Source organism: Lontra canadensis, unplaced genomic scaffold (assembly GCF_010015895.1).
Source record: "Lontra canadensis isolate GAN:19392208 unplaced genomic scaffold, GSC_riverotter_1.0 scaffold12, whole genome shotgun sequence".
Classification (NCBI taxonomy): Eukaryota; Metazoa; Chordata; class Mammalia; order Carnivora; family Mustelidae; genus Lontra; species Lontra canadensis.
Genome location: NW_022631006.1, coordinates 11,100,360 through 11,244,538, shown reverse-complemented (window position 1 = coordinate 11,244,538; position 144,179 = coordinate 11,100,360). Strand labels below are relative to the sequence as shown.

The window sequence follows — 144,179 nt, the reverse complement described above, 5'->3', positions numbered from 1 at the left end:
TTATGATTTACCTTCAGTGGAGAAATCATTTCAAGCTTTAGCCTCTACACTTACCTCATGGACATACTTAACCTAAATGAAAATATACTAACTAGCCCACCAACAACTGACCTGAAAGGTAACCGCACAACACATCTTCTATATGTAAAGCACTGTTGTCCACACACCGGGGAAACAGTCCTTAATATTAGCAGACATACCTTCTAAAGAGCATAATGGAACAAACAACTTCAAAAAAGTTTAATACCAAGATAGACATATTAATACTATAGAAACCTACGATTACTAGTTGGAAAGCTCTGGTGCCAAAGAAACGATACTCATTAGAAAACTAAGTTACCCTGATCTTAACATTTTGTTTCTGTTTGCTTCTTAATGTTTATGAGATAGAAAGGAGATGGACCCATTAGTGAGTTCACCCACACTCAGACTACTTGCAAAGGGAACTGCACCCTCAAAAATATACTCTCAAAATAAATACATGATTCAAAATTTCATGTAATGTCTTCTGAATTTCCTGACCTGTTTGCTTTACCTGTCACTATTCCTAACTTAGGAGGGACTCAAGAGGGGGGGAGCAAAGCAGGGGGAGGGGTGCATTCTACAGATGAGGTCCATCATGAATACATCTTAGAGATGCTGAGAAAAGGGAGACAAGTAAAATTAACCAAGATCAAATTTGATATTTATTTTCATTTGCATAGCGAACATCAAAAATACACCTGGCATTTTCAAACAATTATGTCAAGAATGACCAGATGCTTCCTGTTGATGGAACAGTAGAGAACTACAGTCTGACAGAATCAAAGTAGAGTCCACAGAAACAACTGGAAATGAATTTAGCTTCATTTCAAAACCATTAATTCAAAGTATGGCCTTAACATTTTCACACATTTACAGTGTTACTGGCCTCCAACCTAAAATACCCAGATTGACTGAAAGAGAGAACTCAAACTCTAAGTTAGGAGAGTTAACTCTAAAGGTATGTATACGCATTACAAAAGTATTGTTTGACCAAATGTTTCACTGCAGGATTCCTTTTAAATCTGCAGCTCCTGCAGTGCTTTGACGTATCCTATCTTCAAATATTACTTTTACACACTAGTTTTCACAAGCACATCTAAAATGAAATTCAAATTTTACTTGCATACATAACTAAGTTGTGGAATTAAAAATTAAGTTCAGTCACTTAAAGTATTTGCAAATGTTCTTAAATCTCCAGGATCATATGCAGATTACACAATCTTTACTTTTAATACTGTTTATCCATCTAAACCCCAAACTCAAAAAAAAGCACAAGAAGAAAGTACAGAAATCAACCCTATCCATATTTTCTAAATGGGTCTTGTATAATATCCTATTTGACTTGTATGGTAAGAGGATAGAAATGACAAATCTCTCAGTTTAAAAAAAAAAAAAAGGCATAATCATACAACGGAGTTTTGGGAGTTTGCCAGAGGTTACCTGGTATGATACCACAACAGACTTAATGCAGCAGACTTAAGAATCTACATGTCTTCTATTAAACCAGACATCTAAGACTTACAGAAATGCAAAATAATGTCACTCTTACCTAATATGTCACTGTATTAACATGCAATGAATTTTTCTTTCTGCTGTTATTTGAGGGGAAATATTTAAAAAGAGGAAAATTAAGAAAAAACGCATAAAGCCATCTTTAATTTCCTTAAATTCAGACTCTGAACCTGAAAGTGGAAGTGTCAACGCGGATGGTTATAGGTCAGTGCAAAGAAATTTAAATTATGCTGGGTGGGTCTCAATGTGAAATAACTATCTGCAAAAAGAATTTTTGACCACTAACATGTGCATTATAAATTACAGTGCATCTTTAATCCTGGAATGGAAAATTACTTTACAAGGATCATTTTCCTTACTACATCAAAACATTTTCCAGATAAAAATTATACTTCATAAAGTAACTTGCCTGAATCGAGACAGCAAATCAGTGTTCGGAGAAAGCACTTAAAATATTTCCACATTTCCAAGCCCCCTTCCAAAGTACTGTTGTGGTCGCTACCCCTCCTTTGAACAGATGTCTGCTCGCCACAGTCCAATCAGGTTTAAGGCAAGAGTATGTGTACTGAAAACAAGCTTAAAGTGGGAAAACACACACAAAGCAGGCCTATATAATTCCTTTGGTTTCAGTTTTCACGATGCACCCCCGAGGCTATGCACGCTGATTCAACACGGCAGGACAGCTTCAACGTAGCACACTAAATACACACTGATTAACTGTGTCCGGACAGAAATGACCTGGCAAAATTCTCAACTTTTTCCTGAAGCCGAGCACCCGCAGATCCCGCCGGCCAAGTCCCAAGTGCGTAAGTCCCGAGCATCCAGAGCGGCGGGCTTTGTCCCCTCAGAGACTTGAGTCCCCGAGGTCGTGGCAGTAGCCGCGAGCGGCCCCGCGCGGGCCGGGCCGGCCCTCCGCTTAACCCTGTCCGGGCCAGGCGCTCCCGCCGCGGCCCGAGCGCCTCCCGGCCGCGCAGGCCCCACAACACAGCGCGCCCTGGGCCGGCCGCCCCCGCCGCCCCTTCCCGGTTCCGGAGAGGCCGGTGGGGCCGCCAGGCCGCCCAGACAAAGAGGCCGGCAGTTCCCGGGGTGGCGGGCAGCGAGGCCGGGCCGAGCCGCCTCAGCCTGTCTCCCTCCCGCGCCCGCCCACCTCCCGCCTCCCGGCGCCCGCAGAGCCCCCGCCGCCCCCGGCTCGACCCCATCCCCGCCCCGGGGCCGCCGCTCCGGCCAGGGCCGGCTGGGAGGCCTCGGCGCGCCGGGGCCGAGGAGGGGGCGGCGGCCGCCACCATGTCTGCCCGCCCCTCCCAGAAGCGGGGTGCCCAGCGGACAAAGCGCGGCGGCGGCGCGGGCGGAGCGGGCGCCCAGGCCGACCCCGCCGACCCCCGCGGAATAAGCGGGGCCAGGAGCCCCGGAAACCCGGCGCCTTAATGCAATAAACAGGAAATCGCGGGGATGATCTGGGTTCCGGGGGAAGTGGAATTATTTTTTACCAGCGAAGAGATCAACTTCCACATCCGGTGGTAACAGGGCCCTACACAGACCCGCACTGACCTGGAAAAGCTTCGGGAGCGGCGACGGGGGAGCAGCAGGAGGTGTTGCGGGGACCCGAGGCGCCTCGTACCCGGCCGGGCTGACGCGGCCCCGCTACACACAAAGCGCTTCAGCTGCACAGGGCGCTATTTTCCGAAAATGCCGCGTCTGGTCGGCGCCCAAAATCCCCACCGAAAAGTCCCCCGTGCTGCGCGCGGAGGGACACATGGTGTGCGAGTGAGTCAAAGCTCCCAGCATCCCTCCCGGACCCGGCCCCTGTCAAGCCCGCGCCTGAGCCTTTCCGCCCTTGCCCTCCGCAGCAGATCGCTCTCCCACTCCCTCCCCGACCCCATTCTGGCGGGGGGGAAGGGGCGACAGAATCTGATTTTTGTTTTTAACGGATGGAGAGGAATATGCCATTTGTAGAGCCAGAGCCACACAAAGAAAGCGGCGGAATGATCCGCTCTCGGCGACCGCAAGTCCCGGCTCGCCCGGCGCCTGCGCGGCACGGGGGTGGGCGCTGTGGCCGGCCATGTGCGCGGCGGAGCTCCCCGGCTGGCGGCCGAGCCTTCCCGCCTCTTTCTGCGGGGGCTGGCAGTTGGGAAACTAAAGTCCGTGTTCCTCCCTTCGTAGCTCTGCGGCGTGACGGCTGAGAGAGGGGGAATCCGAGCTCCGAGGCTAAGCTGAGCCGCCTAGCAGAGTGCTGGGAGACGGAAAGGTGGCCAGGAAGCTAGGATTTAACTTAAAGTGCCTCTAGATTCATCTAGGCCGAGTGGCACAGGAGTAGCGGTTGAGGTACGAGGGGAGGAACGAAGGATGGTCCTTCTCATCGCTTACACTGAGCATTCAGGTTCACGACGAAGATGTAGTTATTTCTGTAGCTTTTTTTTTTTTTTTTTTTAACATGCCGGTGGTGTCGCAGGTGTCTCATACTTAATAGACCCGAGTAACTGCTCACCGAATTGCCTTGGATTTCTGTCACCTCAGAGGTAGAGGTCTGTTTTTTCATGGCTGCAATGTCAAGATTTTTGTGGTGGTGTATTTTATTAAGGCAGGTGCAAAAGTTTGGAGATAGTCTTTGGAAATTCATTTACTTGAGATGATTTGCTAAGAAACCCAACACATTGGTGTGTTTTTAACAGGTGAGCCTGGAAATAACTTTCTCACGTGGCTTTCCCAAGCTGCTAACTTGCAGCTTCTGGCTTCCTATAGTTAGGAGTTGGGAATATCTGAGACAGCGCCAAGAGTTTAATCCAGCAATGTTTGCAAGCTTAAGTGAAATCCATATTACCCATTGATTTTGTGTGGCCTCAGAAAAGTAATTTTCTCTCTCCAGTTATCCTTTTGTGATACCGAGATGGTAAAGGTTGTAAAGTCTTTGTGTAACTTATTAAAGCAATTGGCCTGAAAGAGAAGCAAAGTAAATGTTATAGGAGCCCTATTGTTTTCTTTTGATACAGTATTTTCAGTGCTTCGGTTGGTTAAAATTTGTCAAATTTTTGATAGCCTGTGCTGTTTTGTTTTGTTTTTTTTTTAAACACTGAGTTTATTTGAGTAAACATTGAGCTAATGATTGCTATGGAATCCTTGCCCTCATTGATCTTATACTGTAGACTGCAGACAAGTAAATAGGTATCATCAGTAGTGTAATGAGGGTAAACTGCTGAATACTGTGAAGTCTCCTAGAGAAGAAATCCCTTACTCACCTGGGATGGAGGAATGAAATGGGACTGGAGAAGCAATTAGCTTTAATAAGGGAATTGGAGAAGAGCCTTCTAGACAGAAGAAGCAATACATACAAAGGTTAGGAGGCAAAGTTTGGAGAGATTGCCGAGTAAAGAAGATAATGCTGTTTCAGGAGTGCCTAGAGTTGTTCCTGAAGAGGTTTAATCATGGAAAACCTTGAATGCCATGTGCACAAATAAGATTTTTGAGAGCTAAGAGGAAACTTGAAGGGCCTTAAGAAGTGTTACAGGGTTGAATTTGCATTTTAGACTGACTGTTATGCCAAACTCAGGGGCATGGAAAACAGTTTGGAAAAGACAATAATCTGTGAGAGAGTAATGCCTTGGACTGAGGTAGTGGCAAATAGTATGAAGAGTATGACCAAAGTAGTTACTGAGAGTTTGGTGGCTTGGTTGAGCCGGTAAGGGAATGACTAAGAGGGAGTCATCTTTGACATCTTTGACCTTGTTGAACTCGAAGTACTTGTGAACCAACTAAGCAGATATGTCTGGGAGGCAATTAGATACTCATTTAAGTTGTTTGATGAGCACCCATCTGTAACTGGCACTGTTCTGAATACTGGAATAGATTAAGCAGCAACAAAACCAACAGGAACCAACCAATGTTTCTATTCCTGTTGCCAGTGGAGGGAACAGACCATAAAAAAGTTTTATGAAAGAGGAAAGATAAGGGGCACCTGGGTGGCTCAGTTGATTAAGCATCTGCCTTCGGATCAGGTCATGTTCCCCGGGGTCCTGGGATCCAGCCCCAAGATGAGTAGACTAGGCAGGGAGCCCGCTACTCACTCTCCCTTTTCCCCCACCCCACCTGGCTCCTGTGCGTGCGCTCACTCTCTCTCTCTCTCTCTCAAATAAATAAAATCTTTAAGAAAAAAAAAAAGAAGAAAGATAATATAATATGCTCCCTTGAGGAATAAGAATTTATCTGGGGGAGAGAACAGGCAAAATTTTGGAGGTTGATCAGAGATGGCCTCACAGAGAAGGTATTCTCTGAACCAAGACCTCAATGGGAATAAGTTAAGGGCAGTATTTGAGACCAAAAGAAATAGCAGAACAGAATCCTAAGGTGAGAAAGAGTTTGTTTAGAGACTAAAGAAAGAAACAGTAGAAGTATGCTGCCTTGCTAAGTTTGAGGTGCTGTAGAAGCCATTGAAGGATTTTAAGGAAAGTAACGTGGATAGTAGCAGCAGAGAAAAGGTGGATGAACTGAAGATATATTTGGTGATTAGACCTGACTTGTATTGCTAATGAGTCAGCATGAGTGAGAGAAGAGGAAGAATCAAGAGTGATTCCTAGGCATGATTGATTATCTAGGCTAGCACTGTCCAATATAAATATAACACCAACCACATATGTAAGTTTATAGTAGCCACATTAAAGTAAAATGTTAATTCTAATGTCATTTATTTAGTACAATATAGCCAAAATAGTATCGTTTCATATGTGATCAATATTGACAAGTATTAAATCTTTTTAAATGTTTCACAGTTTTTTTCCCATTACTAAATATGAGTTCAAAATCTGGTGTGTATTTTATACTTTGGGCATATCTCTATACTTGATTCCATAAAATTTACAGTTGAAAAGCTAGATTAACATACCCCAGTCATTCCAACCATACTTAAAAGTTTTGCAGTAATTTAGTTATGTATCGGGTTTGTTATTTAATTTTAAAGATTAAAATTTTAATTCCTGAATTAGTCACATTTTAAATGCTCAATAGCCACATGTGGCTAGTTACTACTATATTGGACAGTGCAGTGTAGAGGAAAATCAGACTAAAGTTGTGTGGAACCAGCCTGGAATGCTTTGGATGCCATGTTAAAGGTTTGGGATTTTATTCTAGATACAAGGGAACAATAGATGATTTTTGAGCTAGGGAGTGACTCAGTGTTGTGCTTAAGGTGAGAAAAAGACCAGTAGGTGGCCACTGGTGGCTCAGGACCAAGAGCAATCCTTTAGTTGAGTCCCCACATTCCAGGCTCTAACTCAGCCCTTCAGATTCAAAAGTCTGATTTTTGTCAATGCTCCAGAGCAGTGCCACCAAAGTGAGGGCCATAGGCCAATGCCAGTCTGCAAATCCTTTGTTACTCGTCCTAGAAAAGGTATTTACAGATACTGAGTAAGAATTTAGAAGCTTGCAATAACTTAAGAGTAATTTCATGTCTGTGTATCTGTATTGCTGTGTATGTCTTCATTTCCCTTTACTAGTAATTCATATTTTATAGATGTGCCTGTGATCGGTCACCAGAGATAATATATATTTTTTTATGATGAGAAGCTTTGGTTCGCCCCCCGCAAAGGTAGAACTATATATCCTTTATACCTTTAAGATCATCTTCTTTTTCTCTAATGTTACTATTAAATGCTGCCTTTTTTTCAAGCTGTCAGTGAAATCTCAGCGAACTCCTTTATTTTCCTTTCACATCTGCACACTTCTGAATCACAGGTTTAAGTGCACTAACCTGATCACATGTCACTTGGCCCTTGTCCACACAGTTATGCTCCTCACTGTACTATGTTTGTTGTCTCCAGACCTGTTTGATTTATTGTATTTTCAGAATGACTGCACATGTTAGGCATTTTCCTATATGAGCAAGGTGATGAGGAGATTGTCCTTCTGCATCACATGCTCCTGAGCGTGCTCTAGGCCATCACCACTCAGCCCCAGCACCTCCTGGATGACCAGGTTTAAATCTAAATTCACAAATTACATTACCCATATTTTTTTCATCTCATGGTCCCTCAGTTTGTCATGCAACAGTTACCAGATCTTCTACACTGCGCCACAGGTAATTTTTGAAGTACTGCTCTAGAAGCACTGGTAAAGGGAGTCAGAAGGACCAAGTTCCCAGATGACCTAAAACAAGTGCTTTTTTTTTTAATATATACTTTATATTGAGAACTATAGCAGCTAAGAAAGAAATAGACATCTGTCTACTCAGTTTCTCCCTCCATAGAGAATTGGGAGGCTGCAAGGAAATAACCAAATTTATAATGGCTACTACTTAGTAAATGTGGCCTGTTTGTCAGCCACTGTGCAAAGTGTGTTATGTGTATTGTCTCAGTTAACCCTCACAACAACGCTAAAAAATAGGTATTATTAGCCCTATTTTTTCCAGCAAGTAAACAGAGGCCAAAATAGGCTAACTTGCCTAATGTCATGAAGCTGATAAACATTAGACAGAATTCCAATACAGATCTCATTCAAGGGTATTGTTTTTAGTCCCTTTTTTTTTTACCATTATATTCCCAGGACCTAGCAAATTCCGTGGCACAATGGCTCTTCTCTGTTTTAGAGAGAATACATGAAGTCGACTACATTACCTCCCAGAGGATTCATTAGGGAATTTGGGGCCAGAGTAAAGGGAGATGGTGGTATTCTAATGGCACCAGGCAAATGTGTTCTGTAGTAAAAATATATGTTTTGCTCCTATCTAGAATTTATAATCTCCCACAAGTCAATATAAAATAAAAACCCAATAGAAAAATGGGTAAAGGGCCTTAAAAGTCACTTTACCAAAAAGGGTATCTAAATGGCCAATAAGCATGTAAAGTCACCCAACTTTTCTAATCATTAGGGAAATGTAAATTAAAACCACAAGGAGATATGACTGCACATCCACAATATGGCTAAAATGGACATTACAGTAAATGGCAAATGTGGCCAAGAATCAGAACAACTGAAACTATATATTGCTGGTGGGAATGTATATTAGTCTTAGCCACTTTGGAAAGTTCAAAAGCAAAACAAAACTAGATTTAGGGGTATATTTTAGATAGTAAAAACTATAAAGAAAAGACGTAGTTTGGGTTGGGGAGTAATGTGTGAGAGGAGGGCACGAGGGGGCCTCTGGGGTGCTGGCAATGTTCGGTTTCTTAACATAAGTGCAGGTTACATGGGTGTTCACTTTGTGATTCATTAGTTGTAGGTTTTGGGGTGGGTGACTTTTCAGTATGTGTATTATGTATTTCCTGGTTTTAAAAAATTTATTGGAATTAACAAGTAGGGAGAAATTTTCATGGGCAATGCTGGATGCATATTACTAACTATTATTATCTCACTGACGGAGCCAATCTTTCTATCTGTACATTGTAAATGCGAAACATAAGGTAGTCCAGAATTCTGGGAGTAGCAATAAGAGGAGAGACAGATGCAAAAATACTGCAGAACTTGAGGCAGTAGGGGAAGGTAAAAGACCCTAGTAGTTAAGAGTGAGGATCCCCAAATTCAAGTCTTAACTAGTTTTTAGTCTAGGCTCTAACCACTCTAGGCATGTGTTCTGGGCATATCTCCTAACTTGCCTTAATTTCCTTTCTCTCACCTGGCAGGGAGACTTTTTCATAACCCCCTAAGCTATTAAAATGCCTTACAAGATTTTTGTTGGTGCCTGATTCAGTGTAAAGGGAAAGGGGGAAGGAGTGAGAATGATTCAGATTTTAAGCCTGAGCAAAAGAGATAATAGTGATAACGTGAACAAAATGAGAAAACCATGGGGCGCCTGGGTGGCTCAGTGGGTTGAAGCCTCTGCCTTCGGCTCAGGTCATGATCCCAGAGTCCTGGGATCGAGCCCCGCATTGGGCTCTCTGCTCAGCAGGGAGCCTGCTTCCCCTCCTCTCTCTCTGCCTGCCTCTGTCTACTTGTGAGCTCTCTCTCTGTCAAATAAATAAATAAAATCTTTAAAAAAAAAAAAAATGAGAAAACCAAGAGAAGGAGTAGATTGGAAGAAAGATACTCTGTTTTACATGAGTTGAGATTAACATCGGGCCAGAACATCAGGGTGGCACTATTAAACAGATACAGAACTTAAGGTTTGGTTCCCTGAAAATGAATTCAGAATTGCTGATAGAAAATTAAGAGTTACCCACATCAGGGTAATAATTGAAGCTATGGGAGTGAATGAGATCATTGGGAGAAAATATAGAAGAGGAGAAAAGTAAAGAAGTGAAGAGAGGAAATCAGCATTTAAACTGCATTGCCAACTGCTCCACATGTGTTACCCTTTATTCCCCTCCAATTCCAAGGTAGCCTTGGATTTGTCCTCATTTGGTAGACTGACTGTAGACTCACAGCAAGATAAAGCAGCCGCATCTGAAACCAGCTTGAGGAACACCTGGGTGGCTCAGTTGGTTAAGCATCCAACTCTTGATTTCAGTGCAAGCTTTGACCTCAGGATTGTGAGCTCAAACCTTGCATTGTGCTCCTTGCTGGGCATGGAGCCTACATTTAAAAAAAAAAAAAAACCAGCATGACTCCAGTATATATGGTGCACTACACCATTAATGGAGATCCAAGTGTCTTATGAAGCCCATGGAGAGAATTTGAGTCATGGAAGGATAAGCCCTGAGAAAAGACCTTTGGGTTATCGTAATCTGTGACCAAGGAGTTCCTGAAACATACATAGCAGCACCTGCATTCCTGTTTGTTGTGCTTCTGTGAACACGGGTAATCCAGACAAACATTTGTGCCCTAGACCTCTGGCAATAAGAAGAAAGATCTAATTAGTAAAATGAAAACAAAGTCAATTATTAAAGCTAAACACTCTTGCCAGCCAAGTGCTTGGACTCTGAAGGCTTGAAAGAAACAGATATAACTCACTATATGCTGTGACATGATTTGCTTTTTCATGTACTGCCTAGGCCCAGGAGTATCACCAGTGGTACAAGTAATTCACATTGGGAAACACTGGAATGTTACATAATAGTGTTCACTGTTTATTGTACATTTTTTAGTCACCTGAAATTCTAAGAGAAAAGATCAAGATGGCTTTGGCAGCTAAAGTCATTAAAATTTGGAATGAGGGGTGCCTGGGTGGCACCTGGGTGGCACCCCTCATTCCAGGTGGAAGCCTCCATCTTCAGTTCAGGTCATGATCTCAGGGTCCTGGGATCCAGGCCCGCATTGGCCTCTCTGCTCAGCAGGGAGCCTGCTTCCCCCCTCTCTCTGCCTGCCTGTCTGCCTACTTGTGATCTCTCTTTCTCTCTCTCTCTCTGTCAAATTAATTAATTTTAAAAACTTGGGATGAGAGATAATTAAGGCTAGTGGTGAACACATGTCTTTTGAAAAGGAGTATCTCCTCAAAATTGAGTAATCTGTAATCGACAAGGCTTTCACCTACTAGGTTTACTAAAACTTTGTTTACTCTTAAGATTATACTTTAACATTAAGAAAAGAGAAAAATGTTCTATCACAATACAATTACTGACTTCTTCCTGCATGTTTTTAGACTTACAGATGAATAATGTACATTTTTTGGCAGACTGCTGAAGAATTTTAAATTGAATGCAAAAGCATGATGTCTTCTGTCGTTCCCTACCCCCTCTTTCTGAGTGGTAGAGAAGATCTCCAGTAAACAAGTAAAGTCCTTTGGTAAAGTCACTGATCTCAGAATTCCCCAGAAGCACCAAAAACTTTGATTTCCAGGAATTGCTTAGGTACAGCAACTTCACTCAACCTTGGGCAACTGTGTCTTAACCATTCTTATAAGAGGGTGGGCATTTAATAGTTGTTGGTTGCTTATGGTTTCCAGCCAGATTTTTAAAAATTATTTGAGGGGTGCCTGGATGGCTCAGATGGTTGGGCATCTGCCTTTGGCTCAGGTCATGATCCGGTGGTCCTGGGATCGAGCCCCGCATCTGGCTACCTGCTCGGCCAGGGAGTCTGCTTCTCCCTCTCTCTCCCCATTGTCCCCCCTGCTGGTACTCTCTCGGTCTCTCTGTCAGATAAATAAATAAAATCTTTTTAAAAAAAAATTTTAAAAAAATTATTTGAACAGATAATCCATCCACTAATACAGAAAACTTTTTAAATGTCACCACTGTCGCGGGACGCCTGGGTGGCTCAGTTGGTTAAGCAGCTGCCTTCGGCTCAGGTCATGATCCCAGCGTCCTGGGATCGAGTCCCACATCGGGCTCCTTGCTCGGCGGGGAGCCTGCTTCTCTCTCTGCCTCTGCCTGCCTCTCTGTCTGCCTGTGCTCGCTCTCTTTCCCTCTCTCTCTGACAAATAAATAAATAAAATCTTAAAAAAAAAAAATATTAAATGTCACCACTGTCGGGCGCCTGGGTGGCTCAGTTGGTTGAGCGGCTGCCTTCAGCTCAGGTCGTGATCCCGGAGTCCTGGGATCGAGTCCCGCATCGGGCTCCCAACTCCACGGGGAGTCTGCTTCTCCCTCTCACCTTCTCCTCACTCATGCTCTCTCTCACTGTCTCTCTCTCAAATAAATAAATAAAATCTTTAAAAAAAATAAAAAAATAAAAAAATTTAAAAAAATAAATGTCACCACTGTCTTCCATTCATCTATTTCCAACCCCCGAGGTAAACTCTACTCTTACTTTCTTGTGTATTCTTCCAGAATTTTTTTCATCCCTATACATGTAAGAAAGAATATTCTTATTTTTCCCAATTTTTATAGAAAAGGGAGAATGCCACGTTTATTTTCCTGCACTCTACAGTTAAGACATCTTAGATTTTTTCATATCGATGCATAGGATACATCATTTTCTTCTTACCCTGCGGACTGTTTAACCAGTCATCATCCAATTGAGAGACATTGAATTTCTAAATTTTATTCTAATTAGTGCTTGGGTAAATATCTTTGTACACACACCTTTTCTTGAATATTCAAGTATGTCTCATTTCCATTCTCAGAGTGGAATTGTTCTGCTAAAGGGCATATATGTACATTTAATTTTGATCGGATCTGCCCCGTTGCCTTCCCTGTACCGGATGTTTCTCCACAGCATTGTCAGTATCTTAGAGTGTTAGCAAATTTGGGGGATTTTTCCCTGCCAACTTTTGAAGGGCAGATTATTTCAAATCCTACCTGGTATTTTCAGGACCAACAACAAAATCATTCGGTTCAATTGGGGGAACTGGGTTTTGGTTTACAGGATTTCTTCAGGATACCGAAATTCTTTGCTGCAGCTCCTGCAGAGACACACATAACTAGTAAAAACATGATTGCTTATGCAGTCACAGCAGCCAGCAAACCTGGAGAAGGGCCAAGGATGACTACAAACAGCTCCGTCCACATTTTTTTTTTTTTTTGGCAAATTTGCAAGCTTTGCAGGATTTAAAAAGATCCTTTCCTTCAGCTTTTGTTTGATATACAGAGAACCTAGGAAGAGAGGAAAAAATCATTCATTTCATGACAAACTTACCCTGATAAGAGCTAAAAGTGTTTTTTACTTACTTTTGCTTTGGTGCTAAGGTGGCACATGGAGGGTGAATGTAAGAATATTGGGCTATTGGTTCCACCTACCCTGAGGGGTTATATTAGGGTGTGAAGAAAGATTTCCAGGAATGATGATCTCAGATCCTTAGAGCCAAAGTAACTTAAGGAAAGGAAAAGAGTTAAGATGTAGCATGCTAGCTGACTAACTTTTCGAACTTCGTAATCATTTTATAAATGTGTCGGTTTGTTATGGACTGAATATGTCCCCCAAAATCCATGTCCCCTAACCCCTAACGTGTTGGTATTTGGAGATTGTGCCTTTGGGAGGTAATTAGGGTTAAATTAGGTCCTGAGAGTTGAGTTCTCATGATAGAATTAGTAACCTTACAAGAAGAGGAAGAGAGAAAGATCGCAGCTTGGGCACAAGGAAAGGCCATGTGCGGCCACAGTGAGGAGGCCAGGAAGAGAACCCTCACCAAATTAGCTAGCACCTTGATCTTGGATTTGCCAGCCTCTATAACTATGAGGAACAAATTTATGCTGTTTAAACCGCCCAGTCTGTTGTAGTTTGTTATGGCAGCCCAACTTGGGAAAGAACGTTATCTCTGGTTTTCCGCAGATTTATAAAGTTTCGTTGAAAAAAATTGTCCTATTAATAGTGTTTTGTCTTTCTTCGAATTATTGACAACCAGCATATTGTTTGTGTACTTCCTGCACAATTTACAAACAGTGACACCTTCAGGCAAGGCAAGTAACTGTAGGGAAATCCTTCAATTTAGTATCCCTAAATTTTAATTTGCATCTCAGGAGTGGCTTGGCATTTGAAATATTTTTGTCTCTTGGGTTGAAATAAGAGGTATATAGTGCAGATGTAAATTCATTCACTTAATGGGCTTTACGTGTTGCACACTGGTGATTGGATATTTGATGGTACCCAAGAATCAGATTACTTTTGTTTTGTTATGATTAGTGTTATGATTAAGTTTTTTGAAGAATCTCGTAGAGGAACATTGAAATTTAAGAGGAAATGTGTTATCTGGGCTTTCAAAATAATCTGGAGTTGCAACAGGGTACGAATTGTTGGCAGTTTCAAGGAAACAAGTAGTCAAAGGATGATAATTAAGCTGGATACATGGAGGTTCTTTATATTCTACTTTTGTATATGTTTTGTACTAAAAAGATTATTAAAAAATTTTGATTGCATATAACTAGTGACTGCAATTATGCTTTCATTTTCTTACCTTCTCTTATTCTGGGTGCTTCTGATGATATCTGCTAAAATTAACATTAAAGAAACTTCAGCTTACCAAGCATACAAATTAAAATGCTAGACATTAGTACACACTGGACTTCATTTACCATGCATTTATTTAGTAACTATTAAGTGCATTCCAGTAGATTTTTCTCATTTAATCTCTGCAAAGATAGGTGCTATCCCATGTCCATAATTGCTAAAATATAGAAAGAGCCCTGATGTCCATTGACAGATGAATGGATAAAGAAGATGTAGTGTGTGTGTGTGTATTATTATTATTATTTACTATTCTTACTTGCTAGATTAGCCATCAAAAAATGAAATCTTGCTATTTGCAACAACATGGATGGAACTAGAGGGTATTACGCTAAGCAAAATAGGTCAGAGAAAGACAAATACCATATGATTTTACTCATGCGAAATTTAAGAAATGAACATAGGGGAAGGGGAAATGAGAGGAAAACAGGGGGCAAACCATAAAAGACTGTTAACTATAGGGAACAAACAGGGTTGCTGGAGGGGAGGGTGGGGGGATAGAGTAACTGGGTGATGGGCATTAAGGAGGGCACTTGAAGTAATGAGAACTGGGTGTTGTAGGCAATGGATCAGTCACCAAATTCTACCTCTGAAACTAATAACACAGTACATTTAAGTTGAATTTAAATTAAATTTTTAAAGAAAGATAGGTGCTATCTCCACTTTACAAATGAGAAAATACAGGCTTTAGTGATGTACGGGTAGAAAATAGAAGAATTCGGATATTTTTCCCCAGTTGGTCTACCTCCCAAAATTCATATTTTATTTCCTCTCTGCCATACTGCTTTTCAGACGTGACTGACTACCTTTCTTCCATGCTATTTTCCTTTTAAGAGTGAAAGTGTGGGACAGCAGGTAGACAAACTTATGTGAAAATGTGAAAGATTTCTGGGATCTCTGTCCTCTCCTTTCCTGTTAAGGCAACTAGAGTCCCAATGTAGGAGTTAAGGGTATGCTACACCTTGAGGAAACCATAGGACACTAAGCTGATAAAATTCTAGACCTAACTCACCAATCATTGGTTCTTCAAGAATTCATTTGACCATTACTACATATATTTGCATTGGTCACTGTTCAAAATACTGAACTGATAGTCTCATCTCACTTTCAGAACATAAATTAAGAGCTCAACCTTGAGAGCTTTATGCTAACCTTGAGGACATTACACTGAGTAAAATAAGTCAGACAAGAAAGGCAAGTACTATATGATCTCACATATATCAAATCTAAAAAACCAAACTCATGAGAAGAGATTGGTGGTTGCCGGGGTTGGAGTGGAGAGGAGGCAGGGGAATGGGTGAATATTGTCAAAGGACACAAACTTCTAGTTACAAGAATGAATAATTTCGGTGGTCTAATGTATAGCCTGATGGCTATAAATAATCTATGGTTGAAACTTACTAGAAGAGTAGATCTTAAAAGTTCTCACCACAAATAAAAAAAAAATGTACGGTGATGGAGGTGTTTGTTAACTATCCTTATTGTAGTAATCATTTCGCAGTGCAAATGTGTATCAAATCATTGTGTTGTAGATCTTATGCAGTATTATATATCAGTTATATCAAAAAAAGCTGAGGGGATAGGGGTGGGGCTCAATCCTGACATATTTAACCCTGTCTTCCTTCCCTTCTGCATCCCACTCTCAGCTACATCCCTTTAATTACAAGACATGCCTAAGCACCTCAGAAATGGAGTAAGTGCAAGGTAGAAATATCACCCAGCTAACACTGAGCAGCCCACCCAGTCCTTTCTCTTCCTAAGGACATGCCAAGTTTGCAATCTCAGGGTGCTTGGGACAATCCCTAACTCCCAAGCTGGTTGTAACAATGGAGATTTTTAAATACTTAGGTACAGGGGTGCCTGGGTGGCTCAGTTGGTTAAGCGGCCAACTCTTGACTTTGGCTCAGGTCCTGATCTAAGGGTCCTGGGATTGAGCCCTGCTCAGCGGGAGTCTGCTTGAGGATTTTCTCTCTCCCTCTCCCTCTGCTCCTCCTCCTGCTTGCACTCTTTCTGTCTGTCTCTAAAATGGGTAAATAAATCTTTTTTTTTTTTTTAAGATGCTTTAGGGGGCACCTGGGTGTCTCAGTGGGTTAAGCCTCTGCCTTCGGCTCAGGTCACGATCTCAGGGTCCTGGGATTGAGCCCTGCATCGGGCTCTCTGCTTGGTGGGGAGCCTGCTCGCCCCCCTCTTTCTGTCCAATAAATAAATAAAATCTTTTTTTAAAAAAATCTTAAAAAAAAAAATGCTTTAGTATGGCAGACCTTAACAAAAGTCCCACCTTGAAGTGTGTGGAGGAAGGAGACCAGGTTTTATAGGCACTGATGGTTAAAGCAAGACTGGAATCCAAGAAAAGGGTCTGTCTATTCATTGAGGCCTTATGTGGGAATTGGATATTTATATTCCCCCTCACCCATCTATCCCCTCAAATAAAAAGTACCATACTTAGGTAAGTCTAGATTCAACTATGCTTAGAAAAATTCCTTGCTGACTAACCCACAAAGTAGTTCATAGGAGATAGACTTGCAGCTCCATGGTATACTTTCCCAGGCCCTGGATTGCTGCATCTCCAGGCCAGGGAAAGATAAAATGACTGAACTGATAACAGCACAAACTCCACACTTGACGAGGCAAAAACACTAGATCGCTGGAGAATTTATATCATGTTTGATTATTTAAAAAAAAAAAAAGATTTAATACTTGATCCCAAAGAGAAAACTAGGAAATGAGAAACTGAGTTTCGGGTTTGAGCAAGAGAATACCTGTGGAGTACTTAAGGTCATGAATTTTATTTATTTATTTATTTATTTATTATTTTTTTATTCTTTTTTAAAGATTTTATTTATTTATTTGACAGAGATCACAAGTAGGTAGAGAGGCAGGAAGAGAGAGAGGGGAAAGCAGGCTCCCCGCAGAGCAGAGAACCCATGTGGGGCTCCATCCCAGGACCCTGGGATCATGACCTGAGCCGAAGGCAGAGGCTTAACCCGCTGAGCCACCCAGGTGCCCCAAGGTCATGAATTTTAAAATGCTACTGTCCAACCCTCTGAGGAGGCTTTCAGTAGGATGGAAAGCTGAGAGCTCCCTTCTTCCCTTTGGCTAACCCAAACCCTTCCCCCACCCAGCAGCAACAATAGGTGGGGTGATATGTTATTTAGTAAAATGGTGAAGCCCGAAGTTTTGGTTTCAATTTAGATTTTTGTACTAAAAACTGATTTGTTCTCTGCCAACTGCACACATTTCAACTGCATACAGGACCTAGAAGAAGGAACTTGAGGATCCCACTTCCCTTTAAACTCTTCAGATGAAACTCATTTTGCTTTCCCCCTCCCCAACTTCTTTAACAAGGTACCACCCTTCTCCAGAAGTCCAGGCTCAAAACGTTCTTTATTTTTCTTTAGTTTTTCTTTCATAATCATAAATCTAATGCTAGAATTCAGCTAGACTTGAAGGGGAATAAGAAAAATATGGGACACCCAAAGAAATGCAGTGAGAGCACAAAGGTTATAGGATGTAATGTACAGGTGGGGGTGGGGAGGTGTTCTCCTGAGTTCAGAAGGAATGGATTGGAGGTCAACGTAAAACACAAGTCAAATTCATTGGAGTTGTCCAAAGTCAATAATAGTGAGCCGCTCGGTGGTCCTGCCATTCCTGGACCCAAGCACTCCGCAGCTTCCACAATATTCATCCCTTCTTCCACTTTGCCAAAGATCCTATTTGCCATCCAACCACTCAGTCTTGGCAGCGTACCTGAGGATCTGGAAACCATTTGTGTTGGGTCCAGCATTTGCCATGGACAAGGTGCCAGGACCCGTACGCTTCAGGATGAAATTTATCATCAAATCTCTCCCCTCAGGTGAACTTCTCCCCAGTGCCGTTGTGGTGTATGAAGTCACCACCCTGGCACATGAGCACCAGAATAGTTCTGTGAAAGCAGAAACATTTATAACCAGATCCTTTCTTTTCAGTGCTCAGAGCATGAAAGTTTTCTGCTGTCTTTGAAACTTGGTCTACAAACAAGCTCAATGGAGACGTAGCCCAGGGGCTTGCCATAAACAGTAATGTCGAGTAGAACATGGTGGGGTCGACTCTGGGCAGCATGGGCATCTACAAAGCCAAACTTTATTAATTCCTCAGTCTAGATTGCTTGTTGTCCCTGGAAAGAAATCACTTTTGTATTTATACATTTATCCCCACAGATAAGGACTTCATCCTAATAAGACTTTATCTCTTTTCTTTCAGATTACTGAATCTTGTTGCCCTCTGAATTTAACCTTTCCTACCCAGTCCTAGCCTATTCTGTCTCACTACCAGTATGATCATCCTCAAATATTGCTTTCGTCTTGATACTCCTCTGAGCATTACCCTACAGAGTATCTAGGAGGACATCTAGGCTCATCTGGCCCCATCTGGCCCTAGGCTTGGGCAGGTCTGCCATTAAGTATGAAGTATGATAGAATGTGAAAAACACCTGACATAATTCCTGGCACATAGAAGACACGAATTAGCTTCTTTCCCCCTCCTCTTACCAGGTTATTACCCCAAAACTAGCAATGGTCATATCTGCCTCATGGATTATTCTCCCTCTAAAAAATGTATTCACTCTATAATTTTCTGACTCTCCAAATCTAGCAAATGAACAAATTCAAATTCTGCCTTCAAATTTTAACACAGTCTTCAAGGGCAGAAGATTAGGAACAAATAGAAACCATACTTTGTTCTTGGCTAAGAAATTGAACATCATAAAAATATTTTTTCTATATTTAACCTGTCAAAATACTAACAAGGCTTTTGGGAAGCAAAGGAAATGGGTGGAAGGGAGCTAGCCAAGCTGATTCTCAAGCTCATACACGAGAAATACACATGTAGAAATGGCAGAGAGGGGTGCCTGGGTGGCTCAGTTGGTTAAGCTGCTGACTTTGGTTTGGGTCATGATCTCAGGGTCCTGGGATCGAGCCCACATCAGGTTCTGCATTTAGCAGGGAGTCTGCCTGTCCCTTGCCCTCTACCCCTGTCCCTCCCCCAACTTGTGGGTGCACTCTCTTTCTCTCTCTTTCTCTCTCAAATAAATGAATAAAATATTTTTTAATGGCCAGAAAGCCCTGGCAAAGAATAGTGGTAAGGAGACTGGCATCTGCTAGATATTAGATATTAAAGCCTCAATAAGGGCACTAATCTGCCCTCATAATTTAAACACCTCTCAGAGGACCCTCCAGATACCTACACTTTGGGGATTAGGTTTCAACATGAATTTGGGGGAAATATTTACAGTGTATAGCCCTATTGATTGGGGGGAAAACCTATAAGCACTGATAGGGAAACATCTCCAACTCCATATAAACTTAATATATCATTAAGTTTAAGGCACCTGGGTGGCTCGGTTGGGCATCTGCCTTCAGCACAGTTCATGACCCTGGGACCCTGGGATCCAGCCCCACGTCAGGCTCCCTGCTCGGTGGGGAGCCTACTTCTCCCTCTACGCCTCCCCCTGTTTGTGCTCTCCTACTCTCTCTCTGTCAAATAAATAAAATATTTAAAAATATATATCACTGGGCGCCTGGGTGGCTCAGTGGGTTAAGCTGCTGCCTTCGGCTCAGGTCATGATCTCAGGGTCCTGGGATTGAGTACCGCATGGGGCTCTCTGCTCAGCAGGGAGCCTGCTTCCCACTCTCTCTCTCTCTGCCTGCCTCTCTGCCTACTTGTGATCTCTGTTAAATAAATAAATTATATAAATATATATATATATATATATATATATATATATATATCTCATTAAGTTGTTGTTGTTGTTTTTTTAAAGAGAGCATAAAGCTCTCATAAAGAGTGGTAGGCAGGGGCACCCGGGTGGCTCAGTGGGTTAAAGCCTCTGCCTTCAGCTCGGGTCATGATCTCAGGGTCCTGGGATCGAGTCCCGCATTGGGCTCTCTGCTCAGTAGGGAGCCTGCTTCCTCCTCTCTCTCTGCCTGCCTCTCTGCCTACTTGTGTTCTCTGTCTGTCAAATAAATAAATAAAATCTTTAAAAAAAAAAAAGAGTGGTAGGCAAAGGGAGAAGCAGCCTCTGCGCTGAGCAGGAAGCCTGATGCGGGACTAAAAACCCAGGACCCTGGGATCAGGACTGGAGCCAAAGACAGATGGTTAAGCAACTGAGCCACCCAGGCATCCCTATATCATTAAGTTCAGGAAAGTGCATAACTGTATATAGTACACTACTTTAAGAAGGGAGGAGATAGAAATATGTATTTGTTTTTATTTATATTTTGAAAACCCTCAAAGGATCCCTGAGATGATGATAAAACTGGTTAGCCATAAAGGTTAGCGCCTTGGACAGTGATGGGAGCAGAACTTTTCAATGTATTTATTGACAATTGTTTTTCTTTAACCATATAAATGCATTTCCTTTAAAAAGGGAATGGGGAGTCCCCAACTATAAGTAGAAACATAAAAATTAGGAGTCGGGAAGGCCTTCAGCAATCACCTAAAAGTCTCCTCATTGTAAAAGTGAGAAAAGGAAGGAATATAAGGGGGAAGTGTTCCGCATGAGATGACATCGCTAGTTTATGAGGGAACTAGAATATAGTTCCCTTGAGCACTTTTCCTTCTCTGTCTCTTTCTTTCTCTTCAATCTCTTGATAGATGCCATCTATTCTAACCCTTGCTGATCTCCCTTTTTACCAACTCATTGATGTCTTGCCTTGTTTTCTGATTATTTCATGTATAATGTTTACATCTTCAAAGTATTTCTTTATATCTCCTACAGCGCTTCGCACAGTGGCCCATAATTGCTTTGTTCATTTGTTCAACAATATATCAAATGCTCACTAAATGCCAGGCACGGTGCTGGGTTTCATGAATGCCTGTCTGTGGATGAGAATACTGGAAGTGGAAGCAGAAGTTTTAATCATTCTTCTAAACATTGACTATGTGGGGCACCTGGGTGGCTCAGTCAGTTAAGCACAGGGTCCGGGGGTTGAGCCCTGTGTGGGGCTCGCTTGCTTCTCCTTCTCCTCCCTGTTTGTGCTCTCTTGTGCTCTCTGTTGCTATCTTGTCTCTCTCTCTCTTTCTCAAATAAATAAGATCTTAAAAATAAATAAGAATAAACATGGAGCATAAAGCAATAAAGCCTCTAATTCATTCACCTAAAGCCATATTTAAATTTACTTTCTTAACTTTTTCTTGGGGTAAGGCCTAAGCAGGGGTAACATACACCCTGCAGCTCATTTATAGATGTTAGGTGGACAAGACTACTGATCATCAAGCCCAGTTCTAGGTAAACTGGGTGCTGTTGGCCTGCCTGCTCCTAATAACTCCTAGATAACCCTTCTATGGTAATTCTGGAGATGGGATCACTCTGGGTCTTCAGGAACCTTCTAGAAAATACTCTTCCCTGGCACCCTGTCTCCTACTTCTATCAACAGACTGCCCCATGCCAGAGTGTTAGTGTGTGGAAGGCAGGAACCATTTGTTTCTTTGTATTCCTAGTACCTGCTACAGTCCCCAGCACATTTAATGTTAACTGAACTGAACCAAACATGTCTAGGACCATGCACACACTACATTTAAGTTCCAAATGTGTCCCCTCTGATGTGTTTCCCACCAGAGTGAGTTTCACCTGATTTCCCAACTGTTCTAATGTTTCTGATTCCCAATTATAAATCCGATAACCTCCATTTCCTTTTCCCACAACCATAACTACCATCTTGCCTCTATCCCTTCTGGGAATGTTCCCATACTCGAACACTAAGCCTACCGGGAAGCAGGTATTTCCCTGGTTCTCAAGATAAAATTTGGCAAGTTTATTTGTGTTTCGCAGGATTTCCTCAACAAAAGGTTTGATACAAGCCTGACCCTTGTTCCTGACAGGTTATGCTCCCCGTTGGTTAAAGGGTTCCTCCAGAAACCTGAGTGTATTGCATGCTGAGTTGGAAAAGAACTTACACCCAAGTGTTTCACGTGCCTTAGTGTCTCACATGCCTACTTTCAAATCCTAGTTCTGTCACTTATCAGCTCCATGATATTGAATTAAGTCCCTAAAGCAGTTTTGAGTCTTGTTTTCCTTATTTATAAATTCAGAAGAATCGTGCTGATCTCATAATGTCGCTGTAGTGATTGAGATAAATACGTGAAAATCTCTGGCATATAATTACTGTTCCAGACATATCCCCCTTCTTTTCCACAAAGTGGTTTACAAATTAATGAAAAAACAAATGAGTGGCTTTCCCAAGCAGCAACACTCATTTATAGAAACCTGCACTACCTGTTTCTGAAGACAGGGGCAAATCGGGTCTCTTAGTAGCTTGCCTTGTCCTGTCTTTAACATTCTGCTCTTCGGGTGTGTCATAGTATGTCCTGATCGAAAGCCAAGTCTTGTTGTGCCAATGATGGAGGTGTGTAAGGAATATGACAAGACAGAGTCTCTGGCCCTTTGATGATAACAATCTATCAGAGAATATAAGCTACATACATAGATAACAATTACACAGGGTAGAAATTGATGATATGACATAAAAAAGATGTATATTTTAAAATGCTATATCAGATTAATAAGGAAAAATTACACCTAAAGAAGATAAAAAATGGTTTTACTTAATTCAATCAATAGATATTGATCATAGATATCTGTGCGAAGTATTAGGTAAGACACTGGGGATGCAAAGATTAAGATTATACTTGCTTATGATAGGAATGCCTGGGTGGCTCAGTTGGTTAAGCAGCTGCCTTCGGCTCCGGTCATGATCCCAGGGTCCTGGGACTGAGTTCCACGTTGGGCTCCCTGCTCAATGAGGAGCCTGCTTTTCCCTCTTCCTCTGTCTGCTGCTCCACCTGCTTGAGGGGAAAAAAAAAGATGTTATCCCACTATCTTCTCACTTGCTTTGCTTCCAACAAGAAGACTGTTGTTATCCTTGTCTTTGTTCCTTTGTATGGATTGTGTCTTTTTTCCTCTGGCTACCCCTAAGATTTTCCTTTTAATACATGCTTAAACAGTTTTATTGTGATATGGCTTACTGTCATTTTCTTCATGGTTCCTGTGCTTGGGTTTTGTTGAACTTGATGGAGATAAAGATTTATAGTTTTCTTGAAATCTTGGAAAGAGAGCTGTTTCCACAGACTGGTAGAAACAATAGATAACATGGTACAAGTGTTAAGGGGAAAAGGGAAGTGAGAAAACAGTGGCAGCAAATGTGACTGCTTTTTGCAGACTTTGGCAAATGAAGGAAAAGCCTGAAGGAGGAGAGGGGTCAAGGGTTTCCAGTGTATGACATACTGGCGAGACTGAGTTTGTAGATGAAAAGGGAAAACAGAGCAGAGTGGAAACTGAAGGGCAAAGAGGAGAGGCTAAGTGATGGAGCAGGGTCATAGGATGAGAGATATTCGTGGAGGAAAAGATATGAAATACCTCCGTGACAAGAATTTCCAGGCATAAGAGATAAAAGATCTCAAATCCTACCTCAGATGATCTCAAGGTTTTTTTTTTTTCCTTACTGTGTGGAAAATCTCACCCTGTTTTATTTTTTTCCCAGTCCCTTGGCAATTAAACTAATTTCTGACTAGCTTGCAACATGGCCTAGTTAGTAAGAGACACTTTGCTGAAGTAGAGTGGGAGTTGCGTAATTGCTTTCCCCAGTATTCCTGCTGCAGAGAGCTGCTTGTTCAACTACTTCAGATTTGATATCACAGTACTCTGTGACTGGGTCTTCAGAAATAGCTCTTCAGTTTGGATAGATGTTGATTTTCATAACTTTCCCAACTCAGACATTTTAAAAGTCAGGAATAAAACAATAAGTCCTCAAGAAGAAAACATACAAGAATAGCTTCTTGACCGAAGATTTTTTAAATAGGACATAAAAAATACTAACTATAAAAGGGGGTGGGGAATGTAATATATTGAACTATTGAACAATTACAAATTTTTTATCAAAAGAAAACCAATAAGACCAAAAAAAAGATGAGATGGGGGAAAAAAGATGTTTTCAGTATGTAAATAAAAAGGAATCATAGCCAGAATATATAAAGAATTTCTACAAGTCAATAAGAAAAAGCTCAATCATAAAATGAGCAAAGAATTTGAATTGGCATTTCATAAAAGAGACTATTCAAAGAACCAATAAACATCCTAAAAGATACTCAATTTCATTAGTCGTCAAAGAAATGTACATTCAAACCACAAGATATTTTAGCCATCAAAATGGCTAAAATGAAAACAGAAGTTATCAAGTGTTGACAAGTATTTGGAGCAAATAAAACTCTCATACGTACCTGGTAAAAGTATAAATGGCTACAATACCTTGGAAAACTGGCTGTATCTCCTAAAGCTGAACAAATAACATATACTCTGTTACCCAGCAATTCCAATCCTAGGTACGTACCCACCAGAAACAATTGGATTCTACCCAAATGTCCTACAGTAGAAGAGATGAGTAAGTGTGGTAATATTCATGCAATGTAATATGATTCTACAAAGTGAATTGATGAGCAACTACACACAACAATATGGATGAATTATATAACATGATGAGCAAAAGAAGTCAGTGACTGAAGAGTTCATACTGTAGAATCCATTCGTATAAAGTTCAAAAATAAGCAAAGATAATCTATTCTGTTAGAAAAGAGGATCGTGAGGGGCTCCTGGGTGGCTCAGTCAGTTGAGCATCTGCCTTCAGCTCTGGTTGTGATCCTGGGGTCCTGGGATCAAGCTCCACATCAGGCTCCCTGCTGATCAGGGAGCCTCCTTCCCCCTCTCTCTCTGCCTGCCACTCCTCTTGCTTGTGCCCTCTATCTCTTTCTGTCAAATAAATAAAGAAAACCTTTAACAACAACAACCAAAAAGAGGATAGTGGAAATCCTTGGTATATGTAGTGTAGTAACTACAAAGGGAGGCAAGAGAGGTATCTGGGGTATAGTAACATTATCTTTCTTGATCTGGCAGTCGTTACACAGGTCCGTTCAACTTCTGAAAATTCATTGAGATGTACAGTAGTGATTTGTGCACTTTTCTGTATGCATGTTGTACCATAAGATTTTTTTTTTAAGTCAGAAGTTTGAAGTCTGTCATAACAGGTTTTCATAATAGGTTTGAATCAAGACAAGCTCACAATTATAATTTACCATTCTCCCTCTGATTTATCTATTTATTAAAAGTGTCGTTGCCTCTCATTAGTTTCTACCTTCCAAATCTCTTACTGCCTGGTTCCTCACATCCTGGAACTCGTTAGTGATTTCCACACAAGAGAATATTACAACAGGTTCTGTACTTTGTGGTCTTTGCTTTTGTGTGATAGAGCACAGGGTATCTCCCTTAAAATCCACACCACTTATGAAATTGCTTGGATAGCTAGTTGCATAATAACACCCATTTAGTTTGGAGTTCACACTCCAGCACTACTCTAATTAGAGACATCCACATTCGGTCAGTACCTTGGTGCTTTGCTGCCACATTCTAGTCCTCCAGGCTCCTTGAGGACATTTGGACATCACCATCAAGCTCAAGAGGATATAAAGATGGTGGAAGGAGGATTGAAGTCGGAATTCCTTGTTGTTGGCAGCATCCTTTTAAATAAATTATTCACCATTCAGGAGAGACAATTATACAAAAATACCTTCAATTGGACATCTGGGTACTAGAGAAAAAAAAGAAACAAAAAGTAAAACAAGGAGGCACCTGGGTGGCTCAGTGGGTTAAGACTCTGTGTTTGGCTCAGGTCATGGTCTCAGGGTCCTGGGATCGAGCCCCATGTTGGGCTCTCTGCTTGGCGGGGAGCCTGCTTCCCCCTCTCTCTCTGCCTGCCTCCCCGCCTACTTGTGATTTCTCTCTCTCTCTCTCTCTCTCTGTCAAATAAATAAATAAAATCTTTTTAAAAAATGAAACAAGAACTAAGATTTTAAGAGTAATGATAAGCTTAACATCATGAGAGTTTGATTTTCTAAACAGTACATTGCTGGTTCAGAAGGTATGCAAATTTTGATTGGTATTGTGTTTCACCCAAAATGTGATTTGGAGAGAATAGGCATTTTCAAGGCATGTAGGTGGTTGAGTCCGGTCGAGTGTCTGCCTTCAGCTCAGGTCAAGATCTAAGGATCCTGAGATCAAGCACTGCATTGGAATCTGCTCAGAGGGCAGTCTGCCTCTCTCTCTCCCTCTGCCCTTCACCCCTGCTTGTACTCTCTCTCTCACGCACTCTTTCTCTCAAATAAATAAATAGAAAATCTTTTTTAAAAATAAACATTTTAAATAACGTTCCATTCTCTAATCCAGCAACATGATATGTCTTTTCATTTATTCTCCTGTTCTTTCATGTAAAGTTTTAAAGATTCCTCATTTAGACCCTGCCTGTTTCTTATTAGGTTAATTCATTTCTAAGTAAACCTAAGTGAAGACTTTGAGGTTCTTGGAACTCTGTTCCCAAAGGAGTTTTTCCTTTTTCCTCTTTAAATTGTGCATCTCCTAGTACAATTCAGGAAGGAACAAACTCTTCTTACTCATATAACCTTAGATAAATCTGTATTTTTATTTTGACTGGGCCAAAGGCAAGAAAGGAACCCATGGTTGTGTTTTACCACTTTTGTGGGTGGGGTGAAAATATTAATATCTCCAATCAACTAATTTTCTCATTATTATTGCTCTTCTATAGCACCACCTTTATGTCCAAGAAACGGAGGTCTTTGCTGTGTGTTCCATGCAGCAGAAGGGTCCATATTCTCCCAACCAAAAAATATATATATATTAAAGAACCTCAAGTGCCTCTGACACTCAGAATCAGATGAAACCCGCAACAGCCAATCCCATAATTAAACTCATTTAGTTCCCAGGGAAGCATTTCACATCTCGTGCTCTGTCTCTGAAACAAAAAGCCAGTTTGTTCAGATGTCACAAAGCAGAGGTTCTCAAAACCCCTTCACACTTAAAAATCGAGGGCCTTAAAGAGCTTCTGTTTATGTAGATTACATCTATCGACATTCACTGAAATCTAAATTAAAACAAAAACAACAAAAAAAATGGGGGTGCCTGTATGGCTGAGTTGGTTAAGCATCTGACTCTTGATTTCCACTCAGGTCATGATTTCCGGGTGGTGGGATCAAGCCCCACGTCGGGCTCTGCACTCAGCATGGAGTCTGCTTATCCCTCTTCCTTTGCCCCTCCCCTTGCTCTCTCTCAAATAAATAAATAAAATCCTAAAAAATAAAATAAATGTTAAAAAGCTGAAAAAATAAATATTACATCATTTAGAAATAATAAACCCATTGCATGTTAATACAAATAATATATTTTAATGAAAAACAATTCTATTTTCCCAAACCAAAAAAAAGAGGGACATTGTTTTACATTTTTTGTGCAAACCTCCTCAATGTCTGTCTTAATACAAGACAAATGGATTCTCCTCTGCTTCTACATTCAGTTTGTTAGAATATCACACATCACACAGCCTCTGGACAATTCCACTGTACATTTGTTCAGAAAATGAAAGTGAAAGCGCTAATGGTGTCTTAACACTATTGTGAAAATACTTTTGACCTTATGGTCCCCCAAAACCAGAATTGAGACCCTCCTGGTATCCGAGACCACAATTTGAGAATCACTACCACATAGGGTTGGCAATTTCACATGGTTCAATCTAATATATGACTCCTCCCTCAAGATAGTCATTGCCAACAAATAAAAAAAATACGTACATCTCTTTAAATATGGCTTGCGTTGCTTCTTTAAAATTTCTTAAAAATTGCCTTTTTATACATTTAGTAGTGTCTGAGTAAGTACAACACATATATTCAACTTTTATTCAAAGAGATTTCTCAAATCAGAAAAATAGACCGGTAGAAAAGCGCTAAAGGTTAAATGATAAATGTGGGAAATTCAGGAAGAATGACGAATATACAAGTATAAAAACTGTTTTCACTTTGCCACTCTAAAAGAAACCCACACAAAGCAACACGGGGTACTATTTTTCAATACTCAAATTGAGGAAGTGTTGGAGTTTTGATTTTAAAAATATAAATCCATACATCTCATCATCACGTTTAATGTTAAGAAGGTTTTGGGAAAATGACCAAAAGCATGTCAGGGTATGAGCTGATTGAACCATACTGAAGGCAGTTTGGTGACAGGTATAAAACAAGCTTGAGATTTGCCAGGCCATGTGTCCCAGGAATTTCACTTCTGAAAATTTATTCTAAGAGGTTTAATCATGGATGTGCACTAATATTTATGTGACAAATCCAAAAGCGTATATATTTTTATATTTGGTGGTTTTTATCATACATAATATGCATAGGGCCGCATAGCCGAGGGAAAAGGAACCTTTTTCTGAATTATTCAAAAGCATCAGTTGGACTACTGAGAGCCCTACCAGAAGGACTGGAATTGTGATCAGTACACATTTTCTTCTGCCTACTCTGTATTTTCTGTATTTCCATCAATGAATAAATATTACTTTTGCAAAAGAAAAAAAAACAATTATTTTTTAAGTGTATCTTTTCACAAGCAGACAATTGATGGTAGTTGGAGCTAGGTGATGGGTACAGGTGTTCATTGTAATACTCTACTTTTTTGTGTTTGACATTTTCTATAATAAAAGTATCTTTTCCGACACACTTATAGACACAATATTTTATACAGCTTGCTCTGTCTTTAAATGAATCCATGTCTTTCACTATGATTGGCGCTTTGTTCTCAAGATCTCTAAAAGACTTAGTCCAATGCCTGAAGAGTCTCTAAAAGACTGATTTCAAAGTTATACAATAAATACAAGCCTCTGCTCATTTAACCTGGAATGTTTAAGCAAGATTAATAGAGACATTTCAGACTTGAGAATTGTACCTCAAGTACCTCAAATACCCACTTAAGATGTAAGACTGTGGGAGTTTTCAGTTTGCATAAGATCTTGCAACAGTTCTTGGTTGGTAAGTTCTGACCAGCAGCAGAAAACTTGTTTCAAAACTAGACACAGAAACTCTGTTTGCCCCCTTTTTTCCTTTCTTCAAGTAAATAAAATATTCCTTAAGTTGATAAGCTGTTTATGTGACAGTTATTAAAGGCTAAATTGTCACTTTTTTTTAAAGATTTTATTTATTTATTTGACAGACAGAGATCACAAGTAGGCAGAGAGGCAGGCAGAGAGAGAGAGAGGGAGAAGCAGGCTCCCTGCTGAGCAGAGAACCCGATGCAGGACTCGATCCCAGGACCCTGGGATCATGACCTGAGCCGAAGGCAGAGGCTTTAACCCACTGAGCCACCCAGGCACCCCTAAACTGTCACTTTTTGAAATGCTTGCTTGAGCTTCAGCTTTTCTACATTCATTGTCCCTCCTGCGCCAATCAATAGCTATGGGAATATTTCCCCTCTTACCAGATGTATTTATTTGCTCATCACTGTTCCATCTCTAACTAACTGAAGTTGTCCGTTTTAACTTGAATGAGAAGTTCCTTTTTGACCTTGACTCTTTCAATTTAAGAAAGACCAAGTCACATTTTTCTCTTAAGTCCTGGACCCATATATCCAACTTCTCTAAATATCTAATTCCATTTTGTAATTGGCTGGTCAGTTCTATCCACACATTCAATATTGAAACCTCTCCTCTCCTCTCCTCTCCCCAACCTGGTCCTCTTCTAGTGCCCCCATTTTTTAAAAAGATTTTATTATTTGTTAGAGAGGGTGAGCACAAGCAGGGGAAATGGGAGGCAGAGGGAGAAGCAGGCTCCCTGCTGATCGAGGATCCCAGTCTGGGGCTTGATCCCAGGACCTGGGATCACAACCTGAGCCTAAGGCAGAGGCTTAACTGACTGAGCCATCCAGGCATCCCCAGTGTCCCCATCTTAATAAATGTCTCCATCATCCACCCCATGGCACGAGTGAGAGTCTTCAGTATTATCACGTTTCCTTCCCTTTAACTCTCCCCACCACATTTCCTCTCACCTGCCTCCCAACTATTCTCTCTTAGAGCAGCAGGGTTTATCCTTATAAAAGCAAATTGCTTCATGTCCTCCCTTTGCCTAAAATCCTCAAGAGGCTTCTTATGGCTTTTAGGATAAAAACTAAATCCTAAATCCGGTATCTACCAGGTCCAGAATGACCTGGCACAGCCCACCTTTCTAGACATTCTTAGCTCCCACTGGTTCCCCTAATACCCAGCACCTCCTTCCTGCCTCAGGGACTGCAAATACAGTGTTTCCTCTACCCAGAAAGCTCTCCCCTCACTCCACTCAACTGCACTCCTAATTAATTCCCATTAGTCATCTAGAATTAAGCAGCAGCTAACAGTAGCTAATATTTGCGGGGAGCACTTATGTGTTAAGTACTTCTTACTTAATGAATAATTTAATCCTCACAGCCACTCTGGGAAGTAGATACTATTATTATCATTTCCATTTGACAAATGACAAAAGTGAGGTGCAGAGAAGTGAAAAATCTTGGCCAAGGTCACATAACTACTAGCTGGCAGAAGCAGGATTCAAAAAACTGGCATCTGGTTCCAGTGCCTCTGCCCTTAAATATTACCCTATACAGCTCTGCCACTTGATCCAGGAAATCTTTGCTGTAGACCTCAAAATATACCTGAAGAATCAATGGCAGGAAGAAAGAGGGGAGGAAAGAGAAAAAAAGAGGCAAAGAAAAGTGAAAGAACTTTTCCGCCTATGTATAGCAAGTTGCACGGTCTAGTTGATTTCTGTCTTCTAAGTTTGAGATTTTCTCTTAGGACTGGCCAAAGGTTTACCCTCCTCAGTTTGAAACCATTTTTTAAAAGATTTTATTTATTTATGAGAGAGAGAGAGGGCACATGCAAAGGGAAAGGGAGAGATAATCTAAAGCAGACTCCCCACTTGGGTCTGTCTCCTGTCTCCCGGATGACCCAGGTACTTGGCTGCTCATTCTTTTTCTGCAGCCTCACAACAACCTGGCTCAGCAGAGAGGCTCTGAGGCCTGCAGACAGAAACCAGAGTTAATAAGAAAAACTCTTCAGGCAACTGGTGTCAAGAGCCTGTTTTTTCAACAAATAAGGTTGCAACCCCAAAAGAGAAGCACAAAGTTTTCCAAATCGACTAGGTGATTCTTGTTCCCTCCCTACTCCTTCATGACTATGTGAGGCGGCAGGGAGTCAGGATTCATCTTCTGGAATATTTCCCAAAGTGCAATCGGTTGTGCCAGCCCAGGTACAGCTCTCCATGAATTTAATAGCTGGGGGATCCTGTGACTTCGATTAGCTCTGAGTGTGTAAATTTTTGTGAGAGGCCTGCACTGTGTGTTGTTGTGTTTATTCAGGCCACATATTGTTTGATGATACCAAAGTTTGAAAACCACTATTTGTGTATTATTTAATATATTTACCCATGATTTGGAAGAAGTAAACAGTCCATCCAAAGTCATACCCTTGGGACGCTTGGGTGGCTCAGTCTGTTAAGCAGCTGCCTTCGTTCAGCTCAGATCATGATCGCAGCATCCTGGGTCCGAGTCCTGCATTGGGCTCCTTGCTCGGCAGGGAGCCTGCTTCTCTCTCTGCCTCTGCCTGCCACTCTGCCTGCCTGTGCACTCTCTCTCTCTGACAAATACATAAATTTTTTAAAAATGGAAAAAAAAAAACACCTTTCTCTTAAAAAAAAAAAAAAGCCATACCCTTACTCCCATAGATGACTTATACTAGATAGTTAGGAGTCATAGAAGTGAAACAAATTGCATATGAATAAATAATTCGCAGAAATATTTTTTGGAAGTTTTACTTAAAGAGGTGTCTACTTTATTTTTTTTAATTTTTATTTATTTATTTGACAGAGAAATCACAAGTAGGCAGAGAGGCAGACAGAGAAGGGGAAGCAGGCTCGCCGCTGAGCAGAGAGCCCGATGCGGGGCTCGATCCCAGGATCCTGGAATCATGACCTGAGCTGAAGGCAGAGGCTTTAACCCACTGAGCCACCCAGGCGCCCCAGAAGTGTCTACTTTAAATTAGATGCTTCGTTAAGCTAAAACTTAATAGTTTCTTTTTGGAAAAACGTAGCAAAGTCTTAAGCATGTGTGTTGATTCTATGGTCTCAGTTCAATACATTTATAGCTCAACAGTTCCTGTGTCTATTAAATAAGAGTCTCCCTTTTCCAGTTAATATTAGTATGACAAAGTTGTAGAGACAATTCTTAAGAAGTTTAAGTAACTCCTTGATGACCTCAGCCAAGTAAGTGAAAATTTCTTGATAGGGTCAACAGACTGAAAACTGTCTCTTGTTGGGATAAAACCATGTGTATCACCATTTGTAATATTGTATTCTGAGTATTACATCTGTAAGGAAAATCTAAGGGAAGGAGGGAAGATCCAAAAAAAGACAAAGTAACAACTTGAATGGGGAACTACCTAATGAGAACATGATAATCAGATTAAAACTCTTCAGAAAGGGCACGTATTGCATTGAGCACTGGGTGTGGTGCATAAACAATGGATCTTGGAACACTGAAAAAATTAAATTAAATTAAAAAAACTCTTCAGAGAAACAAAGACAAAAAAGGAGAGAAGACCTATGTGTGAAACCATAAAGGGATGAAAGAGGTAATCATAGTTGTTCACTAAATCCTGAAATCATAGAATGAGAGTGCATCTCTAAAATTTATTGAGACAAATTTAAGCTAATTAGAAGTATAACTCATGTAAAAAATAAAACTCAGATTACTCTAAGTGGTGACATAATTGATTACTTACAACTGGTAAAAATAATAAACCAATAGCTGATAGAGTCTTAGTGAGGTGCAGAGAGTGGTGAGTTCCTAAACTCAGAAGTTGGTATCCAAGAAGATAGCCAAGACTGGCCACCTCTTGTCTAGTGATACAAACCCTAGAGATAAAAAATGTTTGCTGGCCCATACAACCAGCCAATGTGGTAATCATTCTGATTTTAGCAAATAAAAACCAGACGAACAGAGAAAAATAAATAACTAGTAAAAGAACCACAGGATACTTGTGCAAACAATTGTAATGAATGTTTGTACATAATTTGTAAATTTTATCATTCATATGAAAGCGAATTTTTCTCTCTTCTTAAAGATTTTTATTTATTTATTTGACACAGAGAGAGACACAGTGAGAGAGGGAACATAAAAAGGGGGAGTGGGAAAGGGAGAAGCAGGCTTCCAACTGAGCAGGGAGCCTGATGCAGGGCTTGATCCCAGGCCCCTGGGATCATGACCTGAGGCGAGGCAGATGCTTAATGACTGAGCCACCCAGGCATCCATGAAAACCAATTTTTCATATAATATTAGCATGTGATCCACATTTTGCACTGTTGTGGATAAACATGTTCTATAGATCTATAGGTCCTATGTAATCTGTGTCTCATTCTCTCCCCACCCCTCTGAGATCATCATGTATCCCCATCCTCCTTGCTGTTCCTCTAGAACACTCACCTTTTCCTGCCTCACTGCCTTCACATGTGCCGCCCTCATTGCCTGGATATTCTTTTTCTACACTTACCCATGGCTTGCTCCCTCCCTTCACCAAAGGTTCTATGGAAATCTCACATTGTCAGAAAGTTATTCCCTGATTTTCCCAACAAAAATACCCGTCTTTGCTGGTTTTTTACTCTGTTTTTCTTATTTTCTTAGCACTTAACAATACCGGACATAGCATATGCGTATTTGCTTATTATGTCTCCCCCACTACAACATAAGTCAGCTCTGTGTTGAGGAGGAACTTTATATTCCAAGTCCAAAACAATGCCCGGCATAGAACATGCATTCAGTAAATACTTGTTGAATGGGTGGAGGATGAACCAAGTTTAGTAAATTTTGGGCTGCTTTTTATGCTGGATGGCAAAGGAATTAAAGCTATGGTCAAATACAAGCCATGCCTTCTAAACAGCTAGTGATCCATTACTTAGATTCTGGGTAACATAGATATTGTTGCTTGGTTTGTTACAACACAAATTTGAAGACGACCTGGGGCTTATGATTCAATTCAATTAACAGTCTCATCAAGTGCCCCTTAAGTGTGCCCCTTAAGCACTCTCATCTGCTAATACTGAAAAGTCCAAAGCCCACCCCCAGATTTTTGTGAATTTCCTAGGATGGTTCTGATTTTTTCCTGCTTTCACCACCTTAGTTCAGTTTTGCAGTCATCTCATCATCTTGTCTTCTGCACCTGTTGAACCACATGTGGAACTTCTTACTTTTCAAAAATACTCAAGAGAATTTGACTGACACCCTAAGGACATGGGGGAAATTCCACTTACGGCGTGGAATTGGAGCAGTCAAAGCAACAAAATTAACTTTAGGTGAATGTTAAAGAGTCCTGTTTGTTAATTTCTTTCTGCCACCCCACTATAAAACACTCTTCATTGGTTAATTCATTCTGATTCTTTCTCTTTTTCTCTATCACCTCACATTCCTGGTTTCTTCTCTCTGAGATGTCTCCAGAGAACTTTACATTCTTTTCTCTGTCTTTGGATCCTACTTCCAAACTCAGCTCTGGGTCAGTGTTTTTGTTTTTTAATACTCAAATTCATGTAGGCGCTCAGCAGAAAAAACAAAACACACAAAACAACTCCAACAACTAACTTCCTTTCCTAAAAGCCCATCTTCAAAGGAGATGCAATTGTTTTCTCAGTTATGAAGAAGTTTGCTAAGGTTAGTTAGTAGTTCTAAGCAGTACATTTCACATCGTATCAGTCTTAAATATTTTGGGAAAACAGTGTATAACTTAGGTATAAAAGAGCTACCATATTTTTGCGGGTATTTCATTGTAACAGAAAGGAAATTAACATTTACTGTTACTACTATATGTAAAGCACTCTATTTGTAAATTACAAATTTATTGGACTCCTATCTGGCAGACACTTTTACTTAAGGCATTTACTAGACCTCACCCTCCAGTTTTCCCATTCATGAGACACCTGGCCTGTCCCTGGGGACTTCGTGACCATGGTCAGCAACTCCATCCATGCAACTTTGTTTACAGATAATTGGAACATCCAATCACTTTTCTCTTAAGAGAGTACAAAGATCACCTTGCGAAAAAGTTCAGACCTCTTGTTTTGTTTTTGTAAGACTGGGCCTTTTTTTTTTTTTTTAAGATTTTATTTATTTATCTGACAGAGATCACAAGTAGGCAGAGAGGCAGGCAGAGGGAGAGGAGGAAGCAGGCTCCCCGCTGAGCAGAGAGCCGGGGGCTTGATCCCAAGACCCTGGGATCATGACCTCAGATGAAGGCAGAGGCTTTAACTTACTGAGCCACCCAGGTGCCCCTAAGACTGGGCCTTTAACTGGTGTTAAGATGTGTATGAATAATGTGTTTAGGATCATGTTTCTTCTTTGACCAGAGGCGTGGCTTCGGAGAACGTTAGCTTTTAGTCAGAACTCGAGGGGTTTCAAATCCCTTTTCTAGTCCTAAATGTCCACTCTGAAAAGTAAACTACGTAGGTAAGAGGCACAAGAGTCCCTGCCTCAGCTGCAGCAAAGGCCAGAATAGGAGTAACACCAGGGTGATCGAAAAAGCCCAACAAACACTGGACCAGCGAGACACGTGGGAAAGCTCACAGAAGCTTAGCCTAGCTTGGGCCCTGCCCTCGCCGCCCACCTATGAAGTCCTCTATAACCCTCCCACCTCCCTGTTGTGAGTACGACTGCGGAAGAGGAAGCAGTCACCGGCGGGCGCGCGCGCGTAGCCCCTCCCATCCGTGACGTCGGAGACGCGACGCGTCGCAACGCAGTGCAGACTGGGAAAAGGGGATGAGCTGTGCTGGTTTCCGTCCGGCTGGGGAAGGCTAATTCTTCGAGTTGCGGGAAGATGGGCCTTTGGAGAGGAGGGCGGCGTTAGTCAAGCGCTCCCGGCGCCACGGTGAGTGTGGGTCTGGGTCCTGGCCTTTGTTCCTCGGGTAGCCTGCTTCATTGGACACCCTTTCTTTTCACAAGCTGCTGGTCACCGGGGAGACAAGTCCTGTCCGCCGAGAGGGGTGGGACAACCCCAAACCTAGAATCGGCTTTTAGAGGAAGGGCCCGATCTCGAGTCTTTCTCGCTGCCTACCTAGGGTTGTCCAGTGAGTTTCGTGTAGTTTTTTTAAGGTTTTCCGGCCTTAGAAGGTGGCCTTGACCATTCCTTGTTCTCTTTCAACACTTAGACCCGACTTTGACCTCCTTCCTCTGGCCTCCGTTTTCTAATTTTTTGCTATCGAACTACAGTCCCAGGTCTTTAATACAGACCCTCAGAGGGTTTCCCAATATCTTCTCTGTCCCAATCAAACTTAGTTTTAATGAAGTCCAGGTGTGGGCTTAAAGAACCTATAATAAGCCCATCAGTTAAAATTATGACTTCTCTAAATAAAAGCTTTTCTTTGCTAAAATGTAGTCCCTCTCCTAGAGTTGTGGGACAAGTTAATTTCACCTCCACTCCACCTTGGAGATTTCAGAACCCTGAATCGCAGTGCTGTTCATTTATACATAGAGCTGCAGACTACACTTCTGGGTTTAATTCTTTTCTCCAGTTCATTCTGTGACCTTGAAGCAAGTCACTTAATCACTAACAAAATATTTACCTGAAGGTATTTAATATTCGTTAAGCACCCTGAGGGTTTCAGATGAAAGGGACGTTACTCTTTCTGAATCTGCAAGCAGTCTTAGTTTTGTGTTATCTTTTGCTGCAGCCATTAGAAGTGTCAAGTGGTATTTGTTAAGGAACTGTAGCTTTTCTAGGTTTGGTCTGCGGCTTTGCTATGTAAGCAGATTTTGCATTTCAACAGATTCTGGTTAAGATTAATGATTGAATGTCTTTAGATAGTTTGTCATGACTCCACAGTATTGGAACATTTTATCTGAAAGGTGATGTAGGTTGTGTTATGCCTTTATTCTATTGCTGTGGCTGGCTTGAAATGTGTATTCTTTTTCTTGTGACACATTGGGTGCATCTTTAAAATTAGATAGTAGGAACCCTGTAATAGTAAAACAATAACTTGTTATTAATGACAAATACGCATTAATTGCATATAAATATGTAGGTATGTGTCGTATTCTTTGAGAAAACAATGCATGAGAAAAACTAACATTTTAAAGATGTCTTTCAGTATTTAACTTTATATATTTACTTAACCTTTAATAATCATTGTAACTCTTTGTTTATTAATATGAACATACTGGGAAAGATCCAAAATGGCTTTTGTAAAGTAAGGTAGTTGGAAAATAAATCCAGCACATCAAATTTTTTCCATAAAATGTCTAGCATTGTATTTCCATTATGAATTTTTCATCATGAAGATGCAGTTATTTTTGTAGAGATTAAAGGAAAAATGTGCCCATCAAATATGAGTTGCTAATCAAATTGGATATACTTAAGGAAACATTTTTTTAAAATCTTGATTATTGTCCTTATTACCTATTGCTGTATAACAAATCAAACAAAGTAGCTTCAAACTATTAAGTTTTATCAGTTATAGTTCTCTGGGCTAATTGGAGTCAGCTGGTTGGTTCTCACGTAAGAGTTTCATGCATTTGTGGGGCAGCTAGGGTTGAAGTTACCTGAAAGCTTAACAGAGTTGGACATCGAAGGCTCATTTGCATGAATGGCAGTTGATGTTGGCTGGTAGTTCAGCTAGGGATGTCACCTGGAGTGCTGGCACATGGCCTTTTCATGGGGCTTGGACTTCTCATAGCATGAGTTTGAGTTTCAAAAGCAAGTATTTAAAGAGGCAGAAGTGGAAGCTGTCTCTTAGCTTGAACCCAGAAATTGGCATATCATTACTTCCAACATTCTCTATTAGAGCAATCAGAGCCCTCTGTCCCACCAGATGATAAACACCTAGATACTTTGGAGAGAAGAATATCAAAGAATTTGTGGCCATCTTTAACCTACCATAATTTTATTGATAAAGTTGTATTAAAGTAATTTTGGATTTAATAGTAGATGCAGGATAAGGTATAAGGTATGCTTCTCATTTCTTTAACCATAATATTTTGTATTTTCATGGCACATAATTTTCAGAGCATTTTTTCTGTATGTACTTTTTCATTTGATATCTATGAGAACTCTGTAGAAGCAGATAATTGTTTCCCATTTTGCACATGGAGGTAAACTGAGGAGTAGCAATTAGTGTTGGAGGGAGGATTTTAAGGAATTTGCTCAAAGTCATGTAATAATGGAAAATGAGACTAAGACCTACAATGCTTCTATAATATAAAGCTTATAGTAAATTAATAAATGTTATACTTAAGCTTATTTGGAATTCCATATTTATCACCATACTAATTCAAATAAAACCATACTCAAGTGTAGTGAATAAAGTCAGTGTCTCCTCTGAAAATTAGTTTAGTTTTTGATGGTCCTAAATTCTCTGAAACATACAAATAATGTATGTCTTTCTAATATAGTGAAATGAAATTGTTACACATTGTAATACCAGTTTCGAAACAAAGAGTCCTTTAGAAGTTATTCATCTAGGAATCTTGAAAGTTTTATTTTAATTTCTTAGTTACAGAATTTTAAAAATGAAAATGATTTCTCATAATTTTTATATCCTGGAAATTAAATGACTTAAAATGTTAATTTCAGCTAGAACCTATTTGTCCTCTTCATACTGTTTTACTACTTCTAGTAACATGTTTATATCCATTTTTTATGTCCATAGATCTCTGTCTTGACTGAGTGTTAGAATTTACCTGAGGAGCTTTTAAAAAATATCTGTGTGCAAGTCCCATGCTCTGAGATTCTGATTTAACCATTTAGGAGTAGGTTCTGGGCATTGTTATTTTGTAGTTCTGTAGGTGATTCTAATACATGGCTAAGAATGAGAACCACGTCTTTTTTTTTTTTTTTCCCCCTACATACTAAGTATGGTCTGGTTCCCTACTCATCTATTTTGCATGTGCTAAAAAATTTAAGGAGATAAGGAGTAAGAGAATTATGAAATGGATTAGGGTTATAATGTAAGTAGACACCTGTTATGGAAAACAGTTTTCTGGGTTTTTTCTTCTGGGTTTTTTCTAGGAATAGTCTTATAAAAGCTACAGATTTTGGCATGGTTTGTTAGTACCTATCTGATGATACTTTGCTTTGTATTAACATTGTTAGCTTACCTTTCACCTTAAGAGGTAGAAACTTTGTTAGGATATATATTCTTTTTTTTTTTTTTTTTTTTTTTTAAAGTAGACTCCACACCTAGCTTTTTTTTTTAAGTAGACTTCACACTTAACGTGGAGCCCCACATGGGGCTTGAACTCACGACCCTGAGATCAAGACCTGAGCTGAGATCAAGTCAGACACTTAACTACTGAGCCACCCAGACACCCCAGGAGGTATATTTTTTATATTCCCCATAGCTTCTGACACTGCAGTTTGAATAGATGTAGGTTCTCCAAGTGTTTGCCAAGAAGATAGTTTATATAGTTAATCTTCAGAACGAGGACTAGTTACTTTACTTTTTCTGCTTTGTAAGAACTTTATAAAAGTTGATTGAAGTTCTTTTTCTATGGTTTCCATCATATTGCACTTCCCTGGTTTTCTGTTTCTTCCTTTTTGGGGAACATTCTCCTTCATCTTCCTCCCCACCAAGCCTTTCAAATATCTTGTCAGCTGTAGAGAAACAAGATCTCATTTCCTTGTTGATTCATTCTCCTGATTTTAGTTACTAGTATAAATAATGTCTGTGTTTTAAAAACTACTCTAGAAGTTTAAAAATACACATAAACGTAAGAAAGATATCCTATCCTAGATAATACATCATTTAAGTGTCAGTACTTTGTTATTTCCCGAAACAATAGGGATTATCAAAATTAACATTAATGCCTTAATAGTTGGTTTAATATTTGTCTGATATCTCTGTGGACCCAATCTCTAGTTACATTTACATCTCTGTCAAGGCATCTTTAGATGTTCCTTCTGCGTACATGTTCAAAATTTCCTGTAAATCAGGGATTCTTATTTGGGAGTAATTTTGCCCACTAGGGGACATTCAGTAATGTCTGGAGACATTTTTGATTGTCACTACTGGAGGGGAATGAATTACTACTGGCATCTAGTGGGTAGGACCAGGGATGCTGCTAAATATCCTACAATGCACAGGGCAGCCTCCTGTAGCAAAGTTTTATCTCCTTCAAAATAGCAGTAGTGCCCGGTTGAGAAATGCTGCTATAAACTAATCAGTTTTTTAAACTAACGTTGTTTTTGTTGTTGTTGTTGTTGTTTTTGTTAACAGCACTACCGTTCTGTGTGTGTGTATGCACAAGAGAAGATTTTCTGCTTCAGTCAGTCAGAAACAAAAGCATGTTTCTACCTTTTTGTGTTCTTTTTTGCAGTGGCCTGGATATTCTTATCCAAAGTATTATTCCTTGTTCTATTTCCTTCAAATCCATCTGGCATATCCCCACTTTGACCTGCCCTGAGGTATCATTTTCCCCTTCAAGAACTGGCTTATTTCCTGCTGAATAAATTATAAACAATTCTTGATGGCTTCAAAAGCCCTCCATAATATGACTCTATCTCCTTACCTAATATAATTTATTATTAGCCAACAGTTAATAAGTGTTGACTGTAAGGACTGAGGTTGGCACTAGGGATCTAGCATGTCAAAGTAGTGACCTGTAAAGAAGATATGTATTCGTAATCCCTTGATCAAATTGATTATTTCCCTGTACTGATGGTCCTCAACTTACAATAGTTTGACCTAGGATTTTTCAACTTTATGATTGAAAAAGTTTACATGATTGAACATTTACATGTTCAATAGGAACTGTACTTCATATTTTGAATTTTTATTTTTCCCAGGCAGCAGTATGTGGTGGTACTGGGCAGTGGTAGTGAATCACAGTGCCCAGTCAGCCGTGTGATGGTGGGGGTAAACAACTGATAAACTTCCAACTATTCTGTTTTTCACTTTCAGTATATTATTCAGTAAATTACATGAGATATTTAACACTTTATAATAAAATGGGCTTTGTGATAGATGGTTTTGCCCAACTATTGGCTAATGAAGTGTCCTGAGCATGTTTTAGGTAATGTTTATCTAAGCTCTGATGTTTGTTAGATTAGGTGTATTACACATATTTTTTTACTTAACAGTATTTTCAACTTATGATGGATTTATTGGGACATAACCACATCATGAATTGAGAAGGATTTGTAATCCCTGTAGTATTCCTTATTTTTCTCATTGCCTTCCCATACTAATTCCTCATTTTGTGTCTTTGTTCATGTGGGTTTCCTTTTTCTGGAACACCCCTCTTTCTTACTCAGTCCATAGCTAAATATTACCTTTAGGGCTAGTTTCTGTCTCTACCTCATCATGTTATCATAAGCATTTCATAGTTATGAGGGTCTTAAAAACTAGTCATAATTGTCATTTGTTTGAAATACAGTACTGAGTCAATGACATTATACATACCATACATACCATACTTTACGTTATACATACCAGATTATATGTACCATAAAATTTAGACCAAGAAATGAACTCCCCATAATTGGGACTATCAAGGATGGAAGAAGTGGAGCTTAAGTTGGTCCTTGAAGAAAGAGGGAACAGCACAAAGAGAGTGCATTCTAGTCTGGAAGAAGCTATACCAAATTTTCTCTCCTTTTGACTTCCCAGTGACTGGAGTCACATATTAATATATGGTATAGCAATTAATTGTTGGCTTATTATTTAATAGATACTAGCTTGGTCTTGGTAACTAAACTAAGACATTTGGATCAGAAGCCCTATGGTACTCTTTATCCCCTAGAGCAGTGTCACTCAAAGTAGGCAGTCTGTGTTATAGACTTGAATTCAGCCTGTACCACAGTATAAATTAGTAGACTCCTTTCTTCACAGAAAGTTCTTGCTACTATGAAAAGTTCTGCGTGCTTACTTGATTTACATCTGTCATAAATTTCTTATTTTGTCACAGACTTGTAACAGTCCCCCAACTGTCTCTCACCAGTGGGCCACACTTGAAGTAGCATTGCTCTGTAGAACTTTTACACTTTCTCAGTTGTAACCTATGGAAAGAAATACATTTTACCTTTCAACCCAGTGTTATATGCATACACATACACAACCCAACTGAAGTTTCATGAAATAATACTTAACCTTACTATATGTGACATGCTCTGATATTTTCTCTTCAATTTTATTTATTAAATGCCGATTGTGACCTTCTAAATAGATTTGAAAACACTGCCCTCCAGCCACCTGGGTGGCTCAGTTGGTAAAGCATTCAACTCTTGGTTTCAGCTCAGGTCATGATCTTAGGGTGGTGGGATCAAGCCCCTGTGTTGAGCTCTTTGCTCAGTGGGGATTCTGCTTGGGATTCTCTCCCTTTCCATCTGCCACTTCTCCCCCTCCCTCTTTTCTTCTCTGCCTCCCTCTCAAATCAATAAATCTTAAAAGCAACAACAACACTGCTCTCACAGTTATTAGCTCAGTGCTAGACACATAGTAGATGCTCAGAAAATGCCAGAAGTTTTAGCAGTGACGAATTCTTGAAAGGGTTGAGCCTTCTTAATACTTTAGGATTACTTTAAAACATTTCATGAATACTTGACTGTGGCATTTAAACTAGAATGAGTATAGAATGGGTTATTTAAGGCAATCAGAAGAGTGCTGTTGCTGTTTAAGGACAGAGATGGACTGAGATGATAGATAGATGATAGATGTCTCCACTGCCCAGTGGAGACAGACTTTGCTGTCCTTTGCCAAAGACCAAGGTAGTGGCTGGTGTGAAGCACTAGTTAAGATATCAGGACCAGTTTGAATGACCACAAACCTCAGTCTTCACCTTTTTATTTTTTTAATCTTCACTCTTTGGTTCAAGTCATCTATCCAATCTCTACTCTTTCTCTTTTGGAAGAATAAAAAGGCTGTCATCAACAGAGAGGGGGATACATATGCCTTCTTCCCCCGCCCCCCCATTTTGTTAACTAATTTTCAGCACTGTCTGGATTTCACTTTTGAAGCATTGCTGTGTGACTAAAGCTGAAGTATTTCACCTTTATCAGGTTTACATATCTTAAGAAAATAAATTTTTAGAAGAACTTTAATTTTTCTCACATGTACTTTGTTTTTATTTATTTTTTTAACTCTTTGAAGCATAACGTAGTTTTAATAAGTTATATGTTCTAGATATAAACAAGTTCTAGATATAAACAAGTAGGTTCTATAAATTATTTTAGTTCTATACTTACTGAATATTCTTTTGTAAATATCAGTAGGATTGTTACAACAACAAAAAACTGTTGCTGCTCTTTTCCTTGTTTTTACTGTTGCAGCCAAAATTAAGAAATTGTGAATTCATTCAGTCATACTGGCCTTAATTTATTTTATGTCAACCTATTTTGAAATCGTTTTAAAGACAAAGTGCAGCAGAATAACTTATCAAGAATTTAGCACATTAAATTTCACATAGATTTAGGTTGTATGTGTATCCTTCTTTGCTTTCTCATTTGATTAATACCCTTTATATTATACTTTGGCTTCTGCAGAAATCTGTGATTATAGAGGCTCAAACAGTAATTAAGGCAATGCTGTAAGTATTTTTAACACCAGGCATCTTATTTGACAGGGTAACTTATATAATTTTGTGAAAGAAAATGAAAACAGCTGTGGTTCCTTGATGATATTATCAGAGAAAATTGTTACTTATTTCAGCTGTTCTCAAAAATCATATAAGGACAGGGGGCACCTGCCTGCCTCAAGTAAGTAGAGTGTGCTGCTCTTGATCTAGGCATTGTAAGTTTGACCCTAACGCTGGATGTAGAGATTACTGAGGGGCATCTAGCTGACTCAGTCAGTTGAGTGTCCGACTCTTGATTTCAGCTCAGGTCATGATTTCAGGGTTGTGAGATCAAGCCACACTCAGCATGAAGTCTGGTTGTCCTTCCCTCTGCTTGTGCTCTCTCTTTCCCTCCCTCTCTCTAAAATAAGCAAAATCTAAAAAAAATAAAAAAGAACTTCTTAAAAATAAACTAAGGATAGAAAAGTTAACTTTAAACTCTGAGTAAAGGGGCGCTTGGTGGCTCAGTGGGTTAGGCCTCTGCCTTTGGCTCATGTCATGATCTTAGCGTCCTGGGATCAAGCCCCACATCGGGCTTTCTGCTCGGCGGTGAGCCTGCTTCCCCCTCTCTCTGCCTGCCTCTCTGCCTACTTGTGATCTCTCTCTGTGTCAAATAAATAAAATCTTAAGAAAAAATAAATAAACTCTGAGTAAAAACTTTGTCACTATAATCTTATCCCTGTACCTTCCCTCCATTTGTCTAATTGTTAGCCAAGGCCTCTATCTTTGCAGTGTCTCATGTATCTGCCTCCTCCATTCCATCTCTCCTGCCCTAGTTCTAACCTTCATCATCTTTCCTTAGGATCATTATATAGATTACTAGTATCTTCCTTGTCTTGTCTTTTGAAGCCTAATTCTGTAGCATTTCAGTTTGGATCACATAACTCTTCTTCAGAACCCTATGGTTCTCTATTACCTTTAGAAAACAAAGTTAATGCTTTATTGTGACATTCAAGGTCTTCTGTTTTCTGTTCCCTGACTATTTTTCCAGGCTTTCCTATCTGGTAGATCCTTGCTCATTCTCTGTATTGGCTAGTTCCTAAAGATATTCTTTACTTCTTGATTTTTTTTCCCCCCTCATATGGTACATCTTCTCTATCAAAAGCCTTTCTCCTACCAAGATTTACAAAATGCTTGTCTTTTCTAAGATGGCTCTAGTCATACTTAATCTTCCTTCTTAATTTTTCTTATTGTACATTATTTTTAATTCATTATAGTTGGATATCTTACTGTGTTATATTACCACTGCTTACAACTTTTTCTTTCACATTAGTTTTTTTTAAACTTTTTGGGGAAAGGTATCATATCTAATGTTTGAGTTCCCGGAAACACAATGTTTTCTATACAGCAGGATATCTGTGAATGTTTGAATTGAATTTAACCTTGAGATAGCTAATGGTTTACTATTTTAAGTCATCTTGGTAGCACATGTAGATTTTACATTGTTTTTCAAGGATCCAAGCTTTAAAGGTAATCATGAGAAACAGATTCGTCTGAGAATATAATCTAGACCTTTATTTTAAGACCTTTATTTTAAGACCTTATTTAAGACCTTTATTTTAAGACCTTTATTTTGAATCAGTAGCTTTCTTTTCCCAGCCTAGAAAAGCCCGATTTTCCCAATTAGAAACCCAATTGTCATGAATCAACAAAATAGACTCTGACTTTTTGAACATACATTCTGTGGTTAGACCACTAGCCCTTGTGACCCAAATAGAGGATAAAACTGGAAAAACTGATACTCTCAGACTCTGGTACCTGGCTGCCTAATTCTGGCTTCAGTCCCTTTCTTAGTATACTTAGTGGTATCACCAACAAAAAGTGATTGGGCTCTTGGGGAATTACATTTCGAGAGGTAGCCTGTATCAAGGGAGCAAATGTTGGCTTTCTGTTGCTTAAGTAAGCTTCAGATCTTAGCTAAACTGGTTGAGGCCAGAAAAGTCAAGAGTAGTTCGTGTTACTATTATCTTACTGTCCTCTGGCCCTCATAATAGCCCCAACTCCAATGTGCCCTGCCTTTACCACAGGTTTCCTTAAACACCTTCCTGAAGAGATAGTATCTTGACCTTACCTTGCCTTCCCTTAGTCAAATGTATTTCTCCTCAACTGTGGCTTTTTATATTTCAGTAGAAATCATGTTCCTGGAGCACCATCCCACTCTATCCTAACAGTCTCTTTTATTGCCAGTGTGTTTGCTGTTTTGTTGTTTCCATTTCTTTATTGCCTAATGCTCATATTCTTGCTTCCATTCACATCACTATGGAAGCTGTCTGTACTCCAAAAGTTTTATGTATCAGGCTCTTCCAGTATTCAAATATATATATACATATTTTTTTAAGATTTTTTTTTTAATTTATTTGACAGACAGAGATGACAAGTAGGCAGAGAGGCAGGCAGAGAGAGAGGGAAGCAGGCTTCCCGCTGAGCAGAGAGCCCGATGTGGGGCTCGATCCCAGGACCCTGAGATCATGACCCGAGCTGAAGGCAGAGGCTTTAACCCACTGAGCCACCCAGGCGCCCCTCAAATATATTTTTAAAATCAGTATTTATTTATTTATTTTAAAGATTTTACTTATTTATTTGACAGAGATCACAAGTAGAGAGATCAGCAGAGAGAGAGAATGGAGGAAGTAGGCTCCCCGCTGAGCAGAGAGCCCAATGCGGGGCTCGATCCCAGGACCCTGGGATCATGACCTGAGCCAAAGGCAGAGGCTTTAACCCACTGAGTCACCCAGGCACCCCTAAATCATTATTTTAAAACATACATATTTTGTGTTTACTTGATTTACCCTTACTTCCTAACTTTCACATGTGTCTGGGTATTTTCATGTTTATAAGTAATTGCACATTTTTATTTGTATTTGCATTATTATGCAATAATAGTTTAAAAATTTTTATGAAGTATATGTAAAGTATGTTACTTATGTTCTTGTATATTTTATAAAGCATTATAGTAAAATGATTACCCTGTGATCACTTTTGAATGTGCCACCCAACTTGAGGACTAAAACCTTACTGATATTCCTAAAGCTTCTTGTATGTTTGCCTCCTGATTACATCCTCTCCCTCCCCAGAAATAGAATTTTCTGTTTATCATTTCCTGTCTGTCTTTATAGGATACCTTATTTGTATCCTTAAGCAGTACACTGTTCAATTTAGTTTGTTTTTAAACTTTACACAAATAATGTTATATGTATTCCTACTTTTTCACTCATTGGGGGGATAGGCTGGATGTGAGAATGTGGTGGGTGTGGAATGAAAGGGTGTTCTCTGCTTAAACTGTTTATCCTGGGATGTCAAGGACCATGTCTTATATACTTGTTATGTCTTTAATACATAGCATAGTGTTTTTTGCAGGTTAAGACACTCAGATGATGCTGTTGTCTCTGTAATTGTGAGGAAATCCAAGGGATCCCTATGATACTCTTTAGTTACTGGGCACTCTTAGGTGGTTTGGTGATGAGATGTTAATGAATTAGATATCTAACTAGAAAGACATATTTAACGTTTATTGATCCATTTGGGTTTGATGGTGTGGTCCAGAAGTTTTTTTCCTCTCCTACCACTGTAGCTTTAGACACAATGCAGACTGGAGGGAAGAGCGTAGAAAGTACTTACATATGAGATCATAGTCTCTAAATGCCTAGATCTGAAATTACTAAATAAAGTGTTTGGTTAAGCATATGTTTGTAGATACATGGAGTAAGTATAGATGGAAAAAAATAACCATTTTTAAAATGTAACATATGAGCTAGGTTTGGTGACTAAGACAGTGGGTTAATTTCACAGGGTTAGAAGGGATGATTTTCAAGAAATCCAGAGCATTAGTATAAAACGTGACTCGAATCAAAGCAAATCAGGACACCTTTGGAGTTTCACGTAGGTGAACAGATGCCTTTTCCCCCCTTACTCAGCTTTTCAGGATTAGATATTCATGGATGACCATTTATCTAATAAAAGTGAACTGGTAAAATAAAGAACATTAAGATAGTGAGGTGATGGGGGGGAAAGTTATAATCTCTTAAATGCATTTATGTAACTACAGGCATACTTTGGAGGTATTATGAGTTTGATCCAGATCACTGCAATAGAAGAAATATCACAATAAAAAGAATCAAATGAATTTTTTTGTTTCGCAGTACATATAAAAGTTATGTTTACACTGTACTGTAGTCTCGTTAGTGTGTGATAGCATTATGTCTAAAAAAAATGTACAGTCCTTAATTAAAAAAATACTTTATTGCTGACTGGGAAGATGGTGGAATAGGAGGACCCTAAGTGCACCTTGTCCCAGGGGTAATACTAGATAACACTCACATTAGCGTAAATAACCCAGAAAACAGTTTGAAGACTGGCAGAACAAATTCCACAACTAAAGATACAGAAGAGGCCACATCAAAGATGGTAGGAAGGGCAAAGACATGATTCGAGAGCAGCTGTCTGTGGTGGGGAGGGAACTGTTGGTGGGGCAAGGAAGAGACTTTCACACCAATGAGCCCACAGGGAAGATGATTTCCCATTACCATTTGCTTTGAAAGTGAGAGGAGCTGCATTTTATGAGTTCCTACAACCAGTGGGACTTACCACCTGGAATTTTAAAAATCAGCCAGCTTGGTTCTAGAAGAGCCAGGAGGACATTAGGAAGTGGAATCCCCAACCTTAAAGAGACAGCACAACAAACAGTCTGCAGAGCTACAGCCTGGAAGCAGTAGTTTGAAAAATATTGGAGGCAAACAGGAGGGAGAGTGATTTACTCATCTCAGAGTGGGGCCTGGAGAGCCAGGGATCGCAGGGATACCACATCAGGAACAAAGGGGCTGGCACATGCCATTTCCTTCCCCTACCCCCCAGTATAAACACACTGCCAGCTGTAATAATCAGCACAGTACCAACATTCACCGCTTAACTTGCTTACACTAAGTGCTATCCCTGCGCTTCAGCAGATCTTCCCTTTCCAGTCACACTTGGCTTGGTCTGGGCACTGCCGTCCCCCTGCCTTGGAATACTAGTGAAAACCCCACCAAGGGTCTCCTGACCCTTGCATTTTGTGGGACCTCAGTTCTGGCAGTAGCAGTGGTACATCTCATTTTGCAAGCAGACCACAACATACCTTGTTAAAACATACCCCACCCAACCTGGGACTAAGCACTGCCTATAACAGGCAAAGAGAGCCTCTGCCGACCACTGGACTGAAGGAAAAAGAGGCCACGTCTCAATAATAGAGCACATATAAAACGCATAGGAGACAATTCTTGAAGCATGAGGCTCTGGGGAACAGGGGACATTGGACACAGGGCACTATAGGACCTCTTCTTTGTAAGGCTGTTACTGTGAAGAGCAAGAGATGTAGCTGACTTTCCTAACACACAGAAACAGACACAGAGAATTAAACAAAATGAGGAGATAGAGAAATAAGTCCCAAAGGAAAGAACCACACCAAGAGACCTAAGCAATACACGTGATAGAAAATTTAAAGTAATTATCACAGAAATACTTACTGGACTTGAGAAAAGAGTAGAGGACATCAGTGAGACTCTTAGCAAAGAGAAAAGAGAATCAGATATCGAGAACACAATAAATGAGATTAAAAATACATTTGATGAAATAAGTAGGATAGATGAAGCAGAGAAATGAAAAGAAGACTAATGGAAAGTAATCAAGATGAGCAAAGGAGAGGATGGAAAATTTCATAAATTGAGAAGTCTTAGGAACTCGGTGACTCTATCAAAGTCTAGTAACATTCACATTATCGGGATCCCAGAAGAAGAAAAAATAAGGGGGCAGAAAATTTATTTGAAGAAATATTAGCTGAAAACTTCCCTAATCTGGGGAAGGAAACATACCCAGGTATAGAAGCACAGAGATTGTCCCCAAAAATTCAATGCAAGGAGGTCCACATCAAGACACATGGTAATTTAAAAAGTGAAAAGTAGTAGTAAAGAAAAAATTTTAAAGCTTCAGAGAAAAAGGAAATTGCATAAAGCTGTCAGCATATTTTGCAGCAGGAACTTTGCAGGCCAGAAAAGAGTGACATGATGTATTCAAAGTGCTGAAAGGAAAAAATCTGCAGCCAAGAATATCCAAAAGAAGATGTGTTGTAAACACACACACACACACACACACACACACACACACACGAATATTATGCAGCCATCAAAAATTGAAATCTTGCCATTTGCAAAAATGGATGAAACTAGAGGCTATTATGCTAAGCAAAATAAGTTAGAGAAAGGCAATTATCTTATGATCTCACTGATATGAGGAATTTGAGAAACAAGACAGAGGATCATAGGGGAAGGGATGGAAAAATGAAAAGAAGACAAAACCAGAGAGGGAGACAAAGCATAGAGACTCAATCTCAGGAAACAAACTGAAGGTTGCTGGAGTGGAGGAGGGGGTTGGGAAGGATGGGGTAGCTGGGTGATAGACCTTGGGGAGAGTATGTGCTATGGTAAGTGCTGTGAATTGTGTTAAGACTGATGAATCACAGACCTGTACCCTTAAAACAAATAATACATTATATATTAATAATTTTTTTTTTTTAAACAGAAAAGCAGGGCGCCTGGGTGGCTCAGTGGTTTAAGCCTCTGCCTTCGGCTCAGGTCATGATCTCAGGGTCCTGGGATCGAGTCCCACATCTGGCTCTCTGCTCATCAGGGAGCCTGCTTCCCCCTCTCTCTCTCTCTGCCTGCCTCTCTGCCTACTTGTGATCTCTTTCTGTCAAACAAATAAAATCTTTAAAAAAATAAAATAAAATAAAACAGAAAAGCAGTAAAAATAAGTATTTCTTTAAAAATCAGTTAAAAGATTCATAAAATAAATGGATATAAAATGTGACACCATATACCTAAAACATGGGGTGGGAGAGGAGTAAAGAATAGGTTCAGACTTAAGCAGTCATCATCTTAATATGGACGGCTATGCAGATGTTACATGCAAACCTAATGGTGACCACAAGTCAAAAACCAGTAATAGATATGCAAAAAACAAAAAAAAATGGAATACAGGTATATCACTAAAGAAAGCCAACAAACCATGAAAGAGAGCAAGAGAAGAAAGAATAAGAGAAACATCTATAAAAACAAGTACAAAACAAGTAACAAAATGTCAGTAATTACATATATGTCAATAATTACTGTGAATGTAAGTAGACTAAACACTCCAATCAAAAAACATGGGTGGCAGAGTGGTTAATAAAACAAGGCCCATCTAGATGCTGCCTGCAAGAGACTCATTTCAGACCAAAAGACACTTGCATTTTAAAAGTGAGGGGATGGAGGTAGCTGTGCCTATGGGTTTGCCACAGATAACTTCTTCAGATTGCAGTTCTCTGCTATGCCCGAATAAACCCCTTGTTTTCTGGTAAACTAAAAATAGATAGATAGATAGATAGATAGATAGAAAGAAGTGAGGTGATGGAGAAACATTTACCATGCAGATGGATGTCAGAAGAAAGCCAGGGCAGCAATACTTTATGTTGGACAACATAGGCTTTAAGACAAGGGCATAACAGAGACAGAGACTTAAATAATCACAAAGGGGACCATCCAACAAGAAGATATAACAATTGTAAATATGCACCCAGCGTGGGAGCTCCCAAATACATAAAACAGGAAATAATCAATAGTAATACAGTAACAATAGGGGGCTTTAACACCCCATTTGCATCAATGGAGAGATCATCCAGACAAAATCAACAGAGAAATAGTAGCTTTATTTATTTATTTGCTTGTTTGTTTGTTTTTAACTGCTTAAATAATCTCTGTACCCAACATGGGGCTCAAACTCACAACCCCCAAGATAAGGAGTCACCGGCTCTTCCAGCTGAGCCAGCCGGGCACCTGGTAACAGTAGCTTTAAATGACCATTGGACTAGATGGATTTACCAGATATATTCAGAACATTCTATCCTAAAACATTAGAATACACGTTCTCCACAATAGGTTGCATGTAAATCCACAAACCAAGTCTCAACAAATTCAGGAAGATCAGAATCATACTGTGCATCTTTTCTGATGAAACTAGAAGTCAACCACAAGAAAAAATCCGGAAAGACCACAAATATATGGAGGTGAAATAAAATGCTAGTAAATAATGAGTGGGTCATCCAAAAGATAAAAAAATAAATAAAAAATTATATGGAGACAAAATGAAAACACAATGGTCCAAAATCTTTGGGATGCAGCAAAAGCAGCTCAAAGGGGGAAGTTTATAGCAATACAGGGCTACCTCAAGAAGCGTGGAGAAGAACAAACATGCCTAAAAACAGCAGAAGGAAGGAAATAACAAAGACTAGAAGTGATACAGAAACTAAAAAAGCAATAGAACAGATAAATGAAACTAGGAGCTGGTTCTTTGAAAAGATAACAAAATTGATAAACTTCTGGTCAGACGAAAAAGGAGGGAGGACCCAAATAAGCAAAAAAGTACAAATGAAAGAGGAGAAGTAACCAACACCACAGAAATAAAAACAATTGTAGGGGATATTATGAAAAATTATATGCCAACAAATTGGACAACCTAGAAGAGATGGATAAATTCCTGGAACCATTTAGCCTATCAAAATAAAAACAGGAAGAGAGAGAAAATTTGAACAGACCAATTACCAGTAAGGAAATTGAGTCAGTAATGAAAAACTCCCAACATACAAAAGTCCAGGACCAGATGACTTCACAGGAGAAATTTACCAAACATTTAAAGAAAGGTTAATACTATTCTTCTTAAACTATTCCAAAAAACAGGAGAGAGGAAAACTTCAAAATTTATTCTGTGATGCCAGTACCATCCTGATACCAAAACCAGATAAAAACACCACAAAAAAAAGAGCGCTATAGGCCAGTATATCCCAATAAACATAGATGCGGAAATCCTCAACAAAATATTAGCAAACTGAATCCAAGAATACATTTAAAAAATCATATATCACAATCAAGTGGATTTATTCCCAGGATGCAAGGGTGGCTCAATATTTACAAACCAGTCAACATGATACATCACATCAGTAAGAAGAATAGAAACAATATGGTCATTCCAACAGGTGCAGAAAAAGCATTTGACAAAATATAACATCCATTCATGATAAAAACTCTCAGTAAATTAGGTTTATAGGAAACATACCTCAACTTAATAAAGGCTATCTGTGAAAAACCCACAGGTAATGTCCATCCTTACTGGGGAAAAACAGACCACTTTTCCCCTAAGGTCAGGAACAAGACAAGAATGTCCACTCTCACCACTTTTATTCAACATAGTACTGGAAATCCTAGCAGGATTTAGACAACAAAAAGAAATAAAGGCATCCAAATTGATAAGGAAGAAGTAGAACTTTCATTATTTGCAGATGACATGATACTATTTATAGAATACCCTAAAGACTTCACCGAAAAAGAACTACAACTGATAAGTCAGTAAAGTGAAGGATACAAAGTCAATATATGGAAATCTGTTAGCATTACTATATGCTAATAATGAGGCGACAGAAAATGAAAGAAAAGAATTCCATTCACATTTGCACCAAAACCAATAAAATATCTAGGAATAAACTTAACCAAGGATGTGAGAGACCTGTGCTCTGAAAACTATTAAACATTGATGAAAAAAATTCAGGAAAACACAAAGAAATGGAAAGACATTCCATGCCCATAGGTTAGGAGAACAAATACCATTAAAATGTTTTTGCTACCCAAGGCAATCTACAGATTTAATGCAATCTCTATCAAAATACCAACAACATTTTCCATAGAACTAGAACAAACAATCCTAAAATTTGTGTGGAACCCCAAAGGATCTCAAATAACCAAGGCAATCTTGAAAAAGATAAAACTGGAGATAGAATTCCAGACTTCAGGTTATATTACAAAGCTGTAGTAACCAAAACAGTATGACACTGTTTTGACAGTAGATTAATGGACAGTAGATCAGTGGACCAGACTAGAATACCCAGAAATCAATCCATAATTATATGGTCAGTCATTGACAAAGGAGGCAAGAATGTACAGTATGTGTGGGGCAGGGGGAAGACAATCTCTTCAACAAAGTTTTGGGCTCTCTGGATAGCTAAATGCGAAAGAATGAAACTGGGCCACTTTCTCTAGCCATACACACACACACACAACTCAAAATGGGTTAAAGATCTAACTGTGAGACCTGAAACCTTAAAAATCCTAGAAGAGATCACAGGCAGTGATTTCTCTGGTATTGGCCATAGCAACATTTTCTGTGTCTCATGAGGCAAGAGGGGCAAGAGCAAAAATAAACTACATCAATGTAAAAAGCTGCATGGTTAAGAAGGAAACAAAGGCAACCTACTGAATAACAGAAGATATTTGCAAATGACATATCCAATAAAGGGTTAGTATCCAAAATATATAAAGAACTCCTACAACCCCACACCCCAAAAACAATAATCCAATTAAAAACTGGGCAGAAGAGGAGCATCTGGGTGGCTCAGTGGGTTAAGCCTCTGCCTTCAGCTCAGGTCATGGTCTCAGGGTTCTGGGATTGAGCCCTGCATCGGGCTCTCTGCTTAGCGGGGAGCCTGCTTCCCCCTCTCTCTCTGCCTACTTGTGATCTATCTCTGTCAAATAAAATCTTAAAAAAAAATGGGCAGAAGACACGAGCAGACTTTTCTTCAAAGACGTAGATGGCAGCAGACACATATAAAGATGCTCAGTATCACTCATCATCAGGGAAATGCAAGATATCACCTCACATCTGTTAGAATGGCTAAAATTAAAAACATAAGAAACAAGTGTTGCCAAGGATGGGAAGAAAAAGGAATCTTTATGCACTGTTGATGGGAATGCAAACTGGAACAACCACCCTGGAGAACAGTTTGGAAATTCCTCAAAAAATTAAAAATAGAAATACGCTGCAATCCAGCAACTGCATTCCTTGGTATTTACCCTCCAAATATAAAAATACTAATTGAAAGGGGTATATGCACTTCTGTTTATTGCAGCATTATTTACAATAGCCAAATTATGGAATCAGCCCAAGTGTCCATTGATAGGTGAATGGATAAAGAAGATATGTGTGTGTGTGTGTGTGTGTGTGTGTATAAAATGGAGTATTATTCAACCATAAAAAAAATGAAATCTTGGGGTGCTGGGTAGCTCAGTTGGTTAAGCATCTGACTTGATAATCACCTCAGATCATCATTTCAGGGTCATGAGATTGAGCTCTGCATCAGGCTCCAATCTGAGCACAGAGCCTGCTTAGGATTCTCTCCTCCTTCTCCCTTTGCCCCGCCTCACCTCTCCACCCCCCACCATCACACGCACTCTCTCTCTCTCAAGAAAAAAAAAAAAAAAAATCTTTTCATTTACAATATAATATGGATGGAACTAGAGAATATAATCATAAGCAAAATTTTTAGAAAGACAACTATATTATTTCACCGACACAAAACAAACAAGCAAAGGAAAAAAAGACAAACCAAGAAACAGACTCTTAACTAGAGAAAACAAGCTGATGGTTACCAGAGGGGAGGTGGTGGGGAAATGGGTGAAATACGTAATATGTAGTAAAGGGTATACTTAATCATGAAGAGCACTAATGTATAGAATTGTTGAATCACTATATTGTAGACTTGAAACTAAATACAGCACTTATGTTAACTAAACTGGATCAAAATTAAAAACTTAATTAAAAATACTTTATTGCTAAAAAATACTAACCATGATCTGAGCTTTCAGTAAGTCGAAATCACTAATCACAAATCACTATAACAAATACAATAATAAAAAGTTTTGAAATATTGTGAACATTACTGAAATGTAATACATGCATGGACACAAAGTAAGCAAATACTGGGAAAATGAAACCAAAAGACTTGCCTGATGCAGTGTTGCCACAGACCTTCAGTTTGTAAAAAAATCAGTATCTGTGAAGAACAGTAAAGTGGAGCAAAATAAAATGAGGTATCCCTGTATTTATTTGAATTGTAATTAGTTCTTTAAAGCAGAAACATGGTATAAATTTAATTGGATTCTTCTGAAAGTTTTCATTTGGTAACACTTGGGATATTGCCAGGACTCCCTATTTGGTGTCCTCTCCTATGCATCTCCTATATGCATCTGTATGCATTCCTGCACATGTACACACACAGCTTAATTGATATTCAGCTTTTCTTCCTCTTCATTTTGTTTAATACTTTCTCCATCTCCTTTATCAGAATTTACTAGAGCATGGGAGGAACAAAGAACATAATAAAGCATCAAAGACTTAGAGAAACCAAAGTACTTGGGTATATTCTGTTCATATATCCCTAGATCTGTATAAATGGGCCCTGCCTACTCCCCATCCCCCACTAACTTGTTCAGCTTGCTTGTTTTTATTAGCTAGTATTATCAATGAGGAAGGGAAATATTTCTAAATGAAACTTCTTTCTATTTGTGATCTATATATTAGTAACAGAGTTAGCAGTAGAAAAATATAAAATCTCTTATTCTGTTAAGTCCTTTGACAGGAAAATTTTTAATACTTAAGACAAAGTGATACAAACAATAATTCATCCAGTTAATGAACATTTGAAAAAATTAATTTATTGATAACCCGAATATCTTGAATTCCCAAAATGGATACTCAAGATAATTTAAAATTAACTCTTTTTTTTTTTTTTTCAGATTTTATTTTTGTATTATGTATGTTAGCCACCATACAGTACATCATTAGTTTTTGATGTAGTGTTCCATGATTCATTATTTGTATATAACACCCAGTGCTCATTACAGCACGTGCCCACCTTAGTTTAGGACTTTGATGCTTTTTAACTGTTCATTTATTTTGTTGTTAATTGGAAATATTTGTGTTCATTTTGTTTCAGAAAAGAACTGCTTTTAATGAAGTACATCAACCATTGCGAAAGTGGAAAAGTAAAGATTATTCATCATGCCTGCTGTGGCTTCAGTTCCTAAAGAACTCTACCTCAGTTCTTCACTAAAAGACCTCAACAAGAAGACAGAAGTCAAACCAGAGAAAATAAGCACAAGGAAGTATGTATCCTTTCCTAGTTTCACTGAATCATATTAATTTTTAGTTCATTTCCATATTATTAAGTGGGTTAGATAAGTAGTTTGAAGTTTATTTGAAAAATGGCATCATCACATGAATAAAGTAAGACCTCCTTAGAGAAGTTCTTAGCTTTATTTTGGCAGAATATATATATATATTCTGCTGATATGCATATTTTCTGTTCTCTGGACAGTGTAACAATTATAAGTTTAAGAAGTAAAGACTACAAGGTTTCTACAAAATTCATTCAACCACAGTTAATGTCTTTACATAAAACAGTATAGATATACTTTAATTAAAGATCTTTTTATCCATGTATATTTCACATATAAGATATGATCCTAGCATAGTCTTTCTTTGATTAAAAGAGGAGAAACATGTATTTTTGTCTAATATTTAGCAAAGTATTAATTTGTGCCAATTTGACATGAACTTTCAATGTAATGATATATGGGTTTTTATTTTTGAAGACACACAGTCTATCTTCCTGCTGACGTGGAGGCTAGAGATGATACTTCACTGATAATGATTATAAAATCTGTCCTGAGATAAAATATAATAGGGAGAGGTCCAGGTATTTTGGTATTTACTGAAAGTAATATTGCTAAAAATAGGGTATCAGTAAAATTGTTAACTTGATAGTTTTATCTCTGATATGGGACAAGAGGCAATAATGGAAATTTTCTTCTGAATTAATTTTGACAGACAAAGGAGAAGATTTGGAGATAACTAATTACATATTAATAGAGTTGGAAATAGAGATTTCAGAAAGAAAGGTGGATTTAGCCAGCCATATATCCCAGACTTGGGGCAAGCAGATTTTAGAAAGCAGAAAAGAGGTGTTCCATGGCTCCTCCATAAATGGGAGACTCTAAAAAAAATGATATATATGATCCCAAATGAACCTGTGAAGAGGTATCTGAAGAGACCTGTGAATACACAGGGGCATCCTTATGCATCATTTTCTAAAGGAAATAGAAGCTGGAAAGAAAACAAAACATCAGGGATGAAGAGGAGAGAACAGTAGGAACTTTAAAGAAGGTCACAAAAGAAAATCCCAAAATGAACTGATATTTCTAACCATTACAGAGGACAAAAGGGGCTTTTAAAAAACCGATCTTTTCAGGGACAGGAAGAATAAGAGAAGGATTGGCCTACTTCTTGACCTAAGTTGGTAGTATTGGTGGGATAACAGAGAAAACAGTTCTATTTAACTTCTGTTGATGGGGCGCTTGGGTGGCTCAGTCTGTTAATTCTCCAATTTTTGATTTGGGCTCAGGTCGTGATCTCCAGGTCATGAGATTGAACCCCATTTTGGACCCTGTGAAGAGTTGCCCCCTGCCCCATGGAGCCTGCTTAAGATTCTGTCTCCCTCTCCCCATAACCCTGTTCTTGAGTAGGTGCTCTCTAAAATAAATAAAAATTTAAAAATAAATAAAAAAACTTCTGCTGAATGACCTTCAAATAGAAAACAATGGGAAAGATAAAGCTACCTTGAAGCTTTCTCAGAGATCACATAATCCTGAGACAGATCAATTCATTCTAGTCATGTCTGGGTTAGCTCTGGAACCACCTTGATTCCATAGGAAGTGGTATGTCAGTAGGACTTCTTAAAATATACCTCTTCATGTTCTTGCTATGGCATAGCACTAATCAAAGAACGATAGGATCCTTTTAGGATTTTTAGCTGTTTCACTGTACTCACAGTGACTCTATGGCCATCTCAGCTTGGTCTGCTACATATAAGCTTGTGAGATATATATGCATTAGAGTGAAAGAAGTTTAGATAAAAGTTGAGAAAGAAGTTTACGTAAAACCCAAGGACTGTTGCTTCCACTCCTAAACTCTTCCAAAGAGAATCTGCTCACTAGCTTTGGTTTGATTTATCTGTATTTTAGGACCATGATGCCATGCTAGGCAGGTTGTACACATGCTAAGCAGGGTATATCTTTGGTTGTAAATATAACTTTGGCCCTGTTCTTTATGTGGTGTTCTTGGCCTGGCCACCTTCATCATTAATTCATGTTTTAGTTGTGGAGCAGATTGAAAATTACAGAAAACAAGAAACACTGCTCTGTATAGATAAAATTGATAAAGCACATTATACATGAGCATTAGTACTATAACTTGGTTACCAAAACTTTAGTCCTCAGTGATTGAATTCCTCTCAAAGGAATGCCTATTTTATTAATTTGCTTTCTAAAGACTTTACCAGGCAGATGACCTTAGAATGAATGCCACAGAATCCTCAAATTTACCAAAGTGGGATTTTAAGATTACTTATTTTTAGACTTTAAATCTCTTTTCCTTCCAGCACCAGTGAATCAGAGTGCAATTTGGTCATTTTGTAGAAGACTTTAACCGAGTAAAAAGATTGAACCCATGTTTCTTTCCCTGCCCCTTGTTTCTTGGATTTTAGGTGGGGAGATTTTTACAGCATAGTTAGAAAGGGGTGAGGAGAATTGAAAACTATGTTAACATTAAACATTAACTAAAGATTTTAGCTCCCCTACTTCAATGCAAGTGGTATGGAGTTATCTTCCTTAATTGTAGAGTATGACTATTAAATGACTGCCCAAGGACCACTTGTCTCAGGATTATCTATCATAGCAAATCTTTTTAAACTGGGCTCAGTGCATTTTGAACAGTTCAATGGTATATAAACAACTGTTAGGAAGCAGAAGTATTTATTAGTAGGATAGGGGAATTTTCAGGTTGCATCCAAACATATATGAAACTTTGTATCATTTACAAAGTCATACAGTCTGAATTATGAAATTTACTTACCAAGATTCTCTGTAGACCTTATCATGATTTCCCCCCTGCCTTTATGTCAGGTGTTTTAATTATTTTTTTCTCTAATTGAAGTTATGTACAGAGTGCCCTGAAGATCTTCAAGACAGCAGAAGAATGCAGATTAGATCGTGATGAGGAAAAGGCCTATGTACTATATATGAAATATGTGACTGTTTATAATCTTATCAAAAAAAGGCCTGATTTCAAGCAACAGCAGGTACCTTTTATTTTTGCATTTTTATTTGCTAAGTTATTTTTGCACAGTAGAGCTACTGATTTCCTCTAAAAGTTAACTGATACTGAAATTAGGTCACACTATGTAGCACCAGGTTCAAACTCCTATGCAGCTATAAAAAGTAAACTAAATGTTTAGTTTCTTCATTTTTAACTGTATATATGTGGATGTAATCACACTGTATACCCATACCTCATTTGCCTTGGATTAGTACAAGTTTATAGCAATGTAAAGATGCCTAAGTTTTCTGTTACAGTAAATGATCACCAGATCAAATGGAAGTATTCAGTTTACTCATGCATTAAATACGAAAAATGTGTCTGCGGTCATACTTTATCAGGATTCAGGATTTTGTCAAGTAATGTGTGTGTGTATGTGTTTCATTTTTACTTTTGTATTTGAGTGTAGTTGAATAGAATGTTACATTAGTTTCAGGTGTACAACATAGTGATTAGATAAATTTTATACGTTATGCTGTGCTCGCCACAAGTGTAGCTACCATCGGTCACCATACAACACTATTATATCATTGACTACATTCCCTATGTTCTGTCTCCCACTTGCCTTAACCCATTTTCCCCTCCCCTACCCCCTCCCCTCTGGCAACTATCAGTTCTCTAAATTTACATGTATGATTCTCCTTTTTGTTTGTTTATTCATTTGGGGTTTTTTTAGGTGCTGCATGTGAGTGAAATCATATGATATTTGTCTTTCTCAATCTGACTTGTTTCATTTAGCATAATACCCTTTAGGTCCATCCATGTTGTCACAAATTACACAGTCTCATCCTTTTTATGGCTTTGTAATACTCCAGTGTATGTATGTGTGTGTGTGTGTGTGTGTGTGTGTGTGTACACACCACATCTTCCTGTTTCATTTGTCAGTCTCTGGTTGGTCAGTCTCTTGTTTTTATGTGGCAGCTTTTTATATTTGAGTGACATCGTAGCTGTGTTAAAGAATCAGCTAATATGGATTGCTTCCATTTTTATTTGCTGTTATTACTATTACTTTTCCTTTTTATCCTTTGAGCAAGTTCCTTTCTTTTGCTGAAGCCGTGGGAAAGGAGGGAAGGTGGGAGAGATATAAATGGATAAAGAGAACTAATAACTAGGTATGTCTTGCTAGAGAACATGGTTGCATTTCAGCTGTACCAGAAACAGACAAAAGAAGAACACAGCTAGTAGGTTAGAGAAATTGGAGAAATGTTGTGTTGGTGGTTCGACCAGCAGTCTTGCTACCCGACAATAAGCAGCAGCAACTTAAACTGCGTATACGTTTCTCACCTGGTTGAGAAGCCTTCGTGAATTAATACTGAGATTTTGTTGTTCACTGAATTGGTTTGCCTTATTTAAATTGACTTACAGAAGTGAAAAATGTTCTCTTATTCTTTGAAATAACTTTTTTTTTTAAGATTTTTTTTTAAAGGTTTTATTTGTCTGTTTGACAGAGAGATCACAAGCAGGCAGAGAGGCAGACAGAGAGGCATGGGGAAGCAAGCCCCCTGCTCAGCAGAGAGCCAGATTGGGGGCTCAATCCCAGGACCCTGGGATCATGACCTGAGCTGAAGGCAGAGGCTTAACCCCCTGAGCCACCCAGGTGCCCCTGAAATAACTTTTTTATTTTTTCCCCCAGAGTAGTGTGACCTATATAATTTCTTTTGGTTGTTGGTTAAGGGACGACTTTAGTGTTTTATTTAATAGTGATAAGTCATTGCTGGTATTTCTTTTCACCAACAAAGTTATGTTACTAATAGTTACAGGGATTTAGCTGTAGCTTTGGAAAGGTGGCCCCTTGCATGTGAGGTTCATCCTTCGGTCCACAGTTGGCTAGATTGGTCCTAATCTTGGAACATTCTTGAGCATACCTATCTGCAAATACAGAGGCCTGCCCAAATTCAAACAAGTTTCTGTATGCTCTTTGATGGTTTTTATAATATCTATTAAAGTGGAATTACTTTTAAAAGAAGGGTAAAAGTGTTTAGTAAAGTAAATTTTTTTGAAAGATTTACAATTTTGGATAGCTTGGTAGTTTTGGTGTCTCCTGTTTCGTCTGTTGTGGTAGGGCAAATTTTTTATGTATTTACTTTTTGCTATAGTTTGTTTCCTTTCTTTCTTTCTTTTTTTCTTTTCTTAAGATTTTATTCATTTGACAGAAAGAGAGGGGCAGGCAGAGTCAGGGGAGAAACATATGTGGGACTTGATCCCAGGACTCTGGGATCATGACCTGAGCCAAAGGTGGCCACTTAACTAACCGAGCCACCCAGGCACCCTGACTTTTTGCTGTAGTTTTCTAAGTTAGTGGTTGCTTTTTTTCTTTGAGAAGATTGGGAGTGTTCTTGTAGCTACTTTTTTTAACTTGAGAAGATTAGGAGTGAAGTTTAATCGATAAGAATTTTCTTCCATTTCCACAGAGTATCTATTACATTCCCAGAGGGAGTAGTTGAAAGTTACACGAGTTGTTCAGCTTAGGAAGCTCCCTCCCAAGGCTCAGGTAACTCAGGCTGTTACTTCATGCACTGGAGTTGTTCATTTGCTCTGTCCAGGGTATATATCTCCTTCTGCCTTAGAACTGTTTTTGTTTTATTTTATTTAACCCAACATCTCCAGTGCACTTCAAGTATGTGAAGTGTTAAATTTACCAACTAGGCATTTTCTAGGATTTACACTTTAAATCAGGTAGGGGCAGAATATAATGTCACTAGTCTTCTTCAGAAACCTGTATCTTTCACTCTTGTTTTACACGAGGGAGTATTTAAGATTTAGATAAAATGTTAATTTAGCAAGGTCACTAGTAAAGGATACATTACATTTCTTACTCATTGAAAAAATCCCTTTATGAATAATTTTTTCAGGGTTATCTGAAAAGGGAAATAATATTGAAAATATTAGTGTAGCAAAGTCTAGATAAATTAGAATTATATTTTCAAATCTGCATGGTATACCTGATAATTAATCCTAAATATTATTGGTAATCCTTTTTATTTGTGAAATCATGAGACTTGAGTTTTTATGTTCAGGAATAAGAAAGTTCTATTTGGGTAAACCTGAGAAACAAACATTTTAGTTGTGTAAAAATTGGATGTTATTTTTCTATTCTGCCAACTTGAAAATATTAATTGTTCTCCTTTAAGAGCACAGAGAGATATAATTACTGACAAAAAAACCTCACTAATATTAGGGGAGTGTCTTCTGGAAGTTTGTAACAGGCATGCCCAAACACAAACAATTTTTTCAGAATTTAAACAGGGTTAAGCTGGGCTTAAAGGCTGGCTTTTTTAAATGAGTTCATGTAAAAAAATTAAAAAACAAGTCACAGTAATTTTTGTTTTATTTTTATGAGAGAAATCTTATAATAATGATTAAATTTTGTTTTCTGTTGAAAACACATTGCATCGGGATGCCTGGGTGGCTCAGTCAGTTAAACATCTGCCTTTGGGTCAGGCCATGATTCCGGGGTTCTAGAATCAAGCCCCACATCAGGCTCCTTGCTCAGCAGGGAGCCTGCTTCTCCCTCTGCCTGCTGCTCCCTCTCCTTGTGCTCATGCTCTCTCACTCTCTCTGACAAATATGTACAATCTTAAAAAAAAAAAAAAACAAACACTGCATCAAAAGTCTGGACATTGTGGCAGCTGAAGTTTTCAGTTGATACAATATTGAAAAAACTTTACTTTTATTGAAATTACGTAATGAAGGGCCTTTTAACTTATTTAGTCTTTATTTAGAAGAATAAGCCTAACCTAAAACATGATGTACTTTATTTATGTATTTTAAGTATTCTCTACATCCAAGATGGGGCTGAAACTCACAGCCCCAACCCTGAGATATCAAGAGCTACATGTTCTACCTACTGAGCCAGCCAGGAGCCCCAAAACATGATTTTCTTTTAGGCAAAACAGACATATGGTAGTTGTTATCAATAGATTTACCCCAAACCAGCTCTTAGTGACTGCTTTTCAAAGAGCCAGCAGTGCGTATCTTGCCTCTTGGTCTTTCTTTTTATTGATTTTTTATTACTATATAATTTGTGATGAACTGTGCTACTAGGCTCTGTTTCAGAGTCACACTGACAAGTTGTGGCCAGTTAGATAATTAGATCCAAAAATCAGCTGCGTTTCACTGTGCTACTGTCATGTTCAGCCAACCTTAATTTGAAAATATCGCTGATTGCAGGGTCTAATCAGTGACCTCTTAGAGAAGTTATTTTTCTTAACTTTATTCTGCTTAAGTTATGTGCCAAACGTTTTGTGTTTTCTTTTTATTGTATTATTAATGATTTATTTCTATCATCCGATACTTACTCAAGGTTTCCTCAAGTGTTTTATGTCAAAAGTGTTTTGACTCCAGTTGAGATGTAGGTTGCTATTATAAAGGTGGAGGCAAAAACATCGCAGCTTAAAACAAGGAAAACAAAATAAATACAATGCTGTAGGTCAGTATACAATTTGCTTTACTGCTTCTGATTCTAGAGAAAGAAACCTAAGTAACATTTGCAATAGGAAAATATATATTTTTCCTGAAAGCTTTGCTTCTTGGTCTTATTCATAAATAATGGGAATAGTATTTTATATATATATTTTTAAGATTTTTACTTATTCATTTGAGACAGAGAGAGAGTGTGTGCACAAGCAGGGGGAGAGGCAGAGGGAGAGGGAGAAGTGGACTCTGAGCTGAGCAGGGAGCCCAGTGTGGGGCTTGATCCCAGGACCCTGAGATCATGACCTGAGCCAAAGACAGATGCTTAGCCATCTGAGCCATCCGGGCACCAGTATTTATTGAAAGTTGTCTTCCAAATAAATAAAATTACTACCTTTTAGGGTTTGGGGTTTTTTGTTTGTTTGGGGTTTTTTTTGTGTGTGTTTGTGCAAACTAATTGTATGAAGAAATGCTTTTGAAACATTTGGAGAACAAGTTGTGTGTTTATGTAGGTTAAAAGTTTAAAAAAAAAAAAAAAAGAAAGAAAAACTTCACTCGATCATGTTTTCATCCAGTCTTTCCTTCACATAGCACCATGATTTTAACGTTTTTAGCATTAGTGCTGTGTACAATGACCAGTACTAAAAGTATGGGATGGTTTTCTTATAATTTTAGGACTACTTTCACTCAATACTTGGACTTGCAAACATCAAAAAAGCTATTGAAGAAGCTGAAAGACTCTCTGAAAGCCTTAAACTCAGGTACAGACATTTTGTAAAATCTTTAAAAGAACATAAATTTAGAAGATAAAAATAATATTTAGAACTTGTCCATTTATATCTGACCATGCGTATGAATCCCAGTTCCTAGAAATAAATCTTACATTAACAAAAATTAGAATCATCTGCCGTATTACCTTTATGTTTGTGTTACATTCATATTTTTTACTGAAAATCTGAAAATGTTTAGAATGATAGATTGTTGTGATAAGCCTTGGTATAGTACATCAGAGCTCAGGTTCAGGTTTTCCTAACTCTCTGACAGGATTTTTTAGAAAAATATAATTTCTCATATGCCCCAGGTTGTAATGTGCTATTGGACACTGGTCTTATGGGAATTAAGTATTTACTATTAGTTTTGAACTGCCTAGTTTGCAGTAGCTATTAGGTTTAAAAACAGATCTAATTCTAGTATTTACCGTGACTGGCTTGCCAGGCTTATAAAGTAATAAGAAATTAAAAGCGGTATGTTTTAATTTTTAGTTATTAATCATTCTTTAACAGAATAAAAGGGAGCTGTTTTTCTAACTGATTTTTCATGGTTGAATCAATGAACTATTCTAGTTATATATATATATCCTAGTCTTTACTTAGAAATTATCTTCTTGAATTAATATATTCCTTTTATCCTTTTCAGAAATTACTAATCTTGGGGCTGGAATATGTTAGGGTGGTTGGTACAATTTAGAATCACCCTTCTTTTCCTCCTTTCATCAGTTATTCTTTTCCTCCTTTCACCAGTTAATCAACTGAGTAGAACAGAATTTCTCCTTATCTTTAGGTTACCCCTTACTGATGTTTCTCTTGGATTTGTCTAGTTTTTCCCTACTTGTACTGTTACCAGAGATACTCCTTTATCTTTTGGTCGTGTAAGCCATTTTCTCATGTAAGCCATTACCTTTTTATATTTTGGACTACTTTATAAGTGAATTAGTTCATTTTAAGAGTATAAGTCCTTTGAAAAAGGAATTGCAGGAGATTTGAATTTTTTTAAAGGTTGAAATTAGTGGGAAGGAAAGAACAAAAAGAGCATTAAACAACTTTAACTTAAGAGCATAGTGTTTCTTTTCAAGATTTTTGGGCATTTAAAATCTACAGAGGGCAAATTTATGAGTTGTGGTTTGGAACAGAACACTGGCGAATCAAATTTCAGCTGGAGGGAGGAAGTTTGCTGCCATAAAATACCCCACAGTAGGGCACTAATTTTATGGAACTGGAACTCTATTTTTCATGATCATGCCAATAAAAGACGTCTTGACTTCTTTTCCCAACTAGATATGAAGAAGCCGAAGTTCGGAAAAAACTTGAAGAAAAGGACAGACAGGAGGAAGAGCAGCTGCAGAAACAGAAAAGGCACGAAGCAGGAAGAGAGGATGGTGGCACATCATCTAAAAGTTCCTTGGAAAATGTAATGGATTCCAGAGACAAAACCCAAAAGGTATTTCATATTTATTCTGTGAAGTAAAAAGATTGTTTTTTCCCCCCCAGATAATTTGCTCAGTGCAAGTTGAGATAACCACTGCAACATACTTTTAGGCAACAAGGGTAAAACTTAATTTAGTGTTTTTATTAGAAATTGAATTAAATATTCTAGCTTCATTTGATTCCGTGTTTCTTTTGGAGCTTTACAGAACTCTATTCTGTGCATTAACTAGTTTTTTACAGTTATCATCAACTTGATTAGAGCAGTAGAAAGCAGTTGTGTTGTAATTCAGTAAATCTGAGTTCTGGTCCCATGTCAAGTCTTGCTTCACCCTTCTAGGACTTCATTTCCTCATTGCCAAATGAAGATCTTGAAATAGATGGTCTTTAAGGTCTCTTCTTTCTAATGTAATTTAAATTGAAAAAGATTTGGTATACTACTTATTTGATGCCCAACCTGACGTGTTTGTAAGGCCTCATACTCTCTCCCTCGCTTTTTCTTCCTTTCTGACCATTTCCCTTTCCTCTTCCTCTTCCTCATTTGTTCCATTTATTCAGTGACTTGTTATCTAGCCACAGTCTTGTTTGGCAAGAACCATCAGTGACTCAATTTGTACCTGCCAGCTACCACTGTATCTCCTTCCCTTCACCTTCTGAGAAACTACTCTTCCTAAAATATAATTTCTTTCTTTTCTTTTGTGTGTATGTGTGTTTCCTAAAATACAATTTCTTATGTACTGTCAAAATTCATATAAAGATTTCTGCTTTACTTTTTCTTAAGGATTTTGTAGCTTTCAGCTATCATTTGTATGTGAATCATCGTCGGTTTCATTAAGAAATAGTTGTTGAATTACTTGTGACATTGTACTAAGCACTATTTAAAAAAAAGTGAAGAAATATGGTTTGTTGATTTTAGGAACTCATAATTTAAGATAAGTAACACTGCCTTAGTGGAATGTTCTTTTGTAGGTCAAGTGGCAGATACAGATAAAAAGCAAAACTTCAAAGAACTGTGTGAAAGGGACTTTAAAATGTCTTTATTTTGTTGCCTTTCCAGCAGGAGAGCCAACTACTTTTTATTACTTTTATTTTTGTTTAGCCTTTTTATACTGAAAAAAAAAGTATAATTAGACACAATTACCCAGTGTCAATAATCAGCTAACATTTGTCACCTAACACTTGTCACATTTTGTATCTGCACTTCCCCTTTTGCTAGATCATTTCAAAGCATGTTATAGAGGACATATTTTACTACTAAATGTTTCAGTGTATGTCTCAAAGAAAGGGACATTTTCTTTTTAATGACAATACTGTTTTTTCACCTCATAAAATTAACAATAATTCCCTGATATAATCTAATACCCAGTCTATATTCACATTTACCCACTGTCTCATAATGATATTTTAGAGTTGATTTGTTTGAATTAGGATCCGGACAAGGTCCACTCGTAGTCTTCTGATTGTTTTGTCTCTTAAATTAGGTCTCTGTAGTACTCTCTGCTTTAGTTCCCCATTTCACTTTTTTAATTTCTTGCCTTTGACTTTTTAATACAAATCAGGTCTGTGAAATGAACCAACCACATTCTGGATTTATCTAATTGTTTCCATCTTGTATCATTTAATCTATACATCTATCTTCTATATTTGTTGTAGGCTAGAAGTTCAACCTAGAAGCTTAATGAGATTCAGGTTCAGTTTTTGCTTTTGGCAAGTGTACTTCATAGGTGATTCTGTGCACTTCATAACTGCATTGTATTAGGCACATTATATACACTCCTTTTTTAATTTTAGTGATGCTAAAATTGATCACTTCTCAAGTGGTGGTTGATTTTTCATCTATACAATGAGTTAGTACCTTACAGAAATAACCCGCGTTGTCTTGGTTAGAAAATACAATTATATTTTTACAAATTTTTGTTTTCCTTCAATTATGTAATATTAAACTCTGAAAGGAATAGCCAGAATTTTTATTTCGTTGTAAGAAATATTCTGTCATTGAATTAAATATTAAATTTCTTAACAGACTGTGCTTTTTTATATTATATTTAACCTTTAACTGAAGAAAATTTCAAGAAGTGTTACATGATTCTGTTGTATTGCTAGTTATTTTAGCTGTTTTCTGCTGCCAGATAACCTGATGAAGCCATGACTCTTCATCGGTATTTTAATAAAATGCCAGTACTTCGCACACTTCATTTTCTGGACTTTCAGTTTTAGTGAAGTAATAAAGTTGAACTTTCTGTTTCTATAAAAAATTTTTTCTTCTGTTAAAGTTGAAACTTTCTTTTTCTATGAAACAGATAAATGGTGAAAAGAGTGAAAAAAATGAGACCACAGAGAAAGGTAAGTGTGTACAGAAGGGAGGGAGTTCTTTTGAGTCATTATTGGGATGCAGTACTTCATATTTAATGCAAATAAGCTTTAGATTTTACATTCTGTTTGTATGTAAGTGAACAGCTTTATCATTTTTCTTAGTCTGTGCAATTATATCGAAAACGTGTTTATATTCTGCATATGTCATGGGGAATATTTATGTTAAATTGTGATTAAAAACAAAGCCACAGTTTGTACTTTTCAGTTTTGTTTTTTTTTTTTTCCGAAGATACAGTTTAGCAAAGCGGTTAAGAGCACAGATTTTCCAAAGTCAGACTGCCTGGATTTTGAATGCTGTCTCCTTTGAATTTTCATGTGATCTTGAGCATGTTACTTAACCTCTCTACCTTAATGTCCCCATCCTGCAAAGTGAGGGTAATAGTAGTATCTGTTCTATAGACTTATTATAAAGATTGAATAAGTTAGTATGTATGAAACTCTTAGTGACTTTATATAAGTGAACTTTATTAAAGGATTTGTGAATTTGCTATTATGACTCTAGTTTGTAGACCTAATTATTTGAAAGTCTTTTCTATTTCCCTCAAAAAAATCCAAACTAGTAATTTGGATGTTATCCATATGTGATATTGATACTCCAGTCACAAAAATGTGACCTAAACAGCAAAACTTGGACAGTTGTGTAAGTTTTCCTCTCAGGAAAGGTTCAGCTTAAATATCAATTGTATGTAACATTAAAGTAAATTCTCTATTTAAAAATATTACTGTACAGGGACACCTGGGTGGTTCAGTCGGTTAAGTGGCTGCCTTTGGCTCAGGTCATGATCCCAGGGTCCTAGGATGAAGTCCCACATCAGGCTCCTTGCTCCATGGGGAGCCTGCTTCTCTCTCTTCCTCTGCCTGCCATTTTGCCTGTTTGTGCGCACGTGCTCTCTCTCTCTCTCTCTCTGACAAATAAATAAATAAAATCTTTAAAAAAAATTACTGTACAACAGGGGCACCTAGATGGTTCAGTCAGTTGAACATCCAACCCTTGATTTTGGCTTAGGTCATGATCTCAGGGTCATGAGATTAAGCCCTACACCAGGCCTTGTGCTCAGCAGGGGAATTTGCTTGAGAATCTCTCTCTCTCTCCCTCTCCCCCTCCCCTGTTCTAAAATAATAAATAAATATTTTTAAAAATTAAATATTACCATACAACAATTAAAAAAATAGTGTAGTAAGACACCTTCCTAAAAGCTGTTATTAATTCATTCTAAGATTTGGTTTTTTTTGTTTTTTTTTTCCTAAAGATTTTATTTATGTGACAGACAGAGATCGCAAGTAGGCAGAGCAGCAGGCAGAGAGAGAGGGGGAAGCAGGCTCCCCGCTGAGCAGAGAGCCCGATGTGGGGCTTGATCCCAGGACCCTGGGATCACGAACCCACTGAAGGTAGAGGCTTAACCCACTGAGCCACCCAGGCGCCCCCAAGATTTGTTTTTATGTATGTTTTTTGTATCTTACCCTGCTTAGGTGTTACTTTTCTAAGTGGTTTGTTCCCAACTTTTTTAGATAATTCTGTTGTCAAAACGATCTTGATGGTTAGAGAGGGAAGTAGGATGGTTATTAGCAGGTGGGTATTTTAGCTTAGGAGATATGACTACGTTCTTCTCATATCTCACTGCCAAAATAGTTCTTCACATTTTAAGCTCCTTTGTAGTAGCTTTTTATTTTTTTAAATCTTTATTTGGTTCTTGTTTTGTTTTGTTTTTGTCTTTAATTTTTAAAGTTTTTATTATTGAAGTATAGTTGACCTTGTGTATTTTAATCTCCCTTTCAGGTGGTAGAAGGTAGAAGAGAAAGATAGCAACATAACAAATATTTATTTGGGCTAAATATTAAAGGGTTAGAGAGTAAACATTTTAGGCTTGGTGGGTGGGGGATGCTGTCATTCTTGCTTTCTCAGCTAGAAAATAGCCATTGACAATATGTAAACACTTTTCTACAGCTATGTTCCACTAAAAACAGGTAGCCATAGTTTGTCAGCCCCTGATTCAGAGCACAATTCCTCCCCATTGGACCTCAACAGAGACTTTTTAAAAATTTAGAACCTGTCAAGAATTTTTGAACCATAGATGTTTCTTCTGGTTGACATTTGTCAAATGATTTAATTACTGAGAATAAGAATATTTTCATGAGATGCATATATTAATTTCCTTTATTTTATTCCAGCAGCAGAACCAGCACGAGATGTAGTTGTAACCTCAAGAGCAAGTTTTGGTGTTTTAAGCCTTCAGCATTGAACTAGTTTCTTGATAAATGTCAAAAACACAAATTATATATAATGTTAGTTTAAAAAGTAGTAAGTAGTATGATGGGATAGCAGGTATATGATACTTAGTACCCTTCATTCTTCTAGAAGAAGAAATGATTGTTCTGTGTTTACTGAACAGAACTAGGTGTTTCTTGTTGCTTATATTGTCTCTCTTGATTCCAAGGAACAATCACAGCAAAGGAGCTATACACAATGATGATGGATGAAAACATCAGCTTGATTATAATGGATGCTCGAACAATGCAGGATTATCAGGATTCCCATATTTCAAATTCTCTCAGTGTTCCTGAAGAAGCCATCAGGCCAGGGTGAGTCATCGTATGTAGGTAAAATGGTTAACTGTGGACAGTAGTTAATGTTATTACTTAGCATCCAACCTACATATGATAAAGTAGATTTTTCTCCTCCTATTGCTCCTTAATGGCACACTCTATCCTTTCTCCAAAAGGTGGTATAAAGGACATTCTGGTTTGGCTGTTTTCTCCTATTTATGGCATTTGTAGTCTTATTAGAAAAGAAATGAAGCTGCCTTTGTGAGCCTTCTCTCCTGAGCTTTTTGTTGACTAGTTTCTCCTATTCTGTTTCTGAGCTTGTGAAGCATGTGCACCAAATTGACTAAAATTGTGAACTAATTGTTTCTTATTTTGAAATACCCCATGCTATTATCTGTGGTAAAAGAGTACACACTTTTTTGGGGGGGGGCAGTAATAGCCAAATGATTCTGTAAGCAAATAGACTCTAAAGTCAGACTATATTCAGATCATAACTTTTACGTCTAGCCATTGACCCCCACCTGTCTAAGCGTATGTTTCCATCTGTGAAATAGGGATAAAACTATGTATTTCAGAAGTTTTGAGAAGTTTAAGTGAGAAATTTTATACACGCACACTTTAGCACAGTGGCTGGTACCAGTAGGGGCTTACTAAAAAGTTTTTTTTTCTTCTTTGATTAGGCTTTAATCTGTACTTGCATGGATATATTACATATTTAAAAGTATCATAATAGCAACAGAGCTAAAAGTCCATATCCAGAGCTATTTTTACTATTTTGAGTGTTATATAAATTACATTTATGGACTTAGTTTATGGACTTGGATTAGTTAGAATCTGCGGACCATTTTAAGGCTTAACACTGAAAAGATAAACTTTTTAAATTAGATAATAAAATTTGCATAGTTTTTGGCACATTGTTGATGCTTGACATGTTTGACTTGAAGAATAGGGCGCCTTGTAGATATGCTGTTTAAAAGTGAGACTGGAGTGCTTAGTGTAATCAAGTAGGTGTGAATATATTTCCAGGATTTGAAAAGACAAAATTGTAATTAATCTTTAGATGGTCTAATCTGTAGTAGCAGAAAGTTTGAGGTTTTTATTGAGCTTAAATGTTTCCCAAAATACAAGAAATTTGGCTGCTGTGAACTCATGATGAGTTCAGGTTGAAGATTAAAGAACAATGAACTGCATGCCAAGAAAATTATTCCCCTTTAATTTTTGTTTCAGTCTTTCAGAAGCAGTTACAAGAAGTCTGTTTGGTGTTAGCATTCCTTTTTAATATTTGCTAATCTCCTTTCTTAGCAGAACTTTTCGTAGGTAACAGTATTTGCAGCTACCTGATGATGATTGCTATATTCCTTCATTGTCTTTTTTAGCATTTTAATATAGTATAGTACACATACAAAAGTGTTCCTAAGTATTTAACCCAGTGAATTTTCAGAAACCGAACACACCCATATAGCTAACATCTGAACACAGAATAGAATATTACCAAGCCTTTCATATGCCCTGTATTAGTTACTACCCATGTCCCCACCCACCAAAGGGAACCACCAGCTTCCTAACAGATTTATTTTTGTCTGTTTTTGTGTTCTATATAAAAGGAAATCTACAATCTATAGTCTTTTATGTCTGGCTTCTTATACTCAACTTTGTGTTTGTGAGGGCGCCTGGATAGCTCAGTCAAGTTGAGCATCTGCCTTGAGCTCAGGTTGGGATGGAGCCCTGTGTCGGGCTCCCTGCTCAGTGGGAAGCCTGCTTCTCCTTCTCCCTCTCCTTGTGCCTGCTGCTCTCCCTGCTTGTGCTCATTCTCTCTGTCTCCCTATCAAATAAATAAAGTCTTTAAAAAAATAAAAACTTTGGGGTGCCTGGGTGGCTCAGTGGGTTAAAGCCTCTGCCTTCAGCTCAGGTCATGATCTCAGGGTCCTGGGATTAAGCCCGGCATCGGGCTCTCTGCTCAGCGGGGAGCCTGCTTCCTCCTCTCTCTCTGCCTGCCTCTCTGCCTACTTGTGATCTCAGTCAAATAAATAAAATCTTTAAAAAAAAATTTTTTTTTAAATAAAAACTTCGTGTTTGTGAAAGTCATCTATATTATTGTGTATAGTTGTGGTTCATTTATCCTCATTGCTGTATGCTGATTTGTTGTGTGAATATAACATAATTTACTGATCTGTTGTATTTTTATGATTGTCCTTTATTTGATATGCTGTTTTTCCATGCATATGAGAATATACATTTTCCTGTTAAAGTTAAGGATCACTTTCAGTTGAGTGATTAAGTTAATAATTAAGTTGAATATTAAATAATAGGCAAAGTAGAGCAAAACAATTAGCTTATGAAGATGATACATGAAAGACTGAAATTGGGGAAATACTGGTTGATACTTTTATTTTCTAAAGTATTTTTTATAGAATACTTCTCTCAAGTTTTTAGACAAAGAATATTTAGGCAAATATATCCCTAGAGTCAGAAATAGTCCTTAAGAATGACATCTCAATATTTTTCATTCTTTGTTGACCAGACATCCTTCTGATTACTGTGTATCAGGTGAGAATGTTATGAGACAGTATTTTATATTTCTTCTCTTTTTATTTCCTAGAAGATATAGTAGCCAACATTATTATATAGGAACAAGGTTGGTTTTTTTTCTTTCAAATAATCTAAACCATTCTGTCTTATGAATAAATGTACACTAGTCCTGCTTTGTCATTATCATCACTTAAATATTAAAATGCTTAGGTGCTTTGCTAGGAGTAATACGGAGTTCCTCACCTGGAGGAGCAAGTCTGTATTATTCAGTCATTCAGCAGATATTTAATGAGCATTAGTTTACTGTGGGCTGGATTGCTATGATCTAAGTGCTGGGGCTTAACTGTTGGAACAAAAATTTTGCTTCACAGAATTTGTATTTTAGAATTTGTATACAGAATTTGTATTTTAGAGAGATGGGGTAGCAAAACAGACAGTAAAACTTAAAATGTATGCCTGCTACTAATAAGTGCTATGGACATGGGTGTGTCAACTGTATACCCTGGGATAGGTATTAAAATTTTAATACAGAAAGGCTTCACAGAGAAATTATTACTGAGTAGATCTTGAGGGGATAAGCAAAATGAATGATGCAGTTATCTGAGGGAAAAGGATTCCAGACAGAAGGGCAGCAGGAGCAGAGGCCCTTAGGCAGGAGAGTACTTTGATAACCAGGAACTACAAGGAAGCCAGTGGCTGTCATGGCGTGGAGTAAACGGGCAAGTAGTTAGTGATGAGGGGTTGGTAAAATAGGGTGGGGGGGCATGCTACAGGCCCATTCTAAAGACTTGAGGTAAGAACTTTTAACTTCTTTGTGAGCAAAAGAGGATGTGAACAACGTGCTTTTAATAGAGGGTTGATATTATTCACAGTTGATGATAAGAGGCAGCACCGCAAAGCAGCTAAGAGCATGGACAAGAACCAGATTCCCTGAGTTTGAGAATTTGACTTGACTTAGCAGTTACAAGGTTACTTAACATCTTTGTGCCTCAATTTCTCCATTTATAAAATGGAGATAGTGATCTCTACTTCATAGGATTTGTAGTGAGGATTCAGTCAGATTCTATGAGAATAAAGCATTTATAATAGTACATAGTAAATGCTCTGCGTATTAAATAAACATTTTGGTATTTGGTTAACTATTATGTAGGTATAAGAAAACTGAAGTATAAATAGTGATACTCAAGTGTCCCTCCCCACCACCCCCGCAAAAGTTATTTACATGTGGCTGAGAGAGATGCTCAGATGACTTCCTGTATTTTCAGTTTGGGCCCCTTTTTTGTGAAGGATCAGAGTTGAGACTGTTTCTTTTAGTTTCTACTGATTACTAAAATATATTCCAATGTTATGCAAAGGTGAAGTTGTTAAATATTTTGGGATATTTAATACCCTGATACACAGTTTGGCCTTAGAAGGAAATGTTTCTTAAAGTTTGCTATGGTGTGATACAGACTAGAAGAAAACGCAGTGTCTTATATTAGTATATTAGGACTTCTTGTCTACCTTTGCCCCGATACAAATGTTAATACATTTCAGAGTCACTGCTAGTTGGATTGAAGCAAAACTCCCAGATGATTCTAAGGACACATGGAAGAAGAGGGGGAATGTGGAATATGTGGTACTTCTTGACTGGTTTAGTTCTACAAAAGATTTACAACTTGGAACAATTCTACGGAGTCTGAAAGATGCACTTTTCAAGGTTAGCAAGTTTCCTTGTTAGTTTACTATAATTGTAAGCCTTATTTGGTTGTTAGAAAGGTATATCAACTAGCTGTTTATCTTAAGAATTAGAAGATCCGTCAGCTTTGGTTATAGATTTTTTTTAAATTCAGACCTGAAAGACTAGTTTTAAATCACCAACTAACAATAAACTGATCTATGTTATGTAGGAATAGAATTTCCAGGAACATAAATTATCTGAAAAAAGCATTATTTTTTGTTTTAATTAGACTATGAAAACATAAAGAAAGAAGTCCCTAAAGAGAAAAAGATTGACTTGATAAAATAAAGCCAAAGTGTGAAAAAACATCTTAAGATTAGAATGCAGGAGACAAACAGGAAAATACTTGCAACAAATATGGCAGTACAGTTGGCCTTTGAACAACACAGGGGTTAGGGGTGCTGACACCCTGCCACAACTTTTGACTTCTCCCAACTTTTACTGCTAATATCCTACTGTTGGCCAGAAACCCTATTGATAACATAAACAGTTAATTAACACGTATTTTGTATATTATATATATAATACATTGTATTCTTACCGTAAAGTAAGCTAGAGAAAAGATGTTATTAAAATCATAACAGAAACTACATTTATAGTACTGTACATATATTTATTGTGCATATATTTATCTGCTCATATAGATGGAGGGGCAGTGTCAGGACAAGGTTGGTGGCAACGGTGGGTCTGGCCCTGGGATGGCAGTGTTCCACAGCCTGGTAGCCTCTGCTCAGCAGTGGCAGCTGCCGGGTAGGTGTGCAAGTAGCAACTGTGCCCTGGAGCACAGTGTACAGCTGCCCCTTCTACCTAGAGATGGACCACCAGCCTTTGGCTACTGGCAGCTGCAGCCGCACAAGTGTGTTCTGGCCTCCAGGAACCACTGTGGCAAGTGCGGGTCTGCAAGAGAGGGTCCTAAACCCAAAGAGGACCAGAGCTGGGAGTGTCAGGAATACTGGGCTTCCTGAACCAGCACCGTCCTGCGCTCTTGGTGCATTCCTCCACGTCCGACCAGCCTCCAGCCCAGCAGCCTAGGGCTTTCAACCTGACCACTCTGTTGTCACAGGGTGACCTCTAGCCCTGTTCAGTTCGGGGCTCCTGGAGATTACTGAGGGCTGCTGACAGCCTCAGTAGGTTCCCCCAGATACTCAGTGGGCAGCAGGCTTACCTCTGAACCAGTCACTTGATCTGTTTCCATGGAGACTGGGGTGGGCAGTTGTAAATAAATGTTTGTGGCTTTTGCTGTCAACTCAAAAGAAAAAAAAAAGTGTGTAAGTAGACTTGCGCAGTTCAAACCCATGTTGTTCAACAGTCAACTATAGTTTTGCAAATAAGAAAATTATTTAAGATGAAATAGTAAAATAAGTAGTAGACACAGACCTGAACAAGTGACAGAACATAAAAATGATCATCTTTACTAGTAGGAATGCAGATTGAAATAGTGAGTGCCATTTTGCTGATTAAATTAACAAAGGTAAAAATAACGCTCAGTTTAATTTGTTAAATTATTACTGATAGCACTGAATGCTGGTAAGATTAAATTTAGTGCTGGTAGAAGGTCAGCTGATGGAACATTACCCTTCAGGAGGGCAATCTTAAAGGCTTAAGCAATTCATGCTTTAAAATAGGGAATCTGGAAATACAAGTGTATTTCAAATATGAAACTGCTAATAATCATCTAGTTTTGACCTACAAAAGTGGCAGTTTCATAAAGCACAACCTAGGATAAATGGAAGTTGAGTGTGCGATAAAGATGACATAACAAATTATTGTGGAAAAGATGCATTGAAATGAATGGTTTGGGACATCTGGCTAGCCACTAAGTAAAGAAGGGGGACTCCTACCTTACTTCTTAGATCACAGTATACTCCAAATGAGTCAATGGCATAAATACGTTGATTCAAACAGGAAATATTAGGAAAAACCATTTGTTGTAGGTGTTTTTTATTATCTTGATCCTAAGTCAAAACACGGCAAAGGAAGATCTATATATTTGTCTTAAAAATCCCATAAGTAAAGTGAAAGTCAATCAGGAGAAATAATTGTAACATACATGACAAAGAGCTGTTTTTCTTGATATTCAAAGTACCTTCACTATTTACTAAGAAAATAGCAAACTCCACTGAGAAATAGACAAGGGAGATTAGTTAGGTCCTAGAATATTAATGGTTAATAAATATACTAAAAGATGTGCAGCCTCACTAATAAAAGCTGATTAAAACACGATACCATTTTATGTCCACCAGTCTGGTAAAAATTATGAAGATTTATAATAGGCATTCTTACATACTGTTGGCAAATAAATAAACTGGTATTATCTTTTTTAAGGGTAATTTGGCAGCATCTACCAAATTTTTAATTTATAGGGTAAATTACCCTATAAAAATACATAGATATATATTTTTAGAGATGATTTAAAAGTTAAGAGTGTATACCAAAAGCCTTAAAATGTTCATGTGCCCTTGGCTCAGCAACACCACTTCTGGGGATTTTCCCTAATGGAGTTGATCGGGTGTGTGCATATATAAGCCTTGATTATGGGGAAAATAACCATAATGTGTTCCAGTGATTGATTCAGTTTGGGGGTGGTGTGTGTGTGTGTGTGTGTGTGTGTGTGTGTATAAAATAGAATATTATCAGGTCATTATCGGTGGTGATAAAACTTAATAAAAGGTGTTCATAAAAGAGAAAAGCAGCAGCATAGAAGTTTCACTTTTCATAAAAATAAAATTTAAAAGGCATACATCTGCATAGAAAACTCTAAGAATCAACCCTAAAAGGTTAAAGTGGTATCTCTGGGTGGTTAAATTATGGATGACTTTTATTGTATATGAACTTTTTTCATAACTTTCTTCTAAGATCTTGGATTAGTTATGGTTTTAAAAACCTGATCTATCCATTTCTTTCATTCAGTGCTGAATTTTTAATTCAGCTCTTGTTTTTTTCAAAGACGAATCTTTAAGAGAACAGTTTTAAAATTCAGTTTTTTGTGTTGTTAACTGTGAAGAGACTGCTGCCATATTAAAAATACTATTTCCTTATTTTATAGTGGGAAAGTAAAACTGTCCTGCGCAATGAGCCTTTGGTTTTAGAAGGAGGCTATGAAAACTGGCTCCTTTGTTATCCTCAGTATACTACAAATGCTAAAGTCACTCCACCCCCGCGAGGCAAGAATGAAGAGGTGTCTATCTCATGTATGTATGTGAAAATTTTTGTTTAATATTGCTTTGGTAAGGGCGCCTGGGTGGCTCAGTGGGTTAAGCTGCTGCCTTCGGCTCAGGTCATGATCTCAGGGTCCTGGGATCGAGTCCCGCATCAGGCTCTCTGCTCAGCAGGGAGCCTGCTTCCCTCTCTCTCTCTCTCTGCCTGCCTCTCCATCTACTTGTGATCTCTGTCTGTCAAATAAATAAATAAAATCTTTAAAAAAAAAAAAATATTGCTTTGGTAAAATAAGCCTTCAATTATTTGTGTTCTCGGTAATGTTCTTGGTTGTGTGTGTGCTTGTCCTATTGGATAGCAGTTTGTTTTCAGGCTTAAAAAATAGAAGGGGTCCACAGCCTGGAAGTTAAATTAATTCTTAAAGCTTGTTGTGATTGTCACCTCATTTACTTTACGTTTAATTATTACATATAACATGCATGAGAGCATGAGATATGTAAGTATTATTTATGGTGTTTGCTGTTCTTTGAAAAATGTTATTCTTTTGGGGATTTTAGTGGATTTTACTTACCCTTCACTGGAAGAATCAGTTCCTTCTAAACCTGCTGCCCGGATGCCACCTCCTTCTGTAGAAGTAGATGAAAATAGAGAACTGATAAATGATCAAGATGAGAGAATGGCACCACTGAACATACCAACTCCAGCTGAGCCAATTGCTGCTTCTAAATCTGATGTTTTACCCATAATTCAGCCAGTGCCTATTATAAAGAATGTTCCACAGGTATGTTCTTGATTTCTTTTAACTATATTGTTTCTCTTTTTTAAATATTAAATGCATAGTATACAAATGAAGTTTTATATATAATCTTTTATATTTTATAAAGAAAAATACCAGTGAAGAGAATTTATGTTTTGGTGCCTTTGGCTGTAAAGATTTTTCATTATAATTCAGTCCTGTTATAGTAGGAGAATAGATAATTCACAGGATTTCAAAGCCAGCTAGCAGCCCATTTACTATAGGCAGTACCAGTAGAAGATTGTATTACCACAGTAAATGTGAACATTTTCAGTGTTTTCTTGTATTACAGTTTAACAGTTATAAAATGTAAAATTTAACAATTTAAGTATTTTCCCAAATAGTTTAGCTTAAAGATGATAGATATGTGGTATCAATATTTTGCTTTCAAAATAATACTGTAGTTCCATTTCCTTAGAATTTGATATGTAAATATCATGCATGTTTTTTGTTATTGTTACTTCTTTCATTATTATTGAAGTATAGTTACCATACAATATTATATTAGTTTCAGATGTACAATACAGTGATTCAACATTTGTATACATTATGAAATCATTACAAGTCTAGATACCATCTGTCATCAAAGTTATTAAGATATTATTGACTGTATTTTCTGTGCTGTACTTTACATCTCTGTGACTCATTTCTTAACTCTACGTTTGTACTTAATCCCCTTCACCTGTTTCATCCAACCTCCTCAAACCCGTCCCCCTTGGGCAAACACCAGTTTGTTCTCTTTATTTAGGAGTCTATTTCAGTTTTGTTTTGTTTGTCTTGCATTTTAGATGACACATATAAGTGAAATTATATAGTATCTGTCTTTCTCTGACTTATTTCACTTAACATAATACCCTTGAGGTCTGTCCACGCACTGCAAGTGATAAGGTTTTATTCTTTGTTATGGATGCGTACTGTATCACTATATATACACCACATGTTCTTTATTCATCTATTGATAAACAAGTTGTTTCCATATCTTAGCTTTGTAAATACTTTAGTTAACATGGGGTACATATATCTTTTTGAATTAGTATGTTCATTTTCTTCAGATGAATGGAATTATCAGAAGTGGAATTGCTAGATCCTATGGTCTGTTTTTCATTTTTTGAGGAAGTTCCATACTGTTTTCTCTAGTGCTGCACCAATTTACATTCCCACCAATACTGTACCAGGATTTCTTTTTCATTAGATCCTCACCAATACTTGCTATTTCTGCTCTTTTTGATTTTACCAGTTCTGACCGGTGTAAAGTGATACTTCAGAGCACTGGCGTGGCTCAGTTGGTTAAGCCTCTGACTCTTGGTTTTGGCTCAGGTCATGATCCTCAGTGTTTGGGGATCGAGCCCCACACTGGGCTCCATGCACAGCATATACTATACTTAAGTTTGTCTCTGTCTCTCCCCCTACCTACCATGTGCTTGCTCACTGGCTCTCAAATAAAGAAATCTTAAAAAAGAACGTGAAGCTTTGTGCAGTGGCAGTATCGTAGTCAATGAGGTTTATCCAAGTCGTAGTTATTGCTAATTGAAAACAAATGTGATACCTCACTGTAGTTTTAATTTGCATTTCCCTGATGATTAGTAATGTTGAGCATCTTTTTATGTGTCTCTTGGCTACTGTATGACTTCTTTGGAGAAATGTCTATTTGGGTCCTCTGCCCATTATTAAATCAGACTATTTGGGTTTTTTGGTGTTGAGTTGCTTGAGTTCTTTATATATTTTGGATATTAATTTCCAGATATATACAGTAGGATGCCTTTTCATTTTGTTGATGGTTTCCTTCACTGTGCAAAAGCTTTTTATAGTGATGAATGAGTCCCATTTGTTTATTTTTTGCTTTTGTTGACCTTGGCTGAGGAGACACATCCAAAAAATATTGCTAGAATCAGTGTCCAGGAATTTATTACCTTTGTTTTCTTTTAGTTCTATAGCTTCAGGTCTTACATCTTGGTCTTTAGTCCATTTTGAGTTTATTTTCGTATAGATACAAGAAAGTATGGTCCAATTTCATTCTTTTGCATGTTGCTGTTTAGTCTTACCAGCACCATTTATTGAAGAGACTGTCTTGTCCTCATTGTATAATCTTGCCTCCTTTCTCGTAGATAATTGACCATTCAAGTGTGGATTTATTTCTGGGTTCTCTGTACTGTTCCATTGATCATGTGTTTTGGTACCAGTACCATACTGTTTTGATTACTGTAGATTTGTAGTGTACCTTGAAATCTAGAATTGCAACACCTCCAGCCTTGTTCTTTCTCAGAATTGACTTAGCTATTAAGGATCTTTAGTGATACCATATAGATTTTGGATTTTTTTGTTCTAGTTCTGTGAAAAAATGGTGTTGGCATTTAGATAGATATTGCATTAAATCTGTAGATTGCTTTAGGTAGCATTGATGTTTTAACAATATTAATTCTTCCACTCCATGAACATGGTATATGTTTGCACTTACCTCATCTTCAGTTTCTTTCATCAGTGTCTTAAAGTTTTTAGAGTACATGTTTTTTAACTCATGGTTAAATTTATTCATAAGCATTTTAATCTTTCTGATTATGGTTCATTAATATTATGTAGAAACAGAACAAATTTCTGTATATTGTATTTTGTATCCTGCAACCTTACTGAATTCATTTATTAGTTCTAATAGGTTTTCTTACGGAGTGTAGGGTTTTTTATATATAATGTCTTGTGATCTATAGATAGTACCAGTTTCACTTCTTCCTTACCAATTTGGATGCCTTCTATTTATTTTTCCTAATTGATTGCTGTGGCTAAGACTTCCAGTGCTACATTGAACAGAAGTAGAAAAGGGAGGGTGGGCATCCTTCTTGTTCTTATCTTGAGGAAAATATTTCAGCATTTCACTATTGAGTGTGATGTTAGGTGAGGGTTTGTCATATACTTCCTTATTATGTTGAGATATGTTTGCTTATGTACCCAGTTTGTTGAGTTTTTAGCATGAATGGATGATGCATTTTGTCAGATGCTTCTTCTGCATCTGCTGAGATGCTCATACGGTTTTTATCTTTCATTTTGTTAATTGATTTGCAAATATTGAACCATCTTTGTATCCCTGGAATAAATCCCTCTTGATTGTGGTACATGGTCCTTTTAATGTATTGTTGAGTTCAGCTTGCTAATATTTTGTTGAAGATCTTACATCTCAATTCATCAGGGATGTTGGCCAGTAATGTTCTTTTTTGTAGTGTTTTTGTCTGCTGTTGGTATAAGGGTAATGCTCATCTTGTATGATGAATTTGAAAGTGTTCCTTCCTTCTGATTTCTTGGAATAGTTTGAGAAGAATAGGTATTAACTCTTCTTTGGTAGAAGTCACATGCGAAACCATCTGTTCCTGGACTTTGGGTTGATGGGAGTTTTTAATTACTGATTCAGTTTCATTGCTAGTACAGGTATTCAACTGAGATATTGTGGGTTTCATTCCAGACAACCACAGTAAAGTGAATATTATGATAAAGCAAGTCCAATGAATTTTTTGGTTTTCTGGTACATATAAAATTTACCTTTACACTATATTGTAGTCTATTAAGTGTACAATAGCATTATGACTAAAAAAACACTGTACGTATCTTAATTGAAAAATACGGCTAAAAATGCTAACCATCATTTGAGATTTTAGCAAGATGTAATCTTTTTGCTAGTGGGGAGAGTATTACCTCAGTGCTGATGGCTATTGATTAATAAGGGGTGGTTGCTAAAGTTTGGGGTAGCTGTGGCAATTTCTTAAAATAAGACAACAGTGAAGTTTGATGTATGAATTGACTCTTTCATGAATGATTCCTTTGTAGTATGCAATACTATTTGATAGCATTTTCCCCACAATAAAACTTCTTTCAGAATTGGAGTCCATTTATGTTATATTCTAAATCCTTTGTTGTCATTTTTTAGCAGTCTTTACCGCATCTTCCAGTAGATCCATTTCAAGAAACCAGATGTTTTACTCATCCAAAAGAAGCAACTGTTCATCTGTTAAAGTTTTTCATGATATAGCAGATATTTAGTCATATCTTCAGGCTGTACTTGTAATTCTAGTTCTCTTGCTATTTCCAGCACATTTGAGGTTAATTCTACCACTTCAGTTTTGAACTCTGCAAAGTCATCCATGAGGCCTGGAATCAACTTCTTCCAAAGTCCTGTTAATGTTGAAATTTTGACATACATCTTTCTAGGAATCACTAATGTTCTTAACTTCATGTAGAATACTTTATCTTTTTCAGAGGGTTTTCAGTGGACCTTGCCTAGATGCATTGTTAGGAAGCACTATCTAAACAGTTTTAGCCTCACAAAATGAATTTAAGTAAAAAGACTGGAAAGCTATCATGACTTCTTGATCAGTGGGCTGCAGAATGGATGTTAACAGACATCAAAACAAAAAACAAACATGAAAACATTAATGTTTTCAATCAGAACTCTTGAGTTACCAGGTATGTTGTCAGTGAGCACTGGCTTCAGCGGAAAGTCACCAGCTGCACTGACCCCTAACAAGAGAGTCAGCCTGTCTCTGAAGCCTTGAAACCAGGCATTGACTTCTACTCTCCAGCTGTGAAAGTCGTAGATGGCATTTTGTCCAGTATAAATCTGTTTCATCTATATTAACTTAGCTAGATCTTCTAGATAACTTGCTGCAGATTTTACAGTAGTACCTGCTGCTTCACCTTGAATTTGTATATTATGGAGACAGCTACTTTCCTTAAACCTCATGACTCAACCTTTGCCAGCATCATGGTTTTCTTTCTTTCTTTCTTTCTTTCTTTTTTTTTTTTTTTTCCCAAGAATTTCTTTGCATTTTCAGTTTGGCTGTTTGACATGAGGCCCAGCTTTTGGCCTATCTCGGCTTTTGACATGCCTTCCTCATTAAACTTGTTTCTAGCTTTTGATTTAAAGTGATAGATGTAAGGGCGCTTGGGTGGCTTAGTCGGCTAAGCATCCAACTCTTGATTTTGGCTGAGGTCGTGAGATCAAGCCCCACATTGGGCTCCATGCTCAGGATGGAGTCTCCTTGAGATTCTCTCTCTTCTCTCCCTCTGCTCCTACCCCCCATCACACTCTCTCTCTAAAATTAAAAAAAAAAAAAAAATCTTAAAGTAGGGACGCCTATGTAGCTCAGTTGGTTAAGCTTCTGCCTTCGGCTCAGGTCATGATTGCAGGGTCCTGAATCAAGTCCTGCATCAGGCTCCTTGCTCAGCAGGGAGCCTGCTTCTCCCTCTGCCTGCCACTCCCCATGCTTGTGCTTACTCTGTCTGTCTGTCTCTCTCTCTCTCTGACAAATACATCTTTAAAAAAAATAAAATTATTAGATGTGTGACTCTTCCTTTCTCTTGAACACTTAAGAGGCCATTGTAGGGTTATTCATTGGCCTAATTTCAATATTGTATCTTGGGGAATAGAGAGACCCAAGGAGGAGGAGAGAGACTAGGGAACAGCTGGTCCATGACATAGAACATATGCAACATTTATTAAATTATTAATTTAATAATAATTATTAATGTTAATAATTAATAATTTATTAACTTATATGGGTATGGTTCATGGCACTGGAAAAAAAATTAAATAGTAACATCAAAGATCATTAATCACAAATCACCATGACATAAAGTAATAATAAAATGTTTGAAATCCTGTGAGAATTACCAAAATGTGATGCAGAGACATGAAGTGAGCAAATGCTGTTGGAGAAGTGGCACTAACAGACTTGCTTGACCCAGTGTTGCCATAAACCTTTAGTTTTTAAAAAATACAGTGTCTGTGAAGTGAAGTAAAGCAAAGTGTACCTGTAATTAATCTGCTAAGATTTTCTGTTCTTCCTGATTGAGTCTGGAATATTATATGTTTAAAGAATTCATCCATTTCTCCTAGGTTGTCCAATTTGTTGACATATAATTTTTCATAATCTTCTGTATTTCTGTGGTGTCAGTTGTTATTTCTTCATTTCTCATTCTGTTTATTTGAGTCCATTCGTGTTTTCTTGATGAGTCTGGCTAAGGATTTATCAGTTTTGTTCATCTCTTCAAAGAAGCAGTTCTTATTTCATTGATCTTTTCTATTCTTCTACTGTTTCATTTATTTCTGCTCTACTCTTTTTTATTTCCTTCCTTCTGCTGGTTTGGGGCTTTGTTTTTTTTCTAGTTTATTTAGGTATAAGGTTAGGTATTTTTATTTTAGATTTTTCTTATTTCTTAAGGTAGGCGTCTGTCTAGACCTCCCTAGAACTTAGACCTAGACCTCCCTCCTTAGAACTGTTTTTGCTGCATCCCAAAGATTTGGACCATTGTGCTTTCATGTTCATTTGTTTCCATGATTTTTTAATTTCCTCTTTGATTTCTTGGTTGACCCCTTTGTTGTTTAGTAGCTCTCTGTATTTGTATTCTTTCCAGATTTTTCCTTATAATTGATTTCTAGTTTCATACCGTTGTGGTTGGAAAAGATGCTTGATATGATTTTGCTCTTCTTAAATGTATTGAGATTTACTTCGTGGCCCAACATGTGATCTGTCCTAGAGAAAGTTTCATGTACACTTGAAAAGAATGTATACTCTGCTGTTTTGAGACAATGTACTATATATGTTTGTTAGATCCATGTGGTCTAATGTGTCCTTCAAAGCTGCTGTTTCCCTTATTTTCTGTCTGGATGATCTAGCCATTGATTTAAGTATGGTGTTAAAATCCCCTGCTTTTACTGTAGTCTGATCAATTTCTTCCTTTCTGTGTATTAATATTTGCTTTATATATTTAGGTGCTCCTGAGATGGTATATAGATATTTAGAATTGTTATATCCTCTTAGCTGGATTGATCCCTTTATCATCATAGGATGCCCTACTTTGTCTCTTGTTACATACAGTCTTTGTTTTAAAGTCTACTTTGTCTGATAAATATGTTGCTCCCCCAGCTCTATTTTCTTTGTTTCTTTCTTTATTTAGCTTCTTTTTGCGTGGACTATCTTTTTCATCCCTTCACTTTTAGTCTGTAAGTGTCTTTAAGTCTGAAGTTTCTTGTAAGCAGAATACTAGATGGGTCTTATTTTATTTTTAATCCATTCTGCCACCTTTTGTATTTTGATTATAGCACTTAATCTGTTTACATTCAAACTAATTATTGATAGGTATGTACTAACTGCCATTTTTTTTAATCTTTTCTGATTGCTTCTATAGCTTTTTTCTGTTTCTTCTCTTGCTCTCTTCCCTTGTGATTTTATGACTTTCTCTAGTGTTTTATTTAGATTCCTTTCTCTTTATTTTTTGTTTACCTATTACAGGTTTTTGGTTTTGGGTACATAAATGGCACCTTACATATATATGGCAGTTTATTTTAAGTTGATGGTCACTTAACTTCAAACACATTTTAAAATCACTACATTTTAACTTATCCTCTCCACATTTTGTGTTTTTTGGTTTTTTTTTTTAAGATTTATTTATTTGAGAGCAAGATTGTGTGTTCAAGTGGGGAGAGGGGCAGAGGGAGAGAATCTTCAAGCTGACTCCCTACTAAGCATGAAGCCCAGCGTAGAGCTCAGTCTTACCACCCATGAGATCACAACCTGACTTGAAACCAAGAGTGCGACACTCAACTGACTGAGCCACCAAAGCACCCCTTCACATTTTATATTTCTGACATATTTTATATTTTTATTTTTATATTTCTTTATTATAAATACACTTGATTTTATTACTTTTGTCATAATCTCCATAGTAGCTTTAGAATTGGTTGATTCCCTACCTTTACTATGTTTGCTTTTACCAGTGACATTTTTCTTTTAAAATGTCACTTCTGGTTATGGCCTTTTCTTTTCCACGTGGGTTCCTTTAACCTTTTTTATAAGGCTGGTTTAGTGATGGTGAACTCCTTTAACTTTTGTCAAGGAAACTCTTTATCTTTTATTTAATTCTAGGTGATAACCGTGCCAAGTAGAGTATTCTTGATTATTGGCTTTTCCTTTCTACAATTTGACTATATCATGACAATCTCTTCTGGGCTGCAAAGTTTCTGTGGAAAAATCAACTGAGAGCCTTGTAGGGTTTCCCTGATAGGTAACTTTTTGCTTCTCTCTTGCTGCTTTAAAACTTCTCTTTATCTTTTTTTTCTTTTTAAGATTTTATTTAGTGAGCGAACACATGTGCAGGGGGAAAGGCAGAGGGAGAAGTAGACTCCCTGCTGAGCAGGGAGCCTGACACAGGGCTTGATCCCAGGACCCTGAGATCATGACCAAACCGAAGGCAGATGCTTAATCCACTGAGCCACCCAGGTGCCCCAATTCTCTTAAATTTTAACCTTTGACATGTTAATTATTATGTCTTGATGCACATTGCTTTGTTTGCATCTTCTTTTGGGCTCTGTGCTTTCTAGACCTACATTGTCTGTTTTCTCCTCTATGTTAGGAATGTTTTCAGCTATATTTTTTCTTTTTTCTTTTTTTTTTTTTTTAAGATTTTATTTATTTGACAGAGAGTAGGCAGAGAGGCAGGTGGAGAGAGAGGAGGAAGCAGGGTCCCCACTGAGCAGAGAGCCTGATGCGGAGCTCGATCCCAGGACCATGGGATTATGACCTGAACTGAAGGCAGAGGCTTTAACCCACTGAGCCTCCCCGGCACCCCTCAGCTATATTTTTTCAAATAAGTTCTCTGCCCCTTTCTCTTTCTCTTTTCCTCTGGTACCCGTAATGCAAATATTAGTACACTTGCTGTTGTCCCAGTCATCTCTTAACCCTCTTTTGTTTAAGTTCTTTTTTTCTTTTTGTTGTTCAACTGGAGTGATTGCCACTACTCTGTCTTCCAGATCACTGATAGGTTCTTCTGCATCTTTTAAGCTGCTCTTGATTCCCTCAGTATATTTTTTTCCCAGTGTATTTTTCATTTTAGTTCCTTTTATTCTTCAGTTCTGATTGGTTCTTTTTTCTATTTTCTACGTCCTTGTTGAAGTTCTTAGTGCATTCATCCATTCTTCCAAGTTCAGTGAATATCATTATGACCATTACTTTTAACTCTATCAGGAAGATTGCTTATCTCTGGTTCTTTTTCTGAGGTTTTATCTTGTTGTTTTGTTTTGAAGTATATCTCTGCCTCCTCATTTTGCTTGACTCTCTGTTTCTTTGTGTTAAATAGGTCAGCTGCATCTCCCAGTCTTGAAGGAGTGGCCTTATGTAGAAGGTGCCCTTTGGGGCCCAGGTGTGCAATCTCGCCATGGTCACCAGAACCAGGCACTCCAGGGATATCCCCTGTATGGGCTGTGTGTGCCCTTCTGATATGGCTAGTTTGAAACTGCAATAGGCATACTGGTGGGCAGGACTAGTCCTGGTGCAAGTAGCTGAGAGGTCCAATCACAGCCATTCAAGGGCATGCTGTTGGGTAAAACTGACACCTTCCCCACCCCAGCAGGAGCTGCTTTGGAGGGCTATCATCTTGTCTTAGGCTGCCTGCCAGGTGTAGCTGAGCAGGAACCACTTTGGATGGGTACCTGCCAAAGTATGCACTTGGGCAGGGCTGATCCATGGGTAGGGGGAATACCAAGTGGGGTGAATGGTGGTAGCAGGGCACATGGAGAGTATCTTCCTGTGGTGGTATTTTCTAGTTGCAGAATGTATAATACGTTTTATAAAAACCATACAGGTTGTTATTGGCAAATATTCTTGTAAGTTTTTATACTTGTTTCAGTAAGTTGTATTCTCAAGAAATAGGTTATTGGGGGTTGGCGTCTTCTCACCCCGACCTTTGCCAGAGGGGCCGCAGCATCATAACAGGCTCCAAAGCAAAGCCATGAGTGACTTCCTTGGCCGCAGGCCCCGGTGGTGGATGTGGACAAAGTGGGCCGAAGAGGCAGCCACCCTCCTGGAGCAGCTGGTACGCGAGGACAAGATGGTGAGCGGTGTGAGCACAGGACCCCCAGGGGTCCGGAGCACGCACAAGGTGCGCCTCCCTGTCCTCCTGGGGTGGTACGAGCCCCTGGAGGAGCCAGCACCTGGCGAGAAGCCCAAGAGGAGGTACCTGCCAAGCTGAAGAACTACAGCAAGAATGTTGGGAAGGTCATCAACAAAGGAAGCCACTACATGATCATTGCCTGCCCAGCTTCTCTGTGGTCTACTCTGCCCTGTTCGGAGTAGTCACCAGCCTGGTCTCGTTCTTCTGCCAAAGGGAACTACGAGGGCAAATACACAAAAATGGATGAAAGCTCTGCTCTGGGAGCTCTGTGAATCCAGGACCATTTCAGACCTGACCCCACAAAATCCTTGGAGGAAAACAATGTGTCTTCAATGAACTGGATGAATGTTATGAACGGAACATCCCTGCCCATCCTCTGAGCTTTTCATGACTAGCACACAGGTGGCTCCGATGGACAGTCCCACAGAGAATTAGGCCCACATTAGGTTTGGTATTCTAGTGTGCTAACCCACAGGGGCTGGCATGGAGGCAGACACTTGACACAGGGGAGCACTCTGGGTGGGTGGCAGAGTGGTGATTATAAGGGAGAAAGGGAATTTTGACCTGGGCTAAGATGATGTGTTATGTTCTGGAAAGGTCACCCTGACACGGCACTCACAGCCCTTGGCTGCTTCTGTTCTGGGGGCAGCAAAGGAGCTGTTTGTCAGTCATGCACCCCAGCTCCTGCCTCTACCCCTTTGTCACCTGGAGTTTAATTATGGTCTTGAGAAGAAGGAAGGAAGGAAAATCTCTTTGAAGGTTGTGATGCTTTGAAAACTGTTGATGACGTGCATGACTGCTTAAAGCAGATAAAACTTGTGATTCCCGCCCCCCTCCCCCATGACACAAATGTGCAGTAGCGGCGAAGGAAGGAGGGAGGTCAGACGCAGGCTGGGTTGAAGAGGTGGCTTGAGCAAGTGCTCCTGTCGTACTCAGCCAGCCCAGTCTGGCTCTGTGTTTGTAGCTGTACACCTCAACTGCTGGCCATCATCGCCTACTCCTGACTGTTCAGCACCTCTACACCAAGCCACCCAAGTCCCTTTGTCTTGGGAGAGAGGGAGACACTACGCCTGCAAGGAAAGTGTGTGTTTTGGGGAAGGAACCAGTAAGTAGGAGACAGGTGTGCTGGAACTCAAAACAAGAAAGATGGTGAACAGGAGGAGGGGAAGTAGGGCAGCCAGGTCTGGTTTATGAGCCCTGGGGAATCTTAGTTGGGCTGGCTTTCAGTTCTGTGCAGGGACAAGGGATGATGGGTGGCTACAGGTGCTTTAAATCCCTCTGAAGCCCTTGAGCTCTCACTGACTGCCTTTGTAGCATCCTTTCCTCTTTGGTGCTGCCAAGTTTGTCTGCATCTCACCTGGATTCAGAGATCAGCACCACATGGGTCCTGAGCTGGATGTTCCACCAGGACAACCCTGAGACTGCCATTGGACCACTGGCCAGGGAGGTGAAAGAAAGAGGAGACTCCTTTTAACATACCCCTCCACCAACCTCTGTGATAGGCCACAGTTCTGTTTCCAGAATATCCAGAAGTCCAAATAGTTGTTGCTGATCAATCTGTAGGGTGGGTAGCAATACCTGCATGTTTCCCTGAGTCCCCCAGACCTTGCAAAGGAGGCCTCAGTGCTCATGCTTCACCGCTCAGGCCAACCAGGTGGCACCAGCATGTGGAGAAGGTGGGTGGGGAAGAAAGACAAATGTACAGAAATAGGAACCAGTTTAGGAGAAAGTTGTAGCTAGACATTCTGGAGGCTCATGTTGAAGATGAACTTGGATCCAGTTCTGCATCATTAATATTTGTGAGGAAAAGAGAAAACAGCCTTGTTTTAACTCAAATGATGGAAGTTGATAATGGCACATTTTCACACATGTAAGGTAACTACAGCTTGTCTTTAGTTTTTCTTTTTTTTTAATGTCCAGTTCCACACCCTACTGCAAATTAAATTTTAGAGCTTTGCCTTTACCCACTTGACCAAGAGTCTTTTGTATACTTTTCTTGTCCTGTTTGTAAATAAAACCCTCAATTTGTTTAAAAAAAAAAAAAAAGGAAGGTAGGAAAGAAAGAAAAGAGAAAAAAAGATGTTTGGGTCATTTCTAACAATTCTTTAGGGTTAGTATCCTATTAAATTGAGGGAATGAACATTTAACTCATTAATTCAGTAACTTACCTGTTATGAAAGGTGTTGTGGAATATTTTACCCAATCCTTTGGCAACGTATTTATTTACTATGTCTCAAGCACAGTCTTTACCCTCCTGGAGTTTATAGTCTAGGATGGAAGAAAGATTTTTAAACAAGTAATTATAGTTATTTAATCAAGGATCCCAATAAATATATGAGGGGAAAAAATGGGATATTAGGAGAGCATGTATCAGGAGACTTTGGGGATTTAGGAAGTCTTTCCTAAGGGAGAGATACTTAAGCCACAACCTAAAGTTGTAGTAGGTGTTATCTAGATGAACAGCTGGTATAAAGGCCTGAGTTGGGAAGGAGCTTGGCATCTTTGGAATTAAAAAGGCAGAGACGGGGGGGGGGGGGGGGGGGGGATATGTGTCGGCATCGGAGTTGGGGGGGGGGGGGGGGGGGGGGGGGGGGGTATAGATTAGTCTGAGATAAGATAGAGAGGTAGAGGATAGGTAGAGGTGGGAAGATGAGGCCACACAGGGCCACGCAGACTTTAGATGTCATCTGAGTACAGTGAGTAGCTATTTAAAACAGGGTTTTACAGGTGCCTGGGTGGCTCAGTTGGTTAAGCGTCTGCCTTTGGCTCAGATCATGATCCCAGAGTCCTGGGATCAAGCTCTGCATCAGGCTCCCTGTTCAGCAGGGAGCCTGCTTCTCCCTCTCCCTTTGCTGCTCCCCCACATGTGCTCTTTCTCCTTCTCTCACTCTCTCTCCCACTCTTTGTCAAATAAATAAAATCTTTAAAAAAAAATAAGTAGGGTTTTACATATAGGAGGAACATAGTCATATTTGTTTTAAAATGATTATTCTGGCTACAGTGTGGAAGGACAAAGGAAGCAAGAAAAGAGATGGGGCAACTAGTTAGAAACAGTGTAGGGAGGATGATGGCATGGACTTGTTTGGTGCTAGGGGAAAGGGACAGATAGAGGAAGAAAATCATCAGACTGTACTAGGGCAGAGGGAGGACACATGAAACTCAGCTTTCTGGTGTGAGCTGCTGTTTGGATAGTGGTTACATCCATGAGATAAGGACCATGTTTGTAGGGAGAATATCGTGTAATCAATTTTGGCCATGTTAGGTTTGTGGTATATATGTAAGACACTGTCATAGAGATATTGAGTAGGCAATTGGATATTTGGAAATGGAACTTAAATTTAGGTGTGGCCAGGTCTAGGTTAAAAAAAGAGTTTTAGATGAACTCTTCCAAATACATAACCTATCATGGTATAGTGAAAGTATGGAATCAAGAGGTAGTAAGTGCCAAGTGCCTTATGAGAAATCTTGACAGACACAAATAGATCCTCTGGCACATGTTGTCTCCACAAAGTGATGGTTCTTTTACAACAAGTTGATTTTAGGAACTGAGATAACATTTCTGGATTTTGACAAAAGAATGTTTTGCTCTGTTTTTGTTGATCTAGATTGATCGTACTAAAAAACCAGCAGTCAGATTGCCTGAAGATCATAGAGTAAAATCTGAAAATAAAGATCATGAGCAACAGTCTCCTCAGGATGGGAAAGTTGTTCCTGATCGTTCCACAAAGCCAGTATTTCCCCCTCCAACTGCCATGTTAACAGATGAAGAAAAAGCTCGTATTCATGCAGAAACTGCTCTTCTAATGGAGAAAAACAGACAAGAAAAAGAACTCCGAGAAAGGCAGCAAGAAGAACAAAAAGAGAAACTGAGGAGAGAAGAACAAGAACAAAAAGCCAGAAAGAAACAAGAAGCTGAAGAAAATGAAATCACAGAAAAGCAACAGAAAGCAAAAGAAGAAATGGAAAAGAGAGAAAGTGAGGCCAAGAAAGAAGATAAAGAAACTTCAGCAAAGAGGGGCAGAGAAGTAACAGGAGTAAAAAGACAAAGTAAAAGTGAACATGAAACTACCGATGCCAAGAAGTCTGCAGAAGATAGGGGCAAACGGTGTCCCACCCCAGAACTGCAACAAAAGGCAGTGGGAGATGTGCCCCATGCTTCGGTGGCAGGAGATTCAAATTCAGGCAAGGTAAGCAGAAACAAACAGTACAGACTGCCAAGTAAGTGAAATAAATCGTTAGATAAAAAGATGACACCAAGGGCATTCCATAAATAGGGCGGACCTTTTAAGTGATTTTCTAGTGGGTGATAGATGTGTACTGATCCATCTACATTGGTATTTCACCCACTCTCCTTTGATTGACTAGGAATGGGATTGCTTTTATGTCTGTGAGATGCATTTATTTTTTTTTAGCAATTGAGATAACTTGCTACATTCTTCATTTTTATGGAATTTTTTATCTAGAAAATTTTTATCTAGAAAAAAAGTTTTTATCTAGAAAAATGTGAAATATAACCTCCCTCTCAGTGTGAAGGAGTTAGGTGTCAAATGTGTATATGATAGAGCTTGTATCTGCTTAGAATATGTCCAAAATGAGTGACATCTAAATGCCTTAACATTTCTCTTTGTGTATAGTGATTTTTTGTGGTCATGTCTATGGCATTTTGTTTGTTGCTTCATCTAGTCAATAATACTGGCAATAATCCCATTAGTGTTGCCTTTTTCTGTCCTTGGCTATTCCCCAAGATTGACTCCCATAATTTGGGGGAACATTTTTCATTGTTATTCTTCTTTAACCTAATGATATCATATGTGCTTTTTATTTTTTTTTCCTGTATTATACAATTAACGGTGCTTTTCCCTTTTGAACAACAAATAAGTTTTTATAATAGCAGTAACAGTTATAGCTCTTTTTATATACACATAAATGGAAATACATTTTTGGTAGTGTAAAAATGACTTCAGATAGAAGGCAAAATACTGTCTTTATAGAATGTCAATCTTTATAACTTCTGAAACAGCAGTTCAGGCACAGACCAGAATTAAGAATTCATATTAATGGCGCACTTATCCAGGGACACTTACCTAGTAACCTTAACTATCAAAAATAAAGCTCTCTGGGCACCTGAGTGGCATTGTGCACATCATGATCTCAGGGTCGTCAGATCGGGTCCCACGTTAGGCTCTGTGCTGGGCATGGAGCCTACATAAGATTCTCTCACTCCCTCTCCCTCAGCCCTTCGCCGACCCCACTCACATCATGCATGCTCACTCTCAAAAAAAAAAAAAAATGTGTGTGTGTCAGTATCATACAGAAGCCTTCTAAACACCTAAAGTTAGAGAAATGAAGCCCATGTACTAAAATGCTATCTCACTTAATTCATGGGAGACTCAGAATTGTTGAGCTATTACAGTTTAAATATTCATTGAATAGCTATTATACACCAAGTATTTTTCCTACATTATCTTATCCTTCTAATGATAAGTCCATGAGGTATTCAGTTTGGAAATAAAATTGAAGCTTGGAGGTTAAGTATTCTGCGTAGGAGCCCATGTGCAATAAGATTCCAAAGCCACTTCTCTGTCTTGCTTCACTTAGATGCAGACAGTCCTTACAACTTAAAGCATTCATGTTTCTGGGTCCTTTTAGTGTAGGTGCCACACTTGATCTTAGCCAAAAGGCCGAGAAGCGATATAGGTGCCAAATACAAATCTAAATAGCTCTACAAATCTAACCTTGAGATAATCACATTAGTCTTTGATGTTTCCTATAATATATAACACATTGAAAAAAGTTATTATATACATATATATTACATATTGTATGCTCTTTTAAAAGTAAGCAAAATATGTAATTTATTCTGGAATAAATTTTATTAAAATTGTCACAAATACTTAGAAGTGTTATTTTACTGCAGTTATTTTTTTAAATAAACTGTAAAGTTCAAGTGAATTTTTAAAGGAACCTATGATAGATTCCAAGAGGAATGTATTTTGTGCTTTTGAACATTGTTCTGTATGAATATCCCATAATCTATTCATTCTCTTCAATATGTTCATTTTGGGAGAACATGACCACTTTGAAAGCAACCAAATCATGTGAGATTAAAATAAAAGGACAGTGTTCAAGGGGCACCTGGGTGGCTCAGTCGGTTGGGCGTCTGCCTTCAGCTTGGGTCATGATCCCGGAGTCCTGGGATCGAGTCCTACGTCAGGCTCTCTGCTTGGCGGGGAGCCTGCTTCCTCCTCTCTCTCTGCCTGCCTCTCTGCCTACTTGTGATCTCTGTCAAATAAATAAAATCTTTAAAAAAAAAAAAAAAAGGACAGTGTTCAAAGGAGGTCATGGTGAATATACACCGATGACAAGCAACACACTTGGCCATGTATCATGAATCAGTGCTTCCCTATCCACTGCGACTTGCACACTTCCCTCTCCCACCGCATTGATTCATCAGTTTATTTTCTCCTTTGTCTTTAGTGTTGAGAAATCCCACATGGGGTCTATCACCTTTAATTAAAAATATCTACTTTGACAATAAAACTAAATAAACTTTTCAGAGATCTCATTTTTTTTCTCCTATTATGTTTTCACGCTGATGGATTTACTTGTATTAGCTAGTGATTGACAGGCAAGTCTATCATGGAGGATAGTTTGAGTTTTCTTTCACTTCTGAAATTTTAATAATTTTACAGCCTGCTAAGATTAAAGGACAACCAGAAAGTGGAATTCTGAAAACTGGAACTTTTAGAGAGAATACAGAAGACACTGAAAGAAATAAAGTAAGTGGTAGTTTGTTGAGTTGGGGGAACCTATGGATTATAACCATGTGGTTGTCTTTACCATGTTGTCATCCTCCATCTTAAGGTCTGCTTTCTAAGGAAAAGCAGATTTATCTTCCATAACTGTTTTTGTTTTTTTACATGATTGAGCCATTTATATGCTAAGAGGAGTAGATGTTTATCTTCCTGTTTAAAGTACAATAGTATATTCTACTCATTTTATGAAATTAGAAAATACCTAGACCTTACTATGTGATCTACCAATTCTACTTCTAGGTATATACCCAAAAGAATTGAAAGCAGGGTCTGGAAGAAATATTTACACACCTGTGTTCATAGAAGTATTATTCACAATAGCCTGATAGCCAAAAGATGGAAGCATCCCAAATATCCATCCACAGATGAATATATAAATAAATGTGGTATTTACATACAGTGGTGTATTACTCAGCCTTTTATAAATGAAGGAAATTCTGACACATGCTACAACATAGATGAATCTTCAGGACATTTTGCAAGTGAAATTAGCCAGTCACAAATAGACAAATACTGTATGATTCCATTTATATACGGTGGTTCCCAGGTAGATGAAGGAAGTGCAGAGTTGTTTAATTGGGTGCATAGTTTACATTTTGCAAGATGAAGAGAGTTCTTGAAATTGGTTGCACAGCACTGCAAATGATGCTTAATGCCACTAACCTATACACTTAAAAATGGTTAAGATGACAAATTTTGTTCTATGTGTACTTCATCACAATTTTAAAAATATTTAGGTCTTATATATTTTTTGCCTTTGTTTTTATTTGAGTTTTATTGAGGTGTAACTTGCATACCATAAAACCCACCCATTTTTAGTTTACAGTTCAGTGATTGCAGTTTAAATTACAAAACAAGTATTAACCCGGGTTTAGAACATTTTAAATTCCTTTTGTCCTAAAGCCACAGACAACCATGATCTACTCTGTCTCCATAGCTAGGTCACTTCTGGGCATATCATTTAAATTTGTGTGTGTGTGTGTGTGTGTGTGTGTGGTCTTTTGCATTTGTCTTTAGCTAGTATAATTTTTTGAGATTCATCCAGTTATAATGTGTATCAGTTTATTCCTTTGTATTTGCTGAATAGTATTCCCTTATGTGGATATACCACATTTATTCCTTCACCAGTTAATGGATATTTGGATTGCTTCTGCTGCTTTTGGGCTTTTATAAATAATGCTGCTGGGAACATTTGCATACAAATCTTTGTGTGGATATATGTTTTCATTTCTTTTGGGTTGATAGCTAGCAGTGAAATTGTCTTTGTGGTTTTTTTTTTTTAAGGAAACTTTAAAAACCACCATCATTCTGGGCTTGTGCATACACACATTTCTCTTCCTTTTGCAAGCCATATTTGGAATTGAAACCACAATTAGTTTGTTCTTCATTTTTAAACTTGATTCAAAAATATTAAGGACGGGTGCCTGGGTGGCTCAGTGGGTTAAAGCCTCTGCCTTCGGCTCAGGTCATGATCCCAGGGTCTGGGGATCAGGCCCCACGTTGGGCTCTCTGCTCAGCGGGGAGCCTGCTTCCCCTCTTTCTCTCTGCCTGCTTCTCTCCCTACTTGTGATCTCTATCTAGTAAATAAATAAAATCTTTAAAAAAATAAAAATTTTAAAAAATAAAAAATATTAAGGGCAGCCAACACAAGGCTTTTTGATTTTTTGGACAGGTAGCTTAAGTTTGTATATGGCACAATTTAATTCTTTTTAAATTATTATTATTTTTTTTTTTAAACTAGGCTCGAGAGCCTTTGACAAGAGCACGAAGTGAAGAAATGGGAAGGATCGTACCAGGACTGCCTTCAGGCTGGGCCAAGGTAAAACTCAAAATTAGTACATAAATAAATAACATGGTCATGTGTTCTTATTTAAAAAGCTTTTTTTTTTGGTTTATTCTACATCCTCTCTAATGCAGAGTCAGTTCTGTTTCTTCATGATGGAAGATATAGCTCATTTCCCTAATTACAGCATGTTTAGATTTCTCAGTATATCCAATCTGAGCTGCTGGCTACAATATATGAGAGCATATCTGGCATTTGTCATTTAGAAACAGTTTATTTAATACCTAAAGTTCTTTGGAAGTTTTATTATAGAAGTAATTACTACCATCTTATCAAATTATTTTAATCAAAAGTAAATTTAGCAGTGGAATACTTTTGAGTAACTTTTTTTGTTTGTAATGGTCATTGTTCTTTGACGTGTTTTTTGTTTTTGTCTCTTTTCCATTTAAGTTTCTTGACCCAATCACTGGAACTTTTCGTTATTATCATTCACCCACCAACACTGTTCATATGTATCCGCCGGAAATGGCTCCTTCATCTGCACCTCCTTCCACCCCTCCAACTCATAAAGCCAAGCCACAGATTCCTGCTGAGCGGGATAGGGAACCGTCCAAACTGAAGCGCTCCTACTCCTCCCCAGATATAACCCAGGCCATTCAAGAGGAAGAGAAGAGGAAGCCAACAGTAACTCCAGCAGTTAATCGGGAAAACAAGTAAGTTTATCCTAACTCTTAGAACTAGAATAATCTGCTATATTGAAAGCTTTTTCTCTAAACATACCAGTTTATTAATAGCAGGGAGTCAAATTTCTGAGGATGGCTATAGCGGCCATTGTTACTTAGCACAGAGGGAAAAAATGAGAGGATTACATTCCTTGGTTTTTATCTCAAATGCTAACCTAAATATATCAGGGAAGATTATCATATTAAGTATTATTGTGGATATAAAAGAACATACATTATTATATTTTAAGGCAGCATGGTATAGACTACCTAGAAGTTTTTCATAAATCTCCCGGTCCCTAAATTCCTCTAAAGAGGAATTGTTGAGTTTGTCTTGTTGCAGCTCTCAAATTCCAAACTTTTTTTTTTAACTTCACCTGTACTGTGGAAGCAAACTTAAATAGTATTAGAATAACAGGTATTGTGTGTGTCAGCTCCTCATCCTTACTCTGTTCCCTTTTTCTTCATTGCATTTCTGCTATTCGCAAGTAGTGATTGATCAGTAGGTTCAATTAATTTTCCCAAACCAATATCTCGTTTAGATGTATTCCTGGTGTGCTCTCTCCAATGCTCCTGGCTTATGATTTGATAGGATTATGAGAAGATAAATGTCAAATCTGCCTATCACTTCTAATGCTAACTTTAGGGGAAAGGGATAAATGGAAGTTTATATTAGGACTCACTATTAAAACTGGTAAGAGGGGTGCCTGGGTAGCTCAGTCATTAAGCATTTGCCTTCATTGTCCCAGGGTCTGGGATGGAGCCCTACACGTCTTTGGGCTCCTTGCTCAGCGGGAAGCCTGCTTTCCTTCTGCCACTCCCCCTGCTTGTGTTACCTCTCTCACTGTCTCTGTCAAATAAATAAGTAAAATCTTAAAAAAAAAAAAAAAAAGGTAAGATTTAATTCTTTATTGAATCATTCTTTTTTTTATTTTTTAAAGATTTTTATTTATTTGTATGACAGAGATCACAAGTAGGCAGAGAACCAGGCAGAGAGAGAGGAGGAAGCAGGCTCCCTGTTGAGCAGAGAGCCCGATGGATGCGGGGCTCCATCCCAGGACTCTGGGACCATGACCTGAGCCGAAGACAGAGGCTTTAACCCACTGAATCATCAGGCACTCCTGAATCATCATTCTTATTAAAGTTTAACTTGAAGATTTTAAGTTTTTGAAAACAGTCACACATGCAGTATTTTTATATGTGTGCAACAGAGGAGTACGTGAATGCATACCTGAGCATTTATGTAAAGCATGAAGCTTAAGCATAAAACACATGTAAAGAAAAGCCGATTGAAACATGGTTTAATCTGTTCTTAATATTTCTTTCAGGATTGAAAGTACGCTTAGAATCAATAATAAATAAGATTTTTCTTAATGCTATAGCAGTTCTAGAAGCTCTGCATATAAGTCCAATACAACACATAACAAAAGTCTTAAAGACATTCTCTAGTCCAGTGCTGTTCAGTGTGGTAGTGGTTATTTAGAATTATAACAGGTATAACTGAGGAGCTGAATTTTTAATTTCACTTTAAATTTAAATAGCTCCCTGTGGCCAGTGGCTACCACATTGTCAGCACACGTTTATGTTTCAGGTAATGGTACCCAAATAATCCCTGCCTCTTTTGATATCTATTCCACAGTAATAAACTTTTTAGTTTTTGTTTGGCATTCTGGTTGAGCTCAACATTCGGTAATGCTAAACTTCCTAGGATTATTTAAAGGAATTCGAAAGAGCTTTCTCTACCAGAAGACGCTACCTGTTCATGAGAAGCCAGGGAATCTGTCTCAGGGTGTAAGAACCATAGACGCAAGTAAGAGGTTAAAGGTACTTGTTTCTTGGGAGGGTCAGTGTTAACTAGATAATAAATGTGTTGTAAAGCCTAGTACCTTATGACTTGTTGGCTACCATTTGTAGTATGAACCTTAATTTTAGATGCGGTGCATTTTAAGACATGGTGTACATTTTTTCCTCAGGCCAACATGCTATCCTAAAGCTGAGATCACAAGGCTTTCTGCTTCTCAGATTCGGAACCTCAATCCTGTTTTTGGAGGATCTGGACCAGCTCTCACTGGACTTCGTAATTTAGGAAATACTTGTTATATGAACTCGATACTGCAGTGCCTATGTAATGCTCCACATTTGGCTGATTATTTCAACCGAAACTGTTACCAGGATGATATTAACAGGTAAAGAAATTTCCTACTTGTTGCAATGTAGTACTAAAAGGGTGATCTAAGTAACACTTCCTTACTAACCAGCTTCAGAGAAGTCAAATTAGGAAAGGGGAAAAAACATCTTTATTCTTAAGAAAAATGTGAGAAAAGCCACCTCTGATTGGTAAAGGACAGACAGGAGAGGAGCAGTGCATGAAGGCAGAACCTCCATCATAAACTGGAGTCTTTTGAGGAGGAGGAAGAGATAGGGCAGGGTTCACAGCCCAAAAGAAGTTGTGGCAGGGTATAATCAAAGTAAGATTCAGATGAGTATTTGGTAAGAAACCTGTGAATAAATAAATAGTGTTAGGTTATAGTATGTGAAGAATTTAATATTGATCCCAGGAACCCACTGTACCTTAACTTTAAAAAAAAAAAAAACAAAAACACCTTTTTTTTTAACTTTATTTGCAAAGGTCAAATTTGTTGGGGCATAAAGGTGAAGTGGCTGAAGAATTTGGCATAATTATGAAAGCCCTGTGGACCGGACAGTACAGGTATATCAGTCCAAAAGACTTTAAAATCACCATTGGGAAGATCAATGACCAGTTTGCAGGATATAGCCAGCAAGATTCACAAGAACTGCTTCTGTTCCTAATGGATGGTCTCCATGAAGATCTAAATAAAGTAAGAAATCTGATTTTTCTAAGTTGTAAACACTCTTTAGGGTTGCTCAACACTAATTTTTATAGCAATTCAAAATTGTTGTTGGGAATTGTCCAGTGCTAGTTTATTCAAATCTAGTGACTTTGTACTAAGGCAGGGAACTGTAAAACAAATATATCTGATAGTTCTAATATTTTAAAAGAAATATATAATTTATATTTGCTTATTAAAATGGTAGGCTGTATCGTGAGAAATTAAAAAAATTTAAAAAGAGATAACTGTGACCATTTGTATGTGAAAGTAAATCATAAACACAAATTTTATAAAAGATTAGCTGTAGACCACCTGAATGTCTTATTGTATTTTTCTATATTTTTTGTATTTTTTTATCCTTTTTTTTTTTTTTAAGATTTTATTTTATTTATTTGACAGACAGAGATCACAAGCAGACAGAGAGGCAGGCAGGGAGAGAGGAGGAGGCAGGCTCCCCGCTGAGCAGAGAGCCCAATGCGGGGCTCGATCCCAGGACTCTGAGATCATGACCTGAGCCGAAGGCAGTGGCTTAACCCACTGAGCCACCCAGGCGCCCCTTTATCCTTCTTTCTTAAAATAAGAATTACCTCATATAACCAGAGGACTCACATGAAAAGTTACTGAGGCATATATCTCTCAAATACCATTGGGATCACTATTACCACTGAACATATATATATACACACATATCTATATAGATATATACCCCAATACATGTACATGTAAATATGTATTTTGTGTACATGTATATATGAATATATATAAAGTGTGTGTGTATTCATCCATGAGCTTAGGACAACAAAAATTCTATCTAGGATATCATCTCTTCAAAAGTAAAATTTTCAACATAAAAAAATAAAATACATTTTTATTTAAATTTTTTATTTTAATTCCAGTTAGTTAATATTAGTTTCAGGTATACCATATAGTGATTCAGCACCTCCATACATGACCCAGTGCTCATCATGACAAGTGTACTCTTTAATCCCCATCCCTTAATAAAATACATTTTCTTAATTTGTTCTATAAAATAAGTCCTGCGCGGCGCCTGAATGGCTTAGCTGGTTAAGCGTTCGACTCTTGGTTTTGACTCAGGTCATGATTTCATGGTTGTGGGATCGAGCCCCACATTGGGCTCTGTGCTCAGTGCAGAGTCTGCTTCAGATTCTCTCTCCCTCTCTTTCACACACACTCAAATAAGTATGTAAAATATTTGCTGATACAGTAGGGTTGCAGGGAGGGTTTTTAGCTAGAATTTTTTGTAGTACTTAATGAGATTAGAACTTCTTCATGAAAGGAGGCAGAAATATTTAAATCTGCAAAGTATATGCCATATAGTCTTTCAATTTTGTATTTAAATGTTGACTTTGAGATAGTAATATAAATTTTAATATTAACCCTTATTTCCAGGCTGATAATCGGAAGAGACATAAAGAAGAAAATAATGATCATCTTGATGACTTTAAAGCTGCAGAGCATGCTTGGCAGAAACACAAGCAGCTCAATGAATCTATCATTGTCGCACTTTTTCAGGGCCAGTTTAAATCCACGGTACAGTGCCTCACCTGTCACAAAAAGTCTAGGACATTTGAGGCCTTCATGTATTTGTCTCTACCCTTAGCTTCTACAAGTAAATGTACATTACAGGTAAGCTTGAGGGAAAATGATTGTTGAATAAATGCTGTTTATATGCATACAAACATATACTTTATTCAGCAATTTCTGCTCTTTACTCTTTACATAAACGTTTTATAGGTAAAACTCACATAAATTTTAATTATGTCTGATTAAAAAAATTTAAAAGATTTTTTTTTAAAGTTCTCCTTTTTAAAAGGTATTTTCCTATTAAATATTCTTTTAGAATTGATGGTTTTTAAACTTTACACTTTGAAGAAGTTTGAAAATTGTATATTGATTCTAATTTAGGTTCACTTTTATAAGAATTTGTTCTACCTGGGGATCAAATAAATAGCTCTTTTCCCCACACTAGCGGAATTTAGCTAGCTTGTTGATAAGTTTGTGTTTGCTTTCTCGAGAATGTCCTTTCTTCCAGCCAGACTTCCTGAGGCATCAGGTAGAGGGCAGACACGCAGGACTGCTTCCCTTACCACAGGCAGCACTCACCACGCACTGCACTCTCCCTACTGTAGGCTCTTCCCTCGGGGTTCCCCACTAGGTCCAAACCTTTATGAGGGGACTGTTTTCTTTGTTCACTCTTGGATCTGTCCTGCCCGCAGAGTAATTTCTTGACTAGATGCCGAGTGATACTGTGAAGAAATTAATTAATGAGTAACTACTACTTGTTTTTGCCTCCAGGATTGCCTTAGATTATTTTCCAAAGAAGAGAAGCTCACAGATAACAATCGGTTTTATTGCAGTCATTGCAGAACTCGACGGGATTCTTTAAAAAAGATAGAAATCTGGAAACTGCCACCTGTGCTTTTAGTGCATCTGAAACGGTAAAGGAAACAAATTTTTCTATAATATTAGATGAAGGAATTCTAAATCCTTCGAGTAATTTTGTTGTACTGCCTGCTAAGGATGCATTACAAAGGAAAATTATCTCGTTAGGGAAATAAGGCAGAAATGAGGAGACTCTTGTTCCTTACCTTAGTGTTTACAATAACAGCACAAAATGTTAACATGACTCTTTCATGTAATTTCAGTTTTTTTAATTTCAATTTTTAATAAATGAAATTACTGCATTTCAAATGTAGAATTTTACATTATAAAACATCAAATGAAAATAGCCAATAAAATTTATCAAACACTAAACTAAAAAAGATTTAATCATGTGCTGAAAATGAAATACAGACTCTTTCAAAGATTTATTTTAGAGCAAGCATGCACCTGCAGAGGGAAGGTCTTGAGAAGTTTGAGAGTCTCAGACTCCCCCATCAGCATGGAGCCCAAGGTGGGGCTCAACCTCATGACCCTGAGTTGAAATGAAGAGTCAGGCGCTTAACCTAGGTGCCCCTGAAATACAGGATGTTTTTAAAATGTAGTCTTAAAGATGTTAAAGATGCCATTGTTGGGTGCAGACCTTTTTGTCCAGATTTTTCCAGCCTGTGAGAAAAACCTAATAGAAGGATGAAGAGTGTAGAGTTGTAAAACATGTCTCAGTCTTTTGGATTTTTTTTTGTCTTTAATATATAGTCTATCCATGGAGTGAGAACTATGAGTCATTATTTTTAAAAACTGTTAAGTTTCATCTTTTTATTGAGAGCTGTAATTTTTGTTTCAAAGAAAGCATTTCTATTATTATTTGTTTCATTTTGTATTACTGAAGATTCTTTGGCAGATATGATCATTTCAGCATTGATGTGTTCAAATTCCTCATGTAAATTTTCTAACAAAAGCTTACATCAGTTTTTCTCTTGAGGATTGTAGAGGTATAGAGAAACATTATTTAAAATTTTTAATGACGCATATTCTTTGCAGAATATCTAAAAATATAAATGGTTCAGAATTCAGTTTGAAAATTAACTCAAGGGGCGCCTGGGTGGCTCAGTGGGTTAAGCCACTGCCTTCGGCTCAGGTCATGATCTCAGGGTCCTGGGATCGAGCCCCACATCGGGCTCTCTGCTCAGCAGGGAGCCTGCTTCCTCCTCTCTCTCTGCCTGCCTCTCTGCCTACTTGTGATCTCTGTCTGTCAAATAAATAAATAAAATCTTTAAAAAAAATTAACTCAATATTAATATTGTAATAATATATATTATTATATGTAATATTATAACATACCAGTATTTTGGCGTTTTGAGTAAGTCAGGACAGTGGAATGGCATTACAGTTTTCCCCTGCTATGCAGAAAGCGTATTCCTGTGAAATCTTTCGTAAGCCAAAATGGCAAAAAGCAAAGAAGCGGTTACTATTAATTTATATGGAAACTCTTTGAACATTTCCAGACCCCCAAAATAACCTTCTCTTGGGCTTTTTGTAGGACATATCTTGCAAACAGATGTACAGAGTAAGTCAAGATGCCAACAGTTCAGAGCTGCGGCATCTTGATGCCGAATATTCCAGGCAGGAGCTTGGTGGTGCCACTCCCGCTGCTTGGCAGGGTGTCTCCTGCCCCCACCAGCGTATTGCAAAACACAGGCTGCTGAGCTTTTCCCCTTTTTTCTTAAAGGCAGAAAGCCTCTTTAGATTTCTTTTGGTTTGTAAAAACAGGTACTAATCCAATTGTTTTGTAAAACAAAGCAGTGTCACACCAACTTTTGAGAAGCAGGGAGTCCTGTGTAGTCTGCGGGCTTGCAGTTTCCAGCTCCAGTGTCCCCAGTAGTACCATCTTAAATGTAGAGTTGCTCTCCTCAGTCTTTCTTTTTTACTTGTGTAGTGACTAGCATTATAAACATGGGACATCATAGTATGTTGCCTTTGTAGACCCAAAGGCTTAGGGATCAAGGGACCAAGGTAGGAGTAGGACTCTGTCTTTACTCCCCTTAGCTATTTGACTTAGGGCAAGTCATTTCATATCTGTATGCCTCAGTTTTCTCGTTTGTAAAGTAGAAATGAAGCCACACGTCTTTACAGGTCCTTCCACTACTGAAATTCCGAGTGTGTTTGAAATGGTTTATGGTCCTAGCTAAAAATCTAGAATGTTAAAGAATGAATTAAGAGTCCTTCTGAGATTTTTGGTCTGTTGGTATAATTGCTGTCATGTTTTGCTCTGCAGTTTTTCCTATGATGGCAGGTGGAAACAAAAATTACAGACCTCTGTGGACTTCCCACTAGAAAATCTTGACTTGTCACAGTATGTTATTGGTCCAAAGAACAATTTGAAGAAATATAATTTGTTTTCTGTCTCAGTAAGTATCTTGTCGAACTTAATATTTTCATATTTTGCTTACAAAGAAGAGGTTCAAGTGGTTCCTTACTTCCTAGGAAAAGAACGAAGCTTTTTTTAAGAACAAAGCTTTAAATTGAAATTATCAACATATTCTGAATAATTCAAACTGATTTTCAACCTCTTTTGGCACAGAATCACTACGGTGGGCTGGATGGAGGCCACTATACCGCCTATTGTAAAAATGCAGCAAGACAGCGGTGGTTTAAATTCGATGATCACGAAGTTTCCGATATCTCGGTTTCTTCTGTGAAGTCTTCGGCAGCTTATATCCTCTTTTATACTTCATTGGGACCACGAGCAACTGACGTAGCCACATAAAGAGAAGTAGGTTTAAGCTAGATGTCTTTTAAGAAGCTGCGCAACACCACTCTTGATATACTTACAAAGATACTGGATAGCTGTAGCTGGTCCTGTAGAGGAATTCTAGGACAGTGAGGGCGGTGTTACTATCACCATATATTTTAGGTCAGTGCTATTATCGAAAAACTGACTAATAATATTTAACAAGTATCGCAGTAAGCACTCCTTACAGGTACCATTTATTTCAAAACCTTTATAGTTTGCTCCAAAGTTAAAGTACTTAACTAGCTAAGCATTATTATTCTATAGCATTCTATTCTAAAAACCATTATATCTTTATTTTCCTTTTCACTGTTATGGCCTTTTCACATTTCTAAATCCCAGCTTGATCTATGAATACTCTAGAATGATGTAAAGCAGATAGGAATGTATGTGTATATATTTATTGCACACTTGCACATCAAATCAATGTACATAATATAATATGTGGTCTTTTTGTGAAGCCTAGAACTCAGAGGATTGTTTGTTTTTCTTTTGGCCTATTCTGAGTAACTGCAGTGCTTTCTTAGGGAAATGACAGGGCAAAGCTATTTTTTTGTTGGCTTTGGGCTGTATTTGTGCACTAAATCTTTATTCTAAAAAAAATAAATGGAAACTTTTCTTTAATTTTTTAAAATGAGAATTTTCATTTACAGCTACATTAAAATCTTAATGAGAAAAATAATTTAAAACCCTGTAAGTGTTCTGTCTTTAATTTTATATTAGCAAACCATTTTAGACACACACACACACACACACACACACACACACACACACTTTATCCTACTGTATTGACTGAATGTTTAGTTCACCTATACTGTTGCATTAGGACCGGACTTTACTCTGCCTTCAATTTGATCCAAAACTGCATATAGCACTTGGGATTCTCAGGGTTGAAAGTCAGAGTTAAAATAGAAAGTCAGGAGTCAGCATGACTGCAAAGTGAACTACATTAAGAACCACATCTTTACAAAATGATGTATTCAAAGAGATAGAATTTATGATTTACCTCAGGGACGCAGTTGCTATAGATGAAATAAAAACTCTCCGTATAAAAATAAGATTGTAAAAGGTGCTTCTGAAAGATGTCCCTACTGGTGGACTGTCTGGGAAAGGATGAAGGGATGGGTTTTGAATTGTGAGGCTGGCAGCCTTTCAAGAGACTGATTAGAGTTCTTGACTAAGTGGTCTGATTAATTTCTTAAGGTCACAGAGCCACTTGAACAAAACTTACTTTGGTTTAGCTCCATGAAGTCTCTTTAGAAAATAATTTGTTGGATATATATAATTGAGATACTCTAGGATAAAAAATTTCACCTAAATAAACATCGAGTTTTGAAACCTGAAATTTATACATAATTTGCGGTGCTTTGAAGGCCCCCATCGAGTAGCATTTCATCATTTTCATGCTGCCTTTTTCAGTAAGCCCAGACCTGTCTGTCGTAGAGCCTTATTATGTAAAAGGGCACATGATATACCAGAAAGACTTAAAAATGCCAGTGATGCAAATAAGTTGCAAGAGTTTAATGACAAAGCAAAACTTAAGTACCAGTTTCTGATCGCTTGTTTTGCAGTTTCCAGGAAATACCCTTTTTCCTAGCTCTTGCATTTTGTTACAGGTATAGAAAAGGGCTGGCAGCTGTAGAACAGGAGATAGGCTGTAGCAGTTTGAACTGAAGTATCTGGAATCTCACTGACTCGTGTGTCATCAAAGCTATACCAGGCCTGGGTCACTGAGTTCTTGCAGAAAGCAGTGTAATGGCCACCATCCAGGTCACCGAAGTGGTTCTAGGGGAAGAAGTAATGTCAGACTTAATATTCACATGCAAATAACTCTACTGAAACAAAACAGTAGGGCCAAGAATATTCTTCATAATTGTCCCTTACACTAAATTAAAAGGTAGTGGTAATATTGTTAAATCCTACATATGGCCTGACTGCTGTGTTACTTTTCATTCATCGAACTGCTTATAAGTTGGGCCATTGACTATGTAAAGAGTCTGTGAATGAGTCTGTGAAGGAGACTCTTGTGAATGAAAATACAATAGTGTTTGGCGGCATCGAATATTTATCATTGAGTACTGAGCACCTACTAGACCAGACTGTTAAAGACTAAAGGAAATTGTAAAATAAGAACAGCGTTCTCTTTCCTAAGTGAGCGCACAGTTTAATTTTGAAGATAGGCTAAGGAGAGACATGAAAAAAAGACAAACAACTGCATGAGGAACTTGGGCAGCAACACCCCCTCAGTCATGGAACGTCCGAAGAAGAACCTGTTCCATTCCCTTCCCCATGTCTTTCACCCAGTAAAGGAATGTGTGAAACAGACACCGCAGAGCCCCACTTCGCAGAAGGTGGAGGGTGAAGAGCAGGGGTAACAGACCAGTTGCCCATGGGCCAAATGCGGCCTGTTTTCGCGTGGCCCGTGAGTTAAGAATGCATTTCATGTTTTGTTTGGTTGAAAAAATATTTTGTGACATGAAAATTATATAAAACTCAAATTTCAGTAAATAAAGTTTTATGGGAACACAGCCATCCTCTTCATTTTAGGTTTCTCAGTGGCTGCTTTCACACTACAATGGTAAAGCTGTGTAGTTGTAAGAGAGACCATGTGGCCCATGAAGCCTAAAATATTTACTATCTGGCCTTTTACAGAGTAAGTTTGCTGACCCCTGGTATAGAGGGGAAAAGATGGATTTTTTGTTTTAAAGGTTTTATTTCTCAGAGGGAGAGAGAACAAGCAGCGGGCAGCTGCTGCAAGGAAAGGGAGAAGCAGGCAGACGCTTAACCACCAGAGCCACCCTGGCATCCCAGAAGATGGATTTTTATAGTCAGTTCTGACTGTAAATTCAGGTCTAATACTATAAATGACCTTAAGGAAATTACTTAAACTTTCTGAGCTTTAATTTCCCCACCTATGAAAATGGGGTAGTAAGACATGTCTCACACAGCAGTTATCAGGTATCTTTGATATTACAGAACTAGCATGTAGGAGGTACTTAAAAATGTTCCCTTAGACCTTCATCTTCCCTACCTCTCACATTACAGGTTACAGAAATATCCCAAAGCTGACACCTAAAAGATCCAAGCTCTAGTCCTGGTCCTTGCCCTGTGACCTTAAGCTGATATGCTTTAGCTTCCTTATTTATAAAATGGTGCCCATGAGAGTGTGATATAATTTGAGAAAAAGACATCTGGTGGATATGTAGTGTCCAAAAGACGAAGTATTGTTCAGATCGGATCAAACTGATCACAGCTGGAGTGTTACATCCAGTTTGGATAACTTAATGTCAAAAAAATTTTTTTACATAATCGAAGATACGACATCTTTCTACACTTGAATTTCTAACAGTTATGGAAGACAGTGTGAAAGCCTTAGTTACAAAACTAAGGGAAGTTGGATAAACTTGGTAAACACCCTTTGAAATCCATGACGGTATTGAAAGAGTTTATGGTGAGAGTAATCCCCAGGGCCGACAACAGGAAATAAAAGAGCCACATATTTGGTTGATGCCATGACTGCCTGGGTGTAAAGACCATTCCTAGTTTCTGGAACCAGGGTGCCTGTGTTTCAAAGGTTACACACGCACAGGACGTGAAGTCTTAGGTTTCTGCAAGCGGGGGCGTTGGACTGAGAGCCACACGCATAGCCAGGATTCTTACGGACACTCACCCTCAGTAAAGGATAAACTGTACTTGTCTTCGCTTATGCTCTTGGTGCAGAGAGTCCGTCATTCCTAGAATTTGTGGGCACAGACTTACTTGAGATTCAAAATTATACTACCTGCATGGCCTCAGAAGCCTGTGAATTTATTTTGTGCATTATATTGAGAATTATTTAAGTGGCACTTGGCAAAAGAAAAGAGAATCACATTCTGTTTCCAGATAGGTGTGCTTTAATTCAGGCTGTACGAGATCCACACATACAAAAACCAGTGATGTTCCACTCATGGTTCAGAATTACAGAACACACATGGAAACAGCCCTCCGTGAGTAAGAGTCAGAAGGCAATAAAGAGCACGATTAACTCCCCCTCCCGAGGACTACATAATGGATTTACCAAACAGAGACTACCAAAAAAGCATGTTTAAAGTGATAGACAGGGGCACCTGGGTGGCTCAGTAGGTTAATCTGCCTTTGGCTCAGGTCATGACCCCAGGGTCCTGGGATGGAGACCCGAATCGGCCTCCCTGCTCAGCGGGGAGCCTGCTTCTCCCTTTCCCTCTGCCAGTAGCTCTCCCTGCTTGTGCTCACTCTCTGTCAAATAAATGAATGAAATCTTAAAAAAATAATAAAAATAAAGTGATAGACACTTAAGGAAGCTAACAAAAAGCTAGAGAACTTCCAAAAATGAAAAATACTTCATAATTCAGTATAAAAATGTTGGTATAGAAATCAAATAGTACATAGAACTGGAGAGACTGAATAAACTATAAAAATGAAGCTAAGGAGATTACCCTGAACGCAGTAGTGATGGAAAATTGAATAAGAAGATTCAGTGTATGCCTAGTAGTAAAAGAAAACTGTATTACAGGAGCAAGACCATGTTAAAATGATGATTGGAAACCATTAATCAAAGTCATGAATCTTCAAATTTGGGAAATACGATGAACACGAGGGGTAAATAAAAATATTACTGCAGAACAACAAAAGCAAAGAAAAATCTTGAAAACTACCAGAAAGAAAGGACAGTACACATTTCTGCAGAAACTTTACAGGCCAGAAGGGATTGTCCTGATATCCTCAAAATACTGAAAGGAAAAAACCTGCAGTGAAGGGTACTCCACCCAGCAAGGTCATCACTCAGAACTGGACGGGAGCTGGGTGCCTGGCAGAGCGCATACTAAACACCGGGGCGTGACAGAAGCTGAGCCTCTGCATGAAGATGCCAGGCAAGTTCCTGAGAGAATTTCCCCAAACAAAGGTGAAAGGAGTTCATCCCCACTAAACCGTCCTTACAAGCAAGGTTAGAGACTTTAAATTTAAGTGAAAAAGAAAAGGCCATAAACTAGAAGAAAATTATGAAAGGAAAATTTTTCACAGGTAAAAAAGCAAACACACAGGAAAGGTAATAGATCACTAAGCTAGTATAAAAACACAAAATTAGTATAAATTATATCTACATAAGTTGCTCAAGGAATAGAAAAAAGGATGTAAAATAGGTCATGGATATTACATAAAACTTGGAGGAGGGAATAAAATGTGCTTTTAGAATGTGTTCAAACTTAACCATCAAACTTAACACAGACTGTTGCAGGACGTTACACAGGAACCTCTGCTCACCACAGACCAAAAACTTAGAATACACAAAAAATAAAGGAGTCCAAGCATAACACTGAATAAAGTCAGAGGGCAAGAGAAGAAGAAAGGAATAGAGAGGAACTACAAAAACAGCAGTGAACAAACTAGCAATAAGTACCTATCGGCACTTCAAATGTAAATGCACGTAGGAGCGAGATAAAGGACAGCAGGACTGAACGCATGAAAAACAAGCCCCGTCTCCATGCTGCCCATTGAGAGTCTCTCCTCAGACCTGAAGACACAGAATGAGGCCCTGGCTGGCTCAGTCAGGGTGGTGTGTGACTCTTGGTGTCCGGGCTAGGTTTGAGCCCCGTGTTGGCTGTAGAGATTACCTAAAAAATAAAAAAAATAAAAAATTTAAAAAAAAAAAGGATGGAGAAAGATATTCCATGTAAAAGCAAACAAAAAACGCTGGGGTGGCAATACCTGCATCAGACAAAGTGGACTTTGAAACAAAGGATATAATGAGAGACAAGGAAGGACTTTACCTAATAAGAGATTAAATCAATAAGAAGACCTAATTGTCAATGTCTATGTACCCAGTAGAGGAGCAACCGGATATATAAAGCCAACATTAAATGGAGTCAGAGAAGATGGTGGATTGGGAGGATCCCAAGCTCACCTTGACCCACAGACACAATGAGATACCTGCTCCATCTTTACAATGAGCTCTGAAAATGAGCTGAAGACAGCAAGAAGAGACCCTCCACTGTTTATCTACAGGGAAGGCCACACATCAAAAAGGGTAGGAGGTATGGAGACAACCTACCCCTGGTAGGACTAACCACAAATAGGAGGGACACCACGAGCACAGAGAAGGGAGAGGATCAGACCCCACACCAGGCACCCTTAGCACTGGGGACCTGCCCTGGGAAGATAAGTTCCTAACATTCGGCTTTGAAAACCAATGGGGATTTACTTTGGGAGCTTCAAAATAATCAGTGAGACTTAATTCTAGGAGAGCCTGAAATAGGAAATCGGAAACTGAATCCTTGCCCTTAAAAGCCAGCATAAGGGGCACCTGGGTAGCTCCATCCTAAAGCATCTGCCTTTGGCTCAGTACATGATCCCAGGGTCTGAGGATCAAGCCCCGCATCAGGCTCCCTGCTCTGTGGGAAGCCTACTTCTCCCTCTCCCACTCCCCCTGCTTGTGTTCCCTTTCTCGCTGTGTCTCTCTGGTCAAGTGAATAAATAAAATCTTAAAAAAAAAAAAAAAAAAGGCCAGCATAAAAAATTCAGCCAGGGGAGATCTGATCCAAGATGGTGATGTAGGAAGACCCTGATTTCACATTCTCCACAGAATACACCAAATTACATCTATTTATAGCGCAACTCCTGAAGACCTGAGGGCCAACTGAACAGCCTCTGCACCACAGGAGAAGAGCAAAAGGGAACAGCAAGAGAAATGGGGACCCAGGAATGAAGGGTCTGTGGAGAGGAATACTGAGGGACCGGGAACAGATTCCTCTGTCCTTGGGCACAAAAAATAAACCTAGCATTTTAAGAGAGCAACTAGCATATACAAGAGCGAACCCTAAAACTGCCGAACAGTAGGGTTGCTGCCAGAACACTCTCCGAGGGGAGGGGCTCTTGGACACCATTTATGCTGCCTTCCACCCTGACAGCGTAGACCAGTGCATAGTCCAAGCACCCTAACCACCTTGCCCCTGGCCTAGCCCATGCCAGCCCCAGCTGTTCCACCAGGACACAGCCAGTGCATACCGGGACTCCCCCTGGTCAGTGCTCACGATAGTTCTAGCATTTATGCCAAAGTGACCCAGGCACAAAGCACACTGGCGTACTCCAGGCCCACACCACTTCAGCTTCGGGCAGCTTATCAGGGCCCCTGGGGTGCAGACCCCTCTGAAACCTGCCAATGGATGTCTACTCCAGACCTGCAGGGAGTGCCCCGGGAGCACCCGGCTCCTGTCTATCTCTGTCCCAGCCACCCTGCCAGGGCCCACAGCACCAGGCACCCTGGAAGGCTCCTGCCCACACCAGCCTCAGTTCCGGTCACTCAGCCAAGACACACCCTACACAGAACACTCTGGGAAACTTTAGCTTGAACCTCATTCAGCTGCGCTTTCCCACTGGTGGGAAGAGCCCTAAGACAACCCAGCCTGCAACTACTTCCACTTCAGAGCTGTCCTGCCAGGACACACTGTGTGGGGAGGTCCCAGGGACCAGAAATTGGCCCATGCCCATTCTAACTATAGCTGGCCTGCCAGGGCACCTTCTGTGCCTATACCCCACCTCGACTCTAGCAGAGACTCCTGAAACACCCTAGGCTTACACTCCAGCTTCAGTTACCCTGCCAAGCTGCCCTCTGTGTGCACAGCCCTGGCCCCCATGCTTGCACTCACTTTTGTTTGAGCTATTTTCCAAGGGTACCCCCTGTGTAGAGACCCGGGGACCTCCCATCCTTCACAGCACCTCAGCTCCTGCTGCCCTGCCAGGCACCGCCTGCATAGACTGCTCCAAGACTGCTTTAGCTTTGCCTGGCCTGAAAGGGGGCCCCACTGCATGGAGGGCCACAGCATCCCTGTCTTGCACCCACGTCAGCTTTAGCAGTCCTGCTGGGGTGCCTGCTGTGCAAAAGCCCCAGGGCCTCTTGGCCCACACTGCATCTGTTCCTATCACCCTTCAAGGCACCATCTTTGTAGAGAGCCCTGGGACACCCTGGACAACACCCACCTTAACCTCAGCTACCCTGCTAAGGTGCCTTCTATGCATTGAGCCTCAGCATACCCTGGCTTGCACCTACTTTAGCCTCAGCTGTCCTGTCAGGGCACCCACTGTATAGAGAAACCAGGGACCAAACAGTCTACTCACTTTAGCTTTAGCTGTCCTGTCACGGCTCCCACTACCCCAAGAGCCCCAGAACCCTTGGCCCACACCATCCACAGTTCCAACCAGCCAGCATAAGTCCCCAAGCACACAAAGTCAACATACCAGATAACAAACACAAGACCATTCCTTCGAGATTAGGAGAACAGCCATTCCACCCAAGCCATATAAGCAAATGCAGAAAGTCAAGAGAAGGGGAGACAGAGGAATATGCTCCAGAAGAAAGAACAAGACAGAAATCACAGAAAAAGAACCAAATGAAACAAAGCTAAGCAAAATGAAAAAGAACCAAAAATAATGGTTGTAAAGATGCTCAGTGGGCTGGACAGAAGAGTAGAACTTCATGAGAACTTCAATAAAAGAAATAGAAAATATTTAAAAACAAAACAAAACACACACACACACACACACACACACACACACACACACACACACACAGAGTTGTCAGTGCCCAGCTAGCTCAGTCGGTAGAGCATGAGACTCTTAAAACAGAGTTGAAGAATACTAGAGGCAATCAGCAGATTAGCAGATGAAAAAGAACATAACAAAAATCTTGAAGACAAGGTAACGGAAAGCACCCAAGCTAAACAAAAGAATCTTTAAAATGAGGATAGATTAACGTATTTTTTGGAACACATGGAGTGAAGTTTTGCCTTATAGGGATCCCGAAGAAGACAAGGGGACAGAAAACATATTGGCGGAGGGGCACCTGGCTGGCTCCGTCAGTAGAACATGCAACACTGATCTCAGGGATGTGGGTTCAAACACCATGTTGGATATAGAGATTTCTTTTTTCTTAAAGATTTTATTTTTAGGAAAAGAAAGCTTATTTGAAGAGATAATAGCAGAAAACTTCCCTAACCTAAGGAAGGAAACAGACATCCTGCTTTAAGAACACAAAATTTGGAGAGTAAAAAAGCCAAACATAACACACCCCAAAAATCAATCACAATAAAGGGCCAGAACAAAACTACAAAAACAACCAGAAAACATATGCATACCTATCAATAATTAAATGTAAATGGCCTAAGTGCTCCAATCAAAGTACATAGGGTGGTGGAATTGATTAAAAACAGCAACAACACAAACCATCTACATGCTGCCTATAAGAGACCGCTCACACCTCAATACACCTATAGACTGAAAGTGAAGAGATGGAAAAACATTTACCAAGCAAATGAAAGTGCCAAGAAAAAAAGCAAAGTAGCAATATTTATCACAGATAAAACAGACTTTACAACAAAGACTAACAAGAGACAAAGAAGGGCATTATGTAACAGGGAAGGGATCAATTCAACAAGAGAACATAACAATTGTAAATATCTATGCATCCAACATTAGAGTACCTAAATATATAAAGTAAATATTAACAGACATAAAGAGATAACTTAATACAATAATAGTAGGGAACCTTAAAACCCCATTTACATCAATGGATAGATCATCCAGGAAGAAAAATCAATAAGGAAACCATGTCTTTGAATGAAACCTTATACCAGCAGACATAACAGATATAAACAAACATTGCATACAAAACAGCAGGATACACATTCGAGTTCATACAGAATATTCTCTGAAACAGATGATAGGCCACAAAAAAGTGGCAGTAAATTTAAGAAGACTGAAACCATACCATTCATCTTTTCAGACCACAACAGTATGAAAATAGAAATTAATCATAAGAAAAAACCTGGAAAAAAAACCCACAAAAAAACAGGGAGGCTAATAAACATGATAGTAAACAACAAATAGGTCAATGAAGCAATCAAAGAAGTTATTTAAAAAAAAATACATGAAAACACAAATGGTCCAAAATCTTTGGGATTCAGCAAAAGCAGCTCTAAGAGGGAAGTTTATAGTAATACAGGCCTGCCTCAAAGACAAGAAAAATCTCAAACAATCTAATCTCACACCAGTGAAACTAGAAAAATAACAAATAAAGACCAAGTTTAGTAGAAGGAAAAAACTAATAAAGATCAGAGCAGAAACAGAGGTATAGAGATTAAAAAAAAAAAAAAATAGGAAAGGGACAGGGCACCTGGGTGGCTCAGTGGGTTAAAGCCTCTGCTTTCAGCTCACATCATGATCCCAGGGTCTTGGGATCGAGCCCCACATCAGGCTCTCTGCTCAGCAGGGAGCCTGCTTCCTTTCCTCTCTCTCTGCCTGCCTCTCTGCCTAGTTGTGATCTCTGTCTGTCAAATAAATAAAAATCTTTTAAAAAATTATGAAAATTATACACCAAAAATTAGATAAACCTAGAAGAAATGGATAAATTCCTAGAAACATAATCTTCCAAAATTCAATCAGGAGGAAATGGAAAACCTGAAGAGACCAATCACTAGTAACAAAAGTGAACTGGATTTAAAAAACTACTAAAGGGGCACCTGGGTAGCTTAGTCAGTTGAGCATCTGCCTTCACTCAGGTCCTGATCTCCAGGTCCTGGGATCAAGCCTGCGATCGGGAGTCTACTTCTCCCTCTGCCTCTCCCCACAGCTGGTGCTGTGCACTCTCTCAAATGAATAAATAAAATCTTTTTAAAAAAAAAAAAAAAAGGAAAAGAAAAGAAAAAGAACAGAACTACCAAAAAATTAAAATTCCAGATCAGATGGCTTCAGAGGGGAATTCTGCCCAACATTTAAAGAAAAATTAATACCCATTCTTCTCAAACTATTCCAAAAAAATAGAAGACAAAGGAAAGCTTCCAAATTTATTCTGTGAAGCCAGGATCATCCTGATACCAAAACCAAGACACCACAAAAATGCCACAGGCCAATATCCCTGATGAACATAGATGCAAAAATCCCCCCAATAAGAGCACCTGGGTGGCTCGGTCCTTAAGCGGCTGTCTTCGGCTCAGGTCATGATCCCAGGGGCCTGAGATCAAGCTCCCCATCAGGCTTTTTGCTCACTGGGGAGTCTGCTTCTCCCTCTCCCTCTGCCCTTCCTCCAAACCCCACCCGCAATGCTTGTGCTTACTTGCTCTCTCTCATGCTCTCTCATAAATAAAAAAAATTTTAAAAACCCCCCACAAAATATTAAACTGCATCAACTACATGTTAAAGGCTTATTCACTATGCTCACTTCAACAGCACATATACTAAAATTGGAAGGATAGGGATTAGCAGGACCCCTGCATCAGAATGACATTCAAATTTGTGACATTTTGTTAAAAAAAAAAAAAAATCATTCACCACAATCAAGTAGAATTTATCCTGGAGATGCAAGGATGGTTTAATATTCACAAATCAATAAAGCATAAAAATCATATGATCACCTCCATAGATGCAGAAAAAGCATTTGACAAAGTACAACATCATCAACAAAGTACAAAGTACAACATTCATTTTTAAAAGTCTCAATAGTGTGTTTAGAAGGAACATACCTCAACATAACAAAGGCCATATAGGACAGGTCCATAGCTAACATCATATTCAATGGTGAAAAACAGAACTTTTCCTCTAAAATCAGGAACAAGACAAGGATGCCCATTGTCACTTTTATTCGACATAATACTGGAAGTCCTAGCTATAGCAAGCAGACAACCAAAAGAAAAAAGGGGCATCTGTATCGGTAAAGAAGTTACACTGTCATTATTCGCAGATGACATGAAGCTATACATAGACAACCTAACGACTCTACCAAAAAGTGACCGGAATAAATGAATTCAGTAAAGTTGCAGGATACAAAACTAAAACCCAGAGGGCTGGGAAGATGGTGGAGTAGAAGGACCTGAAGTTGGGCTCATCTCACAGATAACACCCATATCAGCATGAATCACCCAAAAAACAACTCGGAGTCTGCCAACACAAACTCCACAACTAAAGACAGGAAAGAGGCCACATGGAGGTCAGAACACGGCACCGATTTGGGCGGATCTACCTTTCCCAGGCCCACTCACGTCTGTCAGGCCCCGCAAAAGACCATCGCAAACCTGTTACCCCACATCTCCTGAGCTGCGTGTTTCACGGGACATCACTTCCAGCAGCGGTGGGGGGAGGTCTCCTTTTGCAAGCAGACACACCTCAGGGCCCACCCACAACGGGCAAAGACAGCCTCTGCTGACAACTGGACTGAAGAAAAAAGGGGTCATGATTCAACAGCAAAGCACACACAACATACATAGGAGACACTCCCTGATGCACCAGGTCCTGGGAGACAGGGGACACTGTGCTGCAGGACCTCTTCTTCATAGAACTGTTACCACTAAGAGCAAGAGATGTAGCTGACTTTCCAAACACACAGAAATAGACAGAGAGTTAGACAAAATGAAGGGACAGAGAAGTATCTCCCAAATGAAAGAGCAGGACCAAACCACAGAAAGAGACCAGAGTAAAATGGATACAAGTGATATGCCTGATAGAGAATTTAAAGTAATGATCACAAAGAAATTCACTGGAGTGGAGGGCATCCGTGAGACCCTTAACACAGAGATAAAAAACAAAGAAGGATATGGGCTAGTTCTTTTTTTTACTCAAAAAGCATATCCCTTTTTTAGTTTGTGCCTTCTGTGAGCAAAACTTTTTAGGATGTGTGTATATCCCTTTAATAATTGCAACAGGTGGGGCGCCTGGGTGGCTCAGCGGGTTAAAGCCTCTGCCTTCAGCTCGGGTCATGATCCCAGGGTCCTGGGATCGAGCCCCGCATTGGTTGCTCTGCTCGGCAGGGAGCCTGCCTCCTCCTCTCTCTGCCTGCCTCTCTGCCTGCTTGTGATCTGTCTCTGTCAAATAAATAAATAAAATCTTTAAAAAAAATAATAATTGCAACAGGTTAGGATTAGGGATTCCCTACTTCTCATTATCTTATAGGTTTTGAATTTCCAACCTGTTAAGTGAATTTGTAGACCAAATTTCAAAGGAAACTTTTGTGTAGTTGGTTCTTGCAAAATGTGTTTAGTAAACTCATAAAGTGAATTCCTAGAGTGTTTCGGTATTTATCAAAAAACTGGCCATTTCCTTTATGAAGGTAAGAAAGCTTAGGCTTTGTTTTATTATAGCTTATATGGAGTTGAGGGGCAGAGTATCTTCTTTGCTTCCAGGGACAGAGGTCACTGGGGATTCAGAGCCTGGCAAAACTGTCAACTTTATTCTGACATGATTCTGAGGGGAAGGGGCAAGGATTATATCTATGGGCATGTGTTCCTGTGCTTTATTATATACTGTTATTAATGATTAAACTGATATTATGTTGTATATGTACACAATGGAATACTATGCAGCCACCAGAAGAAATGAAATCTTGCCATTTGCAACAACATGGACGGAACTAGAAGGTATTACACTGAGCGAAATAAGTCAATCAGAGAAAGACAACTATCATATGATCTCCCTGATATAAGGAATTTGAGAGGCAGAGTGGGGGGTTGGGGGGTAGGGTAGGAAGAAATGAAAGAAGATGGAATCAGGAGGGAGACAAATCATAAGAGATTCTAAATCTTACAAAACAGTGAGGGTTGCTGGTGGTGGGATGGTTGGAGAGGGTGGTTGGGTTACGGACATTGGGGAGGGTATGTGCTATGGTGAGTGCAGTAAAGTGTGTAAGCCTGACAATTCACAGACCTGTACCCCTGAGGCAAATAATACATTATATGTTAATAAAAATTAATAATTAAAAAATTTTTTTAAAAACAAAAACCAAAAGGATAAATTACAAAAAAATTTTTTTTTAAAAACCTGATCTTAAAATTCCTAGCAGTCGAGTCTTGAAGTGCATGTATTAGGTTTATGATAAAATGATTTTGTTAGCATTTTATTAACACTTCATTCAACATGTTTTTGTTTATTTTCTAGACTAAATGTCGAGTTGGTATGAAGTAAAAACATCTAATGTTTAATTTCCTCTTTGTGTTTTACATTCTTAAACACATTTTTGGTTATTTAAGGAGATTTAAAAATAAAAAATCATTGTACTTTGGTCAGAAAAATAATAAATATATCTTATATTTTTTAAAAAGAACCAATCAGAAATGAAGAATGCAAAAAATGAAATTAAAAATACACTTGATGGCATAAATAGCAGGCTAGATGAAACAAAGGAACAAATTAATGACCTGGAAGGCAGAATAATGGAAAGTAACCAAGCTGAGCAAAGGAGAAGAAAGAAAATTATTTAAATTGGGATAGTCCTAGGGAAATCAGTGACTCCCATCAAGTATAATAACATCCACATTATAGAGATCTCAGAAGAAACAGAGAGAAGGGGGCATAAAAATTATTTGACAAATAGCTAAAAACTTCCTTAATCTGGGGAATGACCCAAATATCCAGTCTAGGGAGGACAGGGATTTCCCACCAAAATTCAATGCAAGGAAGTCCACATCAAGACAAAAGGTAATTAAAATGGCAAAAAATAATGAAGAAAAAGAAGAAAAAGGGGTGCCTGGGTGGCTCAGTGGGTTAAAGCCTCTGCCTTTGGCTCAGGTCATGATCCCAGGGTCCTGGGATGGAGCCCCGCATCAGGCTCTCTGCTCAGCAGGGAGCCTGCTTCCCCCACTCTCTCTGCCTGCCTCTCTGCCTACTTGTGATCTCTATCTGTCAAATAAATAAAATCTTTAAAAAAAAAAAAAAAAGAAGCAAGAAAAAGAAGACAGTTACATACAAGTGAAACCCCATAAGGCTGTAAGAGAGTTTGGTTTTGTTTTGATTTGTTTTTAAGATTTTATTTATTTATTTGACACAGAGAGAGAGAAAGAGATATCACAAGCAGGCAGAGAGTCAGGCGGTGGGTGGGGGAGCAGGCTCCCTGCTGAGCAGGGAGCCCTACACGGAGCTCGATCCCAAGACCCCTAGATCATGACCCAAGCCGAAGGCAGAGGCTTAACCCACTGAACCACCCAAGCACCCCTGTAAGAGGGTTTTTTCAGCAGGAACTTTGAATATGTCATGCCACTCCCTTCTGGCCTGCTAAGTGCTGAAAAAAGGAAAATCTATAGCCAAGAACACTCTATCCAGCAAGGCTATCATTCAAAAGAGGAGAAATAAATAGTTTCACAGACAAAAACTGAAGGACTTCAGGACCACTAAACCAGCCTTACAAGGAATATTAAAGGGGACACTTTGAGTGGAAAGAAGGGCCATCAGTGAGAATATGAAAAGTAAGAAACACAAAAGCAGTAAAAATAAGTATTTCTGTAAATCAGTCAAGGGACTCAAAATAAGATGATGCAAAATATGACATCATATACCTAACACGTGGCAGAGAAGGGATTAAACTTAAGTGACCATCAACTTAATATAGATTGCTATTAGCAGAAGATGTTATATGCAAACCTAATGGTAACCATAAATTAAAAAACAATACTGTATATGCAAAGAATAAAGAGAAAGGAATCCAAGTATATCTAAGAAAGACAACAAAACATTAAAGAGTCAAGAAAGGATCAGAGAATATCTATACGAACAACCACAAACCAAGTAACAAAATAGCAATAAATGCATATCTATCACTAATTATTTTGAATGTAAAAGGACTGAATGGTCTAGCCAAAGACATAAGATGTCAGCATGGATAAAAAACAAAACGAAACAAAATATACAAAAACTAGACCCGTCTATATGCTGCTTACAAGAGATTCATTTCAGACCAAGAGAGATCAGCAGATTGAAAGTGAGGGGATGCAGAATCATTTATCATGCCAATGGATGCCAAAAGAAATCTGGGGTAGCAGTACCTATGTCAGACAAAATAGACTTTAAAGCAAAGACTAACAGGGACAAAGAACACCACTATATAATAATAAAGGGGATGATCCAACAAGAGGCTGTAACAATTGTACATATTTATGCACCCAACATAGAATCACCCAAACACATAAAATGGTTAATAACACACTAGAGGAACTAATTGATAATAATAGTATCTTATTATACACCCCTCTTACATCAATGGACAGATTATCTAAACAGAAAATCAACAAGAAAACAGTGGCTTTGATTGATGACACAATGGACCAGATGGATTCACCAGGTATATTCAAACATTCCATCCTAAAATGTCAGATTACACATTCTTTTCAAATGGGGAAGGAACATTCTCCAGAATAGATCACATGTTAGTCACAAAACAAGTCTTGACAAATTCAGGAAGATCAAAGCATACCATGCATCTTTTCTGACCACATTGCTATGAAACTAGAAATCAACAAGAAAGAATCTGGAAAGAGCACAAATACCTGGAGGTTAAATAACCTGCTACTAAACAATGAGTGGGTCAACCAAGAAATCAAAGAAGAAATAAAAAGTTACATGGAGGGACCCCTGGTTGGCTCAATCGCTAAGCGTCTGCCTTCGGCTCAGGTCGTGATCCTAGGATCCTGGGATCAAGCACCACATACATCCAGCTTCCTGCTCAGCGGGAAATCTGCTTCTCCCTCTCCCACTGTCCCTGCTTGTGTTCCCTCTCTTGCTGTGTCTCTCTCAAATAATAAATAAAATCTTTTTTTAAAATTACATGGAATTAAATGAAAATGAAAAACAATGCTCCAAAATCTTTGAGATGCAGCAAAAGCTGTTCTAAGAGGGAAGTTTATAGCAATACAGGCCTACCTCAAGAAGGAAAAAAAAGCTCAAAACCTAACCTTATGCCTAAAGGAGCTAGAAAAAAGGACAAACACAACCCCAAAACAGCAGACTGAAAGAAATAATAAAGATTAGAGCAAAAATAAATGATAAACTAAAAAAACAATAAGACAGGTCAATAAAACCAGGAGCTGATTCTTTGAAAAGTTAACATATTTAATAAATCTCTAACAAGACTCATTAAAAAAAAAATAGAACCCAAATAAAGAAAATTACTAACAAAAAGGAGGAACAACACTACAGAAATAAGAACAATTATAAGAGTATTATGAAAAGCTGTATGCCAACAAATTGGACAGCATAGAAGAAATGGATAAATATCTAGAAACATAAAACCTACCAAAACTAAAGCAAGAAGAAATGGAAAATTTTAACAGATCAATCACCAGCAATAAAACTACAACAGTAACCAAAAAACTGCCCAAAAAACAAAAGTCCAGGACCAGATGGCTTCAGAGGTGATTTCTACCAAGCATGTAAAGAAGAGCTAATGCCATTCTTCTTAAACTATTCCAAAAAATTCAAGAGGAAAGAAAATTTCAAAATTCATTCTATGAGGCCAGTATTGTCCTGATACTAAAATCATTTAAAAAAAAAAATCAATAAAAGAAAACTATAGGCCAATATCTCTCAGGACTATAGATCCAAAAATCCTCAACAAAATATTAGCAAACCAAATCAAACAGCATATTAAAAAAATCATATACCACAAACAAGTGGATTCAATACTAGGTTGCAAGGTCATTAATAATTTGCAAAACAATCAATGTGATTCATTTCATCAATAAGAGAAATGATAAAAACTATATGATCACTCCAATAGATACAGAAAAAGCTTTTGACCAAGTACCTTATTCACGCATGATAAAAACACTCTGCAAAGTAGGCTTAGAGGGAACAATAATCTCAACATAATAAAGGCCATAAATGAAAATCCAGAGACAACATATTTTTTAAATATATAAAGCACTCAATATTTGCCACATAATAAATGTTGTATAATAGGTTGCTAACAATCGTTATCCTTTTTTTTTTTTTTAAGATTTTATTTATTCATTAGAGAGAGAGAGAGCACAGAAACAGGGGGAGAGGCAGAGGGAGAGGGAAAAACAGACCCCACTGAGGTGGGAGCTCAACATGGGGCTTGATCCCAGGACCCAGAGATCATGACCTGAGCCAAAGGCAAAGGCTTAACCATCTGAGCCACCCAGTGGGGACAACATGAGACCTTCCTCCTAAGGTCAGGAACAAGACAAGAATGTCGGTTCTCACCAGTTCTATTCAACATAGTACAGGAAAGTTCTAGCCACAGAAATTAGATAATATAAGGAAATAAAAGTCATCCAAATTTGTAAGGAAGAAGTAAAACCCTATTTGCAGATGACATGTAGAAAACCCTAAAGATTCCACTCAAAAAACTACTAGAACTGATAAGTGATTTCAGTAAAGCTGCAGGATATAAACATCAATGTACAGAAATTTGCTGCATTCTTATACACTAATAACGAGGCAGAATAAAGTGAAATTAAGAAAACAATTCCAGGGGTGCCTGGGTGGCTCAGTGGGTTAAAGCCTCTGCCTTTGGCTCAGGTCATGATCCCAGGGTCCTGGGATCGAGCCCCATATCGGGCTTTCTGCTTGGCAGGGAACCTGCTTCCTCCTCTCTCTGCCTGCCTCTCTGCTTACTTGTGATCTCTGTCAAATAAATAAATAAAATCTTTAAAAAAAAAAAAAGAAAGAAAGAAAACAATTCCATTTACAACTACACCAGAACTATAAAATACCTAGGAATAAACTTAACCAAAGGGGTGAAAAACCAGTACTCTGAAAACTAAAACACTGATGAAAGATGGATTGAAAGAATAAATATTATTAGAATGTCTATGCTACCTAGAACAATCTATACATTCAATGCAATCCTAATCAAAATACCAACTTTCTTTAACAGAACTAGAAGAAATAATCCTAAAATTTGTATGGAACCAGAAAAGACCATGAATAGCCAAAGGAATGTTGAATAAGAAAACCAAAGTTGGTGGCCTCACAATTCCAGACTTCAAGCTCCGTTACAGAGCTGTGATCATCAAGAGAGTATGCTACTGGCACAAAAACAGACACCTAGATCAATAGAACAGAATAGAGAACCCAGAAATGGATCCTCAACTCTATGGTCAACTAATCTTTGACAAAGCAGGAAAGAATATCTAATGGAAAAAAGACAGTCTCTTCAGCAAACGGTGTTGGGAAAATTTGACAGCCACAGGCAGAAGAATAAAACTGGACCATTTCCTTACACCCAAAAATAGACTCAAATGGACGAAAGACCTCAATGTGAGAGAGGAATCCACCAAAATCCTAGAGGAGAACACAGGCAGCAAGCTCTATGACTTTGGCCGCAATGGCTTCTTGCTGGACACGTCTCCAAAGGTATACAAAGGTTTAAAATGAACTACTAGTGGGGCGCCTGGCTGGCTCAGTGGGTTAAAGCCTCTACCTTCGACTCGGGTCATGATCCCAGCGTCCTGGGATCAAGCCCCATATGGGGCTCTCTGCTCAGCAAGGAACCTGCTTCCTCCTCCTCTCCTTCTCTGCCTGCCTCTCTGCCTACTTGTGATCTCTCTCAGTCAAATAAATAAAATCTTTAAAAAAAGTTTATGTAAAATGAACTACTAGGACTTCATCAAGATAAAAAGCTTTTGCATAGTGAAGGCAATAGTCAACAAAACCAAAAGACAACCAACACAATGGGAAAAGATACTTGCAAATGACATATCAGATGAAGGGCTAGTATCCAAAAATCTATGAAGAACTTATCAAACTCAACACCTGAAGAATAATCCAATCAAGAATTGGGCAGAAGACATGAACAGACATTTCTGCAAAGAAGACATACAGATGGCCAACAGACACATGAAAAAATGCTCAACATCATTCGGCATCATGGAAATACAAATCAAAAGCACAAGGAGATACCAGCTCACGCCAGTCAGAATGACTACAATTAACAAGTCAGGAAACAACAGATGTTGGCAAGGATGCGGAGAAAGGGGAACCCTCCTACAGTGTTGGTGGGAATGCAAGCTGGTGCAGCCACTCTGGAAGACAGTATGGAGGGTCCTCAAAAAGTTGAAAATAGAGCTACCCTACGACGCAGCAATTGCACTATCAGGGATTTACCCCAAAGATACCAATGTAGTTAAATGAAAGGGAACCTGCACCTCAATGTTTATAGTAGTAATGTCCACAATAGCTAACTGTGGGAAGAGCCCAGATGTCCACTGATAGATGAATGGATAAAGAAGATGCGGTATATATATATACAATGGAATACTACTCTGGCATCAAAAAATGAAATCTTGCCATTTACAATGACATGGATGGAACTAGAGGGTATCAGGCTAAGCAAAATGAGTCAATTAGAGAAAGACAATTATCACATGATCTCACTCACATGGTGAATTTAAGAAACAAAACAGAGGAATATAGGGGAAGAGAAAAAGAAAACAAGATGAAACCAGAGAGGGAGACAAACCGTAAAAAACTTTTAATCATAGGAAACAAAATGAAGGTTGCTGGAGGGCTAAGGGTAGAGGGGTTGGAGTAACTGGATGACAGACATTAAGGTGGTACGTGATGTAAAGAGCATAGGTATTATATAAGACTGATGAATCACTGATCTCTACCTCTGAAAGTAATAATACATTATATGTTGATTAATTGAATTTAAATAAAAAATTTTAAAATGACCAAATAGTATTTATCCCGGCAATGAAAATATAGTAAAAATAGAAAATCTATAAATGTAATTGACCATATTAACGGATTATAAAGATTTCAGGAAAACCAAAGCATCTCAATTGTTGTGGGAAAAAAGTTTAATAAAATTCAATGCCTTTACAAACATGCACAAAACTATTAGCAAAACCAGAGCAAAAGGAAAAATCCATACCCTGATAAAGTATAGCTACTAAAAACTACAGCATCATTCCTGATTGTTCGCTGTAAAATGAACAAATAAAGATTTCAACACATTTCTTTCAACCACCAATTAGTCAAACAAAAAAAAACGGTTGAGATAGCTTTGAATAACACAAATTTAACTTCCAGGACATAAGGAAGCTGGCTCCTAATCAACAGACAAACACAAGCCTCAACACATGTAAAAGAATTGGATTCATACAGATCATAATTTTTTAACACAATCAAACTAATGCATAAGAAATATGTAATACAAAAATAATACGGTTCAGGGGGTTCAGGGAGCAGAGCGGGCCAGGCATTACAGGTGAATTGATAGCTCATTTATAATGCTGGTAATGGATGCATTATTACCCTCTCTATTTTGTATTCAAGGGTTCTAGAATTTAAAATGTGATAGGTAGTGAAAGTATTATCCAGAGAAACTTTTGAGTTTTAAGGCTTATATATGAACAAAGAGAGTGAATGTTAATGAACTAAGTTCCCAATTAAAAACAGTAAGAAAGAGAATGAACCTAAGTGGAAATAGATAATAAAATCAGATTAATGAACCAGAAAACAAAGATATAATAAGGAGGATCAAAAATCAAAAGTTGGTCCTTTGAAAAGGCTTCAACAATATAGACATAACATTAATCAAAAAATACAAAACAATACCAAGTACATAAAATTAGAAATGAAAAAAGTACAGATATCTACAGATCCAGCAGAAATTTAAAATTTTTTTAATACCCAAAAAAAGTTATGCCAGAAAACTGAACACTCAGATGAAATGGACAAATACACAGGAAATTATAACTTACCAAACCGATGGAAGAAGAAAATACAAAGCCTGTATAGACCTACAAGGATTAAAGAAATTATACCAGGAGTTAACAATCACCCCTCAAAGGGGAATGCATGCCCAGGTGCGTTCACACAGATGAGTTCTATCAATTCGTAAAGAAACTTATCATAGCCTTATACACAAACTTCTATACGAAAGGAAGAAAAGCTCCTCTAACTCAGGAGGTCAGTTTAACTTTGGTACGTACACTAGACAAAGGGTATAAGGAAGAAAAGCAAAGATAAGGCTCATTCGAGAGATTATTGCAAAAATCTTAAAGTGTGGTAAACCAAATCAAGCAAAATACATCTCAGATAATAATGACCAAATAGTATTTATCCCAGCAGCTCAAGGGTAGCAAAAATAAAGGGTAGATAAGTTAGAACATCTATAAATATAATTCAACATATCAACAGAATTAAAAAGGGTTCAGGAGGGCCATTTCTCAGTTGTTGTAGAGACACAGATTTAATAAAATCACCACCTTTACAAACACGCACAAAAAGTGTTAGCAAAACCAAAATAGAAGAAAGTACCAATTACCTGACAAAGTACAGCTACTAAAACACGGCAAGCATTACTCTTGATTATTCCCTTTAAAAAAAATCAAGAAAAAAGGGATACTCACCCAAGACAGCAACGTAGAATCCTGGGCTCACCTCCTCCCAGGAACACACCAAAATCCAGCACCACTTGCATCCATGAGACCCACAAGGCTATAGCGAGCTATCGTGGCTCTTAAAGGGTTCAAACTCCCTTGTCCCAGGGTGCAACACAGAGGCAGCCAATTGCGGCTTTAGGTGAATGCGGCTCATTTGCTAATTTTAAAGCCCTGGCCTGAAAGGCAGGCATCTAATGCAGCACACATGGAGAGTCCTGCTGGCCACGTGAGCCATCTTCAAGAGCCCCTCCCCTTCCTCCGCCAAGCTCCAGCATGCTGATGTTTCCCGAAGTGGAGCTTTAACCTGTGTCTGGTGCCCTGGTTGTTGTGAATGCCAACCAAGGGATTCTATATAACTGCCTGGCTCTGGTGGGCACAGCGGCTTTTGTTCCTGGGTCCTACAGGATTGTAACCATCAGAGACAGTTCCTGGCCTGCTATCGCCCCCAGGGCACTGGACAGACAGATGGCAGAATGAGACATACGCCCAGTCTTTCTGTGAAAGAGGCCTATTTGCTTGTCCTGGGGCTTCATGAAGCCTGAGGAGAAGGATTTAGGTTTGGCACACAACTAGGGTCCAGCGGAGGTGCCGTCCAGGCCCTGGGCTGGTAGATGCCATCTTTGTGTTCTCCCTCTGCCTTGCTACAACTTACTGCTGTCTCTCAGAAAGGAGCTTCTACATTCATCTGGGGCCCTGATTTCCCCAACTGTTGCCCAAGGAACACGTCCAGATTGTCCGGCCTTTGGTGGCCAGCAAGCCTTTATGCATGTGGTCCCATGGAACTGTAGGTATGTACTGTCATACTTTAAAAGCTGCTGTCCGAGGGTCTGGCTTCCAGTATGCCTAAATCTAGCTGCTGACCAAGATCCTCCCCTTTGGGACATTTAACATTGTCAACCACTGGGAACCATCAAAAATCAAATAGGTTGCTTGGACAATCACAAAGAGTTGAAAGACAAAAGCTAGGGCATGGTCGAACAATAAGGTTCCTGCGCTGTACACAGCCATTTCTTCAAGGCTACAGGTGGTGGCCATTGCTTCTATTGTACAGAAACCAACACAGGAAGTTAAGCAAACTAAAAGAGAAATATGTCTTAAAAGAACAAGATAACCCCAGAAAAGACCTTAATGAGACAGAGGTAAGTAATTTACCTTATCAAGAGTTTAAAGTATCGGTCATAAACATGCTCACCGAACTCAGGAACTGAATGAATGAACACAGTGAGAACTTCAACAGACAGAAAATAGAAGAAAGTAGCAAACAGAAGTCATAGAGGTGAAGAACACCGTAACTGAACTGAAAAATACAGGAGGGATTCAACAGCGACTAGCTGAGGCAGAAAAAAGGGTCAGTTAACTTAAAGACACGGCAGTGGAATTCACCCAGTCAGCGCAACAACAACAAAAATAAATGAAATTTTTAAATAAAGAGAGCTAAGGGACTTACAGCATAACACTGAACAGACTAACATTTGCATGATAGAGGTTCCAGAAAGAAGAGGGAAATAAAGGGGGAGAAAACTTATTTGAAGAAATAATGACTGAAAAATTTTCTAACTTGGGGAAAGAAACAGACAATCCAGGTCCAGAGATTTCCAAAGAGACCCATACCAACACACATTATAATTAAAATGTCAAAAGTGGGGACACCTGGATGGCTCAGTTGGTCAAAAGTCCAACTCTTGATTTCAGCTCAGGTCATGATCTCAGTGTCCTGAGACAGAGCCCCACGTTGGGTCTGTACTATATTGGTGCTGGACATTGAGCCACTTAAGATTCTCTTACTCCTGGGCACCTGGGTGGCTCAGTGGGTTAAGCCTCTGCCTTCAGCTCAGGTCCTGATCTCAGGGTCCTAGGTTCTAGCTCCACATCGGGATCTCTGCTCAGCAAGGAGCCTGCTTCCCCCTCTCTCTGCCTGCCTCTCTGTCTACTTGTGATCTCTCTGTCAAATAAATAAATAAGTAAATTAAAAAAAAATCCTCTTACTCCCTCTCCCACTGTTCCTTCCCACCTCAAAAAAAATTAAATTATGAAATTAACGGTCAAAAGTGAAAGATAAGGAGAGAATCTTAAAAACTGCATGAGAAAACAGCTTGTTGTGTACAAGGGACCCCAATAAGATTATCAGCTGATTTTCCATCATCATCTGGCAGTTGATTGTAAATTCTAAATCTATTTCTCTTTTGAAACCAATTTTTGGCCCCTCAGTTAATAATAATTTAAACACTAAAAAGATCACAAATTTATAGGAGACTTGGAGTGACTCTTTTTACAAATGTCTATCTTCTCATAATGTAGATAATTACATACTTTTTTTTTTTTTTTAACAAATTCAGCTTTCTGTCTCTTGGATTTTCTTAAAGAAGAAACATGTAATGAGAAATGTAAACAGTGAAATACAAGGGAGGCGGGTCCTGTGTCATTTTGGAATCCACAGTAGAGTCTGTATTTGATATGACAGAGAAGAGGACATCACTTTAGATCTCCAGGAGGGAAGTGAGAGAAGGAAAAGCTCATATGAGGTCAGGATAAATGAGAAAGAGGGGGAATGTCAAGGCTTGAAATTAAAAAAAAAAAAAAAAAAAAGGATTATTTTTTAAAGGTTGAAGTTACGGTTCTGAGATGTGAAAGAGGTTAAAGAGTGGGAGTAACATTTTATAATGTGTTAATTCAACAAGCTGAATAGGCAAACGAGACTTGGGTGCATCAGAGGACCCTGGGGAAGTATACTGGGTTCTGGTGGGATTCCTCCCATCTGCTGTGCACCCCACTGGACCTCCAGGTTCTAAAGACTGTTTACACTGAAATCCCGAACAGAAACCGGAGAATGGCTTGGTGCTTGGAGCTGTTTGACGTTGTGGGAAGTTCTTGGTGATTTGGTCTGAATTATACTCCATGCTTTCTTTCCTTCAGGGACTCTTCAATAGTGATGGTTGACTTAGAGCCAAAGGGGACTCCCCCAACCCAGCCAGAGTTTCCTTAGGACTGGAAGCACACAGGCAGTGACTCTGGGACTATTCTGTGTGGAGTGTCAGGGAACTTTGGCCATAGAATGGCTCGCGAATATTCAACATAAAGCTATCCATACTAACTTCTGCTGCCCCCACAGGCCAACTTGGAAATGCCCCAGATCTGACATAGCCAGTAAGTGGAGGGAAAGTAGTGAAGCTGTGGACAGAACATTTTATTCTTTCGTTATTCTACTGTTTGAAGTCAACACAGAAAGTTCCAGTCTATATATTTTGCTTTAAAAAAAAGAGAATATAGGAGAAACGAGGGAAAGGTGAGAGTAGATGTTCAAGTAGATAATGCTTCAGTTTTCTTTAAATTTATGCTGTTTTAAATAGTATTTTACTTACCACCACTGCACAGAGGTTATATTTAGGGTGTTTCCGAAAAACTGGACAAATGTAAGGGGTAAGGTCCAAGTTAGTGAGTGGGTAATGAATATCCGTTCTCAGTTTCCTTTTCATTGTACCCAGAATGTCAAATCTGGAGAGAGAATAAATGTGCAAAATATAAAGTAAGTTTGTAAACCATTTGTGAATGAAGTCTACATACCTTGGTAAATTCCAACTACAGTTAGAAGTAATTTCTTGGAAAGCTAATTTGGCACAGACCTGTACATACATTTCTTTCTTATCTATGTGTATTTATAATGTGCAACTCCACAGTGTCACCGGAAATGAAACTGTTTGTGCCAGGGCTGTGAGTCCGGGGGTGAGACGGTGCAGAGTCCAGCACAAAAGAAGACAGGGACAAAGCCAGGCTTGGCATCAGAGAGTAGGAATCACATTGACTGACTCCGTTTTTATCACATTGTTATCTCAGCAGTGTCCTGTTTCCCAGCTCTGAGGTTTCAATATATCTTTAATAAGATAAAATTTTCTGAAAATCTTGTCACATTCTCTATTTGCTATGTAGATCAATAGCTCCCAAATATGAACTCACAGTAGACTCCCTAGAGCTTTTTAAAAAATAAATTTCAGTGGCACCTGGGTGGCTCAGTCAGCTAAGCATCCAACTCTGGGTTGGCACAGCTCATGATCTCAGGGTTGGGGGGTGGAGCCCCACGTTGCACCCTCAGCGGCCCCACGTTGCACCCTGAGCTGGGCATGGAACCTGCCTACGATGCTCGCTCGCTCTCTCGCTCCTTTTCCCTCTGCCCCTCCCTCCCTCTAAATAAGTAAATAAGTAGGGAAGTAAGTAAATAAGTAAGTAAATAAATAAAGTTTCTTTTGGAAAAATGACTGAATGGCTGATTTAGGTCTAGTGCAGGGAAATTACTGTGTGAACCTGAGACAATCTCGTTCCAGAAAGCAAGAAAACTTGTTTGCAAAAACTAAGGGAATACCATCTGACCCAGCAATCCCATGCCTATGCATCACAGCAAAAGAAATGAAGACTTACACCCACATAAAAACCTATATGCTAATGTTTACAGCAGCAGTGTTCCTACCATCCACAAGTTGGAATCAACCCAAATGCTCATCAACTGATGAACGAATAAACAATTATGATATAAGGGGTGCCTGGCTGGCTCAGTTGGTACAGCATGTGACTCCTGATGTCAGGGTCACGAGTTCAAGCCCCACACTGGGCGTGAAGACTACTGAATTAAAAAAAAAAAAAGTGTGGTAAATTCACAAAAGGGAATTCTACACAGCAATAAAAAGGAAAGAACCACTAACTTTTGCCACTAATGAATTAATCTCAGAAACACTATGGTAAGTGAAAGAAGTTTAAGTCAAAAAAAAAAAAGAGAGAGAGAGAGAGAGAGCGAGAAGTAAACCACACAAACATATGGTATAACATAGGGCATTCTGGAAAAGGTAAAACTATAGAGATGGAAATCAGATCAGACTTTTCCAGGGGCTGAGGGTGGGAGAAGGGGTGGATTATGAAAAAAACATGAGAAACTTTTTGGGGTGATGGACATAGTCTGTATGTTCGCTCTGATGGTTACAGGACTGCATGGATTTGTTACAGTTCACAGAACTGTATGTCTAAGAAGGATACATTTTATACTTGCAATTATACTTTAATAAACATATACTAATTGATGGGCTCAGAGGAACAGACTTGAAGGAGTTCCCACAGGCCAGTTTTGAACAATTTAAACATTAAGAATGATGATAGTAATGGATATTAAGCACATTAAGTTTAAAAATATCCCAGAGTCCAGAGTCACACTGATTACAGAGGGGAAACTATACCTTTCTGAATGATGGGATCTTAGAGTCACTACCTTAACTCAGGGTCAAACTTAACATCACCAATAGTGAGACAAACTTTTACAATGTGCCTCCTGATATAATGTGGTGACAAATACAGAACATCCCCTCAGATGGATTCTTGCTACAAAAATGAAAAAGGTTTGGAAGTAGGGGTAATTTTTGCACAACATTGTGAATGTAATGAATGCCAATGAATTATACACTTAAAATGGCTGAGGGTTTGAAAATGGCAGGAAGGGGTCACAACACAAAGAACTTGGGCAGCCTCTGGCTGGAAAGGGAAGGCATCAGATTCTTCTCTAGAACCTCTAGAAAGGAATGCAGCCCTACAGACACTTTGAGTTTAGCCTTGTGAGACCCACGTTAGACTTCTAACTACCAAAAAAGAACTTACACAATTCATCCAAAAAACAAATAATCCCAGGGCCCTGGCTGGCTCAGTCAGTAGAGCGTGGGACTCTTGGTCTCAGGGTACAGTTTACTTAAAAAGAAACAAAACAAAACAAAACCCAATTAGAAAAGGGCAGAGGACCTGAATAAACATTTGTCCAAAGCAGACATCCAGACAGCCAACAGACATGTGACAAGATGCTCAGCATCACTCACCAAGGAAATGCAAATCAGAACCACAGTGAGCTATCATCTCACACCTGTCAGAATGGTTAAAATTTAAAAAGATAAGAAATAACAAGTGTTGGTGAAGATGTGGAGAAAAACCCTCGTGCACCATTGGTGGGAATGCAAACTAGAGCAGTCCCTGGGGAAAACTGTATGGCGTTTCCTCAAAAAATTAAAAATAGAATTACCATATGAACCAGTAATTCCACTACTGGGTATTTACTCAAAGAAAACAAAAACTCTAGGGACGCCTGGGTGGCTCAGTGGGTTAAGCCGCTGCCTTCGGCTCAGGTCATGATCCCGGGGGTCATGGGATGGAGTCCCGCATCAGGCTCCTTGCTCGGCAGGGAACCGGCTTCTCTCACTGCCTCTGCCTGCCTCTCTGCCTGCTTGTGTGTACTCACTTGCTCGCTCTCTCTCTCTCTCTGGCAAATAAAAAAAAAAAATCTTAAAAAAAAAGAAAAAAGAAAAAAACACTAATTCGAAAAGATTTATGTACCCCTATATTTATTGCAGCATTATTTACAGTAGCCAAGATGAGTGTTGCTTGAGCCAAGTGTTGCTTGAGCCAAGCAACATGAGTGTCTATAAATAGATGAGCGACTAAAGACAATGTGGTGTATATATACAGTGGAATATTACCCAACCATAAAAAAGAATGAAATTTTGTCATTTGCAACATGATGGATCTAAAGGGTGTAAATCTAAGTAAAATCAGTCAGAGAAAGACAAATACCATATAATTTCCACCCCATGTGGAATTTAAGATACAAAACAAATGAACAAAGGACGAACACATACACACACAAAAACAGATTCAAATACAAAACTAATGGTTACCAGAAGAGGGGAGGGGAGGGGATGGGTGAAACAGGCGAGGGGGGATTAGGAGCACACTTATCGTGATGGGCACTGAGTATAGAATTGCTGAATCACTATTTTACACCCGAAACTAATATAACACTGTTCGAGTTCAATAAAAAAAGTTAAAATGGCAGATTTTATGTTACATATATTTTATCGCAGATTTTTAAAAATTAGTGTAATAAACTGAATGCCACTGAATTATACACTTTACTTATTTTTATTTATTTATTTGAGAGAGAGAGAGCATGAACAAGCTGTAGGGACAGAGGGAGAGAGAATCTCAAGCACTCAGAGCCTAACACAGGGCTCAATCTCATGATCCTGAGATCACAGCCAGAGCCGAAACTAACAGTCGGACACTTAACCGACTGGATCACCCAGGCACCCCTGAATTATACACTTTAAATGGGTGAACTGCATGATATGTGATATTTTGATAAAGGTTTAAAAAAATTTTTCACAAAATGCCAAAATCCATACCTTTTTAAGTGAAAGATAATTATTTTTGGTGCTTTGGAGATACTGGCTTTTACAGCTGTTTCTTGCTTGGTTTCACAGAAGGAACAGTGAATTTGGTTATTCCAGGCCAGTGTGTCTTGCTGAAAAAAACTCTGGAGACAGTCCTGTGGAGGAAAAACGCGTTTGGTGACTACACTGGATCAAGGGCAGCCTGGGCTCTCTGTTTACAACTTTGCAACAGCTGCGGAAAAGTGATCCTCAGCGCTTTCCTCAAAGTCAACATACCCAGGAGGTCCCAGCATCACTAGCGGCAGCCTGCACAGCTGTAAAGTCTACTTGATGAAGGAGGGGCTTCTTTCTCCCTCAGTTACTGAAATGGATCCAAGTGCCCATCTCACTTCCAGTCTCTGGGTCAGCATTTTAATCTTTCTGGTTTATTTCAGAACAATATTGACAGTGCAGTTTCCACTAACCAAGTCAGGCAACTGTTTTATGCGTCTCATCACAGAAGGGATCCAGAGACTGAAAAATGACCATATGCAGTGTTTTGGGGGCTGACAGCGGAACGGACAGAATTTGATCCTGTGCACACGGGAGCCACCCTGAATGCAGCCAGACCCCCAGCTCTGCCAGCCACTAACCTAACAAGGACGATGAGCACAGATCATGTGTTCAGTATACATGTTAGTCTCTTGGGAATTTGTTTCCAGTCATCTTTAACAATTTATTCTGAGAACAAAGCCCACTTCTAAATAAGTAGTAGGATTCTATTCTCCAATTCTGGTATGTGAAAACTTTTCGCAGTAGATGTGCTTTCATAATTTAGGTAGAAAAATCAAATGGGTATTATTCTGCAAGGAAACTTATTGCTCTCTGCCTTCTACAACCACCCCGATTTACAGATTAATCTTAGGTATGACGGTGAATAAAATTAAAGAGGTAAATTCCCTATATGCCCCAAGCCATCTCAGAAGACTGAATAAAGCCCACCTGTCATTTCACTTTTACAGTGAGGCTGTTTTAATGAGTACATTTAGAAATACCACCGAATTCTGGGAATGCAAGCTGGTGCAGCCACTCTGGAAAACAGTATGGTGGTTCCTCAAAAAGTTGAAAACAGGGGCACCTGGGTGGCTCAGTGGGTTAAAGCCTCTGCCTTTGGCTCAGGTCATGATCCCAGGGTCCTGGGATCGAGCCCCACGTCGGGCTCTCTGCTCCACAGGGAGCCTGCTTCCTCCCCTCTCTGTCTCTCTGCCTACTTGTGATCTCTCGCTCTCTCTGTCAAATAAATAAAATCTTAAAAAAAAAAAAAAGTTGAAAATAGAGCTACCCTATGACCCAGCAATCGCACTGCTGGGTATTACCCCAAAGATACAAATGTAGTGATCCGAAGGGTCATGTGCACACACATGTTGATAGCAGCAATGTCCACAATAGCCAGACACACACATACACACATATAAATATACATACACAATGGAATATCATTCAGCCATCAAAATATGAAAGCATGCTATTTGCAACAATGTGGATGGAACTAGAGGGTGTTATGCTAAGTGAAGTAAGTCAATTAGAGAAAGACAATTATCATATGATCTCACTGATAGGAGGAATTTGAGAAACAAGACAGAGGATCATGGGGGAAGGGAGGGAAAAATGAAACAAGATGAAACCAGAGAGGGAGACAAACCATAAGAGACTCTTAATCTCAGGAAACAAACTGAGGGTTGCTGGAGGCGAAGGGGCTGGGGAGGGATGGGATGGCTGGGTGACGGACATTGGGGAGGGTATGTGTTGTGGTGAGCACTGTGTATTGTGTAAGACTGATGAATCACAGACCTGTACCCCCAGGGTACAGGGCAAATAATACATTATATGTTAATTTTTAAAAACTTGGAAAAAAAAGGATTACAACCAAATTCACAGTCACTTTCGGCTGTAAATGTTGTCCTCATGGGCTTCCAATTTGCTTTAAGTGACAAAGCAGCACCCTCATAATACACAGTGTAGGGAACAGCCCTGAGAGGGAGCATCCAGGAGCAAGAATCACTCCCTACCTGAAGAGAGCACTCATATTCAGATGGAATGGGGAGGGAGAGGATGGTGAAGACTTCATTCTTGTAGGTACAGCTCTCACACTTCAAACACATGAAGCTGTAGTTGAGCTGCCCTTCAAACAGCTGTGTGATGATGGAGGACTCATTGGCAATCACCTTCCTGCAGCACCTTGGAATAGACCCTTTCTTGTATGATCTTCTCCGATGGTACTGAATCAAGGAACAAATTAGCCCCAAATCAACTCTTGGTTATCAAAAAAAGCTTTTGATGGAATGACTTGATATTTGTTTCTATCAGAATGATACATCGCTACCAGAAACCAGTTAGTTTTGGATTTAGACGATACATAGAGTCAGATCCTCTTAAGGATACATGTTAGGTGGGGCGCCTGGGTGACTCAGTAGGGTAAGCCTCCGACTCCTGCTTTCAGCTCAGGTCATGGTCTCAGGGTTGTGAGATCCAGCCCTGTGTGGAGCCCCAGCAGGGTTCCACAGTGGGCTCTGCATGGGGAAAAAAATCCACATTCAGCAGGGAGTCTGAAGCAGTCTGCTTCAGATTCTCTCTCTGCCCCTCCCCCATCATGCTGTCTCTCTAAATAAATAAATCTTTCTTAAAAAGGTATATATTAGGGGGCACCTGGCTGGCTCAGTCATTAAGCATCTACCTTCAGCTCAGGTCATGGTCCCAGGGTTCTGGGATTGAGCCCCGCATCAGGCTCCATGCTTGGCAGGAAACTTGCTTCTCCCTCTCCCATTCCCCCTGCTTGTGTTCCCTCTCTTCTGTGCCTGTCAAATAAATACATAAAACCTTTTAAAAAGGTATATATTAGGTTTGATTTCTGATAATTCAATTATTTTCCTCCTTCATTGAAGCTGAGGATGATGACACGCTAACCTGTGAAAACACATGTCTGAGCCCCAGAAGCCTCCATGGAGCCTGTGATAATGTGGCACAGGCTCCTAGAGGCAGTTCTTCCTGGGAAGAGGCTGAGTAGGGTTCTGAGCTAGCTTTCGCTCATGCAGACTGGTGGAGGAGTGAAATGGAGGAAACTGTCCTCCTTCCAGCCCCTTCAGATTTGCCCTCTTTTACTTTTATTGTTAGAAAACACTTTTTTAAAAGAGCAAATCTTAAATTCTTAAGGCAGCCCAAGTTAGCCTTGCGGACTGATTTGAACTTTACTCACGTTGAAGGGTACCATTTCCGGGAGCGTAGCCTGACTTCTCAGTGTCTGAACGGCCTCACTAGACGGACCACTTGGAAGACATGTTAGCCCACAGCCAGCTCTGCTTTGAGCCATGCAGACTATCCCCCCTTCGCCTTGCTGCTTTTGTCAGGCTCTACTGCCAAGGTCTTCCACCTGATGAGCCTCTGATGCGCTTAATTCCAGCTCTGGTCTTGGGAGTGAGAATGCTATTTATTTCAGATTGGCTGCAAATGAGGACCTATGTGTTTTTGCTGACCACCACCCTACCCCTTTGGCTAAAAAAAAAAAAAAAAAAAGTGCTACCATGAATATCTTAGTAGCAGTAAAAATGAAAAATGGAACTGAGGATTGCAGATGAGAATGATTAATGGTTATCATTTGCGATCTTTTGCCAAAGCATTTCCTGGATGGGAAGTATGAGGTAAGCTAACATCAGCACAAGGACACCGCATAAAACCAAGGACCTATCTTTGGAAGGTATGTGAACTCATATCAAGGCTAAAGGCAATGAGTCTTACAAAGAAGAGTAAAACCCTTCGTAACTGGCCAGCTCATGTTTTATTAAATGGTGGTACATCCTGATCGGTGAAGATCTCCAGTTTGGAATGTTTGGCATGAAGATGAAACTTTGCAGTTTGGGTGTGTCCTTTGATACCCAGCTTCATATTTTCTTGGGTTTGTAGTTACTAAGAACATGTATTGTAAAGCTCTGTATGTTATATTGTAGTATGTTGTATATTGTAAAGCTCTGTATATCTCACAAGGAATATATTTTTTTAAAAAATTGAGATTTTCACTTCAAAAAAAACTAGTGTGTGCAAATGTTACTTGCAAAGAGAACAGATTGGTGGTTCCCACACCTGTTGATCACTGGAAACACCACGTGAGCTTTCCCAAGGGACAGCCCAAGACGTTCTAATTCAGTAACACCGAGTGAGGGGCTTAGGATGTGTGTCGTAAAACTCTTCCCAGGTGATTCTGATGATTATTTGGTAAACACAGACCAATTCAAATACTAACTTGAATGTGAGCCGCAGTACTCCAGGACCTGTGCTTGGCAGAGAGGGGGCAATGTTGACAGGACAGATTAAAGAACGAAAAAATGAAAGTTGCTGACAGAGCTGAAGGGTCCCTCTTATTTCAAAGGCCATTAATTCTACATACCTTTTTCAGGGCTTCATGAAGTTCATTCAGGACATAAATCAAGAATTCCTGAGCATCTTGCTGTGTCTTCTTCATAAATGCTGGGTAGAGGTTGCCAAGAGCTGACCGAAATATTTCTGGTGAGACACATTCTGAGTCTCCAAGCCACATGTCTGTCATCACGTAGGCAAAAGCGGTGGCAACCTCACTGCACTCCCTTGGGAGAGGGACAGAGAATGTTTCCAGCTGATTCAATGACAGGAAGGCACCTAAAAACTCAAGCATGCGGCATCAGACCAAAAAAAAATTCCTTTCTTAGCTGAATTTCCCTCGTCATTACTCACCCCAGCAATGGTCTCCAGGGGCCTCTGGGGCTCTTGGTTAGCCCTGAGTAGGGACTTCGGAGGGCTCCCTCTCTAACCTCACCTTGGGGGAGCAGGGAGTGGGGGCTGGGTGGCAGGGAACGCAAATGGTCTTACTTTTGAAGAGCAGTAATGTACTTTCCCGAGAGAAAGTATTCCACCAGCGGCGAAATGCTGCCAAGACACTGTAAGATGGCGTTCATGTAGCACGTGTTGCCCAAGTTCCGCAGGCCGGTCACTCCCTGGAAATGGGGCTGGTTCTCCTCCGCCTCGTTCACAGGGCAGTTGTCATAATGATCTGTGCACTCTGCACTGTGTGGGTGCCATGTGGGAGGAAAGGAAAGCATCTTGAAGGACCAAAATACGTACCCATGATCGTAAGGCCCTCTCAAGCCCATGCCACCTATAGTTCTCAGCGAGACTTCTGTTGAAGACATTCCTGACCAGGGACAGAAGTATTCGAACCCAAATCTAAAATCCCATCACTTATTCTGGAACTCTGAACAGTGCCGGTGGCTGAAGAAGCAGAAGTAAAAATCTCTTCCTGAAACCACAGCCAGAGGACAGAAAATAGTGGCCTTTCAGAGACCTAGAATTGCTTGGCTAAAAATGCAGAATTTCCCTCTAACTACTAAAGTATTGGGGCATCTGGGTGGCTCGGTCATCTTCATTTCAATTCAGGTCATTGTCTCAGGGTTGTGAGATTGAGCCCCCTGTGGGGCTCTGCACTCAGCAGGGACCCTGCTTCTCCCTCCCCCTCTGTCCCTCCCCCTGCTCACCCACACACTCTCTGCCTCACTCTAAAATAAATAAATAAATCTTAAATAAATCAATACCAAAGTATTTCTTTTTTTTTTTTCTGGGCAAGTAATTTAATTATTATTAGTAGTAACAATAATAGCAATAGATAGTAGTTAATAATAACAAGAGCTATTATGGGTGGATTTTGCATTTTCCCATTTAATTCTTTCCACAATTTTATGGGGTGTGTATATTTGTTTTTAAATCCTGTTTTACAGAGCAGATACCACATTTAAATGGTTTAGTCATTTGCCTAAACACATATATATTATGTGTGGTGGTATCTGGAGAAAAGGAATATCCACCTACCTACCTATCAAGTTACTTGGATTTATGTATTGTACATTAACTGTGTGTGTGTTTATGTGTGTGTGTGTGTACACATACACATATATGGTATATATACATATTGAGAGCATATGCACATTCTAAGAGCATATATACATCTATTAGGAAGGTGCAGATTACGTAGTTAATAAACAGGAACCTAAACCCATTTTTGACCAAGTGACTGATGTAGGATGTCCTCAACAGGAAGCTATGGAGTTAGAGAGTTCTTTGCAGGGGCCAGCCCTGTGCAGAGGAGAGAACGCCAGAGGCTCCCGGGGGTGGGGGGCCTCCTCTGTCCACACACAGCTTCCTTTTGTCCTTTAGCTATTGCTCAAGGCAGCCTGGTATCCTTTATGACTTTTCTTCCCATGTGCAAGATCTAAGACTGGGTCTCCATGAGACTGTTAGCTCACCTCAGCACCTCTATTTACAATTCTGTCAGTTTGAAACGTGTCCGCTATTACCAGATGGTCATTTTCATGTTTGTTTTCTGACGTCTTCAGAGGTCCTGCACGGTCCCTTGTTAGGGGTGTCTATTGCCTAGATATCAAAGAGCATCTTCTCTTCCTCTTGGGGGACCTCCACGGGGTCAAACCTGAGGGAACCCTTCCAAATGCAGCATGTACCCCCTGACTCCTTTGACATGGCATTCCGCGCCCCCCGCCCCGCCCCTGAGTTCTTGAGAAAGCTATAGTAGAGAGTGGCTCACAGGACGTAGTAGATGCCGAAGTCATCTGGAGGGAGGGGCCGCCGTGAAGTCATTGTAGTGAGACCACGGTGGACTTTCACTTCTACTCAGGTGCTGCATTGAATCCTTTTAACTTCATTTCTTCAAGCCTGTTACTTTGGCTCTTTTTGTTTGTAATCAACAATGTATGTGTTTCTCTCCCCCTGGAGGAGCTGCAGACTGATTTCTCTCTGTACTCTGGTACCTTCCAACTTGGATTTCCCACGCATCATAATAATTTCCATTCACCCTCAAAATTCTAACATGTTGCCATGAGAGACCATTACTCAGATGCTTAAAAACTTTAAAAGTATTAGATATAGGGGCACCTGGGTAGCTCAGTTAGTTAGCGTCCAGCTCTTGGTTTAGGACCTGGAGGGGCACCTGAGTGGCTCAGCTGACTGACCATCTGGTTGAGGTCATGATCTCAGGGTTGTGAGATCGAGTTCTGCATCAGGCTCTGTGCTAGTGTGGAGGCTGCTTGCGGTTCTCTCTCTCCCTCTCGCCTCCTGCTCTCTCTCTCTCAAAAATAAATAAACAAATAAACAAACAAACAAATAAATAAAATTTAAAAACTGGAGAAACAGGACAATTACATATAGTACCCAATGCTGAGTAGGATCCTGGATCAGGAAAAAAATTGCTATAAAAGGACATTATTGGGACAATTGACAAAATCTAAATAGGATTATATAGGAATAGTTTTGTACCAATGTTGAATCCTGTGAAAAATGTTTAAGAGATTTATTTATTTATTTGACAGAGAAAAAGAGAGAGAGAGAGAGAGAGAAACACTAGTGGAGGGGGCAAAGGGAGAGAGAGAAGCAGACTCTCCCCTGAGCAGGGAGCGCGATGAGGGGTTCGATCCCAGGTCCCTGAGATTACAAACCGAGCCGAAGGCAGACGCTTAACCGACTGAGCCACCCAGGCACCCCGAATCTTCTGAAATTTATAAGATGGTATCCTGTTTATGAAAGAGAATGTCCTTGTTCTTAGGAAATACACACTGAAGGATTTAGGGCTAAAAGGACCTGATATATGCAAACTGCTCTGAAATGGTTCAGGGACACACACAGAGACATAGATTTACATGAAGAAAGGAAAGAAGGGGATAAAGTGATAAAACAAAGATGAAGCAAATACAGCCTGATGTCGGCAATGGGTGAATCTGGTGAAGGTATAGGAGTTCTTTGTGTAATTCTTGCAGTTCTTCTCTACATCTGAAATTATCTCAAACTACAGAGTTCAAAGAAACAAGAATGTAGTAAATATCATTTTTGTATGGATTTATCTCCAAGATATGTTACTGGTCAGTCAGAAAAGCAAGGTTCTGAAAGAGTCTGTCTATAGCAGTCACCCCATTTATCTCCAAATGC

The 144,179-nt window shown here is 38.9% G+C and overlaps 3 protein-coding genes and 2 pseudogenes across 12 annotated transcripts in view; 3 read left to right on the top strand and 2 right to left on the bottom strand.

Annotated features, from left to right (window-relative positions):
* The window catches only part of GABPB1 (GA binding protein transcription factor subunit beta 1), a 67,237-nt gene extending 63,923 nt beyond the window's left edge, over positions 1–3,314 (bottom strand). For 2 of the 7 annotated variants that reach the window (XM_032856510.1, XM_032856515.1), the window contains exon 1: positions 3,024–3,046. The gene's annotated coding sequence lies outside the window, so the exon portion shown is untranslated. Of the gene's footprint in view, positions 1–1,945; positions 2,279–3,023; positions 3,047–3,084 lie in introns of those variants that run through there. The other 5 variants (XM_032856509.1, XM_032856513.1, XM_032856511.1 and 2 more) reach the window with 4 other exon arrangements.
* Positions 3,315–35,931: 32,617 nt separating this feature from the next.
* Positions 35,932–107,437, top strand: USP8 (ubiquitin specific peptidase 8). 3 transcript variants are annotated; one of them, XM_032856503.1, is made up of 20 exons: positions 35,933–36,068; positions 56,571–56,739; positions 59,627–59,771; positions 64,877–64,962; positions 66,256–66,418; positions 68,703–68,745; positions 71,211–71,355; positions 75,385–75,547; positions 78,615–78,759; positions 79,282–79,505; positions 93,056–93,637; positions 96,143–96,229; positions 98,007–98,084; positions 98,499–98,761; positions 100,744–100,956; positions 101,400–101,610; positions 103,033–103,269; positions 103,939–104,081; positions 106,298–106,430; positions 106,604–107,437. In XM_032856503.1, the coding sequence occupies exons 2-20, from the start codon at positions 56,636–56,638 to the stop codon at positions 106,787–106,789; spliced, it is 3,351 nt and encodes a 1,116-aa protein (XP_032712394.1). In that variant the 5' UTR covers positions 35,933–36,068; positions 56,571–56,635; the 3' UTR covers positions 106,790–107,437. The 3 variants fall into 3 exon arrangements, with proteins under 3 accessions (XP_032712396.1, XP_032712395.1, XP_032712394.1); XM_032856505.1 differs by lacking the exon at positions 93,056–93,637 and having other exon boundaries at positions 35,932–36,068; XM_032856504.1 differs by lacking the exon at positions 96,143–96,229 and having other exon boundaries at positions 35,932–36,068.
* Positions 80,987–81,138, top strand: LOC116867559 (annotated as a pseudogene).
* USP50 (ubiquitin specific peptidase 50) lies at positions 101,515–143,032 on the bottom strand. Of its 2 annotated transcripts, none has more exons than XM_032856506.1 (8): positions 142,786–143,032; positions 141,063–141,257; positions 140,605–140,800; positions 138,236–138,445; positions 136,200–136,342; positions 132,357–132,489; positions 108,360–108,598; positions 101,515–101,601 (listed from the first exon to the last, which is right to left on the bottom strand). In XM_032856506.1, exons 1-7 carry the CDS (start codon positions 142,836–142,838, stop codon positions 108,407–108,409), a joined length of 1,122 nt encoding a protein of 373 aa, XP_032712397.1. In that variant the 5' UTR covers positions 142,839–143,032; the 3' UTR covers positions 101,515–101,601; positions 108,360–108,406. The 2 variants fall into 2 exon arrangements, with proteins under 2 accessions (XP_032712397.1, XP_032712399.1); XM_032856508.1 differs by having other exon boundaries at positions 141,063–141,252; positions 142,786–142,813.
* LOC116867586 lies at positions 118,033–118,127 on the top strand (annotated as a pseudogene).
* Positions 143,033–144,179: the final 1,147 nt, after the last annotated feature.

Coding starts and splice junctions, on each gene's coding strand:
- USP8 (XM_032856503.1), top strand. CDS start 56,636: ATGCCTGCTGTGGCTTCAGTTCCTAAAGAACTCTACCTCAGTTCTTCA. Junction 59,772..64,876: donor CTGATTTCAAGCAACAGCAG/GTACCTTTTATT, acceptor TTATAATTTTAG/GACTACTTTCACTCAATACT. Junction 79,506..93,055: donor TTATAAAGAATGTTCCACAG/GTATGTTCTTGA, acceptor TTGTTGATCTAG/ATTGATCGTACTAAAAAACC.
- USP50 (XM_032856506.1), bottom strand. CDS start 142,838: ATGACTTCACGGCGGCCCCTCCCTCCAGATGACTTCGGCATCTACTAC. Junction 140,801..141,062: donor TACATTACTGCTCTTCAAAA/GTAAGACCATTT, acceptor CCCTCTCCCAAG/GGAGTGCAGTGAGGTTGCCA. Junction 132,490..136,199: donor ATTATCTTTCACTTAAAAAG/GTATGGATTTTG, acceptor TTCTCTCTCCAG/ATTTGACATTCTGGGTACAA.